The sequence below is a fragment of the Arachis stenosperma genome, chromosome 1, assembly GCF_014773155.1.
Source record: "Arachis stenosperma cultivar V10309 chromosome 1, arast.V10309.gnm1.PFL2, whole genome shotgun sequence".
In the NCBI taxonomy this organism is placed as follows: domain Eukaryota; kingdom Viridiplantae; phylum Streptophyta; class Magnoliopsida; order Fabales; family Fabaceae; genus Arachis; species Arachis stenosperma.
Window position 1 is genome coordinate 119,959,068 of NC_080377.1, and position 141,862 is coordinate 120,100,929.

General features: G+C 35.1%; 16 protein-coding genes and 1 pseudogene across 21 annotated transcripts; 9 read left to right on the top strand and 8 right to left on the bottom strand.

The window, feature by feature from the left end:
* Positions 1-3,377: 3,377 nt before the first annotated feature.
* On the top strand, positions 3,378-6,180 carry LOC130934552 (uncharacterized). 2 transcript variants are annotated; one of them, XR_009067763.1, is made up of 2 exons: positions 3,378-4,307; positions 4,813-6,180. XR_009067763.1 is itself a non-coding variant. In XM_057864114.1 (1 exon), exon 1 carries the CDS (start codon positions 3,490-3,492, stop codon positions 4,108-4,110), a length of 621 nt encoding a protein of 206 aa, XP_057720097.1. In that variant the 5' UTR covers positions 3,378-3,489; the 3' UTR covers positions 4,111-4,399. The 2 variants fall into 2 exon arrangements, 1 of the variants encoding a protein (XP_057720097.1); XM_057864114.1 differs by lacking the exon at positions 4,813-6,180 and having other exon boundaries at positions 3,378-4,399.
* Positions 6,181-20,366: 14,186 nt separating this feature from the next.
* Positions 20,367-22,808, top strand: LOC130967520 (protein NUCLEAR FUSION DEFECTIVE 4-like). The gene is made up of 3 exons (XM_057892450.1): positions 20,367-20,845; positions 21,025-21,926; positions 22,014-22,808. Exons 1-3 carry the CDS (start codon positions 20,522-20,524, stop codon positions 22,504-22,506), a joined length of 1,719 nt encoding a protein of 572 aa, XP_057748433.1. The 5' UTR covers positions 20,367-20,521; the 3' UTR covers positions 22,507-22,808.
* Positions 22,809-22,880: 72 nt separating this feature from the next.
* LOC130961404 (uncharacterized) lies at positions 22,881-24,423 on the bottom strand. Its single transcript, XM_057887276.1, has one exon. The coding sequence runs from the start codon at positions 23,694-23,696 to the stop codon at positions 23,097-23,099; it is 600 nt and encodes a 199-aa protein (XP_057743259.1). The 5' UTR covers positions 23,697-24,423; the 3' UTR covers positions 22,881-23,096.
* A 712-nt stretch (positions 24,424-25,135) lies between these two features.
* On the top strand, positions 25,136-27,558 carry LOC130970553 (calcium uptake protein, mitochondrial-like). Its single transcript, XM_057896709.1, has 7 exons — positions 25,136-25,585; positions 25,678-25,745; positions 25,831-26,054; positions 26,171-26,254; positions 26,397-26,604; positions 26,731-27,027; positions 27,118-27,558. The coding sequence occupies exons 1-7, from the start codon at positions 25,300-25,302 to the stop codon at positions 27,322-27,324; spliced, it is 1,374 nt and encodes a 457-aa protein (XP_057752692.1). The 5' UTR covers positions 25,136-25,299; the 3' UTR covers positions 27,325-27,558.
* Positions 27,559-27,589: 31 nt separating this feature from the next.
* LOC130970642 (protein ALP1-like) lies at positions 27,590-29,289 on the bottom strand. The gene has a single exon (XM_057896824.1). It carries the CDS (start codon positions 29,259-29,261, stop codon positions 27,963-27,965), a length of 1,299 nt encoding a protein of 432 aa, XP_057752807.1. The 5' UTR covers positions 29,262-29,289; the 3' UTR covers positions 27,590-27,962.
* A 1,826-nt stretch (positions 29,290-31,115) lies between these two features.
* On the top strand, positions 31,116-34,125 carry LOC130973082 (uncharacterized). The gene is made up of 11 exons (XM_057897482.1): positions 31,116-31,488; positions 31,729-31,851; positions 31,927-32,023; positions 32,110-32,145; positions 32,296-32,483; positions 32,568-32,670; positions 32,766-32,947; positions 33,050-33,127; positions 33,199-33,301; positions 33,380-33,473; positions 33,562-34,125. Exons 1-11 carry the CDS (start codon positions 31,184-31,186, stop codon positions 33,909-33,911), a joined length of 1,659 nt encoding a protein of 552 aa, XP_057753465.1. The 5' UTR covers positions 31,116-31,183; the 3' UTR covers positions 33,912-34,125.
* A 1,782-nt stretch (positions 34,126-35,907) lies between these two features.
* Positions 35,908-39,637, top strand: LOC130962219 (protein PHOX1). The gene is made up of 3 exons (XM_057888366.1): positions 35,908-38,592; positions 38,694-38,934; positions 39,402-39,637. The coding sequence occupies exons 1-2, from the start codon at positions 36,543-36,545 to the stop codon at positions 38,840-38,842; spliced, it is 2,199 nt and encodes a 732-aa protein (XP_057744349.1). The 5' UTR covers positions 35,908-36,542; the 3' UTR covers positions 38,843-38,934; positions 39,402-39,637.
* Positions 39,638-40,089: 452 nt separating this feature from the next.
* LOC130968721 (F-box/LRR-repeat protein 3-like) lies at positions 40,090-46,688 on the bottom strand. Of its 2 annotated transcripts, XM_057894136.1 has the most exons (16): positions 46,433-46,688; positions 45,560-45,851; positions 45,334-45,462; positions 45,026-45,233; positions 44,801-44,947; positions 44,166-44,240; positions 43,733-43,804; positions 43,379-43,450; positions 43,051-43,122; positions 42,856-42,927; positions 42,566-42,637; positions 42,417-42,488; positions 41,792-41,935; positions 41,339-41,410; positions 40,678-40,824; positions 40,090-40,596 (listed from the first exon to the last, which is right to left on the bottom strand). In XM_057894136.1, the coding sequence occupies exons 2-16, from the start codon at positions 45,755-45,757 to the stop codon at positions 40,412-40,414; spliced, it is 1,737 nt and encodes a 578-aa protein (XP_057750119.1). In that variant the 5' UTR covers positions 45,758-45,851; positions 46,433-46,688; the 3' UTR covers positions 40,090-40,411. The 2 variants fall into 2 exon arrangements, with proteins under 2 accessions (XP_057750119.1, XP_057750129.1); XM_057894146.1 differs by lacking the exon at positions 43,733-43,804.
* Positions 46,689-54,334: 7,646 nt separating this feature from the next.
* On the bottom strand, positions 54,335-60,163 carry LOC130968728 (protein S-acyltransferase 24). 2 transcript variants are annotated; one of them, XM_057894160.1, is made up of 13 exons: positions 59,594-60,163; positions 59,120-59,260; positions 58,214-58,326; positions 57,537-57,616; positions 57,276-57,439; positions 56,869-57,007; positions 56,669-56,768; positions 56,352-56,409; positions 56,062-56,139; positions 55,843-55,941; positions 55,263-55,341; positions 55,019-55,167; positions 54,335-54,897 (listed from the first exon to the last, which is right to left on the bottom strand). In XM_057894160.1, exons 1-13 carry the CDS (start codon positions 59,852-59,854, stop codon positions 54,442-54,444), a joined length of 1,917 nt encoding a protein of 638 aa, XP_057750143.1. In that variant the 5' UTR covers positions 59,855-60,163; the 3' UTR covers positions 54,335-54,441. The 2 variants fall into 2 exon arrangements, with proteins under 2 accessions (XP_057750143.1, XP_057750152.1); XM_057894169.1 differs by lacking the exon at positions 59,594-60,163 and adding an exon at positions 59,335-59,568.
* Positions 60,164-64,047: 3,884 nt separating this feature from the next.
* Positions 64,048-66,124, top strand: LOC130968953 (phosphopantothenoylcysteine decarboxylase subunit VHS3-like). The gene is made up of 3 exons (XM_057894513.1): positions 64,048-64,359; positions 65,391-65,440; positions 65,533-66,124. The coding sequence occupies exons 1-3, from the start codon at positions 64,228-64,230 to the stop codon at positions 65,885-65,887; spliced, it is 537 nt and encodes a 178-aa protein (XP_057750496.1). The 5' UTR covers positions 64,048-64,227; the 3' UTR covers positions 65,888-66,124.
* A 900-nt stretch (positions 66,125-67,024) lies between these two features.
* LOC130969671 (triphosphate tunnel metalloenzyme 3) lies at positions 67,025-68,406 on the bottom strand. 2 transcript variants are annotated; one of them, XM_057895519.1, is made up of 2 exons: positions 67,504-68,402; positions 67,025-67,286 (listed from the first exon to the last, which is right to left on the bottom strand). In XM_057895519.1, coding segments are annotated over exons 1-2 (606 nt in total). In that variant the 5' UTR covers positions 68,109-68,402; the 3' UTR covers positions 67,025-67,285. The 2 variants fall into 2 exon arrangements, with proteins under 2 accessions (XP_057751502.1, XP_057751509.1); XM_057895526.1 differs by lacking the exon at positions 67,025-67,286 and having other exon boundaries at positions 67,503-68,406.
* A 127-nt stretch (positions 68,407-68,533) lies between these two features.
* On the top strand, positions 68,534-69,836 carry LOC130969687 (uncharacterized). The gene is made up of 3 exons (XM_057895536.1): positions 68,534-68,774; positions 69,171-69,223; positions 69,318-69,836. Exons 1-3 carry the CDS (start codon positions 68,634-68,636, stop codon positions 69,658-69,660), a joined length of 537 nt encoding a protein of 178 aa, XP_057751519.1. The 5' UTR covers positions 68,534-68,633; the 3' UTR covers positions 69,661-69,836.
* A 4,320-nt stretch (positions 69,837-74,156) lies between these two features.
* LOC130968748 (heparanase-like protein 3) lies at positions 74,157-77,742 on the top strand. The gene is made up of 10 exons (XM_057894198.1): positions 74,157-74,293; positions 74,418-74,758; positions 75,061-75,097; positions 75,223-75,406; positions 75,518-75,663; positions 75,826-76,056; positions 76,154-76,343; positions 76,460-76,585; positions 77,046-77,145; positions 77,237-77,742. Exons 2-10 carry the CDS (start codon positions 74,504-74,506, stop codon positions 77,534-77,536), a joined length of 1,569 nt encoding a protein of 522 aa, XP_057750181.1. The 5' UTR covers positions 74,157-74,293; positions 74,418-74,503; the 3' UTR covers positions 77,537-77,742.
* An 8-nt stretch (positions 77,743-77,750) lies between these two features.
* On the bottom strand, positions 77,751-84,111 carry LOC130968740 (probable anion transporter 6, chloroplastic). Of its 2 annotated transcripts, none has more exons than XM_057894182.1 (15): positions 83,583-84,111; positions 83,237-83,382; positions 82,830-82,929; positions 82,430-82,482; positions 81,919-81,993; positions 81,758-81,838; positions 81,578-81,639; positions 81,365-81,435; positions 80,839-80,954; positions 80,369-80,405; positions 79,407-79,502; positions 79,019-79,160; positions 78,858-78,910; positions 78,432-78,518; positions 77,751-78,340 (listed from the first exon to the last, which is right to left on the bottom strand). In XM_057894182.1, the coding sequence occupies exons 1-15, from the start codon at positions 83,952-83,954 to the stop codon at positions 78,239-78,241; spliced, it is 1,593 nt and encodes a 530-aa protein (XP_057750165.1). In that variant the 5' UTR covers positions 83,955-84,111; the 3' UTR covers positions 77,751-78,238. The 2 variants fall into 2 exon arrangements, 1 of the variants encoding a protein (XP_057750165.1); XR_009081734.1 differs by having other exon boundaries at positions 78,245-78,340; positions 79,019-79,087.
* A 14,707-nt stretch (positions 84,112-98,818) lies between these two features.
* Positions 98,819-99,423, top strand: LOC130932745 (probable 2-oxoglutarate/Fe(II)-dependent dioxygenase). The gene is made up of 2 exons (XM_057862158.1): positions 98,819-99,058; positions 99,126-99,423. The coding sequence occupies exons 1-2, from the start codon at positions 98,819-98,821 to the stop codon at positions 99,363-99,365; spliced, it is 480 nt and encodes a 159-aa protein (XP_057718141.1). The 3' UTR covers positions 99,366-99,423.
* A 1,166-nt stretch (positions 99,424-100,589) lies between these two features.
* Positions 100,590-103,607, bottom strand: LOC130968768 (arogenate dehydrogenase 1, chloroplastic-like; annotated as a pseudogene).
* Positions 103,608-106,275: 2,668 nt separating this feature from the next.
* Positions 106,276-110,619, bottom strand: LOC130968758 (pyrophosphate-energized vacuolar membrane proton pump). The gene is made up of 8 exons (XM_057894211.1): positions 110,237-110,619; positions 108,659-109,233; positions 108,186-108,565; positions 108,014-108,100; positions 107,595-107,925; positions 107,094-107,504; positions 106,869-106,928; positions 106,276-106,769 (listed from the first exon to the last, which is right to left on the bottom strand). The coding sequence occupies exons 1-8, from the start codon at positions 110,484-110,486 to the stop codon at positions 106,566-106,568; spliced, it is 2,298 nt and encodes a 765-aa protein (XP_057750194.1). The 5' UTR covers positions 110,487-110,619; the 3' UTR covers positions 106,276-106,565.
* Positions 110,620-141,862: the final 31,243 nt, after the last annotated feature.

The window sequence follows — 141,862 nt, forward strand, 5'->3', positions numbered from 1 at the left end:
GTTCTTTCGGACGAATGCCAAAGCATCCGCCTTAACCCCACCATCAAAAGAAGAAGAGCCAAACTCTGAAGCCTTGCGCTTCTTCTTCTCTGGCTCGGAGAAAATTTGGGCAGAAGGGGGTGGTCGAGACAAACTTGAGGAAGAAAGGACAATGGGTTGAGAGGGAGTGCCAGTATTTTTAGGAGGAGGAGGAGGAGGAAGAGGAGAGGTGATCGCCCTGGCACCACCAGACCTAGCTCGGGACTTCGCTTTAGCCTCCTGAACCCTTTGGTAAGCCTCCTGAGCATTCTTCTTTGCCATATCTACAAGAAAAACAACCAACAGTTACAAGTCGGCAACATTCAAGTCGGCAGAAACAACTCGGAAATCATGAATGCATGCACTACCTAGTTGAGACTGAACAAAGGTTGGCGTTCCCTGGAGGATTTTTCTGGTATCCAAGTATGGGGCCCTCCCCCACGCTTCTCGGAAAAACCCCACAATGGCTGCCTCCACCTCGTCTAGGTCATCGGGACCATACTTTTCACGAGGGGAAGCCGCCAACCAATAAAGGGGAAAGCGAGGGGAAGAGTGCTCATCAAGGAAGAAGGGATGGTGACCCTCTACAGCTTGTACTTTGAAAAAATAGTTTTTGAAGTCATGAAAAGATTCGTCGAAAAGGGTGAAAATCCTCCGACCTTGTATGGCTCGGAAGGATACCCACTGCTGTTTGTTGTTTAACCCACTAAAGGGCTTAGTCATATGAAAAAGAAAGAAGAAGATCCTCAAAGAGGTCGGAAAATCCAGAGCGTGGCTAATAAACTGATAGATCTTCAAAAAACCCCAAGAATTGGGGTGAAGTTGAGTAGGGGCAACTCTACAGTGGTGCAAAACAGATATCTCGAAGTCCGAGAAAGGAAGAAAAACACTCAAATGGGTGATCATACATTCATACATGAAGAAAAAATGAGGGGCCACCTCATTAACTCTCCCAAAACAGACCCGGTCTTCAGGACCCGGGATTATCAGTTCATATTTTGGCTCGTCCTCCTCCGAAGTACAGAGCCGGTGATGAGTACGAAGATGAGTGATAAACTCAGCATCGACCAGGGGTTCCTCCCCAAGGACAGTGTCATCAACCCACAGAGAAAGAACATCTACGGAAGCCATTTTTTATATAAAGAAAAGTGGCAGAAACCTACAAAAGGGAAAAAGAAAAAGAAAAATAAAAAAACACGGCCCTAAAGAGGAGAGATACGAAGCTAGAATCTACAGGCCAACCTATCCACTCACAATGCAAAACATACAAACATAAGGCATGACATGGAAGAAATAAAACTAACCTTTATCCAAGAAATGAAGGTTGGAGAGAGCGGAAATCTTCGAACACGAATACAGCACGAGCAAGAAAATAAGAAGTTTGAAAGATTGCAGAAACGGAAAAACGAAAGAGAGGGAAAGTATTTATAAATAGGCTAAGGGGCATAATGGTAAAAACGAGGCAGTCATTAATGAGACTGCACCGTTACCAAAGCCCTCAATCCCTAAATGATCCCTCAACGGACACGTCGCTTGAATTGACGTAACTGTCAGAAACAAAAGGTCGCGAAAATCACGTCGGTTTCAAAACCCGTGAAGGTCGGCTACAAACCCGAGTTAAATACTTGAACCCAAGCCTTAAAAGAATCTTGGGCTCAAGTAGGGGCACTGTTCATACCCTGGCCCAATGTTAAGGGCCCAGGTCCAACCAAAAGGCCTGATCCAACATATTAAGCCTAGCAAAGCACCGACCTCCACTTAAGAAGTCGGTGCCAACCACGACTTGGTATGAAGAAGTCGGTTATGAGATTGGCTGACAGATAAACACTCATTCAAATGAGTAACCGCCCCTAAAATCTCTTTAACCACTTCATAAAGCCATATCTTAACCTCCCTAAGATAATGGGACGGTTAATATCCTAAAGATACGGCACTACTCCAACGGTGGTTATTGGCTCACCACTATAAGTACACTGCCACTCCTCAGGTATCTCTAAGTCCAATACTCTCTAGACCTGCTCACACTCTTGCTAACTTAGGCATCGGAGTGTCTTTGCAGGTACCACCCCCCATTCGCCCACGCGCGCAAGTCGGACGGATCCTCCCGAGTGCAGATACATCCAGAGTTCTCCTCCTTCATACACTTGGGCCGTCAAACATCATCCATCTCATTAATCTCCGGTTACCCACCGTAACAAGTACATATATATGAATTCAAAATAACAATATCATCCGCATACAAATTACCACCACCTCATATCATCATCATCTCAATTCCAGTTATTACCATTAGCAATTCTTAATTTAATCACAAATTCAATCAAACAAATTAATAAACAACACAAATCATTAATAAACATGAATTAAAATCATTCATATTTTTGCGAATAATTATCGTGAAATGACATGTTAAGGTGAGTAAGAGATAAGTGGTAACTATTTGTTGACAATAGACATGGGTAATGGGTTTGTTCTGGAAAAAGTGGGAGCGGATTAAGTGATGGGTATACGTGGCGGATAGAGGATATTGTGGTAGGGCACTGAAATATGAAATTGCAAAAGGTGTCAGTGGATTTGAAATAGTCCTAATATTATTATGGGCAGCCCACAGCTTTGTGCGAGTGAAAGCCGTTGGATCAGAAATTCAGACGGCTCATTCTCCTCAGGTTAACTAACTCAACCCCCTCTCCTCTTTGGTTAAGGTTAACCCTCCCCCAATTTCACTTTTTTCCTTTTCCCTTTTGCATCCCGCTCCTTCCATTTCTTCCTCTATTAATTTATTAATATCTAAAAACTACTTATTAAAACTTGATTAAATATTGCGTGGAAGAAAACCCATCGTCTCATCATTTTCATTTTGGAAACCGAACAAAACTTCCAAAATAAGCCGTGTTTAACGATTAACAAAAGAAGCAGCCACACGGAAATCCCCACAAAACAAGAAATAATCTAGCCTCTAGGGACCCGCATGTAATAACTACAGAGTAAATATCCAAACCAGAAAAAAATAATCTCGGAAAATCTTACTCTCATGCTTAATTTGTTAAAATTTGTCCGTAACTAATTTTTAAAATTTAAAATATTATAATAAATATTAATATAAAAATTAAATTTAAATATCAATTGATATATAAAGTTAAATTTAGCTTTTTGATTTTCATAAATAAAAATTATTTTTAAAAATACAAAATTACGAATACAAACACATTTTTTTTTATCTACCAAACATAAAATAAACAGCTTTTATTTTTTAATTTTAACAAACTAAATCGTATTCATTATCATTTCCAGCGCTCTCCAATCCAAATTTTCCTATAAATACATAGCTCGAGTAAAGCTAGGTTTGCCCAACTAGCGAGTCGAACCCGCTTTTTAGAGAAAGGAAAAAAAAAAAACAAACCCTCTTCTCACTTCTCTCTTTCTTCTTGTTTCTCTCTCGTTCTAGCTGCTTCTTCTGCAAAACAGAAAAAAATGGCGGTAACTTCTAGAAAATCAAGAGCACCAGTGCTCCGATCTCTCTCACCATCTCCTAGATTTTGCAACAATAATTCCCACTCTCCATCACCTTCTTATTCTTCCTCTGGTTTCGCTTCTTCCAGTTCCAGTTTCACCTCTCGCTCCACCACCTTCTTTCACCGTGCCACTTCTCCGACACGTGTCAACTTATGCGGTCCCTCCTCCGCGTCGGCCTCGTCCGTTCGGTTCTCCCTTGACCGGTCGATTTCTCCGAACCGTTCCATCTCGGTGGCGCCTCGAACCGGTGCTCCGACGACCGTGAAGAGGCAGGGCCAGCAGAAGCGGACCTGCATGTGTTCTCCCACTACGCACCCTGGCTCCTTCCGGTGCAGCCTCCACAAAGGATTCTCCGCCTCATCGCATGCCGCGGCGGCGCCGTACTCGCCGAACCGTCTCAACGCGCGTAGATCCGCCATGACGAACTCGCTCGTTAGGATTCGAGGCGTGGAAGGAGATCTCGTGAAGCGAGCTCTCTCGGCGCTTATTAGACCTTCATCGCATCAGCAGCGGAGGAGAGGCGACTTCCACCCGAGGCCTAGCAGGCTCTCCGTCATGTCCAAGGCCGATGAGGAGTGAGAAGTGCTTTGATCCTCCGAAAATTTTGGCTGTGGAGCCTTCCGGTTTCTGAAAGGTGAAGTCATCGATTTATCGATAACTGCCATGGACGTCGGATGGACGGTCGCAGGAGGTAGCGGATTCCGGTGAAATGGCTCGGTCACGTTTCCGAATTCCAATCAAGGAGTAGTGATGTGTATATACATAATGTAGAACATGTATGAATCAGTGGTAGCCATTGATGGCGATTATTTGAGCTGCTTTGACCTGATTTCGTGAAAAATCAAAACAATTTTTCATTAAAATAAAACTAACAACTATGTCCTAACTGAACTTTCTAATTAAATCCAGTCAAAACCTTGACTGATGTGAAATTATTGTTAGGCGTCGTTTTATTCTCCGTTCAATTGCTCATCTTAGCCGTACTCATTAATTATCCTCCATTTTCCCCTGCTATTTTCAATTTTCTACGTTGCGTAATGTCTGTCAAACTTTTCTTCATGTGTTCTTTCCGTTATACTCCGTCGTTCGTTTTTCGTGTGTATTATTTCCCTTTATCTGCATTGGTTTGCCTGTGAGTCTCTGAGGATCGATGCGTTTCTGTTTATATCTTCTTTCTTATGTCATGTATATGTTGGTTGGGTTTTCGTATTTATAAATTTGATTTATTATTTTGTTTCCTGCTGATGTATTTATTTATATTGATTTGTGTTCGTTTTGCAGTGAATATAAGATTTGATGAGATGGATATGCATAAGGATGAGGATGTAGAAGTTGACGGTGACGCATTTTCTATAGGAGCAGCCGATCAGGATGAGATGATGATTAATGAATGGCGGTTTTGAATACGAGTATATGATATACTCTATTAGTCATGGGACAAAAAAGGAAAAGGAAAACAAAATTAAATCAACAAAACGAAAGATAACATTTAAATACCCTAAATAGATCACTGATTCCATGGATAGATCGCTCCATGAAAATCTATGGATGCTTAAACTATCGGTTACACCTTAATTTCAGAGACGGAGAAGACGATGTTTTAAAATGAAATTTCTCATGAGTGAAAGAAAAAAAAAAGGTTTTTAATTGGAATTTGAGAAAGAAAAAAAAAAGTCTCCCATCCTCCACCACAATCTCTCCGGCAAATCCAGGACCAGCCACTGCCTCCTTCTGCAAAGCCATCAGATGGAAGGACAGGAGTGAAAATATTATTGATTGTTATGGATTTGTTCTGAAATTGGAGGGATTAAACGGATATAATATAATAATATATTTATGTATAAAATATATAATTTTTTTAATATTTATTATTACAAATTAGTGAAGCTTTGAAAATCATATAAATTTGATTAATAGTTATTTTTTTTATATTTCATCGGTTTATTGTCAAATTATTTTAGACTAATTAGATCAAACTGACCTATTCAATTTTGAAATCTATGATTACAACACAATTAACCACATTATTAGTTGTGGACTTGTGGTCTTGTTTCAAATTTCAAATGTGTCTCTCCTAATCGATCTAAGCTAGGTAGAATAACGATTCAAATTCTCTAAACATCGAGTATTTTGGGATTTTAATTATATTTCTAATTATGAAAATAGTGGTAAAATTTGAAAAGATAAGATCGATACTAACACATATTTTAAATATTAATTTTTGTTTTATACGCAATCAATTTCAAAATGTATATGCAATTGGATATCCAGTAGCATTCCAATTAATTAAGCAGTTAGTATAGTGTATGGAAATAAAGTAGAAAAATATGAGCAAGTAAAAGTCATCGGGCTTAGTCTATGGGGATAAATTGGAACAAACTATGAATGAGATATGTATAAAGAGAGGGATTAGGGGAAATTATTATTGGCCCTTATGGCATCCAAGGGTCATGATAACTGATAAGTCAATCAGTTAATTAGGAATTGACAAAGAGTCAATGATGCCACTTTCCTACGCCATACCATCATATTGCAGTTGCAATGCAAGCCTCTGGGTGATGGCCCCCCAAATTTTCATATACATTCAGTTTATTAGTCTTCTAATTTTTTATGAAATTTTATTTTATATTTAGTTTATTTTTTCTTTTGTCTCATAAAGGGTGTTATACAAAAATATTCACAATTACTCTTTAAATAATCTCTCCCAGCAATATATCCAAGATTCTCCATAAAGCAAAAAAAGAAAAGGGGAAATAGAAAGTAGAAAAGAAATTAAACATACAGTAGCTAGGAAAATAGAGCAACGAAATGGGTCCTCCAAGTCATTATATATCCATAGTGCTAGCTTGGTCGCACTATAATCTTAGCCTTTGAAAAAAACTATATGTACGTAAGCTGATCAAAATTAAAGGAGTGATATATAGAGGATAAGCAGATAAGGTTGGTGAGCTTGCGAATGTGACGTTTCACACTTGCATTACAAGGATATCATAATACCACTAAATTTAAACTTAAGGCACTTTAATCCCTAATATCTATATTATGTGCAATGTATATGTGTCCTCATTATATATGCTATGCTTCCTCTATAAGCATCATTGACTTATTTGAACCTAATCTCTTAATTATTAAGAGTTAGGAGTATAATATATATAACGTTAACTAAGATGCCATGTTTTAAAAACTAATATTAAGAAATAATCGTAGACAATAAAAAATATCAAGAAGACATATTTATTGTAGTACTAATAATGCTAGGTAGTAACAGACTTCTTTTAGATGAACTTAATCATATATATGGGCGCCGCCTTTTTAGATTAAGAAAACGTAGAAAATAGAAACTGGGATCTAAACATTAATTTTGTTATAGCAAATTAAATGTATGCGAGTTCAGTTTGGGATGGAGCCATTTCAATTAAAGTTTCAATTTCATTTTCAATTATACAATACTCCAACAAGGCAAGAACGAAGAATCAGATGACTTTTATAGGAACCTGACTAGGTGACCTTCTTATTTGGCCATTTTCATCACAGAACAAACAAATTTGATAGGTCCCCCTCACCCATCTCAGCTAAAAATACAATTATAACCTCAAAAGCTATGCTAATTACGTTATGGTATATAGGTATCAAATTAAACATTGTATATATACTAAGATGTGTATAACAATATTAATAATGTTATATATACAATTATATATGGGAGATGTTCATTGTGTATGTAATGATATTATTGGTGTTAAAATAAAATTAAAGAAGGCTCAATTAGTACCGGGAATCTTAATTCTTGAATAATATATGTAGAGGTAGCATGTGTTTGATATGAAATTGAATCCAAAAGGATTAAAAATTTTGGGATGATCAGTGATCAGGGGGTAAAGGTGGTTGGGGCGGTCCTATATATATATGGTGCTTGTGGATAGGTGGGGTCCTTGTGGAGTTTCGTGTGACAAGACCATGTGACTAGGTACATAACTCATGGGGTGCTTCTTGTTTGGATATGACGATGTTTGTGTCTTTCTGCTGTTTGCACACGATTAAATTAAATAATGGATAAGGGTAAATAGGATCCGTTTTGTTCTTTATGCTAGTATGTTGTATGTTGCATGAAGTGGTGTCAGCAATTAAAGGAACTAACCCCTTTATTTTTGTCCATTAGAGGAGGATCTGTTTTTTGTGAATTATTGGGACCAAGAAGGTTTTGGAGATTTAACTTGAATTATGATTAACAAGAAGCTTATGTGTATGTGTAAGAATGTTTTTGTTCATATCCTGGCCCAATAATAAAGGCCCAGGATCAAGCAAAAGACCTAATCCAAAGGGTTGGACCTCATCAGTACCAATCTTCATCCCATGAAGTCAGTACTCACTATGACTTGTTCTAAAGAAGTCGGGCACGAGAGTTAGCTGGTGGATAAGCACTCATTCAAATGAGTAACTGCCCCTAGAATCTCTCTAACCACTTCTACGAGCCATATCCTAACCTCCCTAAGATAATGGGACGATTACCACCCTAAATATATGGCACTACTCCAACGGTGGTTATTGGTTCACCACTATAAATACACTGACACCCCTCATGTATCTCTAAGTCCAATACTCTCTAGACCTGCTTACACTCTTGCTAACTTAGGCATCGGAGTGTCCTTGCAGGTACCACCCCCATCTCCTCACAGAAACGAGTCGGACGGAGGCCCCCGAGTTGTAGACCCATTCGGAATTCTCCTCCTTCACACATTTGGGCCAACCAACGCCATTTAGCCTATCAATCTCCGGTTACCCACCGTAACATTGGCGCCGTTGTCGGGGACCCGAGAGATCGACCACTAATGGCGGACAGATTCCCCGAAGATGGTCATATGGAGACAGATTCTGAATAAGAGAATCTGGACACAGGCAATAATGATGCAGACTTCACCCTCCACCAGGGAACTAATGATCAACACAGGGAGGGTACCTCCGGAGTAAAAAACCCGAAGGTAAACTCTTCAGAAGGGCGCGAATTAGAGAAAGAGGGACCACCCCATGTAACTGAACTCATGGGATTAGTCCACATTCGCCTGGAACAGTTAGAACAAGAACGGGAGCGACAAAAGGAAACTGAAAAGAACCTAAAAGAGGAGATGGAACGACGAAAAGAGTTAGAAAGAAAACTCTTAAAGTTAGAATCCTCCCTCAAAGGTCGCAACTCCCGTGACAAACGAGAAGAGCCGCCCTTAGGAGGGGAGAATCCTTTCAGCGAGGACATAATGAGGGCAAAAGTTCCGAGGAACTTCAAAAGCCCCGATATGGACCTCTATGACGGAACCACGGATCCAAAGCATCACCTGAGCAACTTCAAAAGTCGGATGTACCTAGCTGATGCTTCCGACGCTACGCGATGCAAAGCTTTCCCGACCACTCTATCGAAAGCAGCGATGAAGTGGTTCGACAGCCTCCCCCCGAGGTCGGTTACCAGTTTTGAAGACCTCTCAAGGAAGTTTTTGATGAGGTTCTCTATCCAGAAAGATAAAGTGAAACATGCACCGAGCCTCCTGGGAATAAAACAGGAGGTCGGAGAATCCTTACGAGCCTATATGAAAAGGTTCAACAAAGCATGTTTAGAGATTCAAGACCTGTCCACAGAGGCAGTCATAATGGGGTTAGTCAATGGACTCAGAGAAGGTCCCTTCTCACAGTCCATATCTAAAAGACACTCCGTTTCTCTAAGTGATGTACAGGAAAGAGCTGAAAAGTACATCAATATGGAGGAAAACGCTAAGTTGAGAGACCTGAGTTGGCGACCTGGGCTCCCTCCCTCAACAAAAGAGAGGGAAAGGGAAACCAAGAAAAAGGAGAAACTCGGTCTCGAGAGACCAAGAAAATACCACTCTTATACTCCTCTGAAAGTTTCTATAGTGGATGTATACAGAGAGATTTGTAACACTGAAAGACTGCCACCCCCTAGACCCATTAAAAATAAAAAAGGGGGGAGTCGCAGCGACTACTGTGAGTACCATAAAATATATGGTCACTCCACAAACGACTGTTACGACCTTAAAAATGTGATAGAAAAGCTGGCTAGAGAAGGTCGGCTTGATAGATATCTCATAGAAAGGTCGGACGGTCATGGAAGGAGAAAGCGAGACGATATGGATAGAAGAGACCCACCGCCGCAGACTCCGGAGAGGCATATCCATATGATCTCAGGAGGGTTCGCGGGAGGGGGACTCACCAAATCCTCTCGCAAAAGACATCTCAAAAGAGTCTACCAGGTCGGAGAGGAGTCATCCGACCTCCCTACTATTTCATTCACAAAGGAAGATGGGCAAGGAATAATCCCGGGACACGATGATCCAGTAGTAATAACTATGATCCTGGCGAATACCCATCTCCACAGAACCCTAGTAGACCAAAGAAGTTCAGCGGACATCCTTTTTAAGCCCGCTTTTGACAAACTAGGGTTGGATGAGAAAGAATTAAGAGCCTACCCCGATACCTTGTATGGATTAGGTGACTCGCCAATAAAACCACTGGGATTTTTTGCCCCTCCACACCACCTTTGGAAAAGGGGAAAAGTCAAAGACTCTGAGTATAGACTTCATAGTCATTGATGTGGGGTCAGCATATAACGCTTTAATCGGCAGAGCTACCCTTAATCGACTCGGAGCAGTGGTATCCACTCCCCACCTTTGCATGAAATTCCCGATTTCAGCGGGGATAGCAACGGTGAGGGGAGACCAAAAGTTGGCAAGGAAATGCTACAATGAAAGCCTAAATCTGAGAGGAAAGGGCAGAGAAGTTCACACAATAGAGCTCGGCGGTGCAAGGGCAGAGAAGAGCTGCGACCACAACCGGGAGGAAAAACCGAGGAGATACAGGTCGGTAAAGAGGAAGGGAAAAATACTCATATAGGAGCCAACCTAGGGGAAACCCTAAAACAAGAATTGACTAAGCTCCTAAGAGATAACTCCGACCTCTTCGCCTGGAAGGCCTCTGACATGCCTGGGATAAACCCCGAGCTCATGTCCCACAAGCTCTCGGTTTATCCGGGATCCCGACTTGTACAACAAAGAAGACGCAAGCTCGGCTCAGAACGAGCCCTAATAGTAGAAGAACAAGTGCAGGTGCTCCTGGAAGCTGGCTTCATCAGAGAAGTCAAGTACCCAACATGGCTAGCCAATGTAGTGCTAGTCAAAAAACAGAATGGCAAATGGAGAATGTGTGTCGACTATACCGACTTAAATAAGGCATGTCCCAAGGACCCTTATCCACTGGCAAGTATTGATACCCTAGTGGACTCCAGCTCGGGGTATCAATACTTATCATTCATGGATGCCTACTCGGGATATAATCAAATCTCAATGTATGAGCCAGACCAGGAGAAGACATCATTCATCACACCCAGAGCCAATTTCTGCTACGTGGTCATGCCATTCGGATTGAAAAATGCAGGAGCCACATACCAAAGGTTGATGAATAAGGTGTTTGCCTCTCACCTTGGGAGCCTAATGGAAGTATACGTCGACGACATGCTGGTAAAGACCAAGAAAGAAGTCGACCTCTTGTCAGATCTCTCACAAGTCTTTGACACCATAAGGCTGCACGGGATGAGACTAAATCCCGCAAAGTGCGCCTTCGCAGTGGAGGCAGGGAAATTTCTAGGATTTATGCTAATACAAAGAGGGATCGAAGCCAATCCCGATAAGTGTAGAGCCATCCTAGAGATGAAAAGCCCGACTTGTTTGAGAGAGGTCCAGCAGCTGAATGGCCGACTTGCAGCCCTCTCCAGATTTTTGGCAGGATCAGCACTAAAATCCCTTCCACTGTTCTCCTTATTGAGAAAGGGATGTCAGTTTGAATGGATCCCTGAATGCGAGGAGGCGTTCCAGGAGTTCAAAAAGTTCTTAAGCCAACCTCCTATTCTGACCCGACCCGTATCTGGAAAAGACCTCGTCCTATACTTATCTGTAGCAGACAAGGCTGTCTCATCAGCCCTGATAAGAGAAGATGAGGTCGGACAACATCCAGTATATTTCATCAGCAAAGTTCTACAAGGTCCTGAGCTAAGGTACCACAAATTAGAGAAGTTTGCCTACTCCTTAGTAATAGCCTCACGAAGGCTACGGCCTTACTTTCAAGCTCACACAATAAGAGTCCGTACGAACCAACCCATGAAGCAAATCCTCCAAAAGACGGATGTTGCATGGAGAATGGTTCAATGGGCAATAGAGCTTTTCGAGTTCGACTTAAGATACGAAACTCGGACGGCGATTAAAGCCCAATGCCTCACCGATTTCATTGCAGAATACGCAGGGGATCAGGAGGAAAAACCAACTACATGGGAACTCTATGTAGATGGATCCTCCAACAAAACAGGAAGCGGTGCAGGCATAATATTGGTAGATGAAAGAGGAACCCAGATAGAGGTTTCCCTAAAATTTGAATTTCCAGCTTCAAATAATCAGGCAGAGTATGAAGCCTTGATTGCTGGATTAAAGTTGGCAGAAGAAGTCGGTGCTACAAAGGTGATGATATACAGCGACTCACAAGTGGTGACCTCCCAGATAAGCGGAGAGTATCAGGCAAATGACCCAAATATGAAGAGGTACTTGGAGAAAACTCTGGAGCACCTTGGACGCTTTGCAGAAACCGAGGTTAAACACATAACTCGGGATCTAAACAGCAGAGCGGACGCCCTATCCAAGTTAGCAAGTACCAAACCGGGAGGGAACAATAGAAGCCTGATCCAAGAAACCCTCCAGGAACCCTCAGTGGTAAAAATAGAAGACAAACAAGAAGTCCTTGAGGTAACCGGTTTAAACCTTGGATGGATAAACCCCTTGGTCGAATACATAAAATTTGACATCCTTCCAAAAGAGGAAAAAGAGGCCAGGAAAATCCGGAGGAAAGCACAACATTATACTTTGGTGAGAAATATTCTCTACAGAAGGGGGATATCAACACCACTGTTAAAGTGCGTACCGACCTCAAGAACCACCGAGGTGTTAGAGGAAATCCACAGTGGAATCTGCGGAAATCATCTCGGAGCAAGGTCACTAGCCAGGAAAGTAATTAGAGCCGGATTCTACTGGCCGACCTTGCAGAAAGATGCCACAGAATTTGTGAAAAAGTGCCAACCATGTCAGATGCATGCAAATTTCCACGTGGCTCCCCCAGAGGAGCTCATCAGTATCACTTCTCCATGGCCCTTTGCAAAATGGGGAATGGATTTGTTAGGTCCTTTTCCCCAAGCGTCAGGACAAGTCAAATACCTGATCGTGGGAATAGATTACTTCACAAAATGGATAGAAGCAGAACCATTGGCCACCATCACTGTTCAAAGAAGTCGGAGGTTCCTCTACAAAAATATCATCACAAGATATGGGATACCTTATTCCATTACTACAGACAATGGAACCCAATTCACCAATTCTACCTTCAGAAGCCTAGTAGCCAGTATGAAAATAAAACACCAGTTCACCTCGGTGGAACACCCACAAGCTAATGGGCAGGCCGAGGCAGCCAACAAAGTCATACTGGCAGGGCTAAAGAGAAGATTACAAGAGGCAAAAGGAGTCTGGGCCAAAGAGCTCCCCCAAGTGCTATGGGCTTACAGGACAACGCCCCAATCCGCCACTGGAGAAACGCCCTTCCGACTAGTCTATGGCGTAGAAGCCATGATACCAATAGAAATCAATGAACAAAGCCCAAGGGTAATTATCCATGACGAGATCGGAAACATACAGGGGCACAAAGAGGAGCTCGACTTGCTCCCCGAAGTCCGAGAAGATGCCCAGATAAGAGAAGCAGCATTGAAGCAAAGGATGACTACAAGGTACAACAAAAAAGTCATTCAAAGGACATTTGCCCCGAATCTTAATCAGAAACGACATTGGAGTCAACAAATAAGGGGAAGGAAAACTCGCTGCTAATTGGAAGGGACCATACAAAGTCAATGAAGTTTTAGGAAAAAGGTTATTATAAAGTAACCGACCTGAACGGCACTGAGTTTCCAAGGTCGTGGCATGCTTGTAATCTGAAAAGGTACTATAGTTAAAAGCGTACTCTACTCCATGATTTTCTGGAGAAGGGTTTTTAACGAGGCATCATAGTAGAGGCTAAGGGAAAATAGGCTATTAAAAATCCTTAGTAGCAAGAAGGTACCTCCCCAATCAATAAAGATCTTTTTTCATTTACAATATCTCTTATAAACTCCTTTCTATTTTCTAAGTCTTTCTACGAAACGCGCCGACTAAGCTCGCAAAACGTGAAATCCCATGAACCGATCTAGATGGTCGTCAGGATAAAACGACGAGGTACAAGTCGGTGTAAAGAGGTTATATACATTCGTAAAAACTCGGAAACACTTCGACCCGTAAATCGGAGTGAAGAACCGAGTAGAAGAAAACGCATCGCAAAAATAAACCTAAGTCATAAGAACTCAATAAAGCAAAGTTGAGTATAAGGATAACAAAAAAGAGATTGAAAAACCTAGGAAAAAGTCTAAAGGCTGTCCTAAAGTCCTTAAACAAAAAGGCTCAGAAAAACAGACAAGCCAAAGGAAGGTTTTCAGAAAAAGATCAAGGGGACTTCGAAAAAATCAAAATCAGAAAACATACTGCATAAGGTAACTTAAATCCTTATCCAAAAAAGGGTTTATTTTGTTAATTAAACCCTTATTAAAAAGGGTATTTTTAAATATTTTGTTTACGGCCTTGAAAGGCCAAAAGAAATTGTTCAACAAACACCACCAACAACAAATATAAAGATCTAAAAAAGGGGGACCCACAGGCCGAGCCCTCATATAGCCACAAAGTTATTTCTACAGAGTAGACGATCACCACCACCAGAGTCAGGAGGAGCGCCACCAGGACCGGGAAGAGAGACGTCCACAGGATGAAGAGGAAGTCGGAGGAACAACAGAAGAGCTCGGAGCATCCTTAGAACGAGGGGGACTCAATGATCTCCCCCCCGGGTCTTCAATTCTGACTCGGAAACGATCACGGGGGCAGGAGGATCCACAATTGCACCATCGATGACGACTTTGTCAGGATCCAAAGGAGAAAGATCCAAGTCGGGAGCAATGACTCCGACTTGGTCCTTAAAGATCCTCCAAGCCTCCTCGGCACCATCAGCAATAGAGTCCTCCAACTCGGTATATGCCTTCCGAGAATTCAGCAGATCATTCTTCACAGACACAAGATCTTCAAATAAACTTTGATAGATAGCCTGCGCTGTCTTCCTCAAGTCCATCTCCATGTTGCATCGAGCTTGCAACTTCCTCTCCTTTTCCCAGAGGTTATCTCGCTCCCCCTTCAACTTGGCAACTTCCTCCTTCAACTCCCTCTCATGCTCTTGAAACATAAGAAGCCTCCCTTCCAGCTCTTCGACCTTCGAGGTCATTCCCAAAGAGTTGAGGGGAACCTTCTCAAAAATGTCTAAGAGTTTACCGCAAACACCCGCCGCCTTAAGGCTCTCCTCAACCAGAGTGGTAAGGTGGCTCCGAACAGAAACATCATCCATGCTTATGCGAACATGGGGGTAGATGTTCTTTCGGACGAATGCAAGAGCATCCGCCTTAACCTCGGAAGAGCCAGACTCTAAAGTCTTGCGCTTCTTCTTCTCTGGCTCAGGGGAAGGTCGGGCGGAGGGGGGCAGCTAAGAGGAAACCGAAGAAGAAATCACAATGGGCTGGGAAGGAGTCCCAACGTTCCGAGGAGGAGAGATAACCGCCTTAGCACCACCAGTCCTGGCGCGAGACCTTGCTCTAGCCTCCTGGACTCTCTGATAAGACTCCTGAGCATTTGTCTTCGCCATCTCTGAAAAAACAATAGATGATAGATTAAGCCAAGTCGAAAAAGTCAGTCAGACAAGTCGGAACCCTAAACAAACAAATGAAAACTACCTAGCTGTGCCTGAACAAAGGTTGGAGACCCCTGGAGAAACTTTTTAGTGTCCAAATATGGGGCCCTCCCCCACGCTTCTCGGAAGAACCTCACAATGGCTGCTTCTACCTCATCCAGGTCGTCCAGACCATATTTCTCGCAGGGGGAGGCCTCCAGCCAGTATAAAGGAAAACAGGGAGAAGAATTATCATCCAAGAAAAAGGGGTGGTGACCCTCTACAGCTTGCACTTTGAAGAAATAATTTTTGAAGTCATGGAAAGATTCATCAAAAGGGTGAAACTCTCCGACCTTGTATGGCTCGGAAGACACCCACTGTTGCTTATTGTTAGCCCACTAAAGGGTTTGGTCATATGAAAAAGATAGAAAAAATCTTCAAAGAGGTCGGAAACTCCAAAGCATGGCTAATAAATTGATAAATTTTCAAAAATCCCAAGAGTTGGGGTGAAGCTGAGTAGGGGCAACTCGACAGTGATGCAAAACAGACATCTCGAAATCTGAAAAAGGAAGAAAAAACACCCAAACGGTGATCATACACTCATACATAAAGAAAATGAGGGCCGCCTCGTCGCCCCTCCCAAAACAAACCCGGTCTCTGACCCGGGACCACCAACTCATACTTCGGCTCGTCTTCCTCAGAGGTACAAATTCTGTGGCGAGTACGAAGATGAGTGATAAACTCGGTATCGACCAAAGGTTCCTCCCCTAGGACCGTGACATCAACCCACAGAGAAAGAACATCTACGGAAGCAATTTCTTTTCTTAAAAAAGGGTGACAAAACCCTACAAAAGAAAAGAAAAGAAAAATAAAAACACGGTCTCTAAAGGGAGGGAATACGGAACTAAAGTGCACAAACCAACCTATCTATCTACAAATAAAGCATGCAAATATAAGGCATGTTACGAAAGAAGAAAGCTAACCTTTATCCAAAATAAGGGTTGGAAGAAGCAGAAGTCTCCGAAACACAAGAGCGCAGCACGAACGAAGGAAGAGAAAATTTGAAAATCGCAGAAACGAAAAAATGAAAGAGATGGAAAGTATTTACAAACATGCTAAGGGCATAATGGTAAAAGCGGGGCAGTCATTAATGAGAATGCACCGTTACCAGGCCTACGCACATCCCTAACGACACGACGCTTGATTAGACGTAACTGTCAGAACCAAAAGGACACGGAAAGTCACGTCGGTTTCAAACCATCACGTCGGTCCACCGACAAGTCGGCTACGACCCCGAGCAGAATACTCGAACCCAAATCTTGAAAAATTGGGCTCGAGTAGGGGCACTGTTCATACCCTGGCCCAATATAAAGGCCCATCAAGCAAAAGACCTAATCCAAAGGGTTGGGCCTCACCAGTACCAACTTCATCCCATGAATCGGTACTCACTACGACTTGTTCTAAAGAAGTCGGGCACGAGGGTTAGCTGGCGGATAAGCACTCATTCAAAGTAACTGCCCCTAGAATCTCTCTAACCACTTCTACTAGCCATATCCTAACCTCCCTAAGATAATGGGACGGTTACCACCCTAAAAATATGGCACTACTCCAACGGTGGTTATTGGTTCACCACTATAAATACACTGACACCCCTCAGGTATCTCTAAGTCCAATACTCTCTAGACCTGCTCACACTCTTGCTAACTTAGGCATCGGAGTGTCCTTGCAGGTACCACCTTCTCCTCCTTCACACATTTGGACCAACCAACACCATTTAGCCCATCAATCTCCGGTTACCCACCGTAACAGTTTTCATACACAATAGGCATGTTCAGTTTAGAACAACTTTTTCTGTACCTTGATATAGTGTTGGTTCCCTAACGTTACTCATTATATATCATGTTCGCTTTTAACAAAATACATATTGAGTTAGGTGACTATTTGTATGAAAATGTTTGATTATAAAGATAATAGTAAAAAATAATTAGATAGTTCGACACTTAATTAAACGGAATATTCTTAGTAGTTATTGAATTAATTAAACAATTTTTTTTTATCAAACAAACAAAAATGCCGTTGCAATGTGTGATTTGTGAACTTTTTTTTCTGGGACACGTTGTGAACTTGCATGGGAATGAAGAACTCAATAACAACCAGCCAGCCGTCCAAGAATATAACATAATTAGAACCTTTGGGTGGGAAAAAAGAGGAATGAAAATGGATTGTAACTTCTTTTATTTTTGGGTTAACAGTGGATTGAAACTTTGGGGTTCCGAATATGAGCAAAGGCCCAAAGAGAAGATGGACTTGAGTCAGGTGCTTAAACCCAACATATGGTCATTCAAACCATTACTTTGAAGGCCCATAACCAAAACAAAAACTTTGAAGGCCCAATATATGGCATTGTTGGATTTAAATGACTTAAACAATTCCTTGATCCATGACCAAAAAAAGCAAAAAAACAATTCCATGATCAACCAACTTGGTCGAGTGGTCAGTTCACTCATCCGTTTAAGTAAGTATTAAAGATTTGAATCTTATTTTATGCATGTAGTAATCTATTGACCAACAACAAACTCTTCGATTGATTCGTAACAGATTAATCTTTGACCTATCAGGATAGAGGACACCGTGAAAAAGAAAATTTCATGACCAAACAAAGATGACTTAAACAATTTGTTAAAAGTTGACTATTTTCATAAAGTTAGTAGCAAATTCCATATAATATTGATGACTGAATTCCAAACTAAAGTATTTAGCGTATTCTTGCAAGTTGCTTGGAACCGTGACATGTCACATTAGACATTAGTGTTGGTCGGAGCGGTGGAGTGTTATTTTCTGTCATTTAATTTAAGGTGGACACACACACTTGACACTTGGTATACGGATCTTGCTTTTATGGATTTCATGTTTATGCAGATTTCTCCTTTTTTTCGTTCTTCAATCAATTCCTTCCCAAACTACTGAAACAACCCTATCTCCCATTCATTCATTTATTTACTTTTACACTCCTAAATTCAATAACACTGCTACTCCAATTAACTAAAATGATTTTTTCTCAATTTATTTCTTATCCACATACCATTTCAAAAATATATGAATAAAAGCACTAATATAATGAGTAAAAAAATATAAAAAACTATTACTACAACAAATATTATTATATTATAATAGAAAAATCTAAAATCTTATAAAAAAATTTCGAGTATTAATTCTTTGATGTAAGACTATTTTTTAAGTATCGGTCTATGAAACTCGATTTATATGTAACAATTTATAGTCTGATAGTAAAAAATTGAATAGTTGAAGAACAAGTTAATTAGTTAAAAAAAGTTGAATTGTTCATTGTACATAGAATAACAATGGCATGGTGCTACTATTGGAAGAGTCGTCTCTTTCTTAAATTGTTGAACAAAAATTAAAAGTGGAGCCGTGGAGGTTTTTCATTTTTCATATTCAATGATGCGCAAAGTATCCATGTCTCATGTTTTCAGCAAATAAGAACACATTGAAAAGTATCTACCGAAACCGCAATCGTTTTCACCATTATTTTCAAATTTCAACACATGACATTTAACATAGAATGTGCTGCCTCAATCCCAGTTATTTTTCCCAACAAATCAACTTTGAAATATAATTAAAAAACGACGTTTAGAGGCAACAAGGTTCTCCAAAAGCGAGAGATAATTTTTCAATTTCACTACGGAATCAAGAAGGGATTTAGTAACTTCTGCCAACCTTTTAATGGGTTAGACCTCAAAGTTCATTTTAATAATAGATATTTCTTTTGATAAGTATGTATCAGAATATTTCTTTTTCATATTAAATGAATGTTTTGTTATATATTTTTTATATTTTTTTGTATTGCAAATGAGAATATCTCTTTTCTTAAACATTAGCATGTTTTTTTCATATTAAATAAATATTTTTTTTATATTTCTGTAATTGTTCAAGAACAACTCATGCTCCACCACTCCTTCCTTAAACAATTCCTAAGCTGAACCAAGGGCAAGGCAGAGACTAATTGGATGTGATGGAATCACGATTTGAGAAGGGAGAATGGATGTGATGGAATCGTAATTTGACCGATTTGAAGACCTGTGCCGCTTGCTGCAGGAGATGCTGCAGAGAATCAATGCATGAGTGAATTCCATGGAGCAGGGCACTCTGATCCGTCACAAACGGAGTTCTCCGACGTCGCACCAGGCCGCCAGTGACTCACAGAAAAGTAAAATCGCGCCGGAGCAGTAGAGAAAACTGGAACTCCAATTTTTAGCGGTGAGGATGTGATGACTTGGATTGAGTGTCTGGAGCAGTTCTTACTTAGAGAACTCCGATTTTTCGCAGTGAGGATGTGATGACTTGGATTGAGTGTCTGGAGCAGTTCTTGCTTAGAGCGGTGCCAGAAGAGGAGTGGATCGCGGTGGCGATGTTCGCCATGGAAGACCGCTCGTTCACGTGGTTCTGACGATGGAAATTGACTGCGCCGACGTTGAGGGTGAGAGAGAAGTATATGTGTATGGTTGGAGGTGGGTAGATTAATGTGGGAGAGAAGAGAAATGTTTTTATAGGCTTTAATTAGGTTTACTTAATCAATTTTAATTCTTTTTTAATTTTAAATTTAAAAGATTTAAAATTAATTATTAATAATTATAATTAATTGTGTTGTTCACTTTTTAGCTGATTATACACTTAGTTTCTTATACTTTTCTATATTTTTTGGTACCCAAACGTGTTTGTGATACTTATTATTTGCTGAAAATGTGGCTCTCATATCTATTCTATGGTTTTCAAGTAATGTAGCTGAATGTTAAATTGAGGGAAGCATTTATATGAAAGAACAAATTGTACTAGTAATATAATGGTAAAACATATTTAATACGAATTTCAAGAGCATGCAAAAATTGAAAGCAATTTAATTAGCTAACTCTTGCCTTTTTTATTGATTGCAAGAAAAGTTGGATTTTGTGGCGGAGTCTGGAATGGAATAATAATAAATAGAAGAACTAAGACTAAGTTGCACGTTGTGGCGGAGTGAGAGTCACATAAAGTAATAATATTACTATTACATAACCCTCCCTCGGTCCCTTACTCCGCACAACCAAACCAAACTAAAAACTCTTTTCTGTTGTGTTGTGTGTGTTTCCTCGTTTGTCTGTGTCGCACAATGGTGAGCTTGAAAGGGGGAACAAGGCCACCATGGGTGGGGCTGGGAGCTTCGGTGTGGGTTCAGGTGGCATCGGGAAATGGTTACACTTTCCCGCTCTATTCCCACTCTTTGAAGTCTGTCATGGGATTCAACCAGCAGCAACTCACACTCCTCGGTGTTGCCAACGACATCGGCGAGAATGTTGGTATTCTTCCTGGACTTGCTTCCAACAACTTCCCTCCATGGCTTCTCCTCTTCATCGGTGCTCTCTTCTCCTTCATTGGCTACGGCCTTCTCTGGCTCCCCCTCAGCCACACCCTCCCTTCTCTTCCCTACGCCTTGGTAACTCTCTCTCTCTCTCTCATTTTTTTTGTTAGGTAGCAAGGCACCGGACACACCGAATATTCCTTAGTATCTTAAATGGAGATTCTTGATTTCATTATTAACATGTAATCTTAGATTAATTCAATCTGTTGATCTAGGTCTTTATTATTATTATTGTTCTATTGCATGTGTTGCAGCTATGGTTTTCCCTGGTTGTTGCAACCAACAGTTGTGCGTGGTTAACCACCGGGATTCTTGTAACCAACATGAGGAATTTCCCTATCAGCAGAGGCACGGTGGCCGGAATCCTCAAAGGTTATGGCGGCCTCAGCGCCGCCGTCTTTACTCAAATCTACGGGATAGTTCTTCACAATTCATCCTCCAATTTCCTCTTGTTCCTTGCAATTGGTATCCCTGCTGTGTGCTTCAGCATGATGTTTCTTGTTAGGCCTTGCACTCCGCTTTCCACTGAAGATTCCAAAGAGAAAGGGCATTTTCTGTTCATCCAAGCTTCAAGTGTGGTCTTGGGTTTATACATTCTTGCCACAAACATATTTGGTGACATTCTCACCTTGAGTGGTGCACTTTCCTACCTCTTGGTGGCTCTCATGATTCTACTCCTCATGGCTCCACTTGCTATCCCTATCAAGATGACACTCTGTCCCAAAACAGGATCCACCCGATCACAAACACCTAATGCCTCCTCGGAACGTTTGGCCCAAGAAGGAGCCAAAGAAGACAACACCGAGCCGCTGCTGGCGTCTTCCTCGGCCAGTGGGCTTGGAAGCTTCTACGACACGGATCCCTCGGCCGAGGTGGCAATGCTTCTGGCCGTGGGCGAGGGGGCCGTGAAGAAGAAGAGAAGGCCTAAAAGAGGGGAAGATTTTAAGTTCACAGAGGCAATAGTAAAGGCTGATTTCTGGCTACTATTTTTCATTTACTTTGTTGGTGTTGGAACTGGGGTCACTGTAATCAACAATCTAGCACAAATTGGCATTGCACAAGGTGAGGATGATACCACTATCTTGTTGTCCCTTTTCAGCTTTTTCAACTTTGTTGGTCGCCTTGGTGGAGGAGTCCTTTCAGAACATTTTGTCAAGTGAGTGCAAATGTGGAAATCACTATTCTTTTCTTTTCTTATTAATGATGTGACGATACATAATTGAATATATCTGTGGTGGTGCAGAACGAAAACAATTCCGCGCACGGTTTGGATGACATGCACTCAGGTAATGATGATGATCCTATACATCCTGTTTGCATATGCTATCAATGGGGCCCTATACCCTGCCATTGCACTTCTTGGAATCTGCTATGGAGTGCAATTCACAGTGGTGATTCCAACTGTGTCTGAGCTTTTCGGTTTGGAGCACTTTGGGATGTTGAGCAACTTCATATTCATGGGGAATCCACTTGGTGCATTCCTCTTCTCAGCACTTCTAGCAGGTACTGTGTATGACAATGAGGCTACAAGGCAACAAAGCAAGGGAATCATTCCTTCAAGTGCTTCTTGCTTGGGCCCTGATTGCTTTAAGATCACATTCCTCACACTTTCTGCTGTTTGTGCTGTTGGTGCCTTTGCTGGTACCATCTTGGCTGTAAGAATTAAGCCTGTTTACCAAATGCTTTATGCTGGTGGTTCTTTCAAGTTGCCACAAACTTCTTCTTCACTTCACTAATTCAAAAAGCAGAGAAACAAAGATAGACCTGTTTCCTGCTTCCGGGACATCATCATTGATTTACTTAGTACACAAACTACTTTTTGCTTCAACAAGTGTGGCCCTACTTCATCACTACTGTATTTTGTTATTATAAAGTTTAGATGGATTTCGGTGTATCACCTATAAAATGCTTGTTTTAGCATGCATGTTAGGTGGAATTTGACAAAGTTAAAATTGATGATCTTTATATGTACTCTTAGGTGTGAATGGAATTAATCTATTATTAGATGCGTTGAACGATGGACTATTGAGAATCGAGATCTGGAAGCTTTTACTTTTACTTTCTAATATGGCATCATAATGGAATCGTACTAGGTTGTCAGACCTTGAGAGAAAGTGAACAAGTTTTTGAAGCATTCTCATTAATAATTAATTAAAGGAATTAAATGGATGTATATAAACAAGTGGTTTGAGAACCACCAAGAGAATAGATACAAGAAAATCACGACACTTAATATGATATAATTACTATATGATATAATTAGAATAATATAAAATCAAAAGGTGTTGCGGTCACTCACCAAAGTAAAAAACAACAAAAAATTAAATCAAGTTGGTTTCAGATCTTGAAACAGTGTAGGCCAGAGAGTATGATCATCAACATCATCATCAACGTCAAAGTCAAAATCAAGCTTGTCACCGGGACTGAAGCCCAATGGGCTCTCATCGGGCTCAACGAGCCTAGTTGCATCGGAGTTTCTAAGTATTGGCATTCTTGGGCTTCTATTCTCAGCCATGAGCCTTGCATCAAGAGGCCCAGACAATCTTGGGCCTCTTGTGAGCCTGCTATCCAGCACAGGCCTAATCGCAGACGAAGATCTCAAAGGGCTTCTATTAGTGTACACCATCATCCGGTCGTGCATCCTTCCATCCAACGGTCCAGATAGCTTGATGGCCTTGTTAGCAGGCGCCACTTTCTCATGCATTCTTCCATCCAACGGCCCTGATAGCGCTATGGTCTTGCTTCGGTAAATCGGAGGCACCGGCAGTGCTGCCTTTTCCTTCTCTTCCTTCTCCTCACTGCCTTGTTTCCTCATCACCATACCTTTCCATTTCCCTTGGTGCTGCCAATTCGGCTCTATTTGCGGCGGTGGTTGAGGCATGTTCTTGAGGTTGACATCGTGGCCGTGAATCACAAGCTTGTTCATGCACTTCCTGAGGCATCTCTTGAGGACGGCGGAGAGCTTCTTGTTGGGACGGAGCGGCGGCGGCGGCAGCGGCGGTGGTAGGAGGTCTTGTTGTTGTTTGTTAACTAGCTTGAGAATCTCGAGCCTGTGCTTGGCAATGGAGATTCCATGCTCTGGAGGAGCTCGTGGTTGAAGTGAGTGGCGTCTTCCAATTGGAGCTCGTTGCGGGCGAAAGTGAGGCCATAGTCGTAGATGAGAGAAGGATGAAGGGTTGTTCTTGAAAGCCAGGAGAACCAGTCCATGGATATGATGTATGTGATGGATATTTTGATGAGTATTTATTTATGTTGGTTTATGAGACCACTATACACTTAATTGGTTTGCTTCATAATTTTAATGCAATTTGGATGGTAGTTGAGAGTGAGAGCGACAAGAGTGTACAATTTATTAGGCCATTATCATAACGTAAGGAGATATAGGCTTACGGTCACGGGCATAGATACTGCTATGACTATCAGTAATGTAATGAGAATATTACTGCACATTTTTATAACCAACATGGTAGTTATGACGCACACAGCTCAAGAGGGGAATAATTAAAAACAAACTAACGCAGACCTAGCTAGGGGGTGTGGCAATTTGCCTAAATTTGTAGTGCAAAAGCGAAGAGGACGAGAATGAGGAAAATGGTTAGTGGGCACGGAATGCGATAAGATGCTCCTATCCTGCTCTCTGCTCTTCCTCCCACTTGGAAGGGATTAGAATTGGAATTGGTCAGCAATGCATTGTGGAAAATGTGGGCGGGTCTTTATGGTAATAAAGGATACAGTTAGATTAAGAAAATGGCATGGCTAAAGGGGCCCAATAAAATGGAGTAGTTAATGCAAATCAATTTGGTAACCTACTACCCATGATCTAAGCAGAACTTTAATGTACCACTTACCTACTCCCTTCATTTATACAATGGTAGCATTGTCTCAACTCATAAGAGGAGAACATGAATAGAACAAAATATGCAACATTTTTACATTCTTACGTAAAAATATTTTATAGTGTGTGTCAAAGAAGAGAGAGTATTGTGGGAAAGGGGCAGTGAACAAAGTAAGTGTGAACTGGTAGGGGCAGGTTACTACTTACTACTACCCTAATTCAAAACAATTGATATTATATGTTTCACATCAAAATTCGGCTGCACATGCCGTGGTCCATTCATCACCATCCATGTCATTGTCACTAATTCACATCATTTGGAGACACTACCCTGCAATTTGCAATTTACTTCAGCTTATTGTCGTTACTCGTTAGAGTAGTGACAGCTGTAGTTAGTTGTAAGTTTCTGTTGGAGATTAACTAACTTATCTCTGATTTCACCGGTGCTAAAGTTAGACCCAATAAAGAACTGACTATAATTAGCCAGAAAAATAAGTTAAGTCTAAAGGGCAAAAAAATAATCATGTTGAAGAAATGATAACCACTAACCAACTTTGGCAGTTGCAACGGAACACAACGGCCACAAGTTTTGGCGCGTAACTCGTGGGGACCACAAGTTTTGGCACAAAACACACGCCTCTCTTTCTGTTTCTGTTTCAGTTTCAGTTTCAGAGTCTCAACCCGCAACACTGCCATGTATTCTCGCACCAGAGCTTTGCCATTATCTCTCAGGCTCAGCACAAGGACTCTGTGCACCCAATCAGAGAGCTCCACGTCATCATCTTTGAGGCCCTTGGCTTCTCAAAGTAACCACTTTGAATCTTTTCTCAGATCAATAGCTTCTGGCGTTGTGCTTCTTGGAACCACCTTAGGCTACTGCTATTCCTCTTCTTCTCCTTCTCTCTACTCATTCGCCGACTATTCACGCGACGATCAGCTCCAGAAGAATCATGAGAACAAATCCAAGTTCTTGTTCAATGGTAATCTTTCCCTATACTCCTCTTCATGTTTCTTGAGACACAAGATTTCGATTGATATTGTTTTTTGGATTTCTCGTTTTCATCCTTTACAGACAACTACAGAAGAAGAGTATTCTTCAACTATGAAAAACGTATCCGCTTACAGAGCCCTCCAGAGAAGGTAATCATTTCACTTTTTTTAGTCTTTTTCATTATGTGTTTCTTCAATGATCAGTGATGTTGATTCTTATTCATTTAATTCGCAGGTTTTCGAGTACTTTGCATCGATCAAAACCGCGAATGGCGAGGTTTATATGACACCTGCAGATTTGATGCGTGCTGTTGTTCCGGTGTTCCCTCCTTCGGAATCAAACCGTGTTAGAGAGGGCTTTCTCAGAGGGGAGCAGGTTCCTGGTACATTGCAGTGTCAACCCTCTGAATTCTTTATGCTCTTTGACACTAACAATGATGGAGTCATTTCTTTTCCAGAGTGAGTATTCTGTTCTGTTGTTATCACATCTTCTTCTATGCATGAATCAATCTCATTTGTTCAGATTTCAAGTGCTGCTAATTTGGATAACAAATCCATTTCTTCCTCAATTACAGGTACATCTTTTTTGTTACTCTCCTCAGCATACCAGAATCCAGCTTCACAGTTGCCTTCAAAATGTTTGATCTTAACAATAATGGGTAGGATCTTCTTCCTTCCTTCCAGAAAAAATGTCACAATCATAATGATTATACACATATTGTTACAATAACAATTGATTTTGTCCACTATCAAAGATATCCTGGTTTGTGCATCTCAGCTCTCTAAGGATCATGTTAATAGGGAAATAGACAAAGAAGAATTCAAGAAAGTGATGGCTTTGATGCGATCTCAAAACAGACAGGGGGCTAGCCACAGGGATGGACGGCGCCTCGGCGTTAAAAGTTCGGTGGACGAGGGTGGTATATTGGAGTATTTCTTTGGCAAAGATGGAAATACTTGTTTGGAACATGGAAAATTTGTTCAGTTCTTAAGAGACTTACATGAAGAGGTATGTATGCTGATCATAATATGATTTCACAGCACATTCTGAAAGTTTTTTATTTGGACTGCTAAGAAATTTTTGTGATTAGCAAGAAACACCTTGCATTTCGCAACATACGATTTTGCTTTGCAGATCTTGAAGTTGGAGTTTGCTCACTATGACTACAACAGAAAAGGAACAATTTCAGCCAAAGATTTCGCACTTTCCTTGGTTGCAGCTGCTGATATCAATCATATAAACAAACTGTTGGATAGGGTGGAGGAAATGAACGATGATTCGCATCTCAGAAACATAAAAATCACATTTCAAGAGTTTGAAGCCTTTGCAGAATTGCGCAAGCAGTTGGAATTCTTCTCCCTAGCCATATTCAGCTATGGGCAAATTAGTGGAGAGTTGACAAAATCTGATTTTCAGAGAGCAGCATCACAGGTACTAAAAACTCCCTTTTATACTGAGTATCGAGCATTTCCAATGATGAATGAAAAGAAACATCTTATGGCTAATGTTAAATTGATGCAGGTATGTGGCATCACTATTACAGATGCAGTTGCTGACATAATTTTTCATGTTTTTGATGCTAACCGGGATGGAAACTTGAGTGCTGATGAGTTTATTAAAGTTATACAAAGAAGAGAAAGCAGTACAGCACGTGAAGGCATGGGAAGTTTGTTATCTTGCTTTTGGAACTGTGCAACAAAGCGTTCATCAACTAAGCTTCAAAGTTAATGATGAATTAATCTAATTAAGCATTGCAATGAATTCAACCATATGAAGCAACACAGGATGAAGATTTATCATTTATCACATGATTTTGCTGTGTACTCAGAGATGTAGAGTGTTGAATTTTCATTTTTTGTCCAAGATCTTTCCCTTTCTGGGAATTTGTCCTCATATGATCATTTTTGTACATACTGATAAACCAGCTACTATTAAATATTATTGCTTCTCATACTGTTTTTGACTGGAAAAATAAGTTCAGTTACTTCGGTACCTTCTCTTTTTACGAATATTATCGTTCTGAAAAGGATGTAATTGCTTGAACTTTTCGAAACAAAAACTTTGCAGACAGACAACCATCTTGGCTACTGAAAAGAAGAGTTTCATACTTTTACATTCTTGGTAGTACAAAGCCTCAATAACAAGAAAGCGTGTTTTGTACTTGGTGTGCTGCTAAACTACCCTAACTAGAAAAGCAGTATCACAGTTGATTGTGATTGGTACATCAAAACTGCACGTGGTATACATGACAAAAATGTTACACATAAAAAGGGCATTGAAAGCCAACAAACTTAACGGAAGTGGTAGCCCCTACAAGGTTTTACAGACATGAGTCTTTTCTTGTTCCATAGCATTCATTCATTGATTCATCCTCTCAAGCTCTCCCTACTAAAATGCATGGCAAGTGCATCCCTTATCCTCATTGCATTCTCATCCACCACTCCATCAGAAGCAACATCATCCGCTCTTTCCTTTTCCACAATTGTCACTTCTTTAACAGGCATTGGCTCGTTACACTTAATCAAGAAATTATGCAGCAAACAGCAAGTCACAATCACATAAGGCAAATACTCAACACACTCCCCTTTCCACTTCCTTAAATCCGAAAGGATCTGCCACCTAACCCTTAGCCTCCCAAAGGCATCACCAACCAACCCCATTGCACGTGCGTGTGCAATGTTGAAAGCTCTTTCAGCAGAACCAAAACTATCTTCCTCATTCACCCTATTATAAGGTGTTAAAAGCCATGGCAAAAGGGGATAACACGAATCCCCCAACACATACTGAGGAATTAAACTACCATCACTGAGCTTAAAAGATGGCCCTTGCAACAATTCTCTGGATTCCTCAACCTCAAGAAAGAGCTTACTCTGACGCAAAACAGTTTCGGGTTTCAACGTACTAGGCCACCCAGCGGAAACATCCAAGAACCTACCTTCGGAATCCACCAATGCCTGAACCATCAAGAACCCATCTTCACCCAAAATTTTGCTTTCAATTGCGAATTTATCCAACCCCAGAACGCCCACACAATTGGGGACCGAGCTCCACCCGAAACCCACCACAACCCTGTCGGAATCAGTGCGTAGCTCGAAGAGGTGCCCTAGTTTATTGGTCACGGCCTTGCAGACCGCGAAGAAAGCGCGGCAGGACTCGGCGAGGGAGATCCCGAAGCGGCGCGCCACGGCGGCGTAGGAGGCGCCATGGGCCAGTCGGAAAATGGCGGCGGCTAGGGCGCAATCGGGGGCGATTTGGGGAAGCGCGGAGCGGAGGGAAGGGGAGAGTTGGTCGAGGAGTTGAGAGAAGGAAGGCTGGGACATGCGGAATGCATGGAGCCAGCGCGAATCGGTGTTGGCGGCGGAGAGGAAGCGGCGGAACCAGCATTGGGGTTGCGGGGAAGGTAGTGAAGGTGGGAGCGAGAGAGGGTCGAAGGGTTTGGGAAGGAGAGAAAGGAATGTAGAGAGAGAGTGGGATGTGGATGCGATTAGGGATTCGAGTGCGAGGGTTTGGGAGGGAAGAAGGGTCAGGTCGTTTTGGGAGAGGAAGGAGTTCGCAGTGGCTGTCACTGCCGAGATTATCGCCGCCAGGTTGGGCCGGTTCGGGCGGTTCAGGTGGTGGTGGGATTTCTTCTTCGCCTTCCGCTTGGTGCCGCCGCTTGGTGCCATTCATTCACATTCTACTGTCTCAAAAATGTTTCCAATTAATATTTTATTTTTCTCTCTTAATCTTTACTTATCTATTAGTTTGTTAGTGGACAAATTTGTTGTTTTAACAAAATTTAAGAATTTTACTTTTAAAATTATTGATTGAAGAAAATATATTATTCTAACAGATTATATATTACTGCCAAACTTTGAAAATGTCAACTTCTTCCATTCAAAATTCCATCTATCTTCTTTGTAACAAATGCTATAATTTCTCTTCTAAAAATAACCATCTTAATTATTCATATAAAAATATTTTTATATAAAAATAATAATTAAATATTATTAAATAATATAAGATATTTAGTTAAATTATTTACTATGTTAATATTTTAATTATTATATTTATATTATTTTTATTAGTACCAATCAAAAATCTATATTTTTATCAGGATAAATCACACAAATAAATTAATTGTGAATCAATATTATATTAATATTCTAAAATAAAATGATTTACATACATGTTCGATTTATCTTTATATAAATTGAATCAATTAAATTGGATAAATTGAATTAATTAGATTCGATTTATTAGAGAAAATTTCGATGTACAATATAGTAAATTGAATTAAGTTAATTCGATCTATTATACATGTAAATCGAATCTAGTTAATTTGATTTAGTATTGATATAAATTATTAACTTTAAAACATAAATGTCAATAAAAAATATCCTCATTTAAATTTAAATAAAATATCAAAAAATTCAAAACGAATAAGAATAAAAATTTAACTTTTGTGTTTTAGTTTAAATTCCAAAAAATCTAAAATGAAACAATAAATAATTTCTAAAAATTAATTAAAAAATATTGTTTGACTCATTTAATTTGTGAAATTAAATATAAAACTTATATTTTGATACCGTTATGCTCTGAAAAAAATCCACGTTTGAGTTAGAAGTAACATCATTAAAGCAATAAGTTTTATATTTAATTTCACAAATTAAATGATAATTTGATTGATATGATATTTTAATTATTTCTCGAATTACATCTTGTATAAATATAATTAGTCATTTTATATTGTATAACTATCTGTTACTTCTAACTCTAAAAAATTTAAGTTTTAACTTCTATATTATTTTAGAGGATTATATTTAATATTAATTTTTTTAACATAAAAAATATCAATAATGATTTTTTAAATGCTAATGAGTTAAAAAATAATTTTTAATTAATTTTTAAAAATCATATATTATTCCATTTTAAATTAATAAGTTTATAAAAATGTAGATTTTTTTAAAATTTAAACTAAAATACAAAAATTGGATTTCTATTTTTATTCGTTTTGATTTTTTTGATATTTTATTTATATTCAAATGAAATAATTTTTTATTGATATTTATATTTTAAAGTTAATATAGAATAAATAAATAATTAACTTAAAAGTAACAAATATTCTATTTATATGTATATGCTGCAAAAATAGTAAATCAAATCAATTTGATTTATTATTGATATTATATTCAATTTATTATTGATATAACATATACAATAAATTCGATTTATCTTAAAAATATATAAATGAAGTCTAATTGTTTCGATTTAGATAAAAGGTAATTCATTTTAAAATATTAGTATAATATTGATTTTTAAATGATTTATTTGAGTAAATTACCTTTTTTATTTTAAAGATATTCTGAAAAATCTTTTTTAAGTTTGTTTTAATTAACTTATTGATGACCTTTTTAATTAACAGAATTCATTTAATTAAAATTTAAAACCCTAGTAAAATACAATGAACCAACCTTAATTGCAAAGGAAGCTTTCTTTCATAACAAGATTGAAGAAGTTGAATTTGTGGTGATATGGGTCCACGTGTGTGCACCTATAAATAGAATAATAACCTACGAGTCTCCGAAGTAGTCCAGTGTTTGATGCCATGGAGAAACTCAGAATTGGTGGAACATGGGTTGGAGTTTTAGATGTTGAACTTGACAACTGGAACATTCCCATGCTCCGTGATGAAGTTGCAAAGCGATCAAATTGCAACCCTCACTCCATCAACCTCATCTGCGCCGGCAGAATCCTCAAGGATCCTGATGACCCCACCCACAATTTGACTCAATTGGGTATCAAGAACAACGCTAAGATTCTATCCACTCGTATCTCTGTTGAAGAAGGACAATCCATCAAGAATCAAATCATGGCCGAAGAGGAACGCTCTCGCAGGCTTTCCAGGCTCAAGTACGTGTATTGTTTAACTCATTTTTAATTTATATTTTGTACTGGGTGAAAACTCAAGTGAAGACGACTTTACGTAAAAATGTAGTTAAATCAGTCGACTGCTTTTGAGTTTCTACCGTTGTATTGTATCATATATTTTATACGAGTGACTGATTTGATGACTGTTTTTTTGTATGGTTGGTTTTGTTAAATATTGAATCTTTGTGGCTCTTTTATCTAAAATTTATTACTTGCAACAAGGGCTGCTGCTACTGCACTTGCTGGAAGGCATGCTGATGGATCATTACCTGTTGAAGACTTCAACATTGAAGTTGAAGATCAAAGTGGAAAGAAAGTGCAACTTGGTTCTGAGACTGATCAGAGGTATAATTAAGCAACCATGCATAATAAATAAACTTGAAACAATTCTGTTGTTATCTTTTTGGGTTTGGCTGGCAGGGCTGTGATGATGGGACTAATGCTTGATGCAAATGGAAAGCGCCTTATTAGACAAGGAAACTACAAAGATGCACTTGAAGTTCTCTCTATGGGAGAGGTTAGTTAAGGAAATTTGATATCTATCATTTTCATATGTGTTTTTTCAAACCATGTTATCAATAATTATGATCACTGTTATTGCAGGAAGCATTTTCTCTCTGTGATTCAAAAGTCCTTGAGGTCAGTGATATTGGAAACCTCTTCACTTTTGACACTAAATTCTAGACTTGAATTTGTTGGTCTATGTATGAGAATTATTTGAGGCACTATGTATAATGGATTCAACTTGTTTGAATATAATTAACAATTGTGTGTTTTTCTTGGTTTCAGCTTATTGATAATGTACCCATTCTGCAAATAAACATGGTGTGGTGTTACTTTATGCTGCGCGACGTAAGTTCGCTTTCGGAAGCAGGAAAGCGACTCGAAATGGCTAGAGAGGGACTAGAGCGTGCTCATGGCAAGAACTTGCTCCGCCTCAGGCTCTTGCAGGGTGGTCGCTTTCCAGAACTTGCATTGTGAGCCATTAAACTCTGATCTCCTTCTTCTTAATTGGTGCTTAGAGAAGACTATTAATGCTTATGAGTTTGTTGTATATATAGGCATTTGAGATTGGAGCTTCTTGAGGGAGTGGTGGCTTATCATAGTGGACAGTTTGAGAAAGCAAGAGTAGCATTGACTTCTGCAAAAGCAAAATTTGCTCGGGTATGAAAAAGGCCTATTGGGACTTGAGATGAATTTATAATTATAATTGAGAATTTGGACATGTATTGGCTTACTTGTTTGATTATGTTTTGCAGCTACAAGTGTCTGATGAAACTTTATCAGCTGTTATGCAAATGGGCTTCAAAGAGGTTAATGCGAAGCGAGCATTGCGAATGACCAATCAAGATGTTGGGGGAGCCATTGATCTTCTTCTTGAGGAGAAGGCCAAGAAGAGGCAAAAGCAGATGGAAGATATCCAAAGAAGGAACGAGATTTGGTTGGTTAAACTTACACTTAACTTGATCTTTATTATTATTATTATTATTTAGTAATATAAACTTGTACCGATTCTTTCTGATTATGTTGGTGAATCTGTCAGGGAACAAAAGCAGTATGGGGTGACTCCTCTGAAGAAGCCTGTTGATCTTCCAAGATTGGATGAATTAGTCTCTATTGGGTCAGAAAATTATCATTCGTTTTCGGCTTTGTTTTCTTGAAATTTGCTGTTGCTAATTACAATTGTGGCAGGTTTGAGAGGGAGCTTGCAGCTGAAGCACTTAGAAGAAATGAGAATGACAGTGACAAAGCATTAGATGATCTCACAAAACCTGAGACCAATTCTAATTTACAGGTTAATTACCATTACTTACTAACTAACTACATCATGTCTTAGTCTTACTAATAAGTAATAACTGTTGTTATCATGAAGGATTATATTGAGTCAAAGAAAAGAAAAAAACAAAAACAGGACACCAATTCTGAAATTGAGAGATATGTGCAGATGGGATTTGAGAGATCAAGAGGTACTAAAGTAGTTTACTAAATGAATAGTCATATAGTTTTTATATAATATAATGTAATCACTAATTCACTATACTTTTTTATTAGCAGTGGTTGCTGCTGTTGAGGGTGGTGGGACCCCAGATGAAATCATGCAAAGACTGATGATGCCACAATCTGAGGCAGCAGCAAACTCATCAGCATCAGCATCACACAATGTTGCTGGTTCTGATGTTGAGAACCAAGATGTGAATAAAAATAATGATGGTGGTGAAGGTGAAGGTGAAGGTGCATCATCATCATCATCATCAGATTCAGAGAGAGATGTGGAGATGGAAGATGAGATATCTGCAGACATAGCAAGCTCAGATGCATTGGCTGACTATGACATTGAAGTCAACATTGAAGGAGAAGCCATCACTCAGTACCTTGCTATGTTGGACTCTGCTCCTCCTCAGTAGCAACAAACTGATTATATACAATAATAATAAATCAAGATCAGTTTATGTCAGTAGCAGGATGATGTTAATATACATTTTTTCTTGTTATTTTTTGTTTTGGGTATTAATCATATTATTGTTCAGCATAAACAATTGATGAATATGATTCCTTTTTCATAACAATTAGTTATGTTCCAAACTCCAAAGTGTATTGAATATACAGCTTGGTATTCATTATTCATATGGCAATATCTAAGATGACTTGTTTAAATCAAAATCCACACTATTTAAATCTATAAATTTCTTAATCATATTTTGAATGGGTTGTACTATTTAATTTGTGGGTTAAACAGGTTGGGTTGCGGTTTGGCAAATCTATCTGCTAGCTGTGCATATATTTTTGTATGGACTAACAATTTACAAAAATGATGTTCTTTACTTTAAAGGTATATAAGGAAGCAAAGCAAGGCACATGTTTTCTTTTCTTTTCGAAATTTACTCAAAAAAGCTCCACCTACAAAGAACACAATTCAGGACAATTCAAACAAAACAAACAGTAGAACATAGCTTTAATCACAACTTTTATCTAATTAAAGATAATCTTGTTATCCTAATTCACTGGGTTATTCTCTTCAACATGACTATTTGGATACACCTTAGACGTCAAATTGTTGCATCAATTGATCCATTTTTTTTTTAAAGATTAATCCGTCGCAAATTTTGGCTTTTTTAAGGGTTTACTTACTGCCTACACAAAATAGAATTTAAATTCCTAATACTTATTTAAATAGATGAATAAATTGACTACTCAACTAACTTAAATTAGTTCAATTTATGTGATGGGCGTGGCAAAACGCGTCCCTTTAACTAACTAACCTACTTGGTAGAAGTCAGAAGATGACTTGCCTTTTATTCCTTGCTCAGAGTCTTCACATGGTTTTGCACTTTTTATAAAGTTGTGGTTGGTTGGGTTCCACCAAAAGAATTTCCTTTTTCCTTTTTTTTCCCCAACACAATATGGCTATAGTTAATTCAGAATCTTTCTAATAAGTACATAAAAGTCTAATAGTTTATATTCAAAAAATGATAAATTAAAAAAAAGTTTTTTTCGTAACTTTCTAATATCTATTTATTTATAATCATTTTAACCCTAAACATAAGTTTTTAAATTTAGACTTTAAAAAGGAAAATGTTATTTTAATAATAAAATATAAGAGCTAATTTTAATCCACTTCCAATAATTATTAATTTCAAGTTGCTTTTAATTATTAAAATAATATTTCTATATAAAAAAATAATAATTAAATACGTAATTCTATTTAGCCGAAATCAAGCCGCAATTAATCAAATGATGGTTGATACTTTAACGAAATGATATGTGGTGCATAGCCAAATATATATTATTTTGTCTGAAAATCAATCATAGCAAAACTAGATTGGAACTTAATGAATACATTATTAAAGCATTATTGCCCATTAATACAAATTTCAGGAGAAAAATACAATCATTCGCTTTATGATTGAGATTGAGTGATCCATGTCTCTTTCATCACCAAAAATAAAACAGAGAAACTAAGCATAAGAATATCTATAACATTTATTTGGCATTATTATCCATCTTTTTGTTTTGGATTTTTTCTTCATAAGGTCAACTATCACATGTTTAATCTATTATTCCTTTTATATTTCATAACAAATATGGTTTAAGATAATATAATAATAATTACAGTTTTACTTAAATATTAGAATAAAAGATTACGACCATTATTATTATTATTATTTTAAAATAGAAGTAATAGGGAATAAAAAAGGAAAAGAAAAAAAAAGGAAAAAGATTGAGGAGTGAGTTTCAGAATCTGAGTGCAGATAACAAATTGCAATTATATGATTAAATATTATTATTCTCCACATCTTTGTGTGGCGTTAACGTCAAGAATGTGAAAAAAACAAAACAAAAACCATTCCTTATTGCATTTACAACAAAAACATCGCAACATGTCTGGTTTCTCTTACGATTCTCCTATGTCCTTGTCTTTCTCTCTCCCTTCCAAAGTTTGAAGCTTTTCCCATTGCCAAAATCTGGGTCCTTGTTTTTTTTCCCTCTTCTTACGAGACAAGATAGCTCAATCTCCTTCATCTTCAAATCCCTGTTTTTTTTTTTTTTTTGTCCTTGTTCCTCTCTAAGTTGGGATTTGTGTTTGCGGAGAAACAAATCCTGATTTGGAGAGAAGAATGCGTTTGTTTTTTTCAGATTCCAGGATTCATGCCATTACGGTAAGAGCACAACTTTGAGATTCTGAGGTTGTTTCCTCAATTCCAGCCACTGGCATTTAGGGAATATCTTTTTTTAATTAATTTTTTTTCATTCATCTTCATTGTACCTTCCATTTTGTGTATTGCTATGTATGAAGTTGATTAATTTGGTTGTTATATAAAGTTTTCTTTCTCCCTCTTTTGTATCGTTTAAAATGTTTCCTTGGCTTTTGGTTATTCTGCCAAGTTGGTAACATATGAAGTTTTAGTTATTTTTGAGAAGGGAGTTAGCTATCGTTCTTGCTTATAGGGTTGATTGGATTGAGGTTTTGGATATTGCTGTATAAGAAAGGTGATTGCTTGGATTAGTTTATCTACTGTTGGATTGCTGGGTTGAAAATGGGGAAGAAAAAGAAGCAAGTAGGAGAAACAAGTGAAGATGGTGGAAATCAAGGTGAGGATCAAGGGCAAGTGGGAGAGAGCAGCAGCACCAACGAATATGAGAGTGATCCGGCCTCATCTATATCCATGTCTCAGGAGTTGAAGGATGAGGGGAACAAACTGTTCCAAAGGAGGGACCTTAGAGGGGCATTGGTGAAATATGAGAAAGCTCTCAAATTGTTACCAAGGAATCATGCAGATGTGTCATATCTGAGGAGTAACATGGCTGCATGTTACATGCAGATGGGACGGAGCCAGTACCCGAGGGCGATTCGCGAATGCGATTTGGCTCTTGAGGTAACACCAAGATATAGCAAAGCTCTGTTGAAGAGGGCAAGGTGTTATGAGGCTTTAAATAGGCTGGATTTAGCTCTGAAGGATGTTAATGCTGTTGTGGAGACGGATCCAAATAATGCCACGGCGTTGGAGATCTCGGAAAAGGTGAAAATTGCACTTGAGAAGAAGGGGTTAAGAGTAAATGGTTCAGTAATTGAATTGCCTCCAGACTATGTTGAACCGATTAATGTTGTGCCGCAAGAAAACGTGGTGAAAGAGAAGGGGCGCAAGAAAAAGAGCAATAGACAGGAGGAGAAGGCTCCTGATAACAAAATTGTAGAAAAGCAAGACAAGAAGGAATCTGCAGAGGATAAGGCTGATGACATTGTTGTTGAGAAGAAGACGAACAAATCCAAAAAGAAGAAGGCTAAGGACAAAGTTGAGGAGAAGAAGGATGACATTAAGGAGGTTATAGAGGTGAAAAGTAATGATAGAACAGATGATCTACCCAAGAAAGCAGTAAAATTTGTTTTTGGCGAGGATATAAGATGCGCTCAACTACCTGCTCATTGCAGCTTCTTGCAGCTAAGAGAAACTATTTATGATCGGTTCCCAGGCCTAGGACCCATTCTTGTCAAATACAGGGACCATGAAGGTGATTTGGTTACAATCACTTGTGATGATGAGTTAAGATGGGCTGAAACAGGATCCGAGAGTTCTATCCGGTTGTATATAATAGCAGCTGCTCCTGAGCAGGATCAATTCTTTGAAAGGCTCAAAGTAAAGGTGGGGAAAAAGGCTGTTGTGGTTGATGTACCTGATGAAAGTTGTGAGGTAAAGCCAAAGAAAATTGTTGGCTCATCTTGCATTGAGGATTGGATAGTTCAATTTGCCAAGCTATTCAAGAACCATCTTGGATTTGAATCTGACAGATATCCGGATTTTCATGACCTTGGGATGAAATTCTATTCCGAGGCTTTGGAGGAGACTGTTACATGTAATGAAGCACAAGACTTATTTAACATGGCAGGAGATAAGTTCCAAGAGATGAGTGCTCTAGCATTGTTCCACTGGGGAAATGTGCTTGCATCAAGGGCAAGGAAGAAAGTATATTTAACAGATGATTTTTCTAAAGAGAACATATGCGAACGAATCCTGAGCTGTTATGAATGGGCAAAGGGAGAATTTTCCGACGCGGGAGAAAAATATGTAGCTGCCATTCAAATCAAGCCGGATTTTTATGAAGCATTCCTAGCACTAGGGCAGCAGCAGTTTGAGCAAGCAAAACTTTCTTGGTATCATGCTCTCAGTAGTAATGTCGATCTACAAACATGGTCATCCACCGAGGTTCTTCAGCTTTACAACGATGCTGAGGATAATATAGAGAAAGGAATGCAGATATTTGAAGCATCAGGGGGGAAGAAATACTTGAGTAAAGCCTTTAGTTCAAAGAATGCAAGAAGACATCTACAATACATGGGGTTGCATGTACTTGCCAAAAATATATCCTCAGAGGAAGTTGCTACACAGCAGGCAAATATGAAAGCTCTAATTAATCTTCTATGGGGTACCATGCTATATGAACGCTCCATTGTAGAATTCAAAATAGGTTCACCATCATGGAATGAAACACTGGGAGTAGCAGCTGAGAAGTTTGAACTTGCTGGAGCTTCTTCATCAGATATATCTTCGACGTTGAAGGATCACTGTTCAAATAATGCTGCAGCAGATGGTTTGTTTTCATGATAACTACATACTTTCTACTTTGTAGCTAGCTTTTTAATGGTATATGTTCATATATATACATTTGTTCACTCTTTTTCTAACTTACAGGTCCAGGATTCAACATTGAAATAATAGTACAGGCATGGAGTGATATAAATGAAACTAAAAGGTGGAAGCGTGTAATTCCTTCATTTCGTTTGGAGCCCTTGCTTAGAAGGCGAGCTTCAAACCTTGATCAGGCATCTGAGCTTCCATGAGTTGCATATTTTTCTTCAAATATCAAACAACAACAATGCCGACAGTAACTTATAGGCTGCTTCTGCGGCTAAAGCACCATCGTCATCCAAAGGTAGCCGAGTGTAAAACCCTGCTGATTAAAATCCATTCTATTAATTTTGTCTAGTTGCTTGTTTTGGTTGTCTGTAATATTTGATGATGTTCATGATTTGTTTTCTGATATATTCAAGTGTGCAGAAAAGTTTATGGCCGCAACATGCAAAAGTATCTTGCATATTTGATCTCTCATAAGTAGCTTTAGAATATTGGCATTTGCCTTATGTGCTTTGCTGTAAATGTTTCCAAATTTCAACAAACTTAAGAGCAATTTTTTCCTCTCTTCTTTGGGGAAAACTAGTACATTTTACACCTCTAATTAATCCAAGTTTTTTTTGTTATATCATAGCTGAATGCTGAGCAACATTGAGCTATGTGCAAGAGTGACACTGCTTACTTATTATGTTATTAATCCTCTCTATCCCTACCTTTGTTTTTCTTAATAATAGCTTTATGGTAATCCTTGGTTCACCCATTCTGCAGGTTATTTCTTGCTATTTATAAGTCTGGGTTCAGCAGTGTATTCATAGAAAAAAAAAGTATTGGTTTCATTCATATTACACTTACCAAGAACGCAAGGTTGGCAAGTTGGGAAGATGGAGTTGCAGGAATTTACCTTGTGCTTGGTTTCTGCTCATGTTACCTTCCCTTTAGTTTTTCATATTTGATTTATTGTTAGGATTTAATTTTTGTATCAAAAGCAGCCAGAGAGAATTGTTGTCCCCCCCCCCCCCCCCCCCCCCCGGGTTCTTTTCCCACCCCACCATTTTTCCTGTATTTGTAATTTTTATACATTTGTAAGTGCTATGTTCTTGGTTTAGTGTTTATAAATGAGACTTTTAAACTTTTTATTTTTCTCCTTTAATTACTGTGCTAAGTAACTATTTAGGATTTAAAACACTGAATTTATATATTTTCTAGAATTTGCGGCCCTAACTTTGTAGAAGTAATGAGCTTTTTTTTTCTTTATAATCTCGTCAATAACACAACATGCACATCTAGAAGCATCAAATATACCCATCCAAAGGGGGAAAAAAGAGATAAATCTACACATTTCACTAACCAATGTATACACACACATTGTTATATGGTTGCTTATTATGCTAAGCAAATATAAAATCAGAAAAGGGTAAAATAAAAAGGACACGAAATAAAGCTCAGATCAGTATACTTGATCAGAAACTCTGCAACAATTTTTATCACATGCATTAGAACGTAGATAGCAGCCCAAATAGGCATGTACAAAGTGTACAACCGAACTGCGAAAGGAGAAAAGGAAAAGGATGATTTATGTACAATTATTCTCGGGTAACCACAACATGCAAAATAAAAGCTTAATTACATTGTTGCATGCATAATAGCTTATGTACACATTTTCTAGAATTACCCGCCCCCTGTAATGATCATTTATAATATCCAGAACAGGGAGATCTGAATATATACAGAGAATTGTTGACAAGCCTGAGAACAGAATTCTCCGATCATCTGTTGGTCTATTCTGGCCGAAAGCTTATCAAATTTGGGAGGTCGGAGGACTGAAGCTTCTTGATTTCAGCTGCAGTAACCTTGCAAGATTCCAAGGAAAGAGTGCGTAAATTCTTTAGAGGCTTCAGATACCGCAATCCCTCGTTGGTTATGCGCGAATTTGAAACATTAAGTGACCTCAACGCAGTCATCCCTGTATTTATATGAAAATATACCAAATGTGTCAACAAAATAGATTAAAAGATATTAAATCCTAAAGATATGCAGAAAATACCAGATAGCAATTCCAAAGTTTTATCCGTCAAGTTGCAATTCTGTGACAGGTTAAGCTGTGTAAGGGAGGTCATCTCTTTTATGTGTTTTACGCCTCCATCAGTTAATCCTCCACCACATATTTCAAGGAATTGCAGGTTCTTGAAAGCTGCAGCAAAGAACATAGAGGAAATAACATTTCAGCTTGCAATCCATGTTGAAGAACACACTTATGCAGTTTGTCATAGGAGTATTGTGTTACTGTTTTGGGCTATTATAGTTTTCTCAAGTACAGGAACAAAAGAGACATGAATTTATTCTATCAAAAAGTACAAAAGAATCTCATTACATTTTCAAACACAATAAATATTTAATAACTGCAGAAGCATAGACATCTACTTAGATTCATTTATTATCTTGAACAATTTACAACACTTTCATCACAAAGCTGCACTTTTAGCTCAATACTCCTATGACAAACACCGAACAAAGAATCTCCATTGTCATTCATTCCCATTTCAGATATAGATTACTCAGTTTTATCTTACATCATCAAGTTTGCAGGTCACAACCAGGTATGCTAAAAAGGAATATACTGTTGCATAATAAGTGCATAAAGAAAAGAAAAAAGCAAATCAACCATGATCTAAAATCTAAAATCTAAAACAGTTCAACATACATACATTTTAAAAATACAGTTCCAGCGTCTGAAATACGAGCTCCAAAGAGATCCAATTTTATCAATCCACTCAAACCTATACAAGACAAGGCAATCAGACAGTAAGAATAGAGTATCGGACAAAAAATAAAACTGATTACCACGCTGTACCAGTGATTATATGACTAGCCTGTCACCTTCTCTAAAGATTTTGGAGGTCAAAACATGATCATGGATAGTAGGGTAATAGAGAATAGAGATAAAAGTGATTTAAAGAGAATAAAAAATAAAAGGAAAAAGGAAAAAGGTAAAATAGAAAATTCAATTCAAGGAGTTATTGATTCTTGCTCAACATCATTATGTAGCACCCTCTATATAGCAAGAGCCCATAGTTCTTGTAATAAAAGCTCCAACTTAAAAATGATACAATGAGAAAAAGCATAGCAGACACAATGAATATACACAAGGAAAAGTTTACTTGTGAGATTTGCAAGTCCAACATCAGTAATCTGTCGGGCGTCCAGATTAAGTGATTTAAGATTTGTCAGTCCTGATAGTCTTTTCAGGCTAGCATCATTTACCGAGGTAAATGACAGGTTCAAATCTTCCAGTTTGTGTAAACCTGTATAAAAGCCAGAACATATATAATCAACAAATGCATCAAATCGAAATGTACAAGGATAAAAGAAGAGTAAACAAATAAAACTCAAATGACAACATGTTTTTTCAAATAAAAAAAAAAAGAAAAACAAATTAATGACTGTATGATAAAGTACATATTGTCAAATATTTTTTACTAACAGCTGGCAACTGAAAAATAGCAAACTTAGTTACAGAACTTCTTGCAGTCAAATCAACAGCACCCTGAAATTAATCAGCAAGAAACCAAAACTAAAAACCTGAACAATAGAACACCTTGATCGAGGATTTTTTTTTAAAAAAGTATAAAGAAAAAGAAAAAAGGTGACAATGCAATAACGATTTATGTAACACCTTGTCGTCATAGAGCATTTGCTCATGAAGAATACAACCAACAAGTTTATAAATAACACAATAATTTGAACGGGTTTGAATTTTTATTTAATATGATTTTTTCCATGTACCTGATATATGACGCAGCCCGCTGGAACCAACTTCAGTGTCTGATAACACTAGACTTCTCAAGAGAGTGAGGCCTGAATAAACAAATAACTGTTAATATAAAGTTAATCCAAAGCTACATTTGGTAAACACCAGAAATTTAATAGTAAACCTATCAAATTGGCAAGCCCTTCATCGCCTATTTTGCAGGAATCCAAATTTAAATACTCCAAATTTACTAAACCTGGACCAAGAAAATAAATAAATGAGGATATGAAGGATAATTGGAAAACTCAAAATAAACTAGCAGCATGCATGGTGTAAATTAAGGACATGGTCTTTTCTTCACATTCTGAATTTTTGTAACAGTAATTCTGAAATAGCATAAATTCAATTGGACATATATTGGTGAGAAAAATATACTCAGAAGCTCATAACAAAAGGCACAGAAATTAGAAGCACCTTTCAGATGTACTAAACAGGCATCTGTGATCCTGTTAAATGCCAGACTTAGCCTCTTCAAGGTTTTAAGACCTACAGGAAATTGTAAGCAGACTGTTAAACAATGGATTCATATTTTCATCATTAGAGCTACAGGTACAAACTTGGCAGAGGAAGTCCTCAAGTTTGGTCATTAGAAAACAGAATCAGTCTTACTAGAGATTTTCTCAAATTCATCATCAGAAAGACAGCACCTGTTGAGATTTAAAGATTCCAGGGCTGCTAAGGCTGTAGCAGAAACAAAAATATAATTGAATGTCAGTAAAATTCAGAATTGTCTTTGCAGCCTTAGTACCACTTGTGTGTGCATGCTAAACCTGTCTAACCCTTTATTTCTCACATAAACTTGACACAAGTTCATTCATAAGTCATAACAGGATGACTTCAAAGAGAATCGAAAATTACTGTATAATATTAAGAAAAATAAATAAGCGAGACGTTGAAGAACAAAATGAGAGAAGGAAAAAAGAAAAGAAAAAACTACCAGCAATAGACTCTAAACATGCAGAAGTAATTTTGCATCCTTCAGCATTCAATGTGGTAAGCTTCTGCAAACCTGATACCAGAGCAATGAAGGTAATGTAGAACAGAAAACCATAATACACAAAGTATACCTAGTCAATAAGTAAAACTGAAGAGTAGTGACAGCAAGTGAGTGTGTCAGTAGTTCCTCATACAAAATTATTTCACGGTAAAAAATGATGATGTCTTTCACTTAAAGGTGATGATCATTAACTGACACGAGATGTGTTTAAGTGCAGAGACAACAGCCACACAGCAGCAATTATATTCTTGCATTGGCATCTGTGATATATGACAAATACTATGGAAAATATACCTCTTAAATAAGCAACTCCATGATCAGTAATACTGCTATTGGAAATTTGCAATTCCTTCAGATTTATAAGACCTAAACAATTACAAATTGGCAGTCAACTAAAACGGAGACCATATCTAAAATTTTCATCTAAAAGCATGAAGAAAAAGAACCCTGCTAATCAAGCATTATAACAATTGCTGCCTACAGGCTATGGAAGTTAATGCATTGTTGCATACAGGATGAAAAATTTAAGTAGGATGTCCCCTGAATATCCCTGATACCTTATCTATATGACCTAGGCCATAAGGTAGTGCGTGGTTAGGATGTGTTTGATTAGAGACAGGTACAAAAAAAAGTTTGTACTTTCAAAAATTGAAAACATGACCGGGGGATATAACTTTCAAATAATATCCTAACCATGATACAAATCACGCCGCCTTATGATCAATACCTGAGATTGCTTGCATGTCTGAATCCATAATACATTTACAGCATGCAATGTTGAGAGACTCGAGCTTTTTCAGACCTGTATTAATTTTTAAAACAAACAAATGAAAGGAAACTATCTGTGAGAATATAGTATATGCTCTCTAACAAAAAGGGTCCTCAAATAAAGAGACAATGAGGATTGGCTCAACAGGTATGATCGCACAGCATTCACTCATTGATCTTGATTTCTTGTAGGTTGGCAGTTAATCTGTAAGCCATTGCTACTCCTTGGGGCATGGTGATACCATTGCCATGACTTAGTGGCCTGCCAGCCTGCCATACAGCCATACCACTGTAGGCTAGAAAACTAACCAGAAGCCTTCAAACAACATAACCACTAATAAAATAGATGCCTCGACTAAAGCTATGTATTCAAAGAATACAATGAGACTAGATAATTCACGATAATTATCATATGGATCTTCCCACATGATGAAGCTCATGTCAATCCACCCCATTAATCATTACTGTCTCATACTTCCCTAAATTTGTATGTAGAACTGAGCTTAAACAAGAGGTTATCATCATTACAAATTTACAATAATAACAAGCTAAGTTCAAGATCTAAAAGATAGAGCAGAATATCAGGAAAAAAACCTTTAAGATGAACAAATCCACCATGAATCTCTGAACACCTCTCTAAGTCCAATTTCTCCAAGTTAACTAAGCTTGAGAAAGCACGCATTCCATCAGGTGTAACAGTGCTACTCTTCCTGATGCTCAAGGAAGTCAAGTTCAAAAGACCTATCCAGAAAAGTCGCATTACTTGACATGTTAATTCTAATCAATTAGATATCATCAAGAAAGAAATAGTATATTTACCACTAACGTATTTGAGACCATGTTCAGAAAACTGGTCACAGTAATCGAGAGTTAATGATTGGAGATTTGAGCTGTCCTTCAGTAGACGCAATCCTTTATCAGTCACAGTTGAACCAGAAAGATCAACTGAAAGTAAAGATGACCTCTGCGAAGAGATGACATCTATCCAACCATCATTCACTCCAGGGTATTCACCCAACAAAACATCCTGCCATGCAAAACTCATCTCATAAGTTGGCTAATGCTTGTAACTGAAAACTCTTAAATCAAAGCAAAACTTGGGATTCCACCAAGCCTCCTGCACACACCCGAAGAGCACAATTTCGAAAAGCTTCAATATATGCTTCTGTTAGGCACTGAGCATCCACCAGTTCATTGAAAATTTGCTGGCTTAGGTCTGGTGGAAGCATTGAGAAAGAATCATATTTACGGAAGTCCTATAACAATGCAACAAAACATGTAATCAGGTACATAATAGAAACAAAAGCAATCAAAGTAAGACAAAAGCAATCAAAGCTAAAGATAGCATCAAACCTCGCGTATCTTATGAATGCATAACTCCATGAGTGAGGGGCATGTACCCCCTCCGGGGAAATTATTTGGCTTGGAACGAAAACTTTTTGCCCCTGGCCATTTAGTACTGGTACTTCTGCAGTATCTTCCTAAGACCCCTCTATGCAGATCATCTTCCATGACTTGTTGTTCCCTCTTCCTAGAACATATACCCCCCATGGCTAAATTGCCAATACCCTTTTAATCACAATTGTACGGCATGTACCATAGAAAGTCAACTTCCCATTCCAGAACAAAATGATTTTGACGTGAACTGCACACAGAAAACAGATAAACAAGAAAACAAACCTGTCATCTAAACTGTACCTCAAGTTTGTGAATTTATTTCACACACACACATTACTTTCAAGATTAATCATATTGATCAAACCAACAAACAAACAAATAAACTAGGCCACAGTGTGATCATCAAACAAAAAAATGCAGACAAGATCATTTTGATTGATCAACTCTGTAGTTATAGCAGTTTCAGTTAATTACAAATTACTAAGGAGAAACAAAGAAAGCACCATCCACATGTGTATGATTCTCTTAATTGAAGCGAGAAAATTAACTAGATGATCCTTTTTTCAGTAACCTTCGTGGAGATTATTTTATTTTCACTTTTCTATCTGTTCTTCTTCATTTTTTTTTTATAATTAAGAGCAAACAGAGTATGAGAGCCTCTCTTCAAAAAGCAGCTCAAGATATTTTTGAGCTTTCACTTAAAAGTAATCAAAGATATTTCTTCTTCTTCTTTTAGGTTCATTAAAAATAGCAAGATTATATAAAAAAAATTAAGAAAACATAAAAGATATTTCTTCTTCTTCTTTTGCTTAAGGTTACGTCACAGACCTCTTTGGTTCTCCGACGGCGAAGAGAGAGAGAGAGAGGAGGTGAGGGGGAATATTCCGGTAACCGAATGAGGTATGGTCGAAACGGAAAATCAGGAGTTAGTGGAGAAAGAAACGTGATTACGTGAAGGATCAAAAGGGAAAGGAGTTTTTTTAGAGAGAGAAAGAGAAGAGTGAGATAGTAGTGGAGTGAAAGGAAGAAGAAAGAAGGAGGAAGAAGAAGAGTGAAGAGAACACAGTGCCATCTGATGTATGACACGTGTCCTGATTGATAAAGGAAATGAAGAACAAGATAAGAGAGAACAGTGGGTCCCGTTCCGAATGAAACGCTCCTCTTTCTCCGATATTCGTGTCGTTTACCCTTGTCTTTCTCATCTTACTCTCCTTCTCCTAATAATAAGCTAAGGGTTATTTCTTTCTTATAATTAGTCTTCCGTTTTTTGTTTTTGAAAGATAGAAGTGAAATTCGAATTCAACACTTTTAGATAAGTATGAAAATATTATGGTATAATTTGATAAAGTTTTTTTAAGAGATATTTGTATTTTTTAAAGTTTAAGTATTTTATTTTGTATTTAGTAAATAAAAAAATTATATGTTTGTATTTGTAGATTTTAAATGATTGGGATACTTTTAAAAATATGTAAGATAGAGTTTTTTAAAGTTGGCTTGTATTTTTTAAAATTTGAAAGTCTAATATAATCTCATATGTTAATTAATTTTTAAATTTAATACTTGTATTTATATTTATTATAGTATTTTTAAATTTTAAAAGCAATTTTATTAAACACAATTGTTATTATTTGTCTTCATTAAAAATAATTTTTAATTTGATTTATCAAATAAAAATGTTACAATTTTTAAAAAATCATCTTTTAAAAGTTAAATTTTATAAACTACTTTTCAAAAGTAAAAGATTTACCAAACTAAGCCTACATCATTTGAGTTATAATTTATTGGTACAACTGAATTGAATGTTTATGTAAAATTTTTATTTTAATTTCATTTAACACATGACCTATTTATTAATTTATTTAAAATAAAATAATATATAAATTTAATTTTGATATATTAAGTTTAAAGACTTTTATATATAATATGTTTAAAGAGTTTTATATATAATATAGTATTTTTTTAATTGTAATTTTTTTATGATAAGTAATTCAGAATAAAAGTTTGATATAAATATCATTAACTTTGATTAGTAATTTGCCTTTTAGTATTTTTTTTTTTACATTGATATACTATTAGATTTTTTTTTTACCAAAAATAAGAAATTTGAACTCGTAATCTTTTAATTGAGTATGGAGAGACTAGTAGATTATTTACTTTTAAAATTGAAGATGAAATAATGTATATGAAGATGAATAAAGATTGAAGTGCCTTATTGATGAAAAATATTAAAGTCATGCTAATTAAATGATTTAAGCCAAGTCCTAATCAAATGAATGATTCCAAATCCACGCCCGACTTTGAATTTAGCTGACTGCGTAATCTACACTGCTAAGTGCAACAATGACTTCAACACTTGAAATTTCAAACCCCTCATTATGCTTTATTGCTTTTCTTTCTTTGGATGGTGAATGAGTTATGTTTACTTTTAAAAAATTATTTTTTTATATTTGTAAATGGTTAGATCCCTTGTTTTTCTTTAATGTAATCATGTCGTTGTTTATATTCTCTTGAGCAAATCAATGGGTGGAAGACATTTTTTAAGTTGAAAAATAATCAAATATCATTTAGGTCGCTTGTTGCACCACCAAATCTTTTATAACTTGTGGATCATTTTCTCTGACTTGTATATCATTTGTTACTCACATAATTTCCTCTTTTCTGCCCTTTCTCTTTATCACAATTGTAGGAGAAATAAATAAAATAATTAAGACTTATAGAATTTTGACTAAAAAAAATATAGAATAACTACAATTATGAAATGCCTTTCAGAAAAAATATATTTAATCTCACATTTCAAAACGAGGTCCCATAAGAATAAAGAGAAGTTTTTTGGGGGGGGGGGGGGGGGGGGAGAAATAGTATATCATACTAACAAATATGACTAAACACCTTAATATGAAATGTTTAACCTTTTATAATATCTATATTTAATAAATTAGAGATTAGTTTTTTTTATTAGATGTTGGAATAGATTTGGATCATCTAAATTTTGAATTTGTACTTTAGAGAGGATAAAAAGTCATCTTCTATCTTTAAATGGTTTCTCTCTTATATTACTATTGATCTCACCTATAAAATAAATGGTGAGAGATCACACTTTACTCTCTAAAGTAAAATTCAAAATTTAGAAAATCCAAATCCTATTAAAATATATATTGTTTCGATGGTTACCTGAAATGAGATCGTGCATGAGGTGGTTTTTGACTTAGCCACTTGGATGTCTAAATCAACAAGGGTCTTAACAGGTGCATGAGGTGGTTTTTGACTTAGCCACTTCGATGTCTAAATCAACAAGGATCTTAGCAGTCTTAGTAGGTTTATAAAGTATTGAGACTTAAGTATACCTGAGGTGTCAATGTATTTATAGGTGATGAGTCAATAATCACTGTTGGAGTCGTTCCACTTCTGATGGCGGATAACCGTCCCTTTATTTAAGAGTTGTTAAGATCTTTTTTAAAAATAAATGAAGAATATTTAGGGTTAATTATAACTCCTCAAAAAAAATTATCACCTTGTAGTATTTTATCCGACCTCTTAAGACTTTTATCATCTTCCTGGCAATTTACCTAATTAAATAAATCCCATGAATCCTTTACTAATTTATATTATTAAGTAAACCGTGGAAACCAATCATAGTTTCTACTCTCTACATGAACCGTGGTTGGCAGGGACGGATTACTCATAAAAAAAGTTGGCCCTAAACCGTAGCTGAGTCTCACAGATTTTGAAGGGAAAATGGTAGGCATAAACCGTGGTTACCTACCACGGTTACCTACCACAGTTTATGAAGAGGAGGCATTCAAAGGTAACCCCATTGCTTCCCACGGTTTACGTCTTTAGTAGTATAAATACATAATTTTTGGATTACGTTACTCAAAATCACTTTTAGATAAAAAATTATTAAGATACACATCAACTTAAATAATTTTTGTACATTATCTTGTCATTGTAATTCACCTATTTGAATAGATCTTATTAATTAATTTTATAATAAAATTAATATTTATATACTAAAATAAAAATAACATAAAAATTGACAAAAATATATTTTTAATTAAAATTAACAAAATATAAATTTTAGATAGTACTAAGAATAATAAAAAAATTAAATATTTACCTTAGTAGTGATTGAAATAAATCAAAAAAAAATTTATGATTTTTTTATATAGTATATTTTTAGTACTCTTAGTACTCTTTTTTAATATGTTATAATTTTTTATTATTATTTACAATTAATTTTTTGTTTAATTTACTTTATCTAAGATCAATAAATTATATTATAAAAAGATAATAAAAAAATAATACAAAAAAATTACCATTATAAAAATGTATAATGTCAAACAAATAATTAACAAAAAAATAAAAATAATAAATAATAGAAAAAGAGAATTCATATAAACAGAAATTCTAAGAATTTCATAAATAATACAATGATAACATGCATAAAGGATAAAGTTGGTAAAATATAAATAAAGATTGAATCTTGATGACAGGGTGTGTTTGGCAAACACGTTGGTGAAGAAAGAAGTGCGTTTGAGCTTCTTGAAAGTTTCACTCTTATGTTTGGCAATTTTTTTCTTTCTAAACGCAGAAACGATTCTGCCTCTAAACCCACGTTGAGAAGAAGCTAAAATTTGTAGCTTCTGCGTCACGTTCATGGTTGCTGATTACCTTTAGAAAATTAAGTGAAAAAATTTGTTCTTTTTTACCAACCTTACCCTTTATTTTCTTCTATAAGAAGGATACCAATAACTATAAATTTCACTGTGTAGTTCTTTCTACTTTTTCATAGTTCTTTCTTCCATTTTTTTTCCATCAAAATCATTCAGATTTGTTTCAATTACTAGTAAATTGAATATTTTAATTTTTTTATTATTTTTAGTACTCATTTTCATATTTTAATTTTTAGTGTTATGATTTATGATGTTATGTTTTTATGAGTTTTTTTTATCATTTTCTATACTATTTTTTATATGTATATTTTTTTATGAATTTTTTTATTTTTGTTTGACTTTGTTTATATGATTTTTTATTTATTTTATTGTATTTTTTTATTCATATGATAAATATTATTGATTTTTTTATTTTTTGTAGTGCTATAATTTTTCAGATATTTTATTAATTTTTATGATTTTTTATTATTTTTTGTTCATATGAATTCTTTTTTTTTTATCTTTTACTACATTGTATTTATATCGTGTATGAAATTTTTTTACTTATTTTATTCATATGTATTTTATTTAGTTTTTATTGTATTTTTTGTTCATATGATACATGTGGTTGATTTTATGAAATTTGTATTATTTTTTTTATTTGTATGATTTTTTTCTATTTTTTGATGTACTCTATCTTTGTTTTATATTAATTTTTTTATTTTTTATTTTGACTTTGTAAAATTTGTAATTGTAATTAATATATACTACGTTTATTATCCAAATTTTGTATAATATAAACTATGATCCTATAAAAAAGGATAAAATAAATAAAAAATTAATTATAAGTAACAATAGAACCATAAATAATGAAAATTTATAGTTCAAAATAATACTAAATTAAAGAGTACGGGTAATATTAGAAAAAGTATAGAATATTTTTTTTGTTTAACATTATAAAATTTATAGTACTCTCTTTCATACTTTTTTATTATATTTATTTATTTATATAATAAATATTTTTTATATTATTTTTGTTAGATTATGTTTTTGCATATATATAAAAAAATAAATTGATGTCTCTTTTAGTAATTTTTCATCTAAAAGTGATTTTGAGTAGTATAATCCAAACAACATTTATTTTGTTATAATCAATTTTGATACAAATATTGCCAAACATAAATCACGTTAACTCAAACTTACTTTTCATCAAAATCAATTTTGTAAAATCAATTTTATGCAAACTCACTTTTGCAAACTGAAATCCAAACACACACTAAAAGTCCGTTAGTGAAACGCAGAAGCTTAAAATTGTTGCTTATTGTAAACGTGATTTTGAAGGCAAAATCACTTCTGCATTTATGAAAAAAAATTTGCCAAACCAAAAGATTGAAGCTTTCAAGAAATCTAAACTTGCTTCTTCTCTTCCAACGTGTTTTCCAAACATACCCAAAGTGATTCAATTAAAGATGGTCATTCTAAGTCTTTCATAAACTGTTGCTGGTAGCAAAATTTTATGTACATTTTCGTCCCTCAATAAACCGTGATAGCTTGTCACGATTTATGATGATTCTCTTTCATGAGTAATTCGTCCTGCCAACTACAGTTTATGTAAAGAGTAAAAACTGTGATTAGCTTCCACGATTTATCTAATAATATAAATTGCACATACACGTAACAAGTTTGTATTTTGTATATATGAATAAAGATTTCATAGGATTTATTTAATTAGGTAAATTGTCCTCATATTTATATGATAGATATCTTTTTAACTTTTATTTGCTTTTAGACTTGGCTTATCTTTTTGGGTCAAATATGAACATATATAAATAAACATTTTGTCTTCCTGATATATAATTACTCGTTTTTTAGTAAATACTTCATACAAGCTTATTAAATAAATTTTATTTATTCTATCTATCTATTAATAAATATATATTGCTATCAAAATAAAGGTATAGCTACTATAAATAAAACACGTCAATGCATCATTTAGCTTGAAACAATTTATTGGACCATAGTATGCAAATAACCCATCACAAACCTACACAAGCCCAAATTGTTTTACATTCTGTTATTTTAGAATCTGTTAGAGTTTAGAAATCTTCACAAAGATTTGATGAGCTGTCCATAATATTACTTGTATATAAGTGTCAATTATTTTAAATAATAAATAACACACACTTATTTTATTCTCTGTTCCATACCTTTTTATAATTTGCATCCAAACGGAAAAATGAAAGACATTACTAAAATATAAAAGGATACATATTTGATATTTCACAAAGTAATTCGCCCTAATATTTATTTTTTTTTTGTCGTCTATAAATTGATAACAAAGAATAAATATGACTAAATAATTACATACAAATACTTAGATGTAAATATTAATTCATATAATATATCAAATATAAATCATATAGCGACGTGCCAACTGCTAATAGCATCCAGCAAAAGCAAAACAGCGGCAATAATTTGAGGGAAAAAGACACAATCACACAACAAAACAAACACACTCTTTATCGAACACTCAGACGTTTGAATTTATGTAGGTGTAGGTCCCGAATATTAAAAATATATGTATTAGTTAATATAATTATAAAAATATCCTTGGTACATGTAATTGATTTTTTCTGCTACTTTGTCACTTTTTCTCTTGAATAATTAATAATAGAAATATAATTAGAAAAGAATGTATTAATGTATTAATTTTCCAATGGAAAGAAAAAACAATTTTCTTTTTAAATTAGACAATTATTTTTAATCGAAAATGGTCCATACCCCTATAAATAAGTAACTACTCATTATATCTCGAAAGAATCAGTCAAACGTTAAAATAATAGATTCGACTCTAACAAATGGATACTGTTTTGAGGTAAAGGTGTTCAACATAGCTTCAAATCAGCTCCAAAATAGTCGGTGAAAATACCTATAAATAACTCCAATATTTAGCAAAAGTAGTTAGCAAGAATTTAAACATGTTTTTAGTATAATAAAATTGAAAAATTCCCAAGATAAGATATTTATAAAAGAGGATGATGATTTAGTCATCACTTTTCTTGTAGATAGAAGGTGGTTTCTTCCCCCATATAGTTGTATCACAAGAAACTATTGTTGTAGTTAAGGAGTTGTGGATAATATCCTTAATAGTAGGGTGACAAGTTACCCTTATAACTCTAGGACTGATTTCTTTGGATCTGGACAGTTTTCACTGGATCCATTGAGAATGGATTGGCTCTTTTGAACCATGACTTTAATTATTTGGGCCTAGTACGAATATATACCTTTCCCACGTCCATTAGTAAATTGGTAACCACACAAATAAAAAACAATCTGCAGCTAAGACTTAGCTCAGATGATAAATTATGTGCTTATTAATACGCTATATCTGGCTTCCATATTTAGGATTAGGGGTTGTCCAATCTATCCGACTAAAAAAATAAAATAAAATAAGTATTGGGAGTTTAAATCTCGCCTTATGCATGCAGCAACTTATTGACTAACAGCAAACCCTTAAATTGAACTCAGTATCGCGACCAATTAGTTTTTGGCCTGTTGAACTGAAAAAAATACCGTAAAAAACAAGAAAAATGCAAGAGAGGACGGAAAACGAGCATCTATTACATACATCATCTTTTACTCGTTTAGTAAGATTAGAATAAAAAACATTAATAATTTAAAGAGAATACTGACATAAAAATCATAATTGAAATTGTTAGATAATAATTTCATTAAATAAATTAAATTATTTGATCATTCTTAACTATTATCTTTGTATAAAAACATCTTTGTATGAACAAACATCAGTATACCATTCATACAATAATAACCGCGTTAACGGACGAGCATCATTAGCTAGGTTATCACTTATCAGTCATACGTAGCAGTAGCATCTTTTTATTTATTTATTTATTTATTGGGGTGAGCTACTAGCATCTTTTAACTTCGGTTTCAAGGCGAAACAAGTTCGTTATCGGCTATAATCGCGAATTGAATTACTTACAAAATGGAATATAAGAAAAATTAAAATGATGGGCATGAGAAGAGAAGAGGAAAACAGAGAATTGCACTTTGGTGATGGTAGAAAAGAGCCATAAAAAATTGAATATTAACGTAAAAACTAACATGGATGTGTGTGCCTATGATATACATCATTACAATTGGGTACAAGCGGACGTGTTAATATCATGAAGAGGGTGCAACTATGCTGTTCCGTCCAAGGCCAAGACCTAAGCCCAATGGGATGCTTTCATTTCTGGCTTTGCCATGGTTATTGTGACTACAATGTGCAGAATGAACATGGCCATTAACATGTCCATGACGGTGACCGTGATTGGAACTACTGGAATTCACATTAATAACATGATGCCCATTTGTGCGTTCAGAATGAGAATGAGAACGAGAATGGGAGTCCCCGTTTGCGAAGTTCGAGCCCCTTCCGATGTTCGTCATTCCAATACCCTCCTCTGAATCGCCTAATTCATCAATACTTATATCTTCGTTGTACCCATTGATCAAGAAATCAGAACAGTTCTTCTTGCAACCATGATCATATGGGTTTCTGAATCTACCATTTGGACCTCTGAGGTAGCTATACCGCATTGCGTTTGCCATTTCATTTGTTGTAGTATTGCGCGAAATCTGGGTTACAGAAAAAAGGAAGGGCATACTTTAGGTCAAATGAGAGAAAACTTCTGCATCAGATCCAAATACATAGATGAAAGGAATTGAAAACAAAATGATGCTTCCAAGGCAATCATACCTGACTAGCCTGAACAAAAGTCAAAGCAAACACGCCAAAAAAGAGGAAAAAATCAGCAATTATAAATGATATTGCACCAACGTGTTCCTTGCCAACATACTGAAGCCATGCTCCAAATGAGGAAGGAGCCATTGGATCGGTTAACACCCCTGTATGTAGAAAATTAGTTTCCATCATCAGTCTATATTTCAGAAAAAAGAGCATTGGTAACATTTAACTCATTATGTCTCAACAACAAACATACTTGAAAGAGTAACTCCACCGGTTATTATCATTGCTGAAACTTCAAGAACAAGAAAGACAAAGAAATCCCATTTGTTCTTCTGTAAACATAAATGAAACAAAATGAAGTCAATACATCTAAAAGAGACAAGAGGGGAAAAAAGAGAGGGGGGTGGGGTTTCAATTCAATGAGTTGGACAAAGCAAGTTGCATACTTAATCAAGGAAAGAATAATTATGTTAAAAGAATAAAAATGGCAGTTCACTCTATTAACAAAGTGGGAAAGTAATGAAGGTCTATCCTAACTTATTCTACAAATGTATATGGCATATCTTAACAACAAAATAGAACAATCCATCATAAGAATGGTATAACACAAATTAAAAACTCGATAGTCACTAACATACCACAAAATCAACATAGACCTATTTAAATTGTCTGCACCATATAAATACCCAGAAGGAAACAGGAAAAAAATATCTGAGGCTTATCTTTCTACCTACACCCTTCTGTTCAATTGAATTCACTGACAAAATGAAAAAGCTTACTTTACTCGACTAGCATTTAAATGACAGTCATGTACATTGATCAACCAGAAGTACCTTCCCAATGCAGTTGGAAACCCAAGGACAATGGTGGTCAAATTGTTCCACACAGCGGTCGCAAGTAGAACAGTGTTTTGCACGAAGAGGCCTGACAATCTAAGGAAAAAAGTACTATGAAATTGTGTACAAAATCATTTAAAGCAAGGGTACACAAATTGAGCTAGTAAAGAATGCATCCAACAAGAAGTCAGGTGAACAAAAGAAAGCATTGTTCACCTTGCATGTTGCACAGAGCTGGGACCAATTTCCAGCTAGCAAAGCAGGATTATTTATCTCAATCTTCAATAGAGGCTCCTGCAATAAATCATTAAACCTTTCGATGTTAATGCCATATACACTTATTATATGTATTGAACATATCAAGAGGAGAATTGATGGGCTCACGAGATATTACAAAAAAGAAATCACCCAAGGTAGAAATGGAGTTTATACAATCTTGGGGATGAGAGGGTGTGGGCGAGAATCAAAGTATAGACAAGGATCACAAAGAACAGAACAAAACTCACATCATCTTTCATATTCTGTGTGTCACTCTTATTTAATCTGATGAAACCTGGATCCTTGCTGTAAAAAGGTTAAAAATAGAAAGATTAACAAAATAAGATAACAAAACAAATGACAACTATCTCAAGTAATATCTCAGGTATTTGAAAACAAGAACCATCCAAATATGGATAGAACAGCAACTCATAATATGCATCTATTTATGTGTCAGTTCACATGGCACATTGAAGCTATGTTTCTTTTACATATAGTAGCCTATAGCGTATTCATGAATCATCAGAAGCTATAAAGTCTAAACTCTAAAGTCCATATCACTTACCTGCTACACCTGTAAAACATAGCCAATCCAACAGTTGCAAGTAAAACTCCAAGCCATGCAAGAAGGCCAGTTGCAGCTGTCAGCTTTGGCAGATTTGTTGCTGCAGACGGGACAGAAACGTAGTAAGGAAACCATCAAATAGACATGTAACTGTTCACATGCACACAGCTTATTTCATGTGTAGAAGTCAAGATAGATACCCAATATGACGGAATGAATATATGTGACCAAGAGCAGAAAAATTATACACCAAAGTATGGGAGCAAGTCCTAATTTGGAAATCTTCCCAAGACGACTGTTCCCATCACAGCGTTTGTCAAGCAGCCTCCGGGCATTTCCCTACATAACAGATTCATCAAATTTAAAATAAAACAAAAAAGGCTTTTTATTTGCAACTGGTCAATACATGAACCAAATATAACAAAAATGCTAAGCAGATTTGGAATTATTCATCAAGATAAGTTGGCAAAATTTGCAAGGCATATATTTGGAATTAACAACCCATAGAAATGTGATTCTATTTTGGATGCAAATATATTTTGAAAGGAGGGAGAGCAGATGACATTGTTCTAAACAACTGACAATATTTTGGTTATAAAACACGTACAAGGAAAAAAGCAACTTGTCTGTGATTCTTATCAGAAGCTAGTTGTGCTGGTGTAAGGCCTGTATTATCAGTCACAATCAGGTCTTCCTTCTTGCCAGCCTGTACCAAGACAGTACAAGCCTCCAAGTTACCCCTAATAGCAGCCCAATGAAGAGGAGTGCAACCTGAATAAACAAACAGAAATAGGAAAGGCTATAATGCTTTGAAAATTTGAGATCAAATCATCGCTAACAAAGTTGAGGTTAGAGCTATCTAGCATACCCTCTTTGTCTTGTCGTCCTCTATGTGCATCAAGAAATAATAGAAGACGTATACAATCAGCAAAACCTTTGTAAGCAGCCCTGAAATTCCAACCAGTAGAGAAGAATTCAAGCATTTCATAATGAAGAATTACACCTTTTATTCAATGAAGTACGACCTTTTCAAACATCTCTCTAAATAGAAAATGGACACATGAAACCAAAAAGAATGGCACACAAAGTAAATGAAGACTGTAGTGTACCAAGAGAACTTACACGGCATATATTCCAAGCATCTCCATATTAGAATAATCGAATGTAATTGGAAAATGGAAACTTAATATTGTCAAAGGAAGATTAGGACTGGACCATATGATTTTAAAACCATTTCAAAATTTTCATTCTCAGCTTGGACAAATTTTGGATCTACTTCCCACATTATGATTCCACTTATATTCTTCCAATGAACTTCTAGGGTCAATTTCTGTTTTCGATAACCAAACCAACTACAGCAAAAGTTTGAATGGGGAGGATAACATGATGTCATAACCAAGCAAAAACATATCAGAGAGACTCATACTAAAAATGAACTTGTCACTTGTCCGTGTATCAAGCTATCAGCTCCAATGAAGGGCCATGCTTGACTGCAGAGCAGTGAATCAAATAGAAAAAGAAGTCTGAATGCAAATTCTTGATTACCAATGCAAGGGGCTTCTTCCATCATTATCAAGAACATCGGGGTCAGCATTCCATTTTGAAACAATGTGGTAAATGAAAGCTGTCTGACCATATTGAGAAGCAACATGGGTTGTCTGCATCATAATAAATAAAATCAACAATTTTACCTACACAGAGCCTTCAAGCAAAAGAAGAATTCATAACTACCAACTTAGTCCAAGTACCCACAGATACAGACGAACAATTGCAAGGGACAGATAACAAACATTGACAGCTAGAACAAATAATCTGTTTCTTTTAGATTTTTCTTGATTCAATTTCTTTAGACATTCATCAAGATTCAATTCATAATTATAGACAAATATAGAAGGGCTTCATTTTTTACTTTTATTCCATATTGAAATTGACAATAGCAGGACAAATTTGGATAGCTATATATATGGTTGGTTTCTAGGGAAAGAGTACATAATAGCTCACTAATCGAGTGCACTTATGCCAAAGATGAACGAGGCTAAGCAATCTGCCAAAGCTATGGCATGTTGAAATGAATTGGTTGGGGAGGGCTAAGTATGGATATGACAGCGGAAATAGACCGATTTTATATCACCCTTCAATTCGAATTAGCAAAAGCAATGTCTCCTTGCATAATATGGATTCCAAACATTCATGATCTGGACTGGAGTGAATGTTAACTTTCATTAACAAAATTAATCAAGATATGCAATGATGACAACATTTTCACGGGTGTGAACATCCAATATTTATGAACCTCCAATAGAGTTGGCCAAAAGGACTAGCAGGCAACAACAGGAGGCTGGAGGCAATGGCATGTCACTCTAAAAGCTCACATTTCTAAATTCATGATTTTGATCCTTACCCCAGTGATATCCAGATTCCTGAAAAAAGAAACAACCAAATCAATCTAACCTGATATCCATTCATATCAGCAGCGTTCAGTCGGGCACCCTCTTGGAGTAAAAGCTCCGCAGCCTGAATAGCACCTCGAACTGCACTCCAATGTAATGCTGTCTGGCCAGTATGATCCGTGGCATTCACATCTCCCCCATGCTGCCAATCAAAACAACAACAAATGATTAGTCATACTCAATTTCCATTTCCATCAACCACGCATGATCAACTACCTGTCTAGCTGAGCCAAGCTACCATACAAATTCTAAAACTAGAACCATCATCATCATCGATTTCTCTTATACAGCTCCAACAACAAAAAAGCATAAGCTCCTACAATGCAAGAGTAAACACTGACACAATCAACGCTTTCAGGGAATGCAGGACACAGCAGCGAATCTGGGAAAAAAGAGCTTCAAGAGCTCGAGCTAGAGCTTAGAAAAACGCAAAAATAAAAAATAAAAAATCAACAACAAACCAATGAAAAAGAACCTCAATGATGTACTGAGCTGCCGCAGTGCGGTTGTTGAGAGCCGCCCACTGGAGTGCGTAGTAGCCAAGCCCATCAGGCTCCGACACGCTGCATCCCTTACGCTCCACCAGCCTCTGCAGCTTCTCTAGATCCCCGTACGCCGCGGCGGCGTACACGTCGTTGCGGAGACTCTCTTCCGGGACGTCGCTGGAAGCTGAGGGCGGCGATTGATTATGATTGGTGGATTGGACCTCCTCGACGACCTCGATCTCGGACGACATAGCTCCGCGGCTCGAAGAGTTGAGTGAAAGAGAAGAGGGGCGTGGAGATCGATAATTTGAAATTGGATTGGGACGGTTGACTTTGGAATTGCAGAATTTAGGGAAGAAAATGAGGAAATTTCTTATTAGTAAATTTTAGGGTTTTTCTGGGAATATTAGAGAGAAATGAAGAGAGAGAAAGAGAGAGAGAGAGAGAGGGTTCGGGTCTTGGCCGACGGTGTTGACCGGAGCCCTCTGATGAGCAATGGAATCAAAGAGGCCAACACACGCGAAGACACTCAGAAAGGGATAGAATACCGAAGATATAATTTCGACAACTCGGTGGTGCCACTTCCTATTTTTATATTCTTTTCATTTTTTTCTTTGCATTGTTGGGGAAACTTTTATATTCCGTATTTTGCTTTCAAAATATCGTCATAACAAAACATAAATTTATATTTTAAGTTTAACTATTTTATTGAATATATAGTTTATCATTTTATTTTTTAAATATTAAATTTAAACTTATATAAACGCATGAATTGATTTACAATTACAATTATACACTTTATTACGTATCCCATCCTCATCATGAACGAGTTCCTTATAAAGGTATCTTGTCCCTAACATAGATGAAATAAATAAAGAAGGATTAGACGATTAGTAGTGTATCTAGTCTACAAACTCATTCATATGAACGTATTTCTCGTATATGTTTAGGGACGAGATACATTCATAAAAAACTCGTCTATATTAAAGATAAGTTCGTTTTTCATATTTTACAAAATCTCTCCACTTCATTTTCTTTGGAGAATTTTTGTTTAGTATGTCTTTCTGGTTGGGTATTAATTCGTTGGTGATGATGCAAACACATGCCGTGGATATCAACGGTTGAATGCGACTACATATATTGCTGCAATGCTCGACTGTGTGGTTGGTATAACTGAATTAGTTGATTATTTCAATATTACTGTTATTAGACTGATTTTGTTAATTTATGTTAGATAATATTAATTGTTGTTTAGTTTATATATTCATGTTATAAGGTGATTTTGTTAGTTTAGGTTAGATAAGAATGATTTTAAAAAATATGACTATGATAATATCTTTTCTAATAATTTTATTTTAATTACTTTAAATTAGTTAGACTTTTTTGTTGCATAATAAAATACCGTTAAAAAATTTATTTAATTTATGTTGACTATTTTGAAAATATCGAAATGGTTAGTAGGACTTTTTTTAGTTTTTTTTTGTATTTTTTTAATTTTTTAAAGAAACTAAAATTGTTAGTTAGGATATTTTTATAATATTTTATTTCATATTATATTATTTATTCCAAAAAATCATAGTTAGTTCATTAGTGGTGTTAGTATTGGTTTTTATTAGTTATTAATTATTTCATATGTTTGCAGTCGATGGTGCTTCATTCTAGGCGGATGTTCCCACGTTATACCTTCTCTATATATTATGTTGTCAAACATCAGGGAGGCAGGATTTGAGTATGCAGCAAGGCTAAGGGATTTTTGTTTCGACAAGTTTCACCTACTGTAGGGCGAGTATACCATCACTTTTAGGATGTGACATATCATCTTGAATTTCATACGGTTTTATTGGTGGTTCTCAACGAGATTTCTAGACGCACCATCAAAGATCGACATGGAATTGGATGGCAGAGCTACTGGGAGCCATGCCACTGCAGCAACTGGAGGGCAAGAAGGAGAGTTTTTCAATTAAGATGATGTGGTTGAGACAAAGGATGTAGCAGATTCCTGCTGATGCTAATCGTGACATGTTGTGACAGTACACCCGATGCTATATCATGATGATGATTAGCGGGTACTTGATGACGGACAAGACCAACAATCAAGTCTATATATAGTGACTTTCCCTCTTTATAGACTTGCAAACATGCAGAAGATTATCATGGGGATCAACGATCCTTGTTTGGACGTATAAATTCTTTAGCATTGTAGCTTATCGGACTACTCCAAACATAGCTGGATGCCTCATTCTGATCGTGAGCTGTATATACCATAGACAGAATGAAAAGGGGTTAGGTTCCTTTCACGTGCTTTAATTTTGTGCACGTCCACCAGATAGACAGTGAAAAGAAAGATGGGCTCGGTCCAATCAGTGTCAGATGCTCCTGTTAATGTTGATAAGTTCTTGAAGAACACTGACAACGAAGATAATGTGTAGTGGCCAACTAAGTGCAGACTTGGTATGACCGGTGGGGAGGTTGAGTCAGGGAGGAAGTGATGGTCAGAGCAAACACGAGACCCAACCATGAGTAGTTGGATTGGTGAATGTGTGAGTGTAGGTTTCGATTCTTATCACAGGATAGTGTGCTTGCTGACCCTACAATTGTGCCGCTCTCTAATGATCTTCAATTAACAGCGACACAACCTCGTGATCACATATAGCTCCCACCAGATGCACCCGCCCAAGGCGAAGAGGTCAGGCCAGGTAAAAGGAGGCGAGGCGGGGAGCAGGTGGGAGATAGCTGAAGGGTGCAGGTCGCAGAGAGGCTAGCAGATCAGGTGCTAAAGTGCGAAGGGTAGTCAGACAGAGACGTATGATCGGAGAGTAGAAGTAGTGGGTGGACATGGAGTCGGGAGAAGAGGCGGAGTTCAACAAGTATGAAAAGTTTAGGGATGACTTGTTCTATGACATCTTTGACGACTCACTACCACCAGATTAACAGTTTGTCAAGTATGTCATTCCTGGCATACCATATGTCGTTGAGGAGGAGGAGAGGGAGGTGGAGAGCTATATCACATTTGAGACATTACTCGCGCAGATAGTGCTATAGTCCAGAGGTTGGCAGACCAATATCTCCAGCATTGTGATGCTGTAACCGACACCTCATCAGTGGCACTATCACCACCACCTCCTTCACTTCTCCTACCACTTGGGGTCACTTAGCTGTAGGTACCAACGTATGTGTCTCCTCTTTCAGTGGCAACCATTATTGGGGATCATCACAGCCTGGACAGTATGCTACGCCACCTTCAGTGGACTATGGTTGAATGATGGATCCACACTACTCACAGCATGCGCAGCCGCCTGGGTATCCATAGTACTATAAATATCCACTACAACCATAGTTGTATCCACTACTTCTACTGCATCCACAGGATCTTCCACCACAGTCTTATGTGGCACATTTACCACTACAACTTCAACTTCAAAGGCCTACCTGCTAAATTCAACCGCTTACATGCGACGCAACTGGTCGTTTACATCATCTACCTCTCCTTCTACTCCATAGTCATTATTATGTATTAAAAATGTATATTATGAAAGCAATGATATATAAAATGGTAAATTACCTACAAATTATATATTTTGATAAATAAAAGAATTAAACTATTTATTAAAAAATAATTATTTTTTTATGGAATTAATAGTCAAATTAATTCTTTAAAAATGACTCTTTTTTAAATTTGTCTTTGAAATATTTTATCAATTAAATTGGTCATGTAAAGATTATAAATTAATCATTTCATCATTCAGTCACTTAATTAACAGTTTTCATGAACATTAACTCACATCATATGTAACATCTAGTATGTTTAAAGATGTTGAACAAATATATTTATGAAAATTTATCAATTTAGTGTTATTAGGTTATATTAGGAATATGATTTATATAATTAAAAAAATATACTAAACTAATAGATTTTCATAAACATATTTGTTTAGTATTCAATTAGATATATTAAGTGTCATGAATGCTATCAGTTAATATTTTATATCATTAATTATTGACGGAACTATTAATTGATTAATGAAAGTACAAAAATAATTAATTTGTAATTTTTAAAAGACTAATTTGATTGGTAAATTATTTTAGAGATAAATTTTAAAAATAATTTATTTTTTAGGGATTAATTTAACCTTTAACTATTTTTTTATGACTTAACACACATTTTAAATGTAAAATATTCAAAATACAATTAATTTACCAAACAAATTACATCTCGAGTATATTTGAAATCAATTTATTGAAATTCTTTTTATATTCCAAATGCAGAAATATTTATATTTATTTTATATATACTACATCTAAAATATGCTTCATAATTTAAATTGATAAATATCAGATATTTTTTTATATGTTATAAAAAATCTGCAATTTTTTATTTGATTTTTAATGTGAAACAAACACAATTTATTATCTTTAGAAAAAATTGAAAAACAACAAAAAACTAATCAATACCATACCCATGGGATTTACCATAACCGACCGAACCTCTTCCTTCTTTCCAGTCTTCCACTCTCTTTAGTCTCTTGTTTCTCTTGTTCTCTTCTTCTGCTCACTGCTCTCCTTGGAATCGTTTTCTCTCTTTCCCAGTTCTCGTTTTTAGGGTTTCAATCACCGCTTTTGTGCAATGAAGGACCTATCATCTTCTTCTCCTCCCGGCTCCGTCCACATCACTCTTCTGCTACCCTCTGCGGTTCAAGCCATGGCATGGCATACTGTTCTTGCAGTGGCAAAATCTTTCCTTTGCCTTCTCATTTTGGTATCTTCACAAAAATCCTCTTTCAATTTTTGTTTCTGAGAATATTATTAGTTCTAAAGTGTTCTTCAATTATCGTTAATAGCTTAGGTAATTGGTGTTCCTAAATTTTTTTTTTTAATTTTAATTCTTGCTCTCTATATGCTCATGTTGTTTCAGGCTATATAATTTTGTACAGGGTTGGTTTTCAATTCTAACTTTCGTTCCTTTAATCATTGTTATTTAGCAGAATTTAGGGTTTTTGATTTCCTAAAGCCTTACCGGTAAGTCTTTTGGGCCAAAGCTAATAGGCAGCTCATAATGTTAAATTTTATGGTGAACAACATCTCTTTTCTGTGTGTGACCGTGCGTAAAGGATTGAACTTGTTCTAGGTTGGTACACAGAAGATTGCAGGAAAACACTTCTTTGTCATTGTTCTTGTTTGGGGTGTACTTTATTTGTCAACAGGGATGTTGCTTTGTTTGGTTATAGTGCAAAATTTGTCTCTAGTTGAGTTCTAAAGAGTAGTGGCTTGGTCTTCATTTTTCTATATTATGTCATTGTTTTTGCCAGTCTTTTCAGACATCATTTACTGCAAATTCACAAGCCTTAATTATGGTCTTCATCTTTGAAGTTTTAACATGTCATTCAAGGGAAGCCTAGGTGCGGGTTCTCTTGCAGACTGTGTCTGCATACGTTGCATGCTTGGTTTTGAAGTTTCTTTCTTAAACTTTGAGTTGTATATTCTTAGATCTTAGATATGAAATTTATAATTTCTTATGTCTGATCCTTTTTAAATAATAAGGGACGTTTTTAAATAATAAGGGTCTGTATTGCTGTTGCAAACAGTATTGTGGAGCTTAGTTTGTTTCATTGATGTTTGCTTTAGAAGCTAAGTGCAATTTGTTGTATTGCAATCATAATTCCCATATCATATAATTTGATTCCATGCTATGATTTTTGTGGTCTGTCATAAGCTTAAGTAAACTAGGACCATCAATATAGTAGCACAATCTTTCATATTCTTATGTCTTTATTTTTGTTTGAAATCCAGACTGGATCTCTGGTGGCTGACATCAATAATTCAGTGACAATGGATCGAAGGTGAGAATAAATTTACACTCCTTTTGGAGAGTATGTTCTGATTTTATGAAATGGTAAGTTTTGTAGCGCTGACTTGTGTTTGTTCTTTTTAGATTACCTATTGATGAACTCTGTAAGGGAAATGATACTTATCTTAAAAGCAAGGATGGTGATTCAGATGAAGACGAAGATGAGGAAGACGATGATGATGATGCAAATGAACAGGATGACGAGGGAGGAGATGAGGACTACTCAGGTGAAGAAGGTGATGAAGAGGCTGATCCTGAGGATGATCCAGAGGCTAATGGTGCAGGAGGAAGTGAGGGCGAGGAAGACGATGATGATGGTAATGAGGATGATGACGACGACGATGGGGAAGGTGGTGATGAGGAAGAGGATGAAGAGGAGGATGAGGAAGAAGAGGAAGATGATGAGGTTCCACAGCCTCCTACTAAGAAAAGGAAGTGAAAGTATAGTAATGGGTAACGGATACAGTGTTCTCATTCACTCCTTTGTAATGCCCTAGTGAGTCTTAGTCCTTAGGACAGAAGGTTTATTTTCAAGTGGATCTATAGTATAAATATGCTATTATTGTTACTGGTGTTAGTTTTTGGTAATGTGATTATTGCTATTTGGTATGTGTCATAGTTAAACTGTAGTAATTTCTTTTAAGAAAAATAATTATAGGCATGGGCTTTGTTTTCAGTGCGTGATTTTAGCATACAGATGACGAAAATGTTTGGGAAACAAGAATTTTCAGCCTCAAAATCTTTAATTTTTACTTTGTTGTAATGGGAGAGAAGCAAAAGACAGCATGTTGGTGAGAGTGAAGGAGAAGGGAACGGTTGAGGGAAGGAGGATAGATTTAGGGAATTCACAAAATATTAAAGGTAAAAATAAATAAAAAATTTGTGTCCAACAAAATTTGTGTCTCAACTTCCTGAAGAGACACAATTCACATCTATTGTGTGCAATCATGTGTCACTGTGTCTTTCAAAAAATTGTGTTTCTCTAACCAAATGCTAGATGTGCGTCACCGTGTTTTTGTATTAGATGGACTACTCACTAACCAAACACGGTCTAAATCTACATCAAAATGAAAAGTTGAAGCTTTTTTACTTGTTTGTTTTGTTTTAATTTTAAGATTTTTTAGTTACACTATTGGAAATGCTATTGAGCTAAATGAAAGATTTCCTCATGTGTTGAGGAGACACGACACCAGAGGAAAGGTGACAATAATAATAACAATAATTCAATCAAACTTGGAATTTAATTTTAATGCAAATTTAGATGTGACGTTATATAATTGAATACACATGTAAAATTATTTTACACCAACAGTACATTATAATTAAATTCATCAAACTTGTCAAATCATTTATGGTTCTTAAATATCATTTCACATTAAAATAACTATGCCTACACGCAAGTCTTTACCAATTTATAAGTAGTTCTTCGTTCTCTTCATGCAAAAATTTATTCATCACAGAATTATCCACAATAAATACTGCGGAAGCATGCTTGTGCGTTGCATAGCTTAATCTAATAATCTCATGTCAAATTAGCTTGTTGCCCAAGTCGGATAGAGTATTTAGTCACCGGAACTTAAACACTTGCAGCACTAGACTGGCAATTCGTTATACGAAGCAACGTTAATTTGATACATACTCAGTTTGACCAAGGCAAGAATAGCAATGATCTCAGACTTCAATTAGATAATTACAAATAGTTTTCTTATTAGAATGACAAATGCAAATGGCTTATTCATCAGCCAAAAAAACAGTAAAAAACCGAAAATATAAATAGTCCTCTTGAGGACAAAGCGGGTGCAGTCACCAATCTAGATCGGCATTCAATCATCAGTAACCTACAAAACAGAACATCATCATAACAACAATGTCAGAAATCTATGCAACTAAATTGAAGATTCTTTTGGGGAAAATGGCTGTTATTCCAACCACAATTGAATTGGGGAATTTTCTAAAGCATACCACATTCCACCACGACATTCAAACAAACAAAATGTTCTAATGCAATGTGTAGAAGAATAATCATTCAATTAAAAAGATAGAAACTTCACTCACTATGGCAGTTTCCCAGAACGAAAAATTGCAAATTTGGACATCAAGGAGTACGAGTAATCAATCCCATTCTCCTTCAAGAACTCCTCCAGAACCCGCTTAGCCTCATCAGGATCAGCACTCTCGCATTCAATTTCGTAAAGAGTCCCAAAATCAAAGCTTGTCTCATCCACCTCCAATTTCAAACCTTTCCACTCATAAACGCTTCTAATGTTCCCGAAACCCCCCAAACCCACGAATCCTTTCTCCCCCTTCACCCCAAACTCATTCCTCACCCTTTCCAAAACCCTAGATTCCACCACCCCAAGCTTCCCAGGCTCCGCGACACAATCAAGACCAACCCTAGGGTTAAGATCTTCCTCGTCTTCCTCCACACGGCTCACGCCGTCGACCAAAACAGCCTTCGCCTTGAGCGAAACGACGCAACGCTCGTCGTCGTTGTAGAACCGGAAGCGGAGCACCGCACGCTTTGACGAGAGCTCCGAATCGGCGCCGTCGAAGAAGAGATTGCGCTGACGGTGGGTTGCGGCATGGAAGGGCGCGAGCAAGGCGATGACTCTTCGGTGCGAGTCGGCGTTGGGGAGGCGAAGCTTCACTTCGACTTCCATTGGAGAATGGAGCTGTGAGAGAGAGCGGATGGTGAGGGAGGAGGGGAATTTAAGGAGAAAGGCCGATGCGATGCGATTTGGAAGAGGGATCTTGGGCGCGATCGAACTGACGAAGGAGAGCGGCGGTAGCGGTGGCGCCAGTTGTGGTGGCAGTGGCGATGCGGCGGCGAGCTTCCTCGAGTTCTTCCTTGTCTTCGATTTTGACTTCGATACTAGTTGGCTTTCTTCTCAGCATTTTTGTTGAGAGAGTGAGTGAGACTCAGATTGAGAATCAGAGAGAGAACGTCGCATTTGCACGAATTTGGAATCCGCTTAACCCTACGATCCATCATCCACCACTTTCGGTTCGGGTCTGACCCGCTTTCTAAAAAAAATCCACCATTTGGATTACGTGGAAGCATGCCATTCGCTGTGACGGTATCAATTTGAATCGCAAAACCCTAACGGGATGGTCTAGGGTTTACGTTTTCACACCCAAACTCAAATTTCTTGACCACTCCCCAGCCAGTGTAGTTGTAGAGTAGAATGGAGGTGGCTGTGGTTCGGAGTCTCGCCTTCAATGACGAGAAGACCTTTTCGGTGCCGTCTTTTGTGGAGGCCATGGTGGTCGACTCTCTCCTTGCTGTTGCTGCTGCTGCCAAATCTCTCGCTTACCTTCTCATTGCGGTATTCCCTTAGCAATTGTTCTTTTTGTTAGTGTGATTCTTACTTGCTGTGCGTGTTTTGAGCTATTAATGGTGTGTTTTTGTTCTTTCTGGATCTGTTATGCTGTTTTTATTCATCAGTATTGGTACCATTGCATACCTTAGCTTCAAGAGGATATTTTCCCTCTGTTGTGTGGGATTGAAACCTATGCTTCTCTGTTTTATGTGGCTATAATGGTTTATTCTCTGCAAACTCTTTCTTGAGTTTCAACTTTCAACATTGCAATTATATAAGCTTAGAGGATAATTATGCCTGCATATGTTTCTACATGATTTGTGTATGTTATGGGGTTAGTTAACAAATTATTGTTCATTATTGAATTGAGTAAAGTTTATTTTTTCCTTTTTGGCCTCCCAGTCTCGATCTCTTCTTAGAGATGTCAACAATCCTGTGTCACCAATGGATGGAAGGTAACAATGAAGTTAACTTTATTACTTGGTGTTCTAGTTGTTTTGAGTTCAAAGATCAAATTATCCTGATTTTACTTGATAAATTCTTGGTTAGGTTTCCTCTAGATCAGTTGTTGTACAGGGCAAACCATGCTTCTGAAGAAAACAAGGACACCAGTGAAACAGAGGACGATGAGGATGATGAAGACGGCGAGGACGGAAACGATGATGATGATGATGCAGACGACGAGGACTTCTCTGGCGAAGAAGGTGAGGAAGATGGAGACCCTGATGATGATCATGAGGCCAATGGTGCAGGGGGTAGTGATGACAATGATGAGGATGACGAGGATGACGATGATGGCGAAGATGATGGAGAAGACGGGGAAGATGAAGAGGACGAGGACGATGAAGATGATGAGGAGACCCCGCAGCCACCTTCAAAGAAGAGGAAGTGAGAAATTATATAGTTGCCTTGTATCTTTCCTTTCTGCCATTGTAACCGATTTCTACTTTCTAGTCAAGTTTAGTTCTTAGAGATTTACCACCCTGCCCATGTCACTCCATCATTCCCATGTCTAAGATCGTGTTTTATAAACATCATGATTAATATATGTCATTGTTTTTAGTATTACTGCTGCTTCTTGTGTCCTGTCATCGTCTTTAATGTACCTGTTTATCCAAGTTTGAAGGTAATCAGACTCATCTTTATCGTTAAAGTTTTCTGCTTCTCAATGACTCGTCTTAAAATTTGTTTTCTTTCTGAACAAATTTATCACTTGCCATTAAACTAAGGGAATTTATCAATGTTTTAATCCACAGATTTTATATGAAAAGACTAATCTTTTACTATTTTTCTGAACAGTGATAAGTGAAATTGTCATCATCAAATTCTAATAGCCGGTTGTCTTTAGCTAAAAAAAAGATTAAGGGTTTATCCTAAAATGAAGAATTTGGAGTTATGCATATTTCATTCATGATGGTATATCTCTTCATTTTGACTGGATTTTTTTCATAGTCAAATTGACAGCAGATGATAACATCAGAATTGAATAATTTGTTTATGCATTCCATCATTTTCAATCTCATTGGTATAAGCATGTGCATGTGTGTAGCTCATTACTGGTTGTTTTGCCATTAAAGAACTATAGAGTTGGGACTCACATGTTACAATGAAAAAGCACATTCCAGATTCCACTGTAATATGCATATTTAAAAAGCGAACAATCCACTGAATTGCCAGCATATTAACCGGCCTTCGATGGTTTCCTTCTGTCACCACATTGTAATGCAACAAATTCACCAAAAAATAAAAATAAAAAGACTACTCATCATAGTTTGGAACGCCGTTAAATCCTTTAAAATGTTTAGACTTTAGAGTCTCTCTGCTCTCTATCTTAGTAATTTGAACAAGTATAAAGAACATGCATGTGTCAGGCAAGGATAGTAAATGTTGTTGCAGCATTTTGCCTTCATGTTAATGGACAAGATCCTAATAATTAGGATCATAAAAGTGCATAACAACATGTAAGGTAATAACTATAAATTTTTACTCTCAAGCTGCCTCCTTGTAATGTTTCTCTTTTTTAACTATCATTTTTTGTTTTTTTTTTTGTTGGACCTATTGAGAGACAAATCAAAAATATATATCAAAGCCCACATTGTCCTCCAAATCCAATTAAGCTTCAATTTATCATAATTTGTTTAACAGTTTAACCAAATTATGGATGCTATACATCCATCAATAATTGAGTTTATAACTACAACCAATCCCTGTTTGTTCTTTTGTTACATTTGGATTATGATATAAAAACTTTAGATAACAACTAACAAGCATCAACATATGTTATAGGAAGGTTAAATATGAATATATGATTCATTCCCTTTTTCTTATGGTATACTTTAGCTTCTACATTAACTTGTAAACTCCTATTTTATTCTTTGGTACATTGGTTCGTTTGTAAGTTAATAAAATACAAATTTAAGCCACTGCGGTTGCATAAATGATACTACATTCAACATTGAATTCTAGAAAATGATGAACCTATATTACCAATGAGGGCAATGACATTTGTTTTGAACTCACAAGTCACAAGTTTTTCCTTCTAAGTCAAGATTTTGATACAAAAAATAAAAGGCTAAGTTATAAGAAAATTTAAAGTTGCTAATTCCTTGGTTTCCCCAAGGTATCCTAGTTTGGTCAAAAGGTTAAAAAAAAAAAGAAGCTAATTCTAGGGAAAATAAAACCATGGGTCTCTCTAAAAAGGGTATTATGGATTAATATATGTTCCATATACCATACTATATATTAATTTTATTTTATTGACATATATGAATATTTTTGTAGTAGGTGACATGCCAGCTTAAGAAGGAAATTATAATGGAATCAAAATTTTCAGTAGTAGCTTTCAATGTTAGCTTTGAGTAAACCAAAACAACACCTAACAATGAGACCTCCTTATCTAACCTATGAAAAAAATAAATAAAAATAAAACATTATTGTTTCATTTGATTATTGATTGTTTAGGTCTTGTTCCCATTCACCCCTAATCCAAAAGTGCCAAGATCCGATGATGAGGGATCGCTTTAAAAATTGAAAACAATGCAGTTGGCAACACCCAATATGGACCCAACTAAGTCCCTCCATCAATAATCCTATCTATCTACATAGATTTTATTTTTTGGTCCATAAGATAAGGATTGGATGATTAATATGGAGATAGATAGGGATTGTGCTTAGGTCCACAATAAGGATTCTTTTTTGCCTTTGTAGTAGATCAACAAATTAAAGTTATTAAGAGATATCAAATTTATGGTAATGGAGTAGATATAACAGCAAATTTGGCATGTATAATTTAGAGAGAATTAAGTTACTTCTTATTGAATAAAGTAGAACACTTATTGGATTATATAATTCTACCTAATTAAATGTATCTATGAACTTATTCGGCAAAACAACAATTAGGTTATACATTATTTTATCTTTTTTCCATGCATAATTGCTTATAATAATAGAAGTTGATCTTTGTTACTCTTATATGTTAGGGTTGAAAAGGAGTTGTTAGATACCTTTGAGGAGTTCAATTTTATTTATTTATTTACTTATTTATTTTGTCTTCCTCTCTCCCTCTAGAGGCTCATCTTTAAACGTTCATTGTTAAGTACGGAGTACTATACACCTTGTTAATTCATTAAATCTGAACTCTTTATTTATTATATTTCATTTGAATAGTCTGAATTTAAAAAGGTAACCTGTTAATCAGGTTAACCATTTTTTTTATAAATTTTAGATATTGGGCTGAAATCTAAAAAAAAAAGTATATAAATATTAAAAGCAATATATCATATATACAATTTATTTTTTCAGGAATATAATTTCTAAATGTGGTCAAATTAGTCATTTGACATATTTTAAGTTTGCATTGAAAATGAACATGTAACCACCAAACATGATTACATTGCATGAACTGTACATTACATTACATTCGGAACAAATCTAAAACAATAAATATATCAAATCCTTAATACCAACACTAACAATAAAAAGAAAAATTAGTACCATCAATGCATGCCCACCAAGTTAAGCCTTCCTGGCTTAAATCATGTCCAGTCCAAATCATACTATTTATTACCAGCGAATAACAACAAAGCATGAATCCAAATTAGTTATGATTTATTTATATTTTGAATGATCAAAAAACGAATCTACTTATTATATTTTTTAGCATGTATGACTTTTTAGTCTCTCTGAAACTTTTTACTTTATTTGGAACGTATTAGTATTTGGTATGTATTTTTGTTATAAATTCTTTTTATGTAGAAACTCAGATACAGTCCAGTTAACTTTATATGAAATTGATAGTTGAAAACCGTTAAATAATTTGACATATTTGACTAAATTATTATTTAACGGTAACTGCACCCGAATTTTTACCTTTTTTTAAAACTCATGCTAAAAGCCTATTTCAATAGTGACATATGCTTTTCATTCTCCCCTTGTAATAGAGATTGTGTATATGATTATTTTCTTAAACATGAAAAACGTATAAAGTAAGTATTAAAAAATTGTAATGTACTGATGATTAGAGTTGGAAAACCGTGTTTGAAGACTGTGATAAGATGCAAGTGGTCAAGTTGTTTTCTTTTTGTTGAAAAAGGGTGAAACCATATTTGTCCACTTTACCCATTTTTGTACTTTCCCCACAGAAATTCAGACCATGCTCCCTTACCCCACCACCAACAAACGCGATCAAGAATGCTATATATTATTTTTTTGTATAATTTTTTTATATATAATTATTTTAATTAAAAGTGACTAATAAAAAATGACAAAAAATAAAAGATTTACTATTAAAAAAAATACATGAGAAGATGTAATAAAAAAAAGTTTAATTTTGATATACTAATAGTATAAGATTACATCTATCATTTTGAATGATCATTCATACTTTTCATAAAAATAGTAATTATTTTTTATGATATAACATTACGTGATTGAATACTAGTGTAAAATTGCAAATTCAATAAAAAATAGTATAAACATCATTTCTCAATATTAACATTTGCAAATACAATATGGAAAACAAAATTAAAATGTTAACTATAGAAACAATTTTTTTCCCTTCCAAATATAGTAGTATGTTCTTAAATAAGTAAATCTTATCTTATCTATATCTATATATCTATAATCTATATATGTTTCTTTACAATAAGGAGTGATTCAACTTTCATGACCTCATTTCAATATGCATTTATTTCACAGTAGAAATAACAATTTTTTCATAAATTTTGTTTATATGAAACACTGTCCTCAATACTATTTTTTTGAAAAATACGTAGAAACAAATCAATCAATTTTAACTGGTTCTTACAAAAATAAAAACATTTTTCAATAATAATATTAGTAATAAGTAATAAGTACTAAATAACTGTTCTTTTCCAATGATTTAATTGTAATAATGAGTAAGAAGAAAGAACAAGCCCTTCAAAACCGAACCCTGCAGAATGGCAGATAAAGCGGCATCTTAACTCTTACGTTTATAAGTACCAAACCTCTGTGTCTTGTTCTTTGCAATGCACACATCCAATAAGGTGCCTTTCAACTTGCCATTTCTTCACAAAAGGAAAAGTTTTTTCTATGTTGTCATTCAACTATAACATAACAACTCTCTTACAACCACTGTTGTCTCTGTTGTTTTTGTCTTTCACTTTGTAGCCTGCAAAACACTGCATCTACTCTTCACCCTCTATGGCCTCTTGAAAGAACCAGAGAGATCTTTTGAGTTTGGATTGTTCAGGAAAATGGGTTCTTTGATTATAAGGCTTGTGGGTCTGTTCTACTTGGTGGTGAGTTTGTTGAGCTTCATTGGAGTGAATGCTATGCATGGAAGGGAAAGTAGTGGATATGAAGCAGTGAAAGGGATAATTTTGATACATGGGAAATCTCACATTGGAAGGATTGATGATGATTTTGTCTGTGCAACTCTTGATTGGTGGCCTCCTCAGAAATGTGACTATGGAACATGTAGCTGGGGTCATGCTTCTCTTCTCAACCTGGTATTCTTTCTTTCTTTGTACTGTGCTATTTGAATCTGTCTAATTATTATTCCTTTTTCCGCTTAAATTTTTCACTGCTGCAAATTATTCCAACATAATGATAACTAAAGATGGTTTCTGCTGCTGTGTTATACTTTTTTTTCTTGAGCTCTGAATATCATTCTGTGATGATATTCTTTTTTCTCATTTATGGAATGATGCTGTAGTGACCTCTCAGACTAACATTCATACATTTAGAATCTGTATGTAGTAGCATAAAGGTGAGAGAGGAATTTACACCTTTTAATTTTCATTTCTTGCAGGACCTCAACAACAAAATATTGTTAAATGCAGTAAAAGGTAAGAAAGAATAGACATCTCTATAATATTCACAAGAAGTTACCTCTTCTTTCTTTTATTCTTATGGGGACCACCTTTTTCCTGGGAGCTTATTAAGGAAATCATTACTTCCGAATATTCTGCAGCATTTTCACCATTGAAGATTAGGTTAGGTGGCACCTTGCAAGATAAGGTCATATATGGGACTGAAGATAGTCCAAAACCATGTACTCCTTTTGTTAACAGCTCCTCTGAGATATTTGGATTCACTGAAGGATGCTTACCAATGCATAGATGGGATGAGCTAAACAGCTTTTTCCAAAAAGCAGGGTAAAAATTAGTTCTCCCTTTTAAGTTGTTTACTTCTCTCTATCTTTTTAGCACTAAACAAGAATTATCTTGTTAGTAACAAGTTTAACATTAATGATAGGTATATTTCAGGGCTAAGGTTATCTTTGGATTGAATGCTCTTGCTGGAAGAACATTACAATCTGGTTCTGCAGTTGGACCATGGAACTCTTCCAATGCCGAATCTTTTATCCGTTACACTGTAAGAAAGAATTACAGCATTGCTGGTTGGGAATTTGGTAAGTGTATGCTCCCTCATTACATATATGCCAAAGTAGCAAGCATCATTTAGTTTCTAACACAAACATTGCAAGTCTTTCAAGTTCTTTTTGCGAAACAAAAATAACATGTCTCCCTCGATAGAATTAATTGTTTAAATGAATTCCTTCTTGCTTGTGCAGGCAATGAATTGTGCGGGAGTGGAGTTGGAACAAGTGTTTCTGCAGATCAATATGCTTCTGATATTGCTGCATTAAGAAACATAATTCATGATGTATATAGAGGGATCAGGCATAAGCCACTGATCATTGCTCCCGGTGGCTTCTATGATGCAAACTGGTTCCAGGAATTTGTAAACAAATCTGGTAAATCTGTTGATGTGGTATCTCACCACATATATAACCTTGGAGCAGGTATCATCCACCAAAAAGGAATACTAATGTTATAATATTTTACCAATGTTTATGAATTTTGGTTATAACAAAAGCTACTACTTTGTCTTACATACAGGAGTTGATGAGCACCTAATTGAAAGAATTCTTGATCCATCCTATCTTGATGGAGTGGCTAGCATATTCAGTGGCCTCAAAAACATACTTCAAAATTCAGCAACCAAAGCAAAAGCATGGGTTGGTGAGGCAGGAGGGGCTTACAACAGTGGCCACCATCTTGTGTCTGATGCATTTGTCTACAGCTTCTGGTTAGTTTAACTAACTCACCTTGATTTTTTATTTTATTTTAATTTTTTATTCTTTGTTTTTTTGTCATTGGAGATTCTACAAGCATTTACTCTAATGTTAATACATCATAATACAGGTATTTGGATCAGCTTGGAATGTCAGCTGTTTATGACACCAGAACATACTGCAGACAGAGTTTGGTTGGAGGAAACTATGGTTTACTAAACACTTCTACTTTTGTGCCAAATCCAGATTATTATAGGTACCAAATATTAAATTTCATAGTTGAAGGATGTGCAGCATGTTATTGTGGACTATCTCATTTTAGCTTTCAAGTGTCATTATCACAGAAGAATATATTGTGTGCTCATTTTACAAACTCGCACATACCTTTCTACCATTGGTTGAGGGTGTAGACTTATCATATGCAGATCACACATTCTATCCAATGGTGAAAAGATGTGTTTTGTTTCGATATATAAAATAAAAATGAGTACAAATTATACATCCCTTCTTTGTGAGCTGATATATCCAACTTGTGTTCTGACATATATAGATGTTTACTTCATTAATTGCTTGCCACTTCATTAAGGAAACCCATTAATGAGAGCTTTTAATAAGGGGTCCCATATGACATAGCTTAACAATGTTATTTTCTACATAACGACAAGATCATTTGACGGTGATGTGGTTATAATTATATGTCTCTTTCTTCTATGCAGTGCTCTTCTTTGGCACAGACTTATGGGAGTACGTGTCCTTGCAACTTCCTTCTATGGGACAAAGAAGATAAGAGCTTATGCACACTGTGCAAAGCAATCTGTGAGTAAAATTCTCTCTCAGTATGATTATATGATAAACTTAGAAGATTATAGTAATGATAGAAATTGATTGATACCATTGTAACAAACAGAAAGGAATCACAATACTATTGCTGAATCTGGACAACAGCACCAGTGTTCATGCAAAAGTGGACTTCACATACTCAAGGACAGGTGCAACTGCCAGAGAAGAATACCATTTAACTGCACAGGATAGGGACTTACATAGCCAAACCACATTACTAAATGGAAAAGTTCTAACTGTCTCAGCAGCAGGGGATATTCCTCCTTTGAATCCTCTATATGTAAATCCATCAATGCCAATCATAGTTGGTCCTCTCTCTGTAGTATTTGCACATATACCAGATGTTGATATCCCAGCATGTTCTTAGATCATTGGCTCTATGTGAAACCAAGAATTGGTTTTACATGGTGGGTTGAAAAAAATAAAATACATGGAAATATAGATATTAAGTATTCAATTTCTTGATTATATACTACTTGGCCATTCTTTTTGGGGTCAAACACTGGGATTTTTTTATGGCTTTGTCTGTATCCCAATGCTTTATTGTGACAGTATCTAAAGTTTATAAATTGAATGCGGATTTGTACATCTCTCATGACCAGCTAACATCACAATTAATAATGATACATAAGTGGTCCAAAACGAAATAAAGAAAAGTAAGAAACTATTGCATTGTAAGTTTGGTGAGATGTCAGTGACTTAAAATGTTGAAACTATCCAAATGGTCACAAGAATGACCAGTTTTATGGTTGAAACTTGAAATCAAAGGAACAAAACACCACAAGCAGGTAGGACAATTATAACAGATACTTGACTTTGCAATATTACAACAAAGTCAAGAATTTCAGTTTGGCAGCATATCTGTAAAAAAAGATACAACTGCCATAGCAAGTTACAGCGAAAAGAATTTACATACTGTAATACCTATGCTAATGTTTCCTTTCTATTTGACTAAAATGATATTTTTATAGAAAGATCGGATATACAGTCTCTGACAAAATCTGCCTAGCTTTGGAGTTTACCTAAATTTCTAGGTTGTGTTCAAAATAATCAATGATTGGAACATGTATCAGTTCTCCTCGGAAAAACTCTGAGGCTTACTGCTGGCGAACGCCAACCATATGAAGGTGCCGGTCAAATAGAAGAAGATTGACGGCACAAATAGTGATATCTACATGGTTTAGATATGAAATATAAATTAAAATACAAAATGATATACACATCATACAATGTAAAAGCAACCAATATTAATAGCAACTTACACTCCATGAATGAGTTGAATCGAGAAGATAACCTGTGAGCGCTACGCCTACAATTCCAGGTATTGCCCCAACAGTATTGGTTATACCCTGAGGATACATAAAGGATTATGATTTAGTATAGGAATAAATATCATTTTCAACCTAGTACTGGATAACTTAAAGAAATAGTTTTCTTTGGGAAAATTGGTTTCTCAGGAAAATTAGGATTGGAGTTTCAATGATACAGAGTTACTTTGTGTCCCTCTTCTTATTTGATGGGAAAATTTGTGCTTCCTTCTTTGAGAATTTTTTCGAAAAAGCTATTTATATTTCAATGACTCAAAAATACTGACATATAAGCAGAAGCTATAGAATGAAATTACGGTATTGTAATGGCATTAATCTTATATTGAGTCATATAAGAGTTTTAAGTGTAAGCCAACCTACCAAAAGTATACTTGCATATTCGGGTGACATATCTTGATGGGTACAATAAAGTCCTGGGGAAGCACATAAATAGGAAGATAGAAAGGTAAAGAAAAGTACTTGACTGAATTATATATTTTGTACAAAATCAGATAAGGTTTAATTTCAGGACCATCTAATACCTGACAGGGCAAAACTTGAGAGGGCTAAACCACCCGTGAGAATGCTCACAATCTCCCAAGGAGGTAACCCTAGATCCAGCGAGGAAAGAGTCATGCAGATTGCAGGGGACAAAAATGCAATTGATTGGCAGATCTTTCGAACCTATTTTTTTTATTTTAAGAAATCCAAACAGCAAAGGAATCAAGAATATGAGGTCAAGGTAGTTATGCTGCTAAAACAATTTTTAAGTCGTCATCAAAAGGTCCATAATTTAACGTTATGTTGCCAACTCATGCACTGTATGAACATATCCCACAAGGTGAAGTTGTGTCATTACGTGTGTTGTGCCTATCCAATTTCGATCTAAAACTAAAAAGTGAATTAATGGTGTTCCAATGACTCTCCTACCGTAGTGGTTTCAACTCCTCTTGCAATCAAGTTGTCGGCTAATTGTGCAGCAATATTAGTCGCAAACACTGAAGCCAATGGTGGAAGAATAGACACCTGAAATGATTAAGAACTCACAATCATTAGTATGTAAGGCTACGTTTGTTTTCAGAGACAAGATACTGAGACACAAAATCGTGTTTGATAGAGGAGACATGGACAGAGACAATGTGTCCATAGACACTAAATTAGTGTATTTTGTGTCCATCCTGACAGGAAGGATACGGAGATAGTAACAAGGAACACAACTTATTTTTTATTTTTTTTTCATTATTCTTGTTAATTTTTCATAATTATATTTTTTATTATATTTTTCGTCTCAAATTTTTTGAATGAAAAAAAATGAGAATAAATTGGATTTTCATAATTTGTTCTAATTTATCACTAAATAGAATACAAGAATACAAAATTTTGTGTCTCTGTCCTTTATGTCTTATCTTATCCTGTTCTCAAAAACAAACGCAGCCTAAGTGATTTAAGCCTCTTTCCTCCCAAAAGAATACCAGGAAAGTGTTTTAAACATGAGTGCAATTCAAAAGTAATTAAAGACAATGAAAAGAAAAAATCAGAAAAAGTTGCTTTCATTTCATATTTCAAGTTTACAACTACATAAAGTTTTCATGCTCATGACAAACCTAAACTCCTAAAGTAATGTGCCAATTTCATATTTACAGAGTGCAAAATGCTTCTCATAATATTGTTAGCAAATCAAAATTAAACTATTCTAATTACCATGCAAAAATAGCAATTTGTCATGCACAAGGGTCAATACATTTTCAAGTTTATATTCTCTTTGAAAAAAGGCTGTTTCACATGCTATCTGTCGAAGTCAGATGTGAAGAATGAAGTGTGTTTTTCTTCATCGAGGCATGAAGAACTGGGTTAGCTAAAGTGAAAAGACGAAATAGAAAAGCCAGTCTTACCCATGCTGCTTCTGTCAGATTCAAGTTCAGCTCCTCACTGCATAGCAAATAGATGGAAGAATTAGATTCTCCATTGGGTCAAACCTGTAAATAATTCTGAAACTAAAAAAGATGGCCAAATGGCTGTCAGTGATTATCGATCTCTGGTCAGCAATAAGCAATGCATAAAAACACCGTACATGAAAGAAAAAAGTTGTTAAAGTGTTAACCAATTCCCTCATCACCTGGATTGCAATGAAGAAAAGCAAAAAGTAGCAACAAGTGGATAATTAAATGGATTTAGATCCTCTAAATTTTAGATTTCACTTGAGAGGGTAAAGTATGATCTCTCACCATTTATTTCATAAGTGGGACCAAGAGAAAATATGAGAAAAAAAAAACATTCAAGGATGAGAGATCATACTTTACCATCTAAAGTGAAAATCCAAAATTTAGAGGATCCAAATTCTAATTAAATTATCAAAGGGTACCTAAAATATGTTGGGAGCCATGATAGACAGGTGTAGTGACCCCAGCTACCACAGAAGTGAGCATATATCATTGCCCATACAGCAGGGCTTCGGAAAAAGGACTTCCAAGGCACATCCTGCATTTGAGAAACAAGACATGAAACAGAGGTCCATTCCAAAACTACATTACAGCGCAGACACATCACAACTCGTCTGTCACATTCTCTCTCACACACACTTCCTCAGCAGTTACAATTAGGGCCTGTTATACTTGGTGCAAACTCCTATGATATTCCACTCAAGAATAAGGATCTAACCCAATGCTGCAGTGTCTGAAGTTAGAAAATTAGATATTTTAAGAGGAGGAAATAAAAGAAGATGCTAGAAGGGTAACATGATGCAAAACAACATGTGATCCAGCAATTAGTTCTTAAAAAAATTAAATATTAGAATATCATAATCCCAGCCAAAGAGAATTGGCAAGTCACTCCTCCCTTCAAGAAGATAAAGTAGAAGCTCTGAAATTGTCATCAAGTATTGAACATACCTTCAAAGAGCTGTTCAATTCCTTTAGAGAACTTTTCCATGATTGTGTCATGGTACCTTGGACGCCTGTGACTGAGACAATTGAAGGCAAAAGAAGTGACAATAACCCATTAAACCATAAGGCTCAAAATAATAAATCAAAAGTAAAATGGGGTAAAAAGCAATGAAAGGTATCACATGAAGAAAACAAAAACAAAAAACCACAAGTGCTCACATGAAAGAGATCCAGCATTTAACTGCGCCTCACCTCCGTCAAGAACTTGAAATCCCAAAAACCTTCAAATAACAAGTCAACAAAACAAGCCATGATTTTAATTAAATTTGCAGCTCAAGAAACTTATTGGAAGAACTTCACTACTTTGAAACAAGCCATGATTCAGTTATTTCTACTTACCACGCAACCCCCAAAAAACCAAATAAATAGAACACTGATTCCCAGCCAAGACTTTGGATAAGGGGTGGAGCCAAAAGAAGCCTGACAGATAGTACAATGTCAAAATTGAAGGTAGACAATGAAATAAAACAGAAAACATCAGAATCCTGAGATATGCATACCCCATAACACTTCCAACACTCAAGCCACCAAACACAAATGCCACCGCGCGTGAGCGCTCTTCCAATGGTATTGACCTGCACATGGCTTCCATTCAAAAGGGTAAGCCTTAGAATCAGATGCAGATACAAAGCATAAGTTTAACCAAATAAATAGTTGGCTAAGGCAGTAACCATCTATTTCACTTAGAAGTTGGATTTTGACAGCTGCTCCAAACAATTGTTCTTAATGTTCTGCATCTTTATTTAAGTTTGAATTATTATCTTCAAGAAGAGAATTTACAATTTCAACCAGAAATTTCTTGTAGGTGAGAGACTGAATATATTAAATAACTTCAGACCCTCCCCCCCCCCCCCCCCCCCAAAAAAGGGTGAAAATCAACGTGATCACTCTAGAAGTCATTAGGAGATCAATAATAAATAAATAAAAATCAAAATATAAAAGAAAAATACATATAAACAGAAAACATCTATTTGAACCAAATTTATATATAATATCTGGATATTTACATGCCTGGCAATAAGATCAGTAGCAGCAGATGGTGAAACACCTTCACCAATCCCAACCTGGATATACAATGGAAAGGAACCGCTTAAGACAGTTGGTAAGAGTGCTGAATACAAACCAAGATGTAATTAAAATAGACCTTACGATACCTGCACCATAATACACTTCAGGTACGGCAGATAGAAAATCGTGTAAAGATAAATACATAAAGTCATGAAACTATGTGAGACAAATCAAGGATTTATGCACATAATTGACATTAAGTAAGAAATTAGATGCATTGTGGCAAGCCAGCAACAACAACTAAGCCTTGTCCCACTAAGTGAAGTCAGCTACATGGATCGCATCTCCATAAAGTATGTGTTAGGAAGTAAAGGTACAGGAACAAGTAAAGAAAATTACTGACCAAAATCCTTGACAATAGTAAGCCAGGCATATATCCAGCAACAAGAGGAACAAAAGCTGTAGCCACTGACCATACCAGTACTCCGACCTCAAGAACTTTTCTGAAAATGTAACGAAGAAACTTCATAAGCCCAAAATCCAAACTAAAATCTTTAGTGTCAACTGTAAATGAGATAATTGTCCGATCATTATCCATCTCTATAAATCTTCAACATTTGATTTACTGAGCCGATTCTCATAAAAAAACCAGTTACAGATGGGGCTAATTGTCAACAATGGATCAAAGAATTATATGAAAATGATTTAATTAAGAATATAGTAGGATACAAAGAACATTTTAGATATCTCGGTTTGATCATGCCTCTAATAAAAGTATCCTTAAAATTGATGTTGCCTCAGGTAACTAACCTGCCACCAAATGTCTTGGCTAGCCAACCCCCCGGCAATTGACTCAATGCATAACCCCAGAAGAATGAAGACTGAACCAACCCAGCCATGGATGAGTTCCACCCAAATTGATGCGACATTGGAATTATGGCAATGCTCAAGTTCACCTGGCCGCGCCAAAAACAAATGCTTATCATGGATGCAACTCTTAGAAAGGATTCTTTTGATTAAAGATTATTAACTATGGCATGTTCATGGAAGCAATTACAAAATTCAGGAACTTGATAAGAAAATAAAGGAAAAGAACTACACCTATGAATATGAACTATGATCAAGTAGCTAACTTTGGTAAAAGTAGAGTAAGAACCTTATCCATGTTACAGATAACAAAGGCGAGGGAAGTGGTGCCGATGAGCTTGTATCTCTGAGGAATATTCTTCCAAGGTGGCCAAATTCCAACGATTTTGGAGACATCCTCGGAAGCCGAAACAGGAGGAGCTTGCTGTTCCTGTTGTCGTCCTGCAACGTTGTCAACTCGAACGCCATTGAGAACCTTGGACTTGGAGCTGGATGACGATGATGATGATGCTACTGCTACTCTGGGCCTAGGGCGGAGCCTGAGAGTGGGGGTTGAAGGTGAGGGGTAGAATTGGAAGCGCAGAAGATGATGAGAGGTTCTGGTGATTGGAAGTGGAAGGAAGCAGGTTGAGGTATGTGGTCTGAGCGTGAATTTCTCCATTTTTGGTTTCGTGGGAGTGAGAGTAACACAGAAACCATGTATTGTGACTTGCGAGTTGGAGAAGGAGAACTGAACATCAGCTTGCCACCAAGGACCTTGCTTGTGGCTCACATCCAAGGATCACACCAAGTATTCAAGTAACCAATTTCTTGGAACATGTTCATTTAATCATTTTTTTCTTCTAAATTAGTCTCAGTCTGACTTTTAAAATGAGCTCTTCAATTACTCAATTATATTAAAAATTAATTATCAAAATTCGACTTAACAAATACAAAGCGTCCTGTATATAAACCATATTATTATAACTTATTAATGTAAATTTTTTTTTATTAAAGATCGGGAGATTCGAATTTATAATAGTATAAAAAATTATATCATTTGAATTATAGTTAGTTGACAATGTAAATCATTTTAGTATGTTGTTAGGATTTAATTTTAATATAATAATAGCATAAATAATTTTACATAATTATTTAATCAGATTTATATGTTTAAATAATATATTTAAAAATTATTTATTTTAATTAATATAATAATATTAATACATACTTAATTATTTATATAAGGAGTAATACCCCAAATAGGTCCCCAAAGATTTCACGTTTAGACAGATTTGTCCCCAACAAAATTTAACTAAAATTTTGTCTCTGACCTTTTTAGCTATATACCAGATACGTCCCCACACCAGGTTCAACCGGTCAGGTCTAAGGTTGACGTCCTACGTGGAGGTAACTTGGCTAACGTGTTGGGTAAGAGTGACGCGTCACGTCGAGGACAGTTTGGTCCCTATGCTTGCAAGACAAAACGACGTTGTGTTGGGGCACAGGAGAACGACGTCGTTTTTTAAGGGACAAATAGATCCCCGCGATGGAGGGCAGTGCAACCAAACGACGCCGTTTTATTTGGGGGCCAAGAAGACCTTCAGAGTTGCATGCTCCAAGTATGGAGAAATTGGTCACAATTCCAAAACATGCAAAGGGGCACCCCAACAAAAATCATCTTCAAAGGGCAAAGGAAAGAAGAAGCAGGTCCAGCCACAGTATGAGATGGTTGTTACTCAATCAGCCCCGTTATCTCAGGTAACATCTATTGCATTAGTTTTCATTTGCAGAGTCTTAGTTTGCATTATATTGTGGTGTAGACTATTGCCCCTGTACGCAGGACCTATTTGCAACATAAATGTTATTCTATAGGGACTTAATTGTCTTATAAGTTATTCTTTAGGTACCTGACTGCCTTATAATTGGTCATACAGAATGAAGGATCTGTAAAAGGTAGCATGCAACCTCCTAATCTTGTAATTAGATTAATGTGTATGTTGAAATTTGTAAGAAATACTCATAACAATCTTGTAAATTCTAGGCTCAACAACCGTTCAGACGTTCCAAGCAAACAATTAGGAGGCCCCAGGTACAGGGGAGTGTCGATGCATATACGACTGCAGCTACCACCGGTCAGACAGTATTTGGAATGTTTAAATTCATCCCAACACCGGGATTGAACCAACAATCTAAGAAGAAATGATCCTTTTAAGAATCAGTGTGCAACTTATTATAAACACCATATTTTGTTATATTTGAGGAAATAGAACCTCTTTGTTTGGTTTGTTTTGTTTTGGTGTTCTCTGTGTTTAAGACAATAGACCTTTTGTTTAGTTTAGTTTGCTTTTGGTGTATGTTGAAGGAAACAGACCTTGGTTTTGTTTCATTTGAATTATGTTGCTACTAAATTAAATTACTTGTATAGTTACAATGTTTTAAATATCAGTTACTTCACCCTTTTGATATATGGCTGCAACAACCCAAAAGTAATGTATTTCTTTTATCCTGTTTGACCACAATTGAGTTAATCAATATAATGCATGTCCATCTAATATGCATCTAACCATGAATACACATTTCAATACAATAACTTGATTATTAACTGAAACATAAAATCCAGTTTGCCTAAACAACCACCACAAATATACAAAACACAACCACACCTATCAATGCACCACATATTACACCTCTAAGAAAGTCGAAAACATTATGCTTCTTCACAAATTGGTTATCCTCATCTTTCTTCCACAACAAATCCTCAAATTGCTTCACTCTGTCTTCCAAGCCATCATTCAAACTTACAACACCTTTATCACCCCATCAGTGTCCACAGAAGCCAATCTATGCCTTTCGACTACATCCTCCATCGCATACTCAAAAATCTCATCAAACCATGTAAAAAATTCACAATAACCTTGCTTCTCCTACAATCACAACAACAACATGGCAAACAATTTTACAGACCAATGGCAATTATCACACATGACAAACAAAAACATTCTCCAATACCTTGAAATAGGAACAACCAAAGAACAACCTATTCAAGTTTTCTGCCGTGCGCGACCTCCATATTACAGCTAATGTCCTGCAGAAGCACTTGGGATGTTCTCCTTTTTTCAGTCGACCCCTCCCGAATCCAGTCGTCCCATTGTCAACACTTAACTCGCCAGTAATACTTCTTTCACATCGTCTCCGACTCCCAGTTGACGTCGTACCTCCACTAGCCATTATCAATTCCAGCAACCATCATCAACTACACAACCTAATTTTAAATTGGCCCCTCAAATAAAACAGCATCGTTTGGTTGCACTGCCCTCCATCGCGGGGACCTATTTGTCCCTTAAAAAACGACGTCGTTCTCCTGTGCCCCAACACGACGTCGTTTTGTCCTGCAAGCACAGGGATCAAATTGTCCTCGATGTGACGCGTCACTCTTAATCCGACACGTCAGTCAGGTTACCTCCACGTAGGACGTCAACCTTAAACCTGACCGGCTGAATCTGGTGTGGGAACATTCTAGTGTATAGCTAAGAAGGTCAGGGACAAAATTTTAGTTAAATTTCATTGGGGAAAAATTTGTCTAACGTGAATTTCTTAGAGATTTATTTGGGGTATTACTCTTTATACAAGTGTACAAAAATTAATTTTTTATTATTATTTAATAAAAATATTTTGATTATTATGGTATCGATTAATAGACTGGTATGGAGTTTCATACCTTGCTGTAGCCCAATTCCGTAATTGGGCCTGAATTTTGTTGGGCTCGTTAAATTCTCCGTTTCATAGCTCATATTACCACTTTTTGAACTTTGAAAACAAAAACACCCCTCCCCTCTTCTTTCTGTATTTGGGATGGGTTTTCCTGACCCTTACCGCTAAAAAAAAGGGGGAAAATGTACAAACTGCAAACCATATAAATACTGCATTCTGCATGATTGACCAAAAATAGAAAAGGAAACAAAAAATACTACAACGAGTTAACATCACAGAGCAAGAACATACTATTGAAAACAATAATGTTATAGAGGCAAAAACCAAATGCTTGGTGAATTCAAAATTTTTACGGTGATGGTATTTATATTAGACATGTATTATCGTATTAGGATTTTTTTTTGTAAATTAGATGATTCTAAATCTGTTTTTTTGATTTATCATATTTTAGGCATTTGAAAAGAAAAAGAGGATGAAGAGGTGAAATCTAATTGAATAAGTTTTCGTGATTCACGTTACAATGAATGTGATAAAATATTTAATAACTAATATTTTAAATCATAAATAAATAAAATTAATTACTATATTTATAATTAATTAAATTGTTCCAATTTTTTGCTGATTTGGACTTTTCTTTAAAAACAATATTATACTTTGATTAAATATGATATAATATATGAAAATTTAAATTTCACGTGTCAAAATTTAAACTACTGTTCGACAGTGACGACTTAGACGCCAGAAATGGTGATGCAAAGCGCGACGGCGAGGCACGCGGAAAATGTAGCAGCAACGACCCAAGTCCCCCACTGCACTGAATCGGTCATCTTTGCCCAGAACGACCAAGTCGTGCGTTGTCTCCCTCCGCCCCAAAATGTCTTAAAGCTTAACGTGGATGCGGCGATCTCACATAGAGGCGACGGTGGAGCAGGTGCAGTGGTTAGAGACGAAGAAGGCCACTTGGAGACTCGAAGCCCCTGTTTCAGTGAAGGAGGCGGAGGCCAGGGCTCTGATGTTGGGCTCGGAGCTGGCTTCACAAACTTCACAGTCAAAGATTGAAGATGCAGCATGGGTTCACCCAGAATCCAGGTAAGGAGGAAAGATCCACTTTTTCCCGAAATTATTATTGTTGTTGTTGTTACTTTGACTACCGTTGAGTTTGTTATTAATGTTTTTGTCAATGTTGTTATTAGTAATGATGATAGTTGTACATGGAGCAGTTTGGTATCTTGGATGAAGAATGTGTACTAACAACTCCACCTGATGTAGATACATTTGACAAGGAAGAGGTCAATAAATTAGGCCAACTAGAGAGTCGAAGCTATGGACATGAGCAAAAGTAGTCAGGAAAATGCCATTCAAGATTTTTTTTTTTCAGAAGGCCGACAAGAGAACAGATTCTATTATTAAGAGTAAATTTGTAAGAATCCATCTTGCTTTGAATTTTCAAATATTGTTACTGTTCTTTACTAATTTCAAATTCTGTTGTTTAATTTAATTAGGTTGGAACCTTAGCCGTTGAAATACTTTGATTTTGTGTGTGAGATGTTAGATGACCTTATGATAATTTGCTCCTTGAAATTTCTGTGTGGATTCCATGTTGTGGTGCGCAGGTTAAAGTGGATCACTTATGATAATTTGGTCCTTGAAATTTTTTGTTTTAATTATTATTAAAAAAATGAAATGATACGTTGTGGTACTTCAAAGACAAAACACTGAATGTGTAGAAAAATAGAGAAAGCAAAAGACAATGACAAATGAGTGAAAAAAATGTAATATTCTTCTTCTATTGCAAATGAGAATGATAGCTATATATATATAATAGAAGCTGAAATTACAACTCATAATTGAATAGTAAAACTTGAATAATTCTATGATTAGCAACATCTTTTCTCTACAGCAAGACAAAGAAGATGTTTTTAAAATTATGATGGTACAGTTTTTGATAAGGATGGAATTGTGCTGGTGAGTTGTAGGTTGGTTTTGGGTGATTTTTTCTTTGTCTTGTACTGATTTTGTGGTGTGGTTTGTTAGTATTTTTTGTTTTCTTCTTTCATTGAATTAAATTATGAATTCATTGTGTATTAAAGAAGTTTTCTTTGAGTGACATATTGAAATACTGTGACTGGTATAGCTGTTTGCTTGATATTATATTTGCAATAAAATTTAAAAAGATTGGTAAGACAAAAGAACTTTCAAAACCAGAAGAGGTAATTTAATAGGTGAAACGAAGAATAGTTATTGCATCTCCATTTGAATATGGGTTAGACTACCGTGATGAAGCAAATTTTTTTCAGCACCTGCTGAAAGGAGGTTATCTCGACACGTGTTATAATTGTTGGTGCAGTAGTAGACATAAACTGAAAAATAGCAGTGGTGGCAGGAATTTGAATGAATTAATTATGGTATGAAATCCCGTAATATGAAAGCATTAAGAAGTTATTATTTGTTAATGTGACACATGTTTTTGTTGGCTTTTTGTTGTTATTGGGTATGGGCTGTTTGGTTTTTGATGGAATTGGGTTGGAAATACAAAGTTTGGTCAGAAAATAATTATGGGCCACATAATATGATAAGAATAAAAATAAAAACAAAAACAAAAATCGAAGAATAATTGTAATAATAAATTAATAATAAATTCAAAATGAAATAGTTAGGGTAGTATGCAAAAACAAGCTATTTATCTCTTTTGGTTAATTGGGCCTTCGATTTTGTGTGTGTAAAAGCTATTGAGTTTATTTTATAGTGTGTCAGAAAAATTTTTAATAATAAAATAAAGGTATTAAAAAAATAAAAATTTTTAGAAGTTATAATTTATATATATTTTTATTTTTTATTTAAAAATAATATTTTTAACATAATAAATAAATAAATAATATTTTTATGTTATTGTACCTAAATATAATTATTAAATAAAAAAATATTTTTATATGAGATAACCAAATATAAAATTACTTTTACTCTTTAATAAAATCTTTTAAAAAAAATTAACTAACTTCTGTCCTAAAGACACATTTTAAAAATATAATAATAGAAATTTTTTAATACTTTTAATATATGTAATGTATTGAAAACGTAAAAAAAATAATTTTTATATTAACTTTTATAAAACATTTTTTTATAGTGTGCTTATTAGAGTACAAGTTAGCAAAACTCTTTAAAAAAATATCGTTTGAAAACAAAATATATCATAAAAACTCATTCAAACAAGCTTTTTATTTACTTCGATAAAACATTTTTAACCAAAAATTTAATATCCTATTTTAACATTAGCGAATTAAAAAAAATTTCCATACACAATTTTAACAAAAACACTTGTTTTTCAAATTAAGAAATTAATACACCCACTAATACTATTAAATTCCTATTTAATTAACACAACTTTTATCAGGGCACATGTAATTTTTTTCCTTTCATTCTTATTTTTATTACTATTGCTTTCCCATTTTCTCTTTTTTATGCATTGTGTATAAGAATGTACGACTATACCATACTTTATCTTATGCATGACAAAAAAAAAAAACCATCAGCATACCCATCCCTTGATAGGTCCAATTTTAATCTTTAACTGTCTCTAATTTCATTTTAATATAAACAAGATACTGATTCTATTGAATAAAATGATATGTGGCCGGTACAATAAACCCCAACCCACGATAGCAGCAAAAAACATTCCCTGTTCAACAAAAAAAGGCCAAACCCAAATATTTAATCAACATTAGCTGCCGATTACACGGACGTAATTACGCCCTATCAGAACTGGACCTTCCTGCCAACACTGCAGTGTCTCGGGTTGTGTCTGTGCGTGCAACACAATCAACACACGCGTCCTACTCCCCTTCATGCCAACTCACTTTATGTGCTAAAAGAATCTTACTTCAGCACAGTAGCATTCACCTTATTCACAAACTATTATTTATTCTTAAAACAAAGTAATCAATATTTCATTATTATCGAACTGAAAATTAAATAATATCCCATTTAAATTATTAAACAAATGCTTTAATGCAAATATCAAAATTTAAATTTGATAACTTGAATTATATCTATTTAAATAAATTCATACAAAATTTATTTTTAAAATTTTTTTAATTTAAACATAATTTTTCTATAAATATATATACTGTTGAGATGTGTCTTTGTATTCGTACGCGTACCTTCATTATATTTCCTATAAATATTTTATACATATAAATATCTATCTAAGTAAAATTCTCAAAATCACCATTTAAGTCTCTATTTGTATAATTGATTTTAGATAGTGCTAATTTTATTAAAATTGTTTTAAAATAAAGTAATTAAATATGATCATATACTCGTATTCATTTAATATAATTTTATTTTTTTTTGGATTATTTGTATTTAAATTTTATTAAATATCTTTTTTTATCTTTTATCATAACTCTAAACTAATAGAAAGTTACAAAATTTTCGTCACTTTAATTGTGACAAATTAATCAACACAAAATTAACCTAAATTAAAAGTAGTATATATATATATATATATATATATATATATACACTATCAATTTACTGAACTGAGTACTATGAGATTTGGAATGAATAATATCAACAATACACCTACAGGAAGCATAATATTAAAATATTGCATTTCTTCTTGAATTTGGTTTGCCTTCTCAATGCTCATCTTATTGTTCAACATCATCACAAATCATCATTCATCATATACATCATCAGTCTTCGCTGCTAAACTTAAACACATCATCAATGCTAAATTCTTATACTTTTCAGTGCTAAATTTTCACACACATCATCACATACGGCATGACGTATTTGCAAGCTACAAATTATCAAGGAATGGGTATGCTGATGGTTTTTTTTTTTTTTTTGTCATACATAAGATAAAGTATGGTATAATCGTACATTCTTATACACAATGCATAAAAAAGAGAAAATGGGAAAGCAATAGTAATAAAAATAAGAATGAAAGGAAAAAAATTACATGTACCCTGATAAAAGTTGTGTTAATTAAATAGGAATTTAATAATATTAGTGGGTGTATTAATTTCTTAATTTGAAAAACAAGTGTTTTTGTTAAAATTGTGTATGGAAATTTTTTTTAATTCGCTAATGTTAAAATAGGATATTAAATTTTTGGTTAAAAATGTTTTATCGAAGTAAATAAAAAGCTTGTTTGAATGAGTTTTTATGATATATTTTGTTTTCAAACGATATTTTTTTAAAGAGTTTTGCTAACTTGTACTCTAATAAGCACACTATAAAAAAATGTTTTATAAAAGTTAATATAAAAATTATTTTTTTTACGTTTTCAATACATTCCATATATTATAAGTATTAAAAAATTTCTATTATTATATTTTTAAAATGTGTCTTTAGGACAGAAGTTAGTTAATTTTTTTAAAAAGATTTTGTTAAAGAGTAAAAGTAATTTTATATTTGGTTATCTCATATAAAAATATTTTTTTATTTAATAATTATATTTAGGTACAATAACATAAAAATATTATTTATTTATTTATTATGTTAAAAATATTATTTTTAAATAAAAAATAAAAATATATATAAATTATAACTTCTAAAAATTTTTATTTTTTTAATACCTTTATTTTATTATTAAAAATTTTTCTGACACACTATAAAATAAACTCAATAGCTTTTACACACACAAAATCGAAGGCCCAATTAACCAAAAGAGATAAATAGCTTGTTCTTGCATACTACCCTAACTATTTCATTTTGAATTTATTATTAATTTATTATTACAATTATTCTTCGATTTTTGTTTTTGTTTCTATTTTTATTCTTATCATATTATGTGGCCCATAATTATTTTCAGACCAAATTTTGTATTCCCAACCCAATTCCATCAAAAACCAAACAGCCCATACCCAATAACAACAAAAAGCCAACAAAAACATGTGTCACATTAACAAATAATAACTTCTTAATGCTTTCATATTACGGGATTCCATACCATAATTAATTCATTCAAATTCCTGCCACCGCTGCTATTTTTCAGTTTATGTCTACTACTGCACCAACAACTATAACACGTGTCGAGATAATCTCCTTTCAGCAGGTGCTGAAAAAAATTTGCTTCAGCACGGTAGTCTAACCCTTTGAATATTTTTTGAACTTTGTACTAAACTTAACAGCATGTTATTTTTGCTTTGCATATTATGTCTTTGATGATTGGACTTAACATCCCTTTAGTTGAAATACCACTATCTTTTATTCATTTGTCCTATATAGGGATCTACCTAAATATTACATTGTTGTAGACTTTTCCATATTTTTGTAGTAAAATAAAATTGATTTTCTTCCCCTAATATTTGTCACCATATTTTTCTTCTACATAGGGTTACATGTAGGTATATATCATGATAAAGGTATTTTGTTTACTGCGGATTTATGAATTTACCTTGGCCTTTGTTTTCATTTATTTATTCATATCAATTTTATACCGATGGTATTTGAATTTGTTTCGATCACTGTGCATATATGTAAGCATGTAGTGTTTTACCTGTGACTTATAGCTGCTGTGTTTATTTATCATAAATGGACATGTGTTAATGTAGTCACATTTTTTGAGTTATAAATGAAATAGAAGTCATTGACTGTTCTTCATTTTACTATTGTGATACCAACTGGATGGAATGAATGCCTTTTTGTTAATGGAGTGTTCTCCTTCCATATTGTTACTTCATAATAAAGATGGCAGCAAAGCTAGCAAGGATTCCGAATCTGTTTCTATTTTATTTTCTAATTTTTGTTTTTTTTTTTTAATTTATTTTAATCAAGTTCTCTTTGTGCTTCTCATAGATCGATAAGGAAAAGTGAGGCTCACAAAGTGGTATGTCCCATACTCTCGAAAGGAAAGATCTAAGGTATATGGCTACCAATCAACTAGTCATCAATGATGATTTGATGGTGTGAGATTTCATCCAATGGCTCACATTTCTCTGCTGGTTATATGCTAGCCAAAATGCAATAAAATTGCTGGCCTCCTAGACTTTTCCATGATATAATTGTAGTAGAAACTCCTTAAAATATGGAATTAATAGAGTATAGAAGAAAGCAACGTGTCCTATTCTATAATTGTGATCCTCTAATTTGTTTAAAGAAAAAGTTACATCTGAATTTTATACTGCTTTAAAATTATATCTTATTTTCTCACTTACTCAAATATTTGTATCATGGAAGTGGACAATCATCATGCATGGAGATTTAGAATATGACTGTAATTTAATACAGAGGGTATGCTTTTAATTTCCTAGAATTGACAAAACACATGGGTGTGGGAGCTAATGAGATGTTGGCTAAACTATGGAAATTGACATTGAAATGTTGTCATATATACATATGAAGCCTGGCCTTCACCATTTTGAAAGGTACAACACATCATTCAATGAGAATGGTAGTAATTATATGAAAAGTTGCTTCTTTTGATTTATAGACTTCAATTTAGACAGAGATATTGATAAGGATATATTGAATAATAATTGAGAGTCTTAATTTATCTTTTTAATTATCTCTCTTCTACAAGTAAAAATATTTTAAAAAAAATTATTTAAAAAATTAAAAAGATAAATTAAGATTTTTTTTCTGAAAGCAAAGAGCTCAACACAGTATAGTGGAGCAGTCAAACAGAACTAAACAAACCAATAATTACAAAAAATGCAGTAATATTAAAAGAATCTCCCATGTCATCTCCGGCATTGCCATCAACAACTAAAGGGGTTCACATCTCTCCACTCGTTGTGACTCAACACACTCATGTCAGTGACTTCTTCAACACCTTTTCTTTTATTCTGAAATATCATTCTATTCCTCTCTAGCCATATGTTCTAAACCACCGCACAGAAGCATCTCAAACGTTGCTCTCTATCCTCCCTCCTCCTTGGCCCCTCCGTCCAGCTCAGAAAATGTTCCCTCATTGTTCCTGAAATAGACCACTGTTGGCCCACCATCGATAACCAAGCACTCCACACCTGCCAAATAAAGTCACAGCACAGAAACAAATGGTGCACGTGTTTCACATATTTATTACATAGAACACAGACGTTATCTTCCTGGTTCATGATCCCTAACCGGCTTAACCTTTCTTTTGTATTCACCCTACCTACCAACACAAACCAAGCAAATAACTCTACTCTAGGTGGAACCAGCCCTTTCCAGATGGTCTTTGTGAAACTGTAACTTGTCACCTCCTCCGGGAGTGTCACCTCCTGCAAAACCTGAACAAATGAGTTAGTTGAATAAACTCCTTGCCTATCATATTTCCATACTACCCTATCCTCTCTGTTAACTACTAGTTGCACAGGTCTCAATGCCTCATGTAATTGATCCAGTATTTCCAATTCCCATTGAAAGAGCTCTCTGCTCCATTGGAAGTTCCAGATCCAGTCCAACCCATCCCAAAACCCACAATCCCCTATAACAGACCCACATTGGTTTGAAATAGAGAAAAGTTTGGAAAACCGTTCTTTTAGAGGCCTACAAAGCATCCAATTATCCTCCCACAATCGCGTACGCCGTCCATCACTAATCTCCATAGACAGCCCTGTAACCATCTTATCCCTTATATGGACATTCATTATTTGTAGCTAGCAGATATCATTTCACGGTCCTCCCCTAGTAGGTAGCACTTGGGTTGACAGCAGCTCATGAGGATTCAGATTATAACAAGAACAAGCCACCTTCTTCCACAACGAGCAATCCTCCTTAACAAATCGCCACCACCACTTAAACAACATAGCTGTGTTGCGAACCATAGCATCCCCAACTCCCAACCCTCCTAGTTTTTTTGGGGCCTGTACCACATCCCATTTTACTAACGCCATCCCATTACTACCATCATCCTTACTCCACGAGAACATCCTTTGCAGTGAAATCAATTTGTCAGCAACAGCTTTCGGCAACTTGAACAAACTCAAATAATACACTAGCAGACTATTTAAAACTGATCTGATAAGCACCAACCTTCCAGCTTTATTCAGGAGTTTAGCCTTCCACAGACTTAGATTCTCCTCCACTTTGTCAATTATAGGCTTCCAGGTCTTCACCAATCTCGAATTTGCACCTAAGGGAATACCCAGATATTTGACTGGAAGGGACTCACCCTTACACCCCAACAACTGGCACATATTCAGGGACCAATGTTCTTCACAATTTATCGGAATCAAGCTCGATTTGTCAAAATTAATACTGAGACCTGACATTAACTCAAAACATCTCAATAGTCGCCTGTAGTTCTTGATAGTGTCCTCCTCTGGCGGGCAGAACAGAATTGTGTCATCAGCAAACTGAAGATGCGACAGTGCTATACTATCTCTGCCAATCACCAAAGGTGATATACGCCCATTCCTGACTGCCTCTCCCACCAATCGATGTAGAACATCCACAACCAGTACAAATAAGAATGGAGAAAGCGGATCACCTTGTCTTAGACCTCTTTCCATCTTGAACGGCTTAGATAGCGACCCATTTATCAAAACCAACATAGATGCTGTGGAGACACACTCCATCACCCACGATCGCCATCTATTACCAAACCCCATCTTTTGCAGCACTATGTCCACAAAGCTCCACCTGACTCTATCATATGCTTTCTGGAAGTCTAACTTGATTATTGCTGCCTCCTTTTTCCTCCGTTTGAGCCAGTTTACCATTTTACAGGCGATGAGTGCCCCATCATGTATCTTCCTACCCCTTACAAATGCACTCTGAATTTTCCCTACCAAAGTTGGCATCACAAGTCTCATCCTCCTAACCAAAACCTTGGAGATTACCTTATAGACGCATCTAACCATGCTGATAGGTCGCAGATTTTTAAATTAAGATTTATAATTATTTTTTTTATAGTCTTGAGGAAAATCACGCTAAACTCGAAACCCTAAATAAAGAAGATTTATACTACTTTCAAGCTAAATTGTTTATACTCAAATGTTTGTATCATGAAAGTGGGCAATCATGCATAGAAATTTGGAAGATGAATGTGATTTAATTCTTCAAGCCAATCATTTGTTGTCTCGGGAGTGTGAAAATATGTTATATGGTGCTAGAAAATTTTTAGTTTGTGTAATTGACTTTCAAGTTGTTTACTTGCCTAAATTTGAGCCTTTTCTTTTATAAGGTTGTATTTCTATTAGAAGTTATGCATAGTGTTTGTTAGTGTTAATAAGGTAATGAATGTTCAAGTTAACAAAACACTTAATTGAAATTCAATTTGATCAGATAAATGTTAATAACTAACATAACCTTAGATTTATTGATTGATGGATTTATATGCCATAATTAAATTAAACAATGAACATAACCTTTTTTTTTTTTGAAATTTCATTTTGTTCATAAGGTGATCCTCATACTTTTTAATGCTATAATTATTATCGTATTTAGATGATAAAACTGATAAAATAATCATTTTAGTTATTTTAAAAGTGAACTAAAATTTATATTTAAGCATGTATTTTTTATGAGAGAAACTAAAATGTTGATTTAGGTTGCATTTGTAAAAAAGACACTAAAAGATCCAGATTTGAGGATGGCTTATAGGGTGCATAAGATGTCATTATTGGTGGGTGGAATGCTCTTTGTAGCTGACTATTTATACATTCATGTCACATGGCATCTTGCAACCGCAGTTGGTGTCACTACCTACAACATGCTCCTTGAGTTGGTGTTCCTTCTCTTTGTTCGAATCTTAATATTTATTTAATCTATATTGTTAGGATAAATAAATAAATTATACATTGCAGCTACTCTGTTTGTGCTTAGTAGAATTATCTCACATGTTAGCTGATCTTTCTTTCAAGCATTTTCTATTTAAGGCTTCAATTCAATTTTCACGTTGTTTTGCTAATAGTTAAAATAAAGATAACTATGTGCAATTAAAATATTTGACACTTAGGATCACAGATAAAATATTTTATAGTTTTCATAAATAAAATACTCAAAATTATCCAACACAACTATTTCTTATCCCTCACTTTTCTTACCTCTAATTATGGAACGAAATATAATAAAATTTAATTATAAATATTATTTCTCCATACAAGTAATTGTATCATTTCACCCTGTTTCGTTCAATTCATTCTGTTCTATTTATTTCATTTCATTCCCCTATTTCCTACCGATTCAAATATAATTTATATATGCTTTTACATTTAAATATACAATTCTTTTTAAGAATCTACGGTCACCAGAACACAATTCTCTTTATCTTTTGTATGTTTTATATAATTGAATTAAGCTATAAATATTTTTGCATTTTGCAAGAACTGTAGTGATAGAAAAGTTTGGTTATTGCTTTGGCTTACCAATTAGTTAATTTATCTAACTTTTTTAAAATTTTAGTTAAAATATACTTTAAAAAGATATAAATTTTTTGGATTAAACATTAATATAACAAAAGAGATTCATAATTAATCTCTTTGTATATTAAGTAAATTAATTTTTTTAATAAATATATATTAATATTTTAGAAAACAAACTATACATAATACAATAAAATTGATAGTACACAATTCTCACAGGTTATACCTGAAGGTTCTAATAATATATCTAAATGTCACTTAATTAGTATTTGTTGTCTGTGTGATTACAATATAAACTATTTTTATTAAAATTTTAATTTTTTTGAATTGTATATCAATTAACAAAGTATAACAATATTTATTGAAACATACAAATATAATGGATTTTACATTTAAGTAGAATCCGCTAATATGGACTAAAAAAATATCAAGATTATTCGGCCTCTAGAAAGTAAGATGGACCAGTCTTATATACTATACAAAGTTTTTATACACAAGGACTTTTTCAAATTAAAAGTAACAACTATTACTATCAATGAATAATACCAACAAATTTTATAATGAAACATTATTTGCAGCAAGGTTCAGTTTCTATCCATGTTGTTCAAGACCCGATTTTGTTCTTGGACTCAAGCCTCATACAATTAGATCAGTAATCACAGTTCTATTGCAAGACAATGGAGTGGAAGGCCTTCAAGTTCTCATAGATGAGAAATTGGTCAATGTCCCCACAATACCTAATGCTCTTGTTGTCAATCATGGTGATCAAATGCAGGTATAAGCTTAATCCTTGTTTGCCAAATTCATGTCACTAGGATGCTTAATAATAAATTGTTATGCAGATTATGAGTAATGGAATATTCAAGAGTCCAATGCGCAGGGTTGTGACATACAAAGAAAAGATGAGGATGTCAGTGGCCATGTCCTATGAACCAGAATCAGAGAATGAAATTGGACCTGTGGAAAGCTTAATAACTGACACACGTCCAAGGTTGTACAAGAATGTTAGAAACTATGGTGAAATCAACTACAGGTGTTATCAAGAGGGGAAGATACCACTTGAAATGGTCAAATATACATAACAATTCTCATCAGCATTAAGGCTACAATTCCTACTTGAATTCCCTGTGACAATAGAAATCTGTTGGAACTTGGAACAAGCTAAATAATATTTCTATTTAGTAAGTCAAATTACTCAAAAAAATGTATACGGTTATTCTCTTGTGATGCCACGACTCATTTTATACCCATAATTTTCCGGCAAAACAGCATACTATTAGTTTTCCTTTGCGTGCAAGTCATTCTTTGGTTTCTTTTAATTTATAATTTTGATGCAGGTTGTCAAATTTCTCTTGATTTATTTTACAATTAACCTTTTTAGGCTTATTTAATTATTGATTATTTTAACATGTTTTTCAACCTAGAGAGAGAAGCATTTATTTCCAATTTAAGAGGACAAGCAAACATAACTTGTACTATTAAAATTTGTTTCAGCCGTAATAATAGTAAAGTAATTACTAAGAGGTAATAGAATCATGAACTAAACAAGGTGAAATAATTAAAGGAAGGAATTAATGAATCATATACTATAATACTACTCTTAATGGAGACAATTATTTGATTTACACAAAACTTTCTCTTTATAAATATGTGAAAGGTACTAGTGTTACTAAACCAACAGTTGCCTAAATTACAAACTTCTGAAAGAACATATGCGACTCAAGACATAATCAGCATTTAGATTCATTTCGAAGATGACAAGATTGAAACATGTACAAGTTAGAAGAGAGTCCCATCTTATTATTAATTTACTTATTATAAATTGAAAATCAATACTTAGTTTACGCCACTACACATTGAAAAACTTGTTCCTAATCACTTTAACGGGGCATTTTTAGAGACACATGTAAATCAAGATGACAGTGAAACCCACATTGGCTCGTTGCCTCTTTCACCTTCCATTTAAGTCAAGATATAGCCACCATGTCTCTGCTAATTTTTTTTAGAGTACAGACTAATTATACATACACCCGCTCCATCAATAGCTTGATAATGACAAGTTTAATTTTTCTTGGGACAAAATCTTTTAGGGGCATCAAGTGGTTAATCACATTCACATGTCAGGTAATGCAATCTGCACACGTTCATGCATTGAATAGCATTAATCAAGGTTATGAAGCAAAAAAAAAAAGTCAAGAAAACTATATAGAATTATATGGAATTAAATGAACACAACATAGATGTAAAACAACTATTAGTAGATTAAGTTCAACTGAAATAGGCTATAGACAATAGACTAGGTTATGAAGGGAACTATGTATCACTTATCAGCATTGTCCATGATCACACTTCACAGCAGTTTTCATGATCATTTCCTGCTTTCACATTTTATCAAGTGAATATTTGCATTTTAAATCACTCAATTCCCACAAACATCCAACTTTTATCTAAAGTATCTACATTCTTCATTTCAATGAATATCTCACTTCATATTTAGAAGAGGAGCTTTAGAACAACGGTTGAATTGTCTCCGTGTGACCCAAAAGCAACAGGTTAAAACCGTAAAAATAATCACTGATGTAATTATTAGGTTAGGCTGCACAACATATCTTTTGGGTACGGTTTTTTCCCGACGTTGTGTTAACACGGGATGCTTGTCCACTGAACTGCGCTTTAACTCACTTAAGATTCAGAACTCTTAAGTCTACATTTAACGCGAATAACTGCATTGGCACCTAAATACATGATCATCCAGCTCCACTGGTATCAATGCAGCAAATTAGACATGGAATGAAAACCAAGAAATATAAGGGAGTTAAAATATATTGAGAATTACAATATTTTTCTTTGAATTTCAATGGGACAGAACAGCCAAACACCGAGAATTATTGAATGTGAAATTTTAGAATTAACAGATTTATTTAAACCTACTATTAGAATAATTGGGACCTGCAATGCTTACCAATGAAATAGAAATCTTTGGCATAAATTCATTTGGTGTCTACAGTTTTTGAAAGAGGTGATGACGCATCACTGTCTTCAGATTTCTCTGGCAACATAGGCCTCTTTGGCAAAGCAAAGATCTGTTGTTCATTTTCAGATAGTTGCTTTCGATAGATACTATGCAATCTTATCTATGCAATCGGTTGAAAAGCTGCTTCTTCAATGATTCAAAAGCCAAATCGAATTTTTCTAGTTGTTCCATGGCATTTAAATTATACAAGAATAAACCATAGTACAGATCAAAACTATCCCTCACGGTATTTTTCACCAAACTCAACAAAGTTTCATAACCCTTTGTGTTGATTGGTGTTGTCTTTAACCCCAGTTTTTCTAAAAATCTTCTTGTTGTGTGTGTAACAAACTGGGATCCAGCTGCATGCCGATCATGTTCAGCACAAGACATTTCAACCATCCGGCATCCTTCACTAGCAAAAATGTCAAGAAACCGATAACATCTCAATATTCTTGATTCTTCGTTTCCAATTCTAACTTTGTTATAAACAAGAGGAAGGTTTTTTCAGCCATTCTTTCCACTCTCCGGCCCAAACATGGGATGTGTGCAGAGAACATCAAAATCATGAGGCAAGTGTTGAAGGAAGAGGTTTCTAGGAAATTCTTTAACGGATAGTACATCAACAAACAATGTACTTCTCTTCAACCTTTGGAAAGGTAATGATTTAAGAACTTTAACCGTCAAAATGATGGAAGTGCAGAGTAAGATCACTTCTGGATGCTGCTCACAAAGATCATCTACGTCGCTGAAATACGAAACCCCCAACTTTCGAGCCACATCAGAGTAGTCTGATCTAGAATACGCCAAAACCTCATGACCTTGGCTAACTATAGTTTTTGCAAGGAATTGACCAAAGTTTCCAAAACCAACGATTGCAATCTTGAGCTTTGTGTTCTCATCAGACTGGCTAGAATTGTTTGAAGCAGAACTACTTAGCAGAGCAACATCATTAAAACTGCATTATTAGCATCATTACTCATTAATCATTATTATGTAATAGCCCTTTTCCCATCACAACAACATCATCTTTCGAATTCAAAATGATTAAGTTACTTGCTCTCAATATCAACAAAACGAACACTCTCTAAAACATCAATCACAAATATTCACACAATGTAGCAAAAATCCTTGAGATTTTTTCAAGTTCCAAATATCAAATACCTGGAATGCAGCAATGCAGACTCATTAGGAGCTCGCCGAAGCAGTGCATGGCTGTTACTTCTATCTCGCTGGTGCAACCTTTCGCCATTCTCTATCAATTGACTCCTGACCCCACGATGTAACCGCGCAATGAGCTGCTTCCTGAGATCCTTAAACGCCAAATCAAGCTTCTCTAGCATTTCCAAAGAATTCTTATTAAACATGAACAAACCATAATACAAATCAAAGCTATCTCTAGCGGTGTTCTCCACCAACCCCAACAAACTCTCGTACCCTTTCGTATTAATCGGCGTCGACTCCAGCATCAATCCTTTAAGAATCCTTCCAACGGTATGAGTAATGAACTGCGAACTGGCAGCTTAACGGTCATGATCCTCACAACTCATCTCCACCATCCTGCAACCTTCTCTGGCAAACGCATTGAGAAACTTCTCACAGCGAAAAACACGGTGCTCCTCGTCAAGAATTCGAACCCTCTCGAAGACGAATGGGAGGCCAGTCCATCCGTCACTTGCGGACTCAGGTCCAAACATTGGATGAGTGCATAGAACGTCAAAATCGGAGGGGAGGAGTTCAAGGAGAAGCTTCTTGGGGAATTCTTTGACGGAGAGGACGTCAACAAAGAGAGTGCTGCGCTTGAGGCGCTGGAGAGGGAGCGTGAGAAACACGCGCTCCATTGAGATTATGGAGGAGCAGAGGAGGATCACTTCGGAATGCTCCTCGCATAGGTCGTCAGGATTTTGGAAGAACGATACGCCAAGCTTTTTGGCTGCGATGGAGTGGTCGGAGCGGGAGTGGACGAGGACGGTGTGTCCCTGGCGGACTAATGTGGTGGCAAGGAACTGGCCGAATTTGCCAAAGCCGACAATTGCAATCTTAAGGCGCTGGGAGACAATGAATTCCTTGGCAAGCTTTGACTCGTAGCCGAAGAGCTGAGCAGCGTTGATGGCGCACACATAGAGGTGTCTATAGGTGGAGGAAGAGGAATAAAAATTCAATTTGGATGGTAGTGAGAATGTGGATGGGAGGAGAGATTGACGATTAAGGATACGGCGGACAATGTAATCTAGGGAGTGGTTGAACGGGATTGAAGGGTAAAAGGTTGCAATGGAGAGCATGATTCTTTCCGCGGTGGTTCTGAGTGGTTAGCTGGACTCTGAAACTGTGGCTATGGGAATAATAAATACAATATATAAGTGTGCTATTTGTAAGACAAATTTTCTATCTTTTTTTTTTCTCTAGGGTATAATTTGGATGTAAGGACATTCTACATAATAATTTATAATTATATTTAATTTTTTAGATAATTATTTGTTTTAATTTTTAAATCATTTATATATTAATATAAAAAATAATTATTATTTTTATTATTTAATTAAATACATATATAAAATTATTTTATATTAACAGTGTATAAAAATTATTTTTTTAAAAAAATTAGATAAATGAAATTCTTTTATAATTACTTAGTATAATAAATGATAGAATAATATTAATTAAATCTCAATTTCTGTTTTACCTTTGTTCACCTAATTTAAGATTATATATTTGAATGTAATTTTTATATATTTTTAATGAATTTAATTAATTTGTATTCTAAGAATACATATTAAAATTGTAAATTAAAAAAAATATATTAAAAATTTAAAATTTTTAATATATTTTTTATATTCATTAAAAAATATTTACACTTTTTAATTAATAATAATCTTAGGAATAAGTATGGTTTTGGTCCCTAACGTTGAGGGCTAGAATCGAAATCGTCCCTCATCTAATTTTCTATCCAGAATCGTCCTTAACGTTTTTTTTTCGTATTAAAATCGTCATTTTTATTTAAATTTTTTATTTTATCCTAAACTACCCCTACTTTAAAAAATAATAAAATTAAAAAAAAGGGGAGACGGGTGGGGGAAGGGGAGAACGGGGTGGGAGTGGGGGAGGGGGAGGGGGAGGGGTGGGGGGAAGGGGAGAACGGGGGTGGAGGGAAGGGAAAACGAGGTGGGAGAAGGGGGAAGGGGAAAAGGAAAAAAGTGGAGGGTATTTTTGTCCTTCTCAAACATTCTTTATGTATAATCCTTATTAATTAAATAAATTTTAATTATATATATTTTAGTGTTCAATTATTTTTTTTATATCAATAATTTAGTTATAACTTAAGATTTAAATTAAAATTTAAGATTTAACATGTTTTATTTTTTATTTCTTCTTTATTTTACCAAGTTAATGTCCAGAAAGTGCTATACTTCCTTTGCATTGTGTAACATTTCATTACCTACTTTTGCGTATAAAAGTGCATTTAATTTAAACTTAATTTATGTTAGACACCAAAAAAAATGTTATAATGTCATGGTCTAGCATTCTTTAGAATGCATAATATATGGGAAACTTACCTGAGTATATAGAATGAGAAAGTTGCTTATCTATCGACGCTCAATATGAATAGCAAAAGCAGGTCTTTCTTGCCTTCACTCAAACCATCGTTGAGTGTCATGACAAATTGATATTTTATCACAAAGATCCAAACATTACATTTTCCTTGAAACCATGGTTGAAGTCTATTGAAAATGGTTAATTTTGTAGTAGCATTAGCATGTGAAGCTTTAAATCCTGTGAATCAGTCAATAATGGGACAGGTGTATAAATAATGCACATGCACGTAAGAAATAGCAATAAGAATCTGACACGAAAGCTAGGTGGGGAAACTGAGATTGAAAGCATGAGATGTGGAAAGAACGAACAGAAGATGTCTTGCCCGGACTACCCTAACCCCTAATGATTTGCAGAACGATATGCATTATTGTGGGGTCCTTGTTTGACGTCCCAGAAACGAAACTTCTTCTCTACTATTGATAACACAAAGGGTAGTAATATTTACATTTGGAAAAATAAAAAAAAAATCGGTGTTTATGTTTATGAATTATGAGTTATGACTACTAGCTCCGATGCAATGCGGCACCACGACCCATCACCCACAAACCCAAGCAAAAAAATATTAAAATGACACCACCGTAACCAAAGAATTTTTATTTCATGCATTGCACCGAGTGTCCTTCATTTTATCCTAAATAGAGTACAATTGGTGTGCCTTTAAACATGTAATTTTAAGTCAAGTTTAATATACATGTAGAATTTTCTTAGGAACGAATACGGTTAATTAACAACAACGGATTTAGATCCTCTAAAGTTTGAATTTCACTTTAGAGAGTAAAGTATGATCTCTCACTATTTATTTTATAAGTGGAGCCAAGAATAAATATGAGAGAGAAACCATTCAAGAGTAAAAAATCACACTTTACTCTCTAAAGTAAAAATTCAAAATTTAGAAGATCTAAATCCAACAACAACGCCTTGAGGTATTTCTAAATTCCACTCCATCCCATTTGAAAAGTAGTCTTTTAACTCCGATAACGAATTTTCTCACCTTGGTTCTCTGTGACTCTGGCATCCAAATTTCACACAATAAAACCCTAAGGCCAATGATCCCCAGTTAATTTAGGTAACTAAACATCTAACTCTCCTCATTAAATAAAATTAAGAATTTCAACTTTTTAACTCCAAAATAGATAAAATAAAAAAACAAACATAAAATATAAAACTAAACGCAAATTGTACCAAGTCAAAAGCGTGCCTCTTGGTCCGCGTGGGTGTATTGCGGTATAAGTCCATACCATCCTAGTTTGAGCTGACGATCCTTGCGTATGAAAAACTACTTATCAGAATCATATATAACGTAACACTCGGAAAATGAAAATGGGTAGGTAAGTAGGCATATAGCCAATTCAATGACTCAAACAACGAAGGAAGCCGGAACAATATCAAGAAGAGACTGTTGTAAAATATCATCATCATCAACACCATCACAGGCATCATCATCAACCTCCTCTTTACAAGGAAAATTTTTCTCTGCAGATTCAACCTAATTAAGTATCTCAAAACTACCGACAAAACTAAAATTATATTGTTTTTGATTGGGGAGGGAGGGGTAGGGGGAGAAGAAAAAATAGCAGAATGAGGACGGGTTTTCTTCCTTGTTATGGGGGGAATTGATGGACGATGCTCTCTGCACTTGTCTTGTCATTGTCTTGTGTGTGTATGAAAACAAAGTTTAGATCTTGAAGAGGAGGCCACCATGGGTGGCAAAGAAGGGAGCAAAGACAAGGGACTCAACGGCCATAAGTTTGATGAGGATGTTGAGTGAGGGTCCAGATGTGTCCTTCAGTGGGTCCCCAATAGTGTCTCCAATCACAGCTGCCTTGTGACAATCTGACCCCTTTGGCCCAAGGCTTCTCGCATGCTCAGATGCACCAGCCTATGACAACCAAATCATTCATTTACACATTAGACCATACTCATCAAACCTTTCACATCAATTTAGATATATAACCCAACTCCACAGTAAAATCCTTACCTCAATGTACTTCTTGGCATTGTCCCAAGCACCACCGGTGTTGGATGCAGAGATGGCAATCTGTAAACCACAGTACACAAATATGTGCCGGGTCAGGGGCTAGAGAAATGTCTCCAATAAAAAGGAAATCCCAGAAGATTGTTAATAGAGCCAAAGTAAAACCACCGGTTACTTGAATATTGAGCATGCAATAAAACAAGTGTGTATGCTAAACTAATACATTACCTGTACACCAGACACCAGAGATCCAGCAAGGACACCAGAAAGTGTTTCTACTCCAAAGAAGATACCGACAATGAGGGGTGTAAGCATGACAAGGGCACCGGGCGGGATCATTTCTTTAATGGAAGCATCAGTGGAGATCTTAACACATGTAGCATAGTCAGGCTTTGCAGTTCCCTCCATCAGGCCAGGAATGGTATTGAATTGTCTGCGCACTTCCTCAACCATCTTTAGTGCAGCACTTCCTACACTCTTCATGGTCATGGCAGAAAACCAGTATGGAAGCATTGCACCAACAAGCAAACCAATGAAAACCTTTGGAGTCAACACATCAACAGTTGTGATAGCAGCACGGCTCACAAAGGCACCAAAGAGAGCCAGAGACACAAGCGCGGCAGAACCAATTGCAAATCCCTGAAAAAGAATAACAACTTGTCAGGCACCTATCAGGAAATGTGGGGTTTCCATAAAATCAAGATATCAGACTGTCGGAAAAATCCAAACCTTTCCAATAGCAGCAGTTGTGTTTCCGGCGGCATCAAGGGCATCTGTTCTCTCTCTAATTCTGTGGCTCATACCAGCCATCTCAGCAATACCTCCAGCATTGTCACTAATTGGACCATAAGCATCAATGGCCAATCCAGTGGCTATGGTACTCAGCATCCCAAGTGCTGCAACAGCAATACCGTACATGGCAGCAAAGCTGAAGCTAACAAAAATACTAACAGCAATAGCAAAAATTGGGATAATGACAGACTTGTATCCCAAGGCAAGCCCAAAGATAACATTCGTGGCAGCACCAGTCCTGCAGGAATCTGCAACATCTTGCACAGGGCTGCAAAAGCAGGTAGGGGAAAAAAATAAAGTAACATCTAAAAATGAGAACATGTGAAAGTGCAAAAATATGCCCTAAAACAGCTTACCTATATGCATTGCTGGTAAAGTACTCGGTTACAAATCCAATAATAAGACCTGCCCAAAGACCAACAGCAACACACAAAAATAGTTGCCTGCAAACAGAAAGCAATCTCATTAGTTCCAAAATAGGACAATGTACCATTCATTATTTTGCTAATGGAGAATTATAAAAGATACCAGTTCTTGACATCTTTCTGGACTCCAAAATTGAAGATAGTGAAGGAAGATGGTAGTGCAATCCAACTAACAATTGCAATCCCAACAGTCATTAAAGCAGTGGAAATAATGAGTTGTTTTTTCAATGCCGGCTCAATTTCCTTCACAGCCTTTATCTCAAAAAAGTCAGTTGCAAATAAGGTGGTAAGTAAACAAACTATGATACCCACGGAGCTGACAATGAGAGGGTACAACATAGCAGTCAACTCATGGTTCACCCCAAAAGAGGAGATGGAAGCAACAACAAGGGCAGCACAGGATGACTCGGCATATGAACCGAAGAGATCAGATCCCATACCAGCAATATCCCCAACATTATCACCCACATTATCGGCAATCACCTGGTTACAACATGAGTAACTCAAGAATCAGATATACAAGCAAATTATTGAAAGTACTTAAAAAAAAATCTTGCTCAGGGAGATTTCTCTTACAGCAGGATTTCTTGGGTCATCCTCGGGAATGTTCCTTTCGACCTTGCCAACAAGATCAGCACCAACATCAGCAGCCTTAGTGTAGATACCTCCACCAACTCTGCCAAAGAGAGCCATAGAAGACCCACCAAGACCATAACCAGTTATGGCCTCAAAAAGACCTTCCCAGTCATCGCCATAGTAGAACTTGAAAACGTTGATGGCAATGTAAAGAACCAATAGACCATTTGCAGCAAGGAGAAATCCCATAACTGCACCAGATCTAAATGCAGTGATGAAAGCCTTTCCAACACCCTTCCTCGCCTCCAGAGTGGTTCTCGCATTTGCATAAGTAGCAATTTTCATTCCAAGGAAACCGGAGACTAGCGACGTGACGCCACCGAGCAAGAATGAAATGGTGCTAAAGAGGGCAGTAGCTAGAGCTGGTTTACACATCTTGGATTCATCATAGGTGCAAGGCTGGTGGCTTGTGCTGAATCCTTGCACAGAGCCAAGGAAGAGGAATATCAAGATGGCAAAAGCCACCATGAAGATTCCCACATACTTGTACTCAGTGAAAAGGAAAGAGGTTGCTCCTGTTGATGATCAACAAGAAATATACTAGCATAAGAAGAAATACACAACAACAGTTAGGAAAATATCCCGTAAATGTGAATTGAAGTTTTTTTTTTTAAATGCAGACATGCATAAAACTCCATGCAACAGCTGAAACTAGGATCAGTTCTAGTAGTATTATACTAAAACAAACCTAAAGCTAAAAGGTTTTTGTGAAGATATAGCCAATGGAAATAAATTACATCTGAACCATGTTCAAACGGCAATAAGGAATTAAGAATACGAAAATGTTAAAACCCTTTTACGGATGACGGGTAAAATATGTACTCTGTGCTCATCAATAAACACATACTGCTCATATCGAGATCAAATCTAGTTTACATATATGGAATGTAAAAATGGACTATTTTGTGACAGTAACATTTTTTTTTCTTGAGCTATGGACTAACTCCGTTTGATTTCCCATACCTAGTTAATATTATTATTATCTAGGAAAAACAGCAAGGGCAAAAAAGTTAACGATATGAATTTTGTTTTAAAATTATCATAAGATTTGGACACATGGGTCCAAAATCCATAATCAACATCGATTTTTACTGTGCTTACAAAACAAATACTACTAAACTCGATTATTTAAAATCTTGTTGCAACTAAAAAATCTCCACACTAAAAAAAAAAGAAAGTTTTTAGAAAATCACAGTCGAAGCTGTCACGGTCACACACACGCTCATACACACGACAGAAAAACACGGAGTACAAGAACAAGAAGGCCACAACAAACACCTCCGCAGCAGAGGAAATAAATTCAAATCAAGAGCTTTCACAATCAAAATCCAAACAAGTCAAGCATAATTACAGCGAGATCTACACACAGATATCTCCCTCTTCCCTAATCATTTCTGAAAATTGCTTAGAGGAACTGACAGAACACAGCTCATGAGTGGATCTGATTCGTAGCTAACAACAAATCTTGAAAGACTTTTAAAATAGAAAGTGTGTTTTGGAAAAGAAGAGAAGAAGGACCTTCGGAAATGGCGCTCTGGATTTCAGCGCATTTGATAACGACGTTGTGGTCGTTGATGCCTTCCTCCTCTTCGATGAGATAATCGTTGTAGCCATTCTTGGCGGCGGCGTTGGGAGAAGCGTCTCTGGCGGCGGAGAGCTTGACCTTGGAGACAAGAAGCCACTGGAAGAGGGCAAACCCTATCCCTATGACGGCACACACAGGGATGAGAATCTCAGTCCCGAGATCTGGGAGTACCGCTGCACCCATAGCTGCGAGTGCACAAGAAGATAAAGAGTGTGTCGTGAGTGTTAAGAGACGAAATCAAGAGAGAAATGGAATGAAGGAATGGGTATTGGGGTTGAGACTGAGACTGAGAGGGATTTATATCTGATGCGGTTGGAGGAGAGAGAGAGAGAGAGAGAGAGAGGGATAGGGATGGAAGAATGATAGAGAGACAGACGAAGGTGTGTGGTTGTGAGAATATTAATTATAAATCAATGATAAATCATATAATATTATATAGTAATAGAAGGTTTTTGGGTTTTTTTTTTTTACTTTTTTTTTTAACGTAACCAGAATGCAATGGATAGGATAGGAATATCATTTGTCCATTTCTAATTTCCCAGATCTGATTTTTAGCAGTCAAAATTTTAACTAACTTGTAAGGGTTTAATAGTTTAGGGTTTTCTATTAGTCTGTGTAACTAAATATTTAGAATTTAAATTTTATTTTATATATACAATAATTTATTGGATAATAATATATTTTTGAATGGAATTCACCATTTGTAACTTTTTATTTTTTGGATTTTACTAATAAATATTTTAAAATATTGGTTAAGCATTCGAAAATGAAAGGGTTTTTTAATAAAAGAGTGATCATCATATAATATATGATAAATATATGGTAAATATTAATTGATTATGAATCTATGATTGCGTTTTGTGCTTGCGTAATTGCGTTAAATTAAATATTTCCATAGGTAGATTCGTACTTTAAGAAAATAGTTAATATATGTGCTGGAGGTTATAAACTATTAATTTTTTTTAAATATAGAAAAATATATTGTAAATTTTAATTTTATAAATCTTTTATAATATATATTTTTCAGATAAATGTTAATTAAATTATTAAAAAAATTAATTAAATACAATGTATATGATTAAGACTAAAAGCAAAAGTGGGGTGCCCGGTTCATTTGGTAGGATATGCATATTGTGTCTTGTTATAAAGATTGGTGGTATTAAATCTGAATGTGGTGGTAGTTTTTTTTAAAGGTGGAAATTTAAGTACAGTTAATTTCATGTGATGTTGATAATTGAAAGTTATTAGATAAAAAATTAGTTAAATTAGTCAAATTATTTAATAATTTTTAACTACCAATTTTACATGAAGTCGATCTACACCTGAGTTTTCACCTTTTCTAAAGATATAGGAAGAAGAAAACTGAACCGTCCGATTTTTTTGTTAGAGAAATTAGGTACACAAATCGAACGGTTCGATTTGGTTCGATTTGTGTGTGAGAAAAAATTTGAATTTTAGTGTATGTAATCGAAGCGTCCGATTTGAATATAGCTTTTTTTATTTTCGAAGAGAGCAAATCGAACTGTTCGATTTGATTATTATTATTATTATTATTATTATTATTATTATTATTATTATTTTGTGTCAATACAAATCGGACCAACCGTTTTGTTATAAACTCGTCCCCGAGTTGGCAGATCTCCTCTTCTTTTTCTTTCCTCGACTCCTCTAAAACTATCGTTTCGTTTGTGTTTGAAAAAAATTACAGTGAAGTTAATGTTTATGTGAGGAAAAAATTGATGATAGAGTCGTACTAAAAGTATATTATTTTGGTCAGATTTTATTACAAATATCTGAATGAGTGAAATTAGTTTGTGAAAATTCGTTAAATATTGTTATTCCATTCACAATCTCATTTGAAGAACTAAAATGTGTGATTTGTAAGAAGATAGTTTCTAAAATGTCAAGGAGAATATCATGTATTTTATATAAGTATTCTATACCGCTATTTGATGGATTCGTTCAATTTCAAACCAAACATGTAACTAATGAAGCGAGCATGCAAGAGATGTCTTCAATGTATAGTTGTATACTAAAAGTCACTCTCAGATATCGTTCATTGAGTTGTATATTAAGTTCGAACAATCGAAAGTCGACCAAAATATTGAACGGGAAGATTACAATAGTGATAGTGACAAAGAGTTTGAAAGCAATTACGAGGTCATTGGTCCAGATGGAGGCGAAGATCAAGGTGACGGTACTATGCAGACAAATGTGACAAACGTGCCAAATGCACTAACAAATCAACATCCGTTTGAGGAGTGAATGCAGGTACGTAATTGCTTATATTTATACGAAGGATTAGAATTTTGTTATAATTTATATTGATCGATGAATTAATTAGTTACGTGACATGTGAAAATATAATTAATTAGCATTTTTATGTCTTTATTTAGTTAAATTTAAGATAATAATATCTTTTAATTAGTTATTGATTTAGTTAAATATTAATTAGTATTTATTTATGTGTTTATGTTTTTATTTGGTTAAAATTGAGATAATTACTTAATGTGAAATTTATTTATATTAATATTGATGTAGTGAATATTGATTTTTTATATAAATATTAATATTGTGAATATTAATTTTTGATATGAATATTTATTTATATTGGTATTAATTTCTTGATATGATTGATTTATAAGTTATAGATAGATTTTATTTTTAATTTCACTTGTTAAATATTTATCGTATGGCTGTTGTCGTAGTAGAAATTTCTATTGTGGCAGATAGTAAATTTATCGTGGGAATGAAATTCAGATCCAGAGAAGCTGTCATTATGGTTATAGAAGATTATACTGTCTGCAGATGTTATCGGGGGTATGACTCGAAACCGTTGACATTTTATGCCAAGTGTACGCAATATGGGTCAGGTTGTGATTCGCTAATCAGGGTTAGCATGATCCGCAGAAAGTATTGTTGGGTTATAAGGAGGTATAATAATAGTCACACTTATACCAGAGTCACCATTTTTAGAATCATTTAAAGCTAGATTCAAATACAATTACAGAAGTAATAAAGTCGTTGGTAAAGGTTGACCCCTCTATAAAGGTGAAATCAGTTATTGCGGAAGTGCTGTCTAAGTTCAATTACACCATTAGTTATCGCAAAGCATGGTTAGCTAAGCACAAATCAGTGAAAAAATATTCGAAGGTTGGGAAGTATCGTGCAAAGCTTTGGCCATGTAGTTTGAGGCCATGTGTCATAAGGAGCAATCAGTTGTCGTCCATTTTGAAACTATGTTTGCATATCAACGCGTTGACTTGGTAACTAATATCCGGGTATTACATCGAGTCTTTTGGAGTTATTACCCTTACATTAGAGCATTCAGTCATTGTAGACCAATTGTCCAGGTGGATGGGACTCATTTGTATGAAAAGTATAAGGGTTGTTTGTTGGTTGTAGTTTCACAAGATGGTAACAACAATATCGTCCCAATTGCATTTGCCATTGTGGAGGGAGAGACTTCTGATGTGTGGCACTTTTTTCTTAATAACCTGCGACATGTGGTGACTCGGGATAATATCAGACTAATCTCTTACTGACACGAATCCATCAATGCAGTTGTTGCCTGTAATAACGAAGTTTGGTCGCCTCCTAGAGCTTTTCACATGTTTTGCATTAAACATATAGAGTCAAATTTTTTGAAAAATTACAAGGCACTGTACTTGCAAACTTAGTGTTTTTCATTTAGAGTGTTTTTCTTTGTTTTTTTATATTGCGCGGGATATTCGAAGACGGTTTCGTGAATACGACATGTGTTACCAACATTTACAAGAACGAAACGAGACTTACACTAACTGGTTAAACCTAATCCCCCGCGAACCGTATGTGTTGGCATTTGATGGTGGTTACTGATGGGACCACATGACCACGAAGCTAGTGGAATGCATCAACTTAGTTTTGAAGGGTGCACGCAATCTCCCTATCGTTGCACTTGTAAAAGCAACATTCTACGAGTTTAATGAGTTGTTCACCCAAAAAAGAGTCGAGGCAGAGGCTTAAATTAACAATGGACATGTTTTTCTGAGCTTGTGACCTCAAAATTGCATGCAAATTAACTTGCATCAGGAAACATCCAGGTTAATTGCTTCGACAGGAAAAATAAGGTCTTTGAAGGTCATGAGATGCCAAGTGGTTGGAGTATGCCGTCGATCTCCGTCGACAAAGATGTGACTGTGGCAAGTTTCAGGTGGACCGAATTCCATGTCGACGTGTGTTTGTATTTTGTGTGAATCAACGGTTAGATTGGAAAGTGTATGTTCATGATGTTTATAAGATGGACAAAGTTTGAAGGGTTTACCGAGCTAGGTTTAGGCCACTGAAGAATCCCACTACATGACCTTCTTACCACGGGCCTCGATTCGTACTAAATCCGTTCTTGAGACGAGTTGCCAAAGATTGCCCAAGGATAAAGGGTTTCTTGAATGAGATGGACACGTGAATATTACGTATTCTTAGGCGATGTAGGCAATGTGGGGTCGAGGGCCATAGCCGTAGTAGATACCATCAGTCAGGTGGTACAAGTGCTGGCAATAATGCTCATTAGAGTTATATATTTTATCCGAGTTTTACATTTTATCCAAGTACTTCATAACATTTGTAACTTTTTATTTTATCAAATTGCTCTATGACATTTGCGATTTTATATTTTATCCGAACACTCTATGATATTTGAAACTTTATATTTTATCCAAGTACTATATGACGTGCATAATAATGATACATAGAGTATTTAAGTACACAACAATTACTTTTTCATCGTTCGCTTTATATCTTTCACAAAACTCTTTCACTTCTTGGCGCCCCTTTTGAACGCGGATGGGGTGAATCGATTAGCGCTACGACATGGTGGATCAACTCTAAGATTGTAGCCAATGCCTATCTCATTTAGAGTTCGTGCCTCACCTGTATACATCAACCAAATTACTTGAATATAAAAGTAACATCACATCTACCAACATAACATCCAAATATGAATACAATATAATCAAAGAACAAAAAAGTAAACCTGTACTAGGCCCAGGATCACCCAAAATGAATGAGTCGTGGCTGTGGATTGACAAACCCCAATTTGACGGTTTGTTTTGCATTGAATTTAGAGTATTTTGCCACTTTTAGCCTATGAATTAGCATGGTTTTGTTATCTCTCCCATTTTGTGCTTAAGTGTAAAAACATGCTTTTTAAGCCTTATTTTGATGAATGCTAGTTCTCTTTGATTCCATAAGATGCTTGATGTGTTGCTAGCAATCTCAGGTTGAAATAGGCTAGGCATGGATCAAAGGAAGCAAGGAAGAAGCATGCAAGTGGAGAGAAGCACAAAAAGCCAAAGAATTGATCTAGGCCATGCACGCGCACGCGCACAAGGCGCTCGCGCGCACATTGCGAAACAGGCCAAGGACGCGCACGCGTACTGTGCGCGCACGCGTCGATGATGGCACATGACCTCACTAATGCAACACGTGCCTGGCGATTTGAGAGGGTTTCGACCCATTTTGGCGCCAAATGCTAAGGAAGAGGAAATAAGGATGAAGGATTAAGGGGAAGGCATCAAGGAATCAATTAGGCAATATTTCACACTCATTAGGATTAGAGTGAGAGTTAGTTTCTAGAGAGAGAAGCTCTCACTTCTCTCTAGGATTAGGATTAGGATCAGTTCTTAGATCTAGGTTTTAATCTTGCTTTCTTCCACTTCTATCTCTTAATTCTTGTTGCTACATTCATCTTCTTCTACTCTTTTGTTGTAATTTTCTTTATGTTGTTCTTATTTTGTTGTAGATCTAGTATTGTTCCCTCTACATTCTTTCAATTCAATAAGAGGTAATTCATAATAATTGTTCTTTTGCTTTTCCATTGTTAATCTCTTGCCTTTGTAGTTAGATCTCTTTAATTCTTGCAATTTATGTTGTTTACTTTTATTGCACTCTATGTGTTTGTTAAAATGCCTCTTTTAGTTTTAGTGTAGATTTGTTCCTCTTGGCTTTGATTGAGTAATTAGTGACTCTTGAGTTATCTAATTCTTTGTTGATGATATTGGAGAGATTGCTAATTGGTTTGGATGCACTAAAGCTAGTCTTTCCTTGGGAGTTGGCTAGAACTTGTGGCTCAAGTCAATTCCTCCACTTGACTTTCTTTATCTTAGTAAGGGTTAACTAAGTGGTAGCAATGAACAATTCTCATCACAATTGAGAAGGATAACTAGGATAGGATTTCTAGTTCTCACATCTTGCCAAGAGCTTTGTTAGTTGTTAGTTTATTTTCATTGCCATTTACTTTTCATGCTTCTTATCCAAAACCCCAAAATAACTCATAACCAATAACAAGACACTTCATTACAATTCCTAGGGAGAACGACCCGAGGTTTGAATATTTCAGTTTATAAATTTTAGGGGTTTGTTTTAGTGACAAACAATCTTTTGTATGAAAGGATTATTGCTTGGTTTAGAAACTATACTTCGACGAGATTTTATTTGAGAAATTCTAAACCGTCAAAAACCTAATCATCAAAATGGCACCGTTGCCGGGGATTGCAATGGTATTGTGTTATTGGTTATTGTATATATGTGAATATTGTGAATATGTTTGCTTTTTGCTTCTTTGTTAGTTTTTAGTTTGTTCTCTTTATTTGTTACTATTTTTTTGTTTTTTTACCCTCTCTTGCTATCATGAATTCTCACTTTGGCTATGAGTGTGATTACAACTATGTTGTAGGTGATGAGAGCTTCAATGAAGAAGTGTATCAAGGATGGGACAATCAAAGGTGGGAGGAGCCATATGCTTATGATCAATCTTCATGGCAACAACCTCCACCAATGCACTATGAAGAAGAGTCATTCTATGATGCATATCAATCCAATGGCTATGGTGAATCACCTTGTGATTTTCAAGAACCATCACCATATGCTTATGAACCACACCTACAACATAACCCTCAACCATACTCACAAGCCCTTCCACACCAAGCACCTTCCTATGACCCATACCCATCATACAACCAACCATCCATACCATATTTTTATGACCATTTTGAGCAAGAACCCTTAGAACCACCACAACCCTATCAAGATTACTACCAAGAACCACCTCAATACACATAATCTCCACAACCTTACCAAGAAGAACCACCTTCCTATTATGAACCCCCTCTCCAAAATGATGAACCTTCTTACCCACCACAAGCCCCAATAGACGATCCTCTCACTTTGTTACTTCAAGGACAAGAAGCCATGAAGCGGGATACACTTGAGTTTGTGACCAACTTGACCAAGGTAGTGTCCACCTTAGCCTACTAATGTTTGAATGCTCAAGGTACTTCCGTGACCCCATGTGAAAAGTCAAAAGAAGAGCAAAGTATGAAGGAGAAATTGGAAAATCCGGTGGAGAAGGAGGAGTCGAACTTTGTGTTGGAACAATTGGAGAAGCCTATGATCATTGAAGAAAGGGAAGAAGTGGTTGAAGATTTAGGAGATGTTGAAAGTCCATGGGAATATATCATCATGGAGCACTCTTCCAAGAAGCTTGATATTGATGTTGAAGACCCAAGGCATATCATCGTTGGAGACTTGGAAGAGGCTTATCAAAAGATGGATTCAATCATGGATGAATTTCTCTCTATAATGGAATCCTCTCCCATTGGACATGAAGTTGAAATTATAGAAGAGTGTGCACAACCTCCCAAGGAAAGCGAAAATGGCATGGTGTATATCGAAATTGAAGAATATGAAGAGGTTGATCAAGAGATGGATTCATTCATCAATGAATTCCTATCCAGAATTGAATCACCCTCCATTGGGCAAGATGACATTCTTGAAGACAACACCAAGCCAAGAGAAGAAGGGGAAGAAGCTCGTGAAGAGGTGGAAATACACAAAGAAGAGCACAAGGAAGTGGACCTTGCATTGTCTAAGTGTGGGGAAGCCTCCCTTCCCAAGTTACCATCCAATACAACATTTAAGTGGGTAAAATCTCTATCTCTAAGTTTTAATTTATCACTTGAATATGGTTTGATTGAAAATGATGGTCAACTTAGAACTCTTTGTGGAATTAAAAGTAAGAATGAGTTGTGTAGTGGTTGGAAAGTTTGTGTTAAGCTTATCAAGGTCAAGGCCCCAAGGTATAGGGATGATGTTGGGACAAGAATCACTTTGTATGGGTCTAGAAGGAAGCATTGGTGGAGTAAAGAGAATTCTGTGTGTCCACCACATTTATGTCAACCACCCATCCGACAAAATCATGAAACTCAACTAACGGATGGATGTGAAGATAAGATATGGGATCCCGGTTCGCTATGTGAAGACCAAATATGGGGACTCATATCTTGGGTGGAATCTTGCCCAAGCTTAATAGAAATGGTTGGAAATTCTGTCAACCAATTGAGAAGCAAAGATCCTTGGGGATTCAAGGATGAGTACAAACATAAGCCACCACGACAACAAGCACCTCAAAATGTCCAACTTAAGGACTTAAACTAAAAGTGCTAGGTGGGAGACACCCCACCATGGTAAACTATTTCCACTCTCTTTAAATTTGCTCAATAAGTGATTTGAGTTACCATTGTAGGTAGATGTTTCATACAAATTTGTTTGTACAACTTAATTGTTAGCTTAGTCACATGTATGTTGTGTTTAGTAGTAGATGAATAATATCAAAGTTGCGTTTTTGTGAATTGTATGATGGTTGAGTGAATAAGAGTTGTGAACAGTATGGGGAGCAAAATTCTTACTGAAAAAAAAAAGAAGGAGGGGTGGACGCGCGCGCAACACGTACGCGCATGCGTCCCTGTGCGGATGCACCACGAGCCACACTCCCGAGAGTTGGGCCTCCCTTGGGCAAACATTATGCCCTGAGCCCAACACGACCCACGCGGACGCGCACTACGTGTGTGCGCGCCGTTTATGAGAACATGGAAATTTGCGCGGACGCGCACTTGACGCGTCCGCGTCAATTTGTTGCTGCAAATGATTGAGCCAAACCCCAGAGAGTTGAGCCACTTCTGGGCCAGCTTTAGGCCCCAGGCACAACTCGATCCGCGCGGACGTGCACCTGCCGCGTGCGCGCCTGTATGTCAATAATGGACAAGACGCGGACGCATGCATTGCGCTAGCGCGCCTTATCACAGATCGTCCATGTACGCGGACGCGCACTTGCCGCGCACGCGTCCTTGCGTGCTGCCACCAATATAGGCTTCTAACCCGAGAGTTGGGCGTGCCTCAAGCCCATTCTAAACCTCAGGCCCAATCTCATGTACGCGTGCGCGCACCGTACGCACAAGCGCCCCTGCCTAATATGCCATCCCACGCTAGAGCGCACTGCACGCTCACGCGTGGATCTCCAAGTTTTCTCACTGCGCGCGGACGCGTACATGCCGCGTGCGCGCCGGTCTGGTAGCGCGACTCCCAGGCCATTCTCCAGAGAGTTAGGCCTGAGTTGGGCCAACTCTAAGCCCCTAGCCCAACTCCATGCACGCGTGCGCGCACTGTACGCGCACGCGTCCTTTCCTGGTTTGACTCATCCACGCTTAAGCGCGTTGTACGCGCACGCGTAAGTCCCAAGTTTTCTCAAAGGACGCAGACGCGCAAGGTGCGCGCGCGCGCAGATTCAAAAATAGGGATAACCATAATGCGCGACGCAGCACACTGCGCAGTCGCGCACTTCCCCCCAACCTCCATTTCCGTTTCTTCTTCCTCCTCCTCCGCCATAACCGCCGCGCAGCAGCGGCAACCACCACCGGCTGACCCTCTCTCTCTCCTACACTCACTTCGTTCTCTCTCTCTCTCTCTCATCCACTATCTCACCCCACCTCAGTCTCTCTCAATCGTCCCGTCCCCTTCGGCCGCAGCAACCGCCAACGCCGCCGTCCACTGCGGCCGCCCCTGTTCACCACCTCACTCTCTCTCTCATTCATTCACCTCGTTTTCTTTCACCCACTCTCTTTCTCCGTCTCTTCGCCTCTCCCTCTCACAACCACCGCAGCAGCCCCCACCGCCGCCACAACCGCCACAGTTCACGGCGGCGCAGCTCCTGGCCCTATTCCCCCCCCATTTTCCCTTCCATTATTAGTTCCCCTGCTGCCAGGTTCTTGTGCCAACTCTGTTTGTTTTAATTTTCCGTTTCTATTACTTACTGTTAGTTACTCGTAGTTAGTTATAATTAGAACTTTGTATGCTAGGTTAGATAGATATACTTGTTGTTAGGTAGCTAGGATTGAATAGAGGATTCTAGGCCTGATAATTGCTCCGTATGTGCATATTTGCTGCTTGCTTCCTTGGGTACTGTATGTTGGTTTTGGGTTGATATTTCATGCGATATGTGTTGCCAAATAATATATGTTTGCTGCTATGCGTAATTGATGTTGTTTTCTGTGCTAATTGTGCTAATTTGCTATCCGGGAACGTCCAATTTTAAGCCGAAATGCTGCCCGATTTTCAAGGAAATTAGTTTCATTTTGGTCTTTATTTCAATTTTGGGCAAATTTCCGTTTCCTTTTTGACTTCCCGGATTTGCATCAATCATCGTGAACATAAACCGCAACTTCTCGTTCAATTGAGCCTATATATCATCATATCACTAATCCACTTTTCTAACTCACTAATTTCTTTAACCATCTAACTTCCACTCACCTTTAATCATCATTAACAATTCTTTCCAATTATATGATGATATTATTGCCTTTTGAATATGAGTTGTTGACTTTAATGAAACTTGCCTTCTTGGTTTACTTGTTCACTTTTGCATATTCATTGCAACATCATGATTGTTCTTTGTCATTTGTATCCTGAACATGCCTTCTTTGTTACATGCTAAATGTCTTATATATTCAATCATATTTTTCAGGATGTCGGATAAAGGCAAAGCCATAGCCACTGCTTCTAAGAAGAGAAAACACTCTACCCCCTCCATTCCTTCCATCTATAAGCATTATGCTAAGAATCCATTAAATGATGAGGAAAAGGAAAATCAGCAGTTGCCTTCTACCAATCCAGACAAATTCCCCAATCTCTACTGCGAGCTTCGGTTTTCTAGATATCGAACAACAAAGTTGAATACTGAAAGGAAACTGCTCCTACCTAATGATGTGAGACGGTCCATTACCGGTCGGATCCTTGAGTTGGGTATCGACTTTGTTGACCGAGATTTAGGAGACATCAATATATCTTGGGTCAAGGAATTCTACTGCAACTTCTTCCGTCCGACCTTGGATTCGGTTCAGGTGCGGGGTAGAGAGATTATGATCACTAAGACGGCCATTGGGGAGGCATTCCATTGCCGACACATTCCGGATGACCTGTGTGCCCATCAGCAGGCCGAGTTGGCCATCCATACCATGACCTTTGATTATGAGGCGCTTAGGCGCGTGATTGGGATACCGGATGCTGCATGGGTTATGGATGCGGGCAACACCAAGCCTAAGGGGATGTTGTTTACTCATTTGACTAGGGGAGGCCAGGACTTGGCAGATGATCTTCGCCCACTACGTCCTGCCTACCACCCACTTCTCTGAGATCCCCATGGAGATGCTCCTGCTGATTGGATGTGTCATGGAGGGGAAGGATGTCTCTTTCCCTAGACTTATCAGACAGTGCATGTGGCGGGCGCATATTTCGTGGCCTACTTCCATTTCCTACATTGGTCACGAGTATGGCGGCCCTAGCTGAGGTCTCATGGCTGGACGATGATGTGCCACCACCACCCCCTGATGCAGATGACAGGGAGGTTACTATCCCCTGGGGTGGTTGGGTGCACGAGAGACCACCTGCTAGACGCCGTTCTAGGGCTAGAGCAGTCGTGGGGACACCTTCACCATCAGCCCCTACAGCTGCCCCATCATCCTCTACAGCCGCAGCTCCCTCATCATCTACAGTTCCTCCAGCAGCACCTGAGCCTACCTATCTCCTGGTCCAGCGTCTTTTCCGGTTCTTAGAGCGAGAGCAACTCCATGTCAGACGCCGTTTAGATCGGATGGACCAGGCACTTATTTCTTTGGGTGCTGAGCTACCTCCGCTTCCCGATTCTCCGGCCTCCGATGAGCAGGATCATCATGAGGAGGATGTGGAGGCACCAGTTCAGCAGGATGCCCCTGACACTACAGAGCCACCACAGACTCATGAGGAGCTGGTCCCACAGCCAGAGCCACAGCCAGAGCCAGAGCCTATCGTTGTACCTCCCACTGATCCTCCGGTTTAGCATCGAGGACGATGCTTGGTTTTAAGTGTGGGGAGGGCACCGGTAGCATTATTTGGGAACCGGTGAACTTTTCGGCCTAGTAATCTTATTTTGCAAATCTTTGTATATATTGTGATGCATTTCTAGTTTACTTTGGATACTTTTATTGCTTATTTTGGATTTTAGATATTTTGATGCTTATGGATATTTTTAGATATTTTGGATGATAGATTCCGTACTTTTAGTTGGATTTTTCTTTATACATTTTTGTTTATCTTTGTTATTAGTTTGTGGTTGTGATTAGAAATCATACTTTGAATTGCAAATATTTAGTCACCCTTTTTGCATAATATATTGGTTTTAAGTGAAAAAGGAAAGGGTGAGCTAAGAAAATCTTTGAATTTTTCAATCACAACAATGCTTAGTCAAGCATTGAAACTTTCCAAGGAATTTTAAATATAGGACATTGACCCAATTGATTGAAAGAAAATTTTTGGTGAAACTTGCTTGAATTTCATACTTTGTGAAGCATGTATTGAATTGAGAACACAAGCTTGTGAGACTTGAACCTATTGATGTGGTTACATTTTATAACCACTTATTTTCCATTCTTGTGTGAAATTGCTCTCTTTCTAGGATTGCGATCCTTGATTTGCTTGATTCTATATGTCCACTTATTTCTTGTATTTATGCACTTATATGATTGAGGCCATTAGTTCATTAGCCCACTTACCCAAATAGCCAACCTTTTATTCTCCATTGTTAGCCAATTTTGAGCCTATGCTTAACCAACTTATTCTCAATTTAGCTCATTACAAGCCCAAGGCGAAAGACCAATAAAAAGTCCTTGTTTGGATCTTTGATTAGCCTAGGCTAGTGAGAGTGTTTATTATTCAAGTTGGTGAGGCTTGGGAACATTGGATGGGATAAAAGGGGTAATACACTTTCATGTTTAGGAATTGGGTACATATTCATGTATTGATTAAATGTAGAGACCTTATGCATTGATGTTCTTGTATTTAGTTTGAAAGAAGAAAAAAAAAGAGAAAAAAATATATAAAGAAAAGAAAAAAAATGTAAAAGAGAAAAAAAATGTAAAAAGAAAGAAAAAAATGATGATGAAAAAAAGAAAAAAAATATATAATGAAGAGGGGACAAAATGCCCCAAAGTGAGTTCAATAAAAGAGAATCAATGCATAAGTGTTGTGAATCAAATAAGAATGCATGAGTATGTGAGAAAAAAGTGAAGAATGGGTAGTTAGAGTAGTTTGAACTTGTATAGGTCATTATATAGTTAGGTGGGGAAGTCTATGCTAATCAAAGATTCAAATTCTAGTCCACTTAACCATAAATGACCCTACCTTAACCCTAACCCCATTACAACCTAAATGAAAGACCTCATGATGAGTGTATGCTTGCATTGAATAAGTGTTGATTGTTAGAAGAAAATCAAATTTTGGAAAACATGATTAGAAGAGAATTGAGTGAATTAACCCTTAAACACTTGAGTGATTAGAGCGGATATACATCCGATGAGGGTTCAAAAGTTCAATCACGTGTGTTCACCTATATCATCTATATTCTCGCAAGTTTGAACTCTTTATGACAATTCAATACAATTGTGGTTTGGACTTAGTTTTTATATGCCTAGCTCTTGTGCTTATACATGCTCTCTTGGGAATTGATTTGTTTGAACTAAGCATTTCCAATTGCTTTAGATAGTTGCCTTTAGATAGGATTCATGTAGTTTAGTTGCATTCAATGTCATACCCCTTAGTTCCTTCTTAATTTAGCATGAGGACATGCTAAGGTTTAAGTGTGGGGAGGTTGACAAATCCCAATTTGACGGTTTGTTTTGCATTGAATTTAGAGTATTTTGATAACCTTTTGCCACTTTTAGCCTATGAATTAGCATGGTTTTGTTATCTCTCCCATATTTGTGCTTAAGTGTAAAAACATGCTTTTTAAGCCTTATTTTGATGAATTCTAGTTTCTCTTTGATTCCATAAGATGCCTTGATGTGTTTGCTAGCAATCTCAGGTTGAAATAGGCTAGGCATGGATCAAAGGAAGCAAGGAAGAAAGCATGCAAGTGGAGAGAAGCACAAAAAGCCAAAGAATTGATCTAGGCCATGCACGCGCACGCGCACAAGGCGCTCGCGCGCACATTGCGAAACAGGCCAAGGACACGCACGCGTACCGTGCGCGCACGCGTCGATGATGGCACATAACCTCACTAATGCAACACGTGCCTGGCGATTTGAGAGGGTTTCTGAACCCATTTTGGCGCCAAATGCTAAGGAAGAGGAATATAAGGATGAAGGATTAAGGGGAAGGCATCAAGGAATCAATTAGGCAATATTTCACACTCATTAGGATTAGAGTGAGAGTTAGTTTCTAGAGAGAGAAGCTCTCACTTCTCTCTAGGATTAGGATTAGGATTAGTTCTTAGATCTAGGTTTTAATCTTTGCTTTCTTCCACTTCTATCTCTTAATTCTTTGTTGCTACATTCATCTTCTTCTACTCTTTTGTTGTAATTTCCTTTATGTTGTTCTTATATTTTGTTGTAGATCTAGTATTGTTCCCTCTACATTCTTTCAATTCAATAAGAGGTAATTCATAATAATTGTTCTTCTTTGCTTTTCCATTGTTAATCTCTTGCCTTTGTAGTTAGATCTCTCTTTAATTCTTGCAATTTATGTTGTTTACTTTTATTGCACTCTATGTGTTTGTTAAAATGCCTCTTTTAGTTTTAGTGTAGATTTTGTTCCTTTTGGCTTTGATTGAGTAATTAGTGACTCTTGAGTTATCTAATTCCTTTGTTGATTGATAATTGGAGAGATTGCTAATTGGTTTGGATTGCACTAAAGCTAGTCTTTCCTTGGGAGTTGGCTAGAACTTGTGGCTCAAGTCAATTCCTCCACTTGACTTTCCTTTATCTAGTAAGGGTTAACTAAGTGGTAGCAATGAACAATTCTCATCACAATTGAGAAGGATAACTAGGATAGGATTTCTAGTTCTCACATCTTGCCAAGAGCTTTGTTAGTTGTTAGTTTATTTTCATTGCCATTTACTTTTCATGCTTCTTATCCAAAACCCCAAAATAACTCATAACCAATAACAAGACACTTCATTACAATTCCTAGGGAGAACGACCCGAGGTTTGAATACTTCGGTTTATAAATTTTAGGGGTTTGTTTTAGTGACAAACAATCTTTTGTATGAAAGGATTATTGCTTGGTTTAGAAACTATACTTCGACGAGATTTTATTTGAGAAATTCTAAACCGTCAAAAACCTAATCATCATGGACCAGTTAGGACTTTCCTGTGTGCCTTGTCTAGACTCCGTTTCTGATGAGGAACTTCCTGGACAAAATCAAACTGTCGTCTAAACCTATCGGTGACATGTCACTCAATGCATTCAAATGATATCAATGACACCGTAGTGCTTCACACAACTGAATTCATGTAGATGTCTACAGGAATCACATTTGGCTCAATGCGGTCAACACCATAGGCCTCCCATACAAACTGAACACAATAAAAGAAACAGATGATTACAAGTCAAATAATAATAAGCTAAACCCGAAACAAATACTTCTTTAATGAAAATATATCTGACCTTCCTGAAGATCATCCAATGATTTCCTAAAGTGAGTAAGACTAAGAAATCTATAGCGTTGTTCTGCACACTCCGAGTTAGGCCACCTAATATGATTTATTTTGTTAACACAATTTCATCATAAATATGAAAATACGACGTTAGTCGATAATTTTACCTATTTGCAAGTAAAAAACTGCGGGGTTCCCTAGGAATCGACGCAAGAAATGGTAGACTGATCCAAAGCCCAAGCTAGCAAAAGTGTTAGTAGACCATCGATTTCTTTGCAGTCAAAACGAGATGCCCTACATAACATTATGTACAGGTGTGCTAGGCATGCCGATCTCCAACTATATTGTTCGATATTGCCAAAATCACGAAGCAAAGGCAGAAACTTCCAGTTCACAGCTACCTCATACTTATCTCCAAACAAGATCGTACCAAATAACAACATAATATGGCATCTCACATATCTCTGAATGCTGTTTTCATCAATCAACTGTAAACGATCTTTTAAATTTTGAAGCCACGTCAATTTTATGGAGCTTCATCTACAATTTGACTTTTTCGGTACAACCCCCAAATCGGTACAAACACTCAGCTTCTAAGGGTTCGTGACTACTCATAGTCACTCCTATCACTGGAAGACCGTTTGTCGGAAAACTAAGAATAATAGTCACATCTTCCAGTGTCATAGTACAATCACCAATCGAAAGGTGAGATTTGTGTATATCTGGGTGCCACCTCTCGATTACAGCATTTACCATTGCTGATTGACATTGAATTATTCCAATCTGAAAAACGTGATAAAAACCAATAAACTGTAAATGCTACCCCACATTTAGATTGTACGGATTTAGAGGCAGTAGGTGATTACATGTCAATATCCGTAAACTCTACAAAAATATAGCAAAATATTAGTAAAATAATTAATAATTACTAATTTATTAAACTAATACTAAATTCACTATTAATTAAGTAATTTAGTAACTAGCATGTATGCATAAATACGACTAACCTATCAATTATTTAATTATCATTATTAAAAAATTTAAAAATTTAACCACACAAAATATATTAATTAAATATCTAACAATAATCATTAATTATTAAAAATATGAAAAATAAATTGATTTTACTAAACTCCACAATAATAATCATTTAATTTCTAAATTTAATTAATAAAACTAAAAATTATTTCTAATAGTTTTTAATTTTAAAATTTTATTATATTATTATTCATATTGAATATTTTAGTAAACTATTTCTTAAATTTTTATTAAATTATTCCTTACATAATTATTTATTTATTCATAAATAATTTACTGAGTAATAATTCTTATATCACTAATAATAAATACTAACTTATTAGTAATAATAACTAATTAATTATCCTAAACCGTATGACAAACCTAATTTAACTAACAATGTTACAAACTTTAAAACCTCAACTACAATATATTTATGTTAATTAAATATCTAACAATAAATAAATAATTATTATCGGAGTAAAAATATCATATTCTATAAAATCTACTTTACAAAAATTATACAATAATAACGTAGCTCTAATAATAATTAATTATAATTTTATAATTATTACAAAAAATTCTAAACATACACTTTTTATTAATCTACTACATTAGTTTAATCTAAACATTATCATTAATTAAAATATTTACTAACTAAATTTAAATATATATTTCTAACTATTACACTAACTATCATAACCATCTTTATTTTTAACATTATTTATACTATTTATGTTAAATAAAAAAATTTAAAATAAAAACTTACATAATTAGAATGGCAGAGATAATTGATAATATAAAGTTTAGGACGATCAACATCTTTCGAATTTTACTTTTTCGGCATTGTAATTATTTTTTTCTGAAAGTTTGAAGAAGGGTTATGGTAATGAAGAAGGGAGAAAATGGTGGCTAAGGTTGAAGAAAGGGAGAGAGAGGGGCTTCATGAAAGGAGGTGCTTCGTATAAAGGAATTATCGTGGCATTGTAATAACGCATATGCAACACGTGGTTGGAAGAATATAAATCGTACCGTCCAATTATTTCACTTCAATTCGGACCGTCCGATTACTTTAATCCTAACATCACAGTTACGTAAAATATCATGAGTCTCTATAACTGCGTCTTACACCATTCTTATTTTTATATCGAAATTAAAAAATGTGAGATGCTCCAAATTCACAACAATATGGCGATAATAATAACTTTCTTGGTACAAAAGTGAAATTGAAAATGATATTTTAAATTTCAAAAATGTTTTTAAAAATAAAATTCATTTAGAAATTATAACAATATATTTGTTAAATGTAATATAATTTTTATAAGAAATTAAGTGGGTTTAGTTTATCTCAAAAATTAACTCATAAAACATAATATTTTTCACAATATAAATCTATTTAGATTTGTCTTTTAAAAAAATATTTTTATTAAAAAGATAAATTATTTATTTTTTCCAAAAAACTAACAATACTTTATTAAAAAAAACCAGAAACAAAATATATTTTTAATATTTAATTTTTTGTTTAAAAACATATCCAAATATAAAATAATTTGTCTCTGACTGTTAATTTGTTTTAAAAACAAATAAATATTTTTTAAAAAGTTAATCCAAATTGGTCTTATATTTTAGGGCAATTTACGCATCTAAATTGTTTGAGTCTCAATATTACGCAAATACATTGTTTCCAAATTCAATACACAAATGCATTGTTTCACTATTTTATGTAAACCGCTACTGGCAGTAGCGGTTTATAGATGTGCATAAACCGCTACTACCTGCCGCGGTTTATGTGTGGAAGTGTGTGAGTGTAAACCGCTGCTGGCGTTTGTGCGTGTGTGAGTGTAAACCGCTACTGGCAGTAGCAGTTTACGTGTGTGTGTGTGTGAGTGTAAACCGATACTGCCAGTAGCGGTTTACGTGTGATGCTTTGCCTATATAAACCGTGGTTGTAGCCGCGGATTATGCATTTAGATGGTTTGTGGAGTTTTTTAGAGAGAGAAAATTCTAGAGAGAGGTCAGAGCAAGTTGTGAGCGGGCCCGAGGTTTCTCAGCGGCGATTTCTGGCGAGTTATCATGGCAGACAGGACCCTGTACCGACTGAACGGTGTTGCGCATATTGCCGGTTCTATTGGTGACGAGGTTAGTTAACATTTATTTTTTTCCAGGCTTTGCATATGTTAGTCAGAAAAATGGTAGGTTAGGTAGACGAATTAGAATTTATAGATTATTCCCTCTAGTTTGAAATTAGGCTTCGCATGTTAGGATGTTAGTTCACTGATTTTGGTTTAGTATTTTGAGTTTTTCTTGGTAAGTTATAAATATGCCTAGTTACCTGAATTTCAAATCCCTTCAATGAATGTTATGCTACATGGTGTTGGTTTAGTTTAGGGAAAGGGATAGTTGACGTTAGTGAATTATTATAGTTTGTTTAGGATATTTGTATGATATGAAGTTTTAAATTTTAAAGCTTTACAATATTTTAAAATTTCTAGATGTTATTTAGTAAAGTATGTGTGTTGTTATTTTTCCTATCGTGACTAGGGAATTTTTTTTAATACTATATAGGAGAATTTGTTGATGGTTTAAGGTATTCGTATACGGTTAGATATGAGAATTTGTTTAAGGATAGGAGAATTTAATTGGACTCTGTTTTTTTTTGTTGTTCTGTGCAGCCCACTAAGTGTATATACAGTGTGACACGGCAACAGAATATGCCCATGCATGAAAGGATCATCCCGTATTTAGAGAGGGCTGGATTGTACCATTTGGCAAGGCTAAACAGCCAATGGTTCTGGTTGGATGAGCCACTTGTTAGTGCGTTCGTTGAGAGGTGGCGTTCTGAGACGCATACGTTCCACATGCCTTTCGGAGAATGCACAATGACATTGCAAGACGTGGCATTTCAGCTAGGGCTGCCTGTTGATGGGGAGGCTGTGAGTGGTTGCCTTGGTGAGTTTGAGAAATACATGGAGGGTGGCCGACCAGCTTGGGAGTGGTTTGAGGACCTATTCGGTGAGCGGCCTCCACCGAATAAGGTCAAGCAGATGACAGTACACTTTACATGGTTTCACGAGAGGTTTAGGGTGCTACTACCAGATGCGAGCGAGGAGACTATCCGCATCTACGCACGGGCCTACATCATGATGCTGTTATCGACTCAGTTATTTGGGGACAATAGTGCGAACCGGGTACATATACGGTGGTTGCCATTTGTGGCAAACCTTGATGACATGGGGAGGTATAGCTGGCGGTCGGCCGCTTTGGCGTGGCTGTACCGATGCATGTGTCGGGTAGCGAACAGAAATGTGACTAATCTTGCAGGCCCGCTCCAGTTGCTACAGAGTTGGATATTCTGGGGGTTTCCGTCTTTGAGGCCGGCCGGGTTTGAGGTTTTCTCTTTCGCCAACCACACCTTCTGATAACTAGGCCTGAATCCATAAGTCGCCTCCGTTGCCTCTTGCAACACCTTAATAGACACCGACGCATCAGCTCGAATCAATGGATAGATTCTCGCACAGATGACATGATAATCAAGCTGCTTGTGGTCGCTTGATATCGATGTGGCCATACACGTGTGCGGACCGTTGTACCTCCTAACTTCCCATGTGCTCTTCCTTTTCCGCATGACTATCCGAATCAACCACGTGCACCCGTTACCAAACTCCTTGCATCTCCCTTGGTATTTCAGATTGTCGGACTCCATAACCTTGTACTCAACTCCACGCCGAATACTGTAATCTTTTACACTCAACACGGCTTCCTCTTTACTCTGGAAGGATTGGCCAATCTGAAATTCAGTCATAGATGTCCCATTATGCATCCCCTGCCCATCGAATGTTGCATCAGCATTCTGCTGTTGGCCGATGGCTTCCAAGTTCAAAGAAGAGAGGTAGGGAGGGGTACTCCTGTGTTGCAGAACCGGAACCTCCATGGGCTGAGCGTCCACCTCTTGGAATATCATGATCACTGTCCCCACCAATATCGATAGGTTCCTCATCCGAATCATCATCAAACAGTGCATTCTCAACTCGATCCGGTCCGGCTTCGCATTCAAAATCAGGAACAACAGGACCAACATATGCATGAACAGCCCCAGCACGTTCGGGCTCCGCATTCGGAACTGCCACTGCTACCACAGGCATCGATGTTGATGCACCACCAGCTGGGGTCGACTGAGGATTAGGTGCCGATGCCCCAGAGCTATCCACACCATCTTCCAACTTCGCAAACAGCTCAGTTACCCTCACCTCCGAAAAACTACGCCTGCAGTGAAACAAGACCTGCAAGTCTTCATCCGACCCGATCACGAAGGTCTCATATCTCACACCACTTGAGACAACATCAATGGGAATCTTGTAAAATAATTTTTTTACCCACTTCGTCCCACACGTACCGAGCTTCCGTAATATGCTTTGCTTAATCTCCGCCAACGTATTCGACGATCGGATAAAAACACTAAGCGGTTCTCTATCTGTGAATTTTACACCATGCCTTTTGCTCTTTTGAATTTTTCCAAAGCAGTAAACCAGAGCCACAAAACTATCCTCCCCCTCCATTTGTGAATAACACTCTACCTCTCCACATTTGGCCCCTCTATGGTTTATATATGCAGCCCCATTCAGCCCATCACACGTAAACCGCTACTGCCAGTAGCGGTTTACACTCACACACACGCACGTAAACTGCGGCTGGCAGCAGCGGTTTACACTCACACACTCCCACACATAAACCGTGATAGGTAGTAGCGGTTTATGCACACCTATAAACCGCTACTGCCAGTAGCGGTTTACATAAAATAGTGAAACAATGCATTTGCGTATTGAATTTGGAAACAATGTATTTGCGTAATATTGGGGCTCAAACAATTTAGATGCGTAAATTGCCCTATATTTTATTAGAAACAGGTTGATCCGCCAACACATCCATAAAATCTATCACAATTTGTAACTACCTTGTTTCATTTTGCGCATAATCTTCTCTGAATTATTAACGTTTCCCCTCTTACCATTGCTCCTCCATAATAGCAAGATACGTAGACATAAATAACTTGAAAGAATTGTATTTTTCTTCTACAAAATAGCTTCTGTCTCTTCTACTTTCCAGGCTTGGATGTATAGTTTTATCATGCTATCTAAAGTTGGTAGGCGACTCATCTACCATTAGCGCAGCTGTCTCTCATCAGCTTAATGAATTCTTTGCTCTTTACCAACATTTTATTGGTTATGTAAACTTTCAGCAAAACTAAGCAATCTTTGGAAATTACCCTCCATTTTCTTGACATCATTTTAAAAATAATGTTATTTTATCGACAACAGCTTTAATTACTGAAAAAAAACTCTTTTATTGTAAGATAACTATAGCAAATCTTTCAATTTTTGCCATGTCATTCTCCTTATCCAGATTCGTATATAGAAGTAATAAATATGTGTCAACTCTATTTGTTTTTTCAAGTCACTTTTAATCTTCTTCAATAAAATTGTCTTAAAAATTAGTAGAGATGTAGTGTACAGTTAAAACATACTTTGTTTTTATGTCTGGTTTGATATCTTAGACTAATAAATAATATTTTTTTGATTAACCTGTTGAGTCTATTAATGTTTTATAAGCATATAGAAAAGGTTTGCATTCTGCTCTTCCATTTTCAAAAATAACTGAGATATATTTTTATCATACCTCTTATACATCAGAATTGATGAAAATCTAATCTACAATGTAATAGGTAACTTCAAATTTTTCATTTTATTAAATATTTTTTCAGCTTTTTTGAAATTATTCTTATGACAATACTTCTTCAAAAATCTTTGACATACTAATTGTGCTCTAAGATATTCGTTACAAAAAATGTTTAATAATTATTTTTTTAATATTTGAGTAAGTATTGTTATGTGGCTCATTTTTTATTAGTTTAATGTTAGTTGTAATTAACTATAGTATGAGTACATAAAAAGTACTTAAACTAATTTTTTTTTGTGTTACACTTTATATATTTTTTATATATTCTTATTATAATTAATTATAATTAATATTAAACTAATGAAAAATAATCCAGATAACAAGTATTAATTTTTGACAATGAGTTATAGTTTAAATTTTATAATTTTTTATTTTTATTTAGAAGTATCGAATTCAAATCTCACTCCTAACTTAAAAAATATATATTTAGATAGTTGGATGTATAATTTTACTAAGCTATCTAAAATCGATGAGTTCATTGTCTCTCATAAGCTCAATAAATTCTTCCCTCTCTACCAGCGTTTTGTTGGTTATGTAAATTTTTAGCAAAACCAAACAATTTCTTAAAGGAATTTTCAGTTCTCTTAAATACATTTTTAAATTTATTACTAATTTCATCATGAACAGTTTGTTTGTAAAGTTTGTTTGTTTATACAGATAATAGAATTATAGCAGTTAGAATTGTGCCTGTTATCCAATTCGGTAACGTGCAGCAAAAATTTACTCTACCACTCTATAAATAGAAGTTCTAAAAATATTTCATTTCATCAAATTCAAATTAAAAAAAATTGTTCTAGCATGTATGAATATGAATGCTGCAAACAGGGCTTTTGCAATTTCTGCTGAAACGAGAAAATTGTAAAATGAGATTTAAGAGCGCTTCAGAATGCTAAAAGATTTTTTTTGTCTTTGAGTAAATATTATTATTTAAATTATTTTTTATTAGTTTAATATTATTTATAATTAATTATAATAGAAATATATAAGGAGTACATAAAAAATACTTAAATTAATTTTTTGTAATTATACCATATGTATTCTTTATGTACTCTTATTATAATTAGTGATAATCAATATTAAACTAACAAAAAATAATTTAAATAACAAGTATTAATTAATCTTATTTTTTATTTTGTTGATAAAAGTATTGGTCTTCTAATTAAGTAACTAGCATTTGTTATTTATTAATCTATTAATGGTAATAATAATTAATATTTTTCTAAAGCCAATTAAGGGAATAAAATTCTTTTAAAATAAAAAAATTAATAACATTAAGAAAATATAAATTGTGTATTTTTTTAATTCTTTGCAAAATTTATGTAGATTTACCATAAATACGAGAATAAATTTGAGTGACTATAATCAAATAGAAAATAAAAAAATATTATTGTATTATTTTTTATTTAAAATTAAATAAAAATTAACTTCGCCTTCAATCTATATCAGGAATGAAACGTTGCCGGTGAAAAAAAAAAAATATATATATATATATATATATATATATATATATATATATATATATATATATATCTAAAAAATCAAATTTTAGCATTAGTTTGCAAATGATGTTATTATTGTACCGGGTCTAATTTTATTACCCAAAAAAGACACATGTAGTAGGACGTTGAATTATAAAATTTTCATACAGTATCTTTTCTTTAAAAAATACTACATTTTTTGTTTTTTTTTTTGTTGAGAAATGATTTTAGGAATGCCATATATATTGAGAAAGTAAAAGTAAAACATCTCTGAAGAGAGAAAAGAAAGAGAATATGTAGTTTTTCTAATTCATTGTATTGTATATATGTAAACAACAGCGAATTAAAAAAAATTTCACAGTAAAAATAAAATATAAAAATATTATATGTATATAAAAAATTAATTATTAAATTAATAATAATGTCTTTATATATAAATATATACCTTTTATTTTAATTTAAATATTTATTTTATATTTTAACTTATAATTAATTTAGTAAATAATTTTTTGTATATACATAAGATGATTGTCAAACTATAAATATAATATGATAATAACTTTTGTTATTATAAAATTTGATTAATTTTTAAATTATTTAATAAATAAATTAAAATACTAAAATAATAATTTAAATAATATATAATTTAAAATTATATTCTCTAGTAAGATTTTATATTAAAAAGAATAATTTTTTTACTTTCAAAACAAACAAATGTCTCCTTTTTATATATATTATTAAATAATTATTTAAAAATTTATCTTTTATATAATTATAGAGTTAAATTTTTATGATATTTATAGTTAAAAAATTCTTTTAACTAACACAGTTATTCATGGTATTTTTTTATGAACAAGTCAATGATAATTAATTCATTATAAATCGAAACTCTATTTAAAAATTTATTGTTAGATTAATAAATTGCTCGCTGCATGTCAATACATAATTTAAATCTTTGATACTTATTCTGTTAAAAAAAAAAAACTAACTTCTAAATAAAATATTAAAAAATATAATTAACTAATTTTATAATAATTTAATATAGTAAATCAAATTTAATTATTTAATAAAAACAAATAAATATTATCTTTATATAGTATGATGATAATTGATCAGTAGCTGATTTTTCATTTCAACTTTTTTTTATTAAATGCATGATAAACTGTTTTATTAAAAACTAAACCCACCAGACTTGGGATCGCATTACCGTCACCTTCCAAGTTCCAACAGTTGGCAACTTGATTCGCATCCACGTCAAATATTATTTGTCATGATCGTTACCTCAACACTAACACATACACACACATATACATATTATTATCACAAATTAAAGTCATAAATTTTCATTTATTTATTTCTATATTTAATAGGCATAATAATAAACAAGCAGTGTCACAAATTAATAAATATGATCAATTGTGACTGATAAAAAATATAATTATATATCTCTAACACAACTAATATATAAGTTTAGGTAGTGTAATAAAAATTCACAATAATGTATTTTAAAAAGATATGCGTATTTTATTTTATTGTCATAATTTATTCCAAAAATAATATGTTGAAACACGTTCCAATCGATATAAGTGAATTGATCAATAAATATATAAAAATATATTAAAGGAAAAATATTAATTAGGGTCAGAGTATCGGTGACGGTGATGAGTCGTGCGTGGGTGTGATATTCTATTCTGAATTCAGATAACTTCAATCTCACTATGACTAAGTACATCGAATTTCAAACGCATCTTATTCTTATTCCCAGAATCCACTTTTTCTTCTTCCTCCTTATTCCTATATCTCATCATTGCAAAACATAACAAGATTATGATGGAACACCCTTTAATTTCTTACTATAATGAAACTATAGAGATCAGTCATATTAATTTCACTTCATTGAGTTCTAAATAAGGAACCCAACCATGCATTTCAGATGACATGGCCTACCAATAATATTCGCTCTCTCATTATTATTGTTTATTGGAGCTAATAACACCGTGCTAGCTTTATTGTCACATTCACCCTTTCATAGATTCGCATATATATCATATATTCATATTATCATCAATTCAACTAAAACGGTGTTCTAAGATCAAATAAGAAATTTTCCCATTTCTTCTCATAAAAATAAATAATTAAAATACAGAGACGTGAGCATTTGAAGGAGTTAATAAAAAAAAAAATGCTAAGTGCCATAAGAAATTTTTTTTTTCATCACCGCTACAACAATATATAGATTACTCTTTAGGGTGATATGTATAAGAAAAATTAAAATTCGTCAAAAAAATAAATTTCCATACAATTTTAACTATGAAAATACATTAATAAAAATTTTATTAAAAATAATATTTTTAACATATAAGTAATTGTAAAAAAAGTTTAAATTTTATTTTGATAAATATTGGCTGTCAAAAATAATTTGTTAGAAAAGTTTGAGAATATATTTCCTGTTATACTTATTAATTGTTAAAAATACTATTTATTTTGATACTTATTGATCATAAAAAATTCTCAACACAAATTTTTAACAAAGAATGAGATGAAATCTTGAATTTTTATAGATTTTGAAGATAAAAAAGAGTAGTATAGTCCTAAACTGAGAGTAGTGTGATGCCAAAATTGATGGAATTCAGAGAAAAAGAGAAATAGTGGAGTAAATTGAAAACAAATGAGTGTCAAAATTGCGTAGTAATTTTCTACAATCAAATTATTAATTCATCAAAAAAACATTGAAAATTTCACATTTGTGATCTTTGTCAAAAATATATATTAATTTTTACACTTAATTATGACTGTTAAAAAATATTAAAATAATTCTCTTTTCTTATAGTACACTTATCCATCAACTTAATTTTTTTAATTTAATAATTCAACAATATATATATAATCTCATATTTTTAAATATTAATAACTAAGGTATAATTAAAAATAATAAATTTTAATAGGTCTATAATATTTTTCTTAAAAAAAACATCTTTTACATAAAATATATAATTATAAATAAAGCTTATGAACGAATAAGATTACGTTTTTCCTAATACATGTGTTTTCATTTTTTTTCTCTTAAATCAAACTTATAATATACTACAATACCTTTGAAATCCAACATAAAAATGATGTGTAATTAAGACTCGCCGTGTAATTCTTTTATGAAAAAATATAGTTAAATAATTTTTAACCAGCTAATTTTAAATAACTATAATTAATAATAATTAATTTTATATTTAAAAAAATAAAATTTAAATAATTATTAATTAATGATAATTAATTCGTATAAAGTATAATTTAAAAATGTTTATTTGTTTGTTGTTAATTAGACCATGTTAATTAATAATTACTTAATGAGATTGTTCTTTTATTGTATATGTTTATTGTTCATAATTATATATGCATATATATGTATATATACCTGTAAAATATTGCCCATTAAGAGAATAGTTATTTATAATATTTAATTTAGTTTGAACCCATTGTCAGGTAATAAAATTTAAGGAGAAAAAATATTAGGGATTAGTCGATTTTGTGATTTATAATTATTAATTAGTTATTATTAATATTTTTAATAGTATGAGATTATTTATTTTTTTTATGATTCAGTATTGATCAAATTTTAATAAAGATGTTAATTCTCTAGACTTTTTCTTTAAAGAGTTCACTACATAATGGCTTTTGTACGTGAAAATATTTGCCTTATAGATCCATGCAGAGAAAGAGCTATTCATGTTGAAATGAAGTTTTAATATAACTCTTGTTGGTTATTAGTTACTAATTGACCTAATTTTAACAATAATGTATTTATTTTTCAATATAAAGTTTCACTTACCATATACATCGATTATACAATACCTACCTGGCATGCTATTTGGGATGAGACATGGTCACCCAACTTATTAATTTCCCCTCATAATAATATATATTATTTGCCTGCAAGACAATCCACTTATTCTTATTAACCAACACAAGTATAGACAGCTTAACCAAAATTATAATAAAGTATCATTTGTTACTCCAAATGATACGCAACGTTGTCTAAAACTTACTAAACTAACTATTTATGCTTCAAATTAAAACAAAAATAAATTAAAGTGACTATGTTAGAAGAATAATAGGGGTTATATATTACCTGGCAGAGAAAAGAGACCCACATGGCACATATGGTTGGGTGAGTGAGTGAAGCTAAGAGTGCGCTGTCATGGCCCATGGGGGTTGGAGGGTCCGAATTATAATATGGGACCATAATATATACATGTAGCTACTTTCTAGGATTATATATTATATAAATTTGATTTGAAACTAATATTTTATTTTATTTTAATTTAACAAAAATATATAATAATATTATAATATTTATTTAATAAATTTTATGAATATACAAATGATACGGTATATTTTTTTATTGATATCAATATTATTTTACTAATTTTTTTTAAAATGATACGCTATATTTTCTTATTGATATCAGTATTATTTCAAAAATTGTATTTAATACACATCTCAATTTCAAATCAATAAAGTCAAAATAATACCCAAAAATATACTATTAGAATTGCTCTTAGGAATGATCTAGATTTATAATTGAGTTTAATTTTGATATATTATCACATGTATCTAATTGCGTAACGTCACATAAGTAAAAATAACTATTTTTTATATTAATAGTGTGAATAATTATCAAAAAACAAATGTAATTATCTATTTGTGTAAAATATTTTATACTATTAATATATCAAAATTAAATTATTTATAATTAATATTTTCATGTGTCAGTTAAAAATTACCAATGAAGTTATAAATTAGTTGTTAATTTCGACAAATTAATAAAATATGTATATAGAATTAAATTTTAATTAATTAATATTAGTTATTTTTAAAATTAATTTTTAATCTTTGCTTTTAAAATTTTAGGATTTAAATTTATAATAAAAAATTAATTTAAAAATATTTATTGATATTAACCGAAAAATTTTGATTTTTTAATTAAACTCTGACAAGTAAATACTCAAGCTAAGGATTACATACACCTAATAGAAAAATATAAATAGATAGCTAGCTAAGAGCATGTTATTTTGGAAAAAAGTGCGGTTCCAAAATATCCTTATTTGTGGGATTGTTGTCGCCATTTTAAGGTTTGAATGATGGAATCGGATTAGGCTGGTAATGAGTAAAATGGGATAGGATTTATATTCTATTTTAATTCTATTTGTGGATTGAAATTTTTTTAAAATTTTATTTTATTTTATTTGTGGATTGAGAATTTTTTAACAATAATTTTATTTATATCCTAAAATTTAAAACTCTATCTTACCTAACTCTATCTATAGAAAAATAAAAATATTTTAAATAAATATAAAATTTAACTATTTTAAATTTTATACATATTAATAAAATAAAAAATAAAAATTAAGTTTAAATTAAAAATAAAAATAATAAAATATTAAAAAAATTTAACATAAAATTACAATATGATTATTAAATGGCTTTTTTATTTATATACGCATGAAAAAAACATTATTTCTCATAATGAACATAGTTTTAGAATGTTCTTAAATTGCGTATGGTCATTTTGTGTGAAGCATCAATAAAATAGAATTAGCCTCCATTTTAAGAGAGGCGAACACAAAATAGATGAAGAGATAATGTACGTTAGAAAACTCGCTCCAAAAAAAACAGCAATTAAATGGAGCAAATTATGTATACCAACTATGAAATGGAGTAATCTATGACTGACACACGCAAAATAACAACTTCAATGGAGCTAAACATTAAATGGCTACTGCTTATCTCTCCCTCCGCTTTTCTCGAATTCTCCTCGTACACATAATCAAAACACTATGGACAAAGGTTAAAAGAGAAATGAAATTTTAAAAATGAAATATATAAATATTGGTTGATTATTGACAAAAAAAATAATTTTAGATTTTTATTTTGATGTGTGTCTATGGGTACATATGAAAGTTTAAATTTAAAGATGGATAAAATATTGTTTTAGTTCCTACTATTTAAATTAAATCTTAATTTTATTTGTAGTGTTGTTTAGTCTTTTTTCTTAAAATTATTTTTAAAATATTTTTTATTATAATTTTTCTTTAATCAAGTGAATCTAATTCATCCAAAATTTAGTTTAAAAAATAAAAGTCATTTTGTACTTAAATTATAAATGCTATTTATCTTTATATATTTTGGACAAAAAAATTTATATGTCTCATATTTTAAAATATTAAAATTATTTTTGTATTTTTAATTAATTAAAATTTTTATTTATTTTTAAATTAAAAATTCAAAAATTTATTTATCGCTTTTTCTAAAAATTAAGTGATGAGTCTAAAAATCGGAGGGAGAGAGATAAGGAGTGGCCTATTTCGTGGTCAGCTCCATTGAAGTTTCTATTTCGCTTATGTCGGTCACAGATTGCTTCATTTTGTGGTTGGTATACATGACTTGCTCCATTTCGTGGCTGCCTCTCTTGGAGTAGGTTTTTTGACACGCACAGTATTTTTTCTTCTATTTCGTGTTTACCTCCCTTAAAATGGAGCTAATTCTATTTCGTAAGAAATAGCCATAGGCAATTCAAGAACACTTTTGAGCCATGCACATTATGAAAAATAATGTTTTTCTCATGCGTATATAAATAAAAAAGCCATTATCAAATAATTTAGTAGTTATTTTAATTTTTTATAAAAAAAATTGTGAATTTAACATTCATTTTTTTTTATTATATATATAACTTTTATATATATATTATATAATATATTAAAAGTGTCAGTAAAGTAGAATAGGTATACCCAAAATTTGTACTCTACTCTATCCACAGCGAATAAGATAAATAATCCTATCTAAATAAATTAGTTCGGATTGAGTATCCACAAATAAAATATAAATTGCCAACCTTAAATCAAATCATAAATTATTTTATCTATATATATATATATATATATATATATATATATGTTATATGAGTAATATTAAAAAATTAGTATATTTTATAATTTATAATTATTAAATATCTATTAAATTTTAATAAAAATGCTGGTTTTTAAATTTTCTCGTACTATATTTATGTGCGAATCTCCTTCCATTGACTCGGGTCTCACCCCACCACTACTGTGCCATTATTCATTCGTTGTTACTCATTAATCGAGTGTTGTTTACTTAATTAATCTATCATCCATAATTTGCCAACCATATATGTATGTAATAACCACTAGGAAAACGATTCTTTTTTGTGTTTTTTCTTTTTAACAAAATTATACTAGCACGTATCGAGCCCCTATACTCTGCGTAAGGGCGTTGTAACATTGTATTTAGAACAATGAATATACCTTCAATCTTGTCGGTGGCCTTTCTTCCTGATGAATAAATTAAAATTGTCCTTCCTTCAACTCAACTAGTATAAATTTGGGCAAATCACTATATTAAGTTAAGAAGAGCAAAAAATTACACAAATCCGCCAAATCAAAAATTATTTCATGAATCAACCGATACACATTTTTATATAGTTCGAATTAAGTTGTTTCGAACTTGATTTACATGTAATTCGAATCAACTTGATTCGAAT

What these genes read in the sequence shown, in the direction of transcription:
- LOC130968740 (XM_057894182.1), bottom strand. Translation starts at nt 83,954, where the DNA reads ATGGAGAAATTCACGCTCAGACCACATACCTCAACCTGCTTCCTTCCA. An exon ending in GCCAAGACATTTGGTGGCAG is followed by an intron (nt 82,930 to 83,236) that starts GTTAGTTACCTG and finishes TTACATTTTCAG; the next exon opens with AAAAGTTCTTGAGGTCGGAG. An exon ending in CTCAAGTTTTGCCCTGTCAG is followed by an intron (nt 78,911 to 79,018) that starts GTATTAGATGGT and finishes GTGCTTCCCCAG; the next exon opens with GACTTTATTGTACCCATCAA.
- LOC130961404 (XM_057887276.1), bottom strand. Translation starts at nt 23,696, where the DNA reads ATGAACAAGCTTGTGATTCACGGCCACGATGTCAACCTCAAGAACATG.
- LOC130969687 (XM_057895536.1), top strand. Translation starts at nt 68,634, where the DNA reads ATGGAGGTGGCTGTGGTTCGGAGTCTCGCCTTCAATGACGAGAAGACC. An exon ending in TCGCTTACCTTCTCATTGCG is followed by an intron (nt 68,775 to 69,170) that starts GTATTCCCTTAG and finishes TTGGCCTCCCAG; the next exon opens with TCTCGATCTCTTCTTAGAGA. An exon ending in GTGTCACCAATGGATGGAAG is followed by an intron (nt 69,224 to 69,317) that starts GTAACAATGAAG and finishes ATTCTTGGTTAG; the next exon opens with GTTTCCTCTAGATCAGTTGT.
- LOC130934552 (XM_057864114.1), top strand. Translation starts at nt 3,490, where the DNA reads ATGGCGGTAACTTCTAGAAAATCAAGAGCACCAGTGCTCCGATCTCTC.
- LOC130932745 (XM_057862158.1), top strand. Translation starts at nt 98,819, where the DNA reads ATGAATAATACCAACAAATTTTATAATGAAACATTATTTGCAGCAAGG. An exon ending in ATCATGGTGATCAAATGCAG is followed by an intron (nt 99,059 to 99,125) that starts GTATAAGCTTAA and finishes ATTGTTATGCAG; the next exon opens with ATTATGAGTAATGGAATATT.
- LOC130962219 (XM_057888366.1), top strand. Translation starts at nt 36,543, where the DNA reads ATGGGGAAGAAAAAGAAGCAAGTAGGAGAAACAAGTGAAGATGGTGGA. An exon ending in AAATAATGCTGCAGCAGATG is followed by an intron (nt 38,593 to 38,693) that starts GTTTGTTTTCAT and finishes TCTAACTTACAG; the next exon opens with GTCCAGGATTCAACATTGAA.
- LOC130973082 (XM_057897482.1), top strand. Translation starts at nt 31,184, where the DNA reads ATGGAGAAACTCAGAATTGGTGGAACATGGGTTGGAGTTTTAGATGTT. An exon ending in CGCAGGCTTTCCAGGCTCAA is followed by an intron (nt 31,489 to 31,728) that starts GTACGTGTATTG and finishes ACTTGCAACAAG; the next exon opens with GGCTGCTGCTACTGCACTTG. An exon ending in GATGAATTAGTCTCTATTGG is followed by an intron (nt 33,128 to 33,198) that starts GTCAGAAAATTA and finishes CAATTGTGGCAG; the next exon opens with GTTTGAGAGGGAGCTTGCAG.
- LOC130969671 (XM_057895519.1), bottom strand. Translation starts at nt 68,108, where the DNA reads ATGGAAGTCGAAGTGAAGCTTCGCCTCCCCAACGCCGACTCGCACCGA.
- LOC130970553 (XM_057896709.1), top strand. Translation starts at nt 25,300, where the DNA reads ATGTATTCTCGCACCAGAGCTTTGCCATTATCTCTCAGGCTCAGCACA. An exon ending in GGAGTCATTTCTTTTCCAGA is followed by an intron (nt 26,055 to 26,170) that starts GTGAGTATTCTG and finishes CCTCAATTACAG; the next exon opens with GTACATCTTTTTTGTTACTC. An exon ending in TTCAGAGAGCAGCATCACAG is followed by an intron (nt 27,028 to 27,117) that starts GTACTAAAAACT and finishes AAATTGATGCAG; the next exon opens with GTATGTGGCATCACTATTAC.
- LOC130968721 (XM_057894136.1), bottom strand. Translation starts at nt 45,757, where the DNA reads ATGGGGGGTATATGTTCTAGGAAGAGGGAACAACAAGTCATGGAAGAT. An exon ending in TGAATTTGAGAAAATCTCTA is followed by an intron (nt 42,928 to 43,050) that starts GTAAGACTGATT and finishes AATTTCCTGTAG; the next exon opens with GTCTTAAAACCTTGAAGAGG. An exon ending in TGGACTTGCAAATCTCACAA is followed by an intron (nt 41,411 to 41,791) that starts GTAAACTTTTCC and finishes TGTCTTGTATAG; the next exon opens with GTTTGAGTGGATTGATAAAA.
- LOC130967520 (XM_057892450.1), top strand. Translation starts at nt 20,522, where the DNA reads ATGGTGAGCTTGAAAGGGGGAACAAGGCCACCATGGGTGGGGCTGGGA. An exon ending in CTTCTCTTCCCTACGCCTTG is followed by an intron (nt 20,846 to 21,024) that starts GTAACTCTCTCT and finishes CATGTGTTGCAG; the next exon opens with CTATGGTTTTCCCTGGTTGT. An exon ending in CTTTCAGAACATTTTGTCAA is followed by an intron (nt 21,927 to 22,013) that starts GTGAGTGCAAAT and finishes GTGGTGGTGCAG; the next exon opens with AACGAAAACAATTCCGCGCA.
- LOC130968748 (XM_057894198.1), top strand. Translation starts at nt 74,504, where the DNA reads ATGGGTTCTTTGATTATAAGGCTTGTGGGTCTGTTCTACTTGGTGGTG. An exon ending in AGCTTTTTCCAAAAAGCAGG is followed by an intron (nt 75,407 to 75,517) that starts GTAAAAATTAGT and finishes GGTATATTTCAG; the next exon opens with GGCTAAGGTTATCTTTGGAT. An exon ending in CATATATAACCTTGGAGCAG is followed by an intron (nt 76,057 to 76,153) that starts GTATCATCCACC and finishes TCTTACATACAG; the next exon opens with GAGTTGATGAGCACCTAATT.
- LOC130968758 (XM_057894211.1), bottom strand. Translation starts at nt 110,486, where the DNA reads ATGGGTGCAGCGGTACTCCCAGATCTCGGGACTGAGATTCTCATCCCT. An exon ending in CAACTGCTGCTATTGGAAAG is followed by an intron (nt 107,505 to 107,594) that starts GTTTGGATTTTT and finishes ATTCTTTTTCAG; the next exon opens with GGATTTGCAATTGGTTCTGC. An exon ending in CTCTGGTGTCTGGTGTACAG is followed by an intron (nt 106,929 to 107,093) that starts GTAATGTATTAG and finishes TGTGGTTTACAG; the next exon opens with ATTGCCATCTCTGCATCCAA.
- LOC130968953 (XM_057894513.1), top strand. Translation starts at nt 64,228, where the DNA reads ATGAAGGACCTATCATCTTCTTCTCCTCCCGGCTCCGTCCACATCACT. An exon ending in TCCTTTGCCTTCTCATTTTG is followed by an intron (nt 64,360 to 65,390) that starts GTATCTTCACAA and finishes TTTGAAATCCAG; the next exon opens with ACTGGATCTCTGGTGGCTGA. An exon ending in TCAGTGACAATGGATCGAAG is followed by an intron (nt 65,441 to 65,532) that starts GTGAGAATAAAT and finishes TGTTCTTTTTAG; the next exon opens with ATTACCTATTGATGAACTCT.
- LOC130968728 (XM_057894160.1), bottom strand. Translation starts at nt 59,854, where the DNA reads ATGTCGTCCGAGATCGAGGTCGTCGAGGAGGTCCAATCCACCAATCAT. An exon ending in TATTCATTCCGTCATATTGG is followed by an intron (nt 56,769 to 56,868) that starts GTATCTATCTTG and finishes TCCCGTCTGCAG; the next exon opens with CAACAAATCTGCCAAAGCTG. An exon ending in ATGTTTTACAGGTGTAGCAG is followed by an intron (nt 56,410 to 56,668) that starts GTAAGTGATATG and finishes ACCTTTTTACAG; the next exon opens with CAAGGATCCAGGTTTCATCA.
- LOC130970642 (XM_057896824.1), bottom strand. Translation starts at nt 29,261, where the DNA reads ATGGCACCAAGCGGCGGCACCAAGCGGAAGGCGAAGAAGAAATCCCAC.